General features: G+C 38.6%; 4 protein-coding genes across 6 annotated transcripts in view; 2 read left to right on the forward strand and 2 right to left on the reverse strand.

Moving 5' to 3' along the window:
• Nucleotides 1-1068: 1068 nt before the first annotated feature.
• Nucleotides 1069-89442, reverse strand: cacna1ha (calcium channel, voltage-dependent, T type, alpha 1H subunit a). Of its 2 annotated transcripts, none has more exons than XM_060897050.1 (35): nt 89115-89442; nt 88323-88669; nt 49758-49869; nt 49019-49152; nt 46739-46836; nt 42681-42840; nt 41903-42206; nt 40536-40628; nt 39682-40447; nt 37275-37630; nt 20331-20482; nt 19949-20134; nt 18886-19003; nt 18115-18270; nt 16994-17081; nt 16561-16769; nt 16064-16450; nt 14999-15099; nt 14799-14922; nt 14058-14126; nt 13787-13971; nt 13139-13265; nt 12922-13047; nt 12604-12693; nt 12290-12482; nt 10453-10604; nt 10245-10354; nt 8253-8386; nt 8044-8114; nt 7880-7958; nt 7260-7381; nt 6812-7117; nt 5517-5685; nt 5251-5408; nt 1069-5165 (listed from the first exon to the last, which is right to left on the reverse strand). In XM_060897050.1, exons 2-35 carry the CDS (start codon nt 88643-88645, stop codon nt 4176-4178), a joined length of 6948 nt encoding a protein of 2315 aa, XP_060753033.1. In that variant the 5' UTR covers nt 88646-88669; nt 89115-89442; the 3' UTR covers nt 1069-4175. The 2 variants fall into 2 exon arrangements, with proteins under 2 accessions (XP_060753033.1, XP_060753032.1); XM_060897049.1 differs by having other exon boundaries at nt 16561-16772.
• Nucleotides 89443-111653: 22211 nt separating this feature from the next.
• b9d1 (B9 protein domain 1) lies at nt 111654-117915 on the forward strand. Its single transcript, XM_060897010.1, has 7 exons — nt 111654-111820; nt 111906-111974; nt 112141-112252; nt 116416-116512; nt 116881-116943; nt 117473-117540; nt 117624-117915. Exons 1-7 carry the CDS (start codon nt 111758-111760, stop codon nt 117749-117751), a joined length of 600 nt encoding a protein of 199 aa, XP_060752993.1. The 5' UTR covers nt 111654-111757; the 3' UTR covers nt 117752-117915.
• Nucleotides 117916-118020: 105 nt separating this feature from the next.
• On the reverse strand, nt 118021-136529 carry epn2 (epsin 2). Of its 2 annotated transcripts, none has more exons than XM_060897009.1 (9): nt 136261-136529; nt 130096-130973; nt 125041-125153; nt 123191-123286; nt 122736-122877; nt 121734-121901; nt 121559-121645; nt 121204-121404; nt 118021-120998 (listed from the first exon to the last, which is right to left on the reverse strand). In XM_060897009.1, the coding sequence occupies exons 2-9, from the start codon at nt 130688-130690 to the stop codon at nt 120646-120648; spliced, it is 1755 nt and encodes a 584-aa protein (XP_060752992.1). In that variant the 5' UTR covers nt 130691-130973; nt 136261-136529; the 3' UTR covers nt 118021-120645. The 2 variants fall into 2 exon arrangements, with proteins under 2 accessions (XP_060752992.1, XP_060752991.1); XM_060897008.1 differs by having other exon boundaries at nt 122727-122877.
• Nucleotides 136530-141880: 5351 nt separating this feature from the next.
• The window catches only part of grapa (GRB2 related adaptor protein a), a 9368-nt gene continuing 7069 nt past the window's right edge, over nt 141881-144179 (forward strand). The window contains exons 1-3 of the mRNA XM_060857069.1: nt 141881-142284; nt 142487-142584; nt 142792-142911. Of these exons, the coding sequence (XP_060713052.1) occupies nt 142207-142284; nt 142487-142584; nt 142792-142911 (296 nt within the window). The 5' untranslated portion in view covers nt 141881-142206. The remainder of the gene's footprint in view (nt 142285-142486; nt 142585-142791; nt 142912-144179) is intronic.

The following is a 144179-nucleotide window of genomic DNA, read 5'->3' on the forward strand; positions in this document are numbered from 1 at the left end:
CTATGGACACTGCAATGTCAGCACAACATACCTAGTGGCACTCTAAGGTCAGAATAACATCCCTAGCTGCACTCTAAGGTCAGAAATACGTACCTAGGGATACTCTAATGTCAGAATAACATACTTATGGACACTAGGTACACTCTAATGTCAGAGTTACATACCCAAGGACACTCTAGTTTCAAAATAACATACCTGGGAACACTGTATGTACAGTATAAGGTCAGAATTACATACCTAGGGACACTCTAAGGCCAGAATATGATACCTACAGACACTCTAGGGACACTCTAATGTCAGAATAACATACCTAGGGATAATCTAAGGTCAGAATAAGATACCTAGGGACACTCTAAGGTCAGAATAAGATACCTAGGGACACTCTAAGGTCAGAATAAGATACCTAGGGACACTCTAAGGTCAGAATAACATACCTGGGGACACACTAAGGTCAGAATCACATACATGGGGACACACTAAGGTCAGAATCACATACCTGGGGACACAATAAGGTCAGAATCACATACATGGGGACACACTAAGGTCAGAATCACATACCTGGGGACACTCTAAGGTCAGAATAACATACCTGGGGACACAATAAGGTCAGAATAAGATACCTAGGGACACTCTAAGGTCAGAATAACATACCTGGGGACACACTAAGGTCAGAATAACATACCTGGGGACACACTAAGGTCAGAATAAGATACCTAGGGACACTCTAAGGTCAGAATAACATACCTGGGGACACACTAAGGTCAGAATAACATACCTTGGGACACTCTAAGGACACTCCAAAGTCAGAATAACATACCTTACTGTGGGACACTCCAAGGAAACAAAAACAGACCTAGGGACATTCTACGGTCAAAAAAACAGATCTGGGGACATTCTACGGTCACAAAAACAGACCTGGGGAACAACTTTAGGACACAGAAACAAGCTAGGGACAAATTTCAGACACAAAAACAGACCTTTATCATCGCTGTAGTCAGTCAGAAACAGGACACAGGTTTTTTGTTTTTGATAAAAATGTTTATCTTCAGATGACAGAGTACTGCTCAGATCATTGAACAATAAAAAGTTATAATACAGTGTAGAAATTGTATAGCCATTTAAATACCTCCCTTGCATTAATTCTGAGCCATATCAAAGAACTCAAAACAAAATTATTGCAAACAATTTGCTTTAAGAAATAAAGAAAAAAAGACTCAATTTCCTTCCACGAAAGAATGAAGAGAAAGCTTAGATTAATTATTTAAGGATACTAGGTTGCTTGATTGTGAAAGCTGTAGTTTCCATATCAATAAAGTGATTCAAATCATTGAAGCATGTCCACATCAAATCCTTTTACTCATTTGTTCATTAATTCTTTAAAAAAATCTCTTTTTTTCTTTTTCTTCTTTTTTTTTTTTTTAAACTCATGGTGCTGGTAATAAAAAGATACCATTTTCAGAGCCATGTAAATCGACTGAACATTAATTGCCCAGTATTTAAATATGCCATTAAATGCTATTAAAATATTCTACCAGCCATGGTTTTTGCTTACACCTAAGTCGCTTGAGCTATCATCACAAAGATACAGATAAAATATTGCATTAGACAATGAATAAGTTGATCTACAAAGAGGAAAACCCAGACGGCCAGTTGCAGTCCAGTGCAGGTAGTTATTCTACAAATTAAAGCTCAAATATCAAAAAACCTCAAAAACATTCATGTATTTTTCCATTAACATGCAATAGTGTGACTTTCTGAATCGATTCAGGATTCAAAAAATTGAGAAAACAGTAGTCAAAAGCATTGTTAAGAATCCATTATTTGTATTTCATACGTTCATGAAATTGGATAGAAATACTGTAAGTGTCAGAATGAGCAGAATTGAATGTTTCAAAGTTAAACGGAAGAAAATACACAAGTTAGTCAAATACACGGTCTATATGGGTGTTTCTGTCACAATGGGCACTTTCAAGTCCCTTCAATTTGTGCATGAATTCATCAACCAGAAAAGAGAATTATTTTAATAAATAAAAATGCATCTCTGTCTGTTATAGGAGTCCTTACTGAGAGCAGGTCTGAGTTTGTACATCATTATAAAGTTGTGTTAAACATGAACGTTTATACCTTTTATTGTATGTTTAAAAATTTGCCTTAGAATAACAGTGCTGATATAAAAACTGTTATATGAAAACACAATGATAAAAGAAACTGTTTCTGTATTAACTTCCAGACAAATGTCATACTATCTGCTCAAAAATAATCACAGATCATTATCCGTGATTGCAAAATCCGTTATTACGTATATGAATTGTTTAATTATATATTTATATATGAGTGTTGTATAGAAAGTTCATTTCTGCAACTAACACTTTTACAGGTATGAGATACTCTTTTGTTTATTTCAATTTGTAGTTCTTTGAAACACCACTTGTGTGTTGACTTCTGATCTGTCAGTAGATAAATATATCAGCCAGTATATTAATCATTATTTTATCAGTGGATCAGTTTATTAGTCAGTACCTCAGTGTATCAGTAGAACAGTCAGAATATCAGTCAGAGTTTGGACAAGGCAACTCATATTTATTTATTTATTTTTTTTTAAACATATTTAGATGTTTCCATATAAATAGTTTTTAGCGTTACTTAATGGTTTAAAATTGCATTATGTTTTATTGACAGTGTAAGTGGCTTTCATGTGAAATAATTGAATTGTTAAAGTTTGTTTAGAAAACAGTATCAGATCGGTATTGGCTAATCCTCAAAGATCGGCCAAATAATCGGAAAATATCGGAAAATTTTTCCTTATCGTAAAATAAAATTGGCCGTGATGTCAGTGCTGCTTAATTTTGTTCTTCACTAAAAAGGCTCTGAAGAACACTGCTATCCCATATGAGCTTATATGAACATGAAAGAAAGCTCCTGTCTCCTACTGAAGGTGACATCGAAAGTGAAGGTGAACCCAGGGACTTCACTGGCTCTGTATCAGCTATTACAGACCAGAACTTTTTAAATAACTCGATATTTATAGGTAAAAGTGCCCACAGCTGTAGAATCACCCATATTCAGTTTTTATCATATAAAGTTCTCTTTACTGAACAGAAATCTAGAGGAACCATATCAAAGCTGAAAGGTAAACCGTAAACGTTTCTGTTAAAATCAACCTGTCAGAAAACACTCTGGCTTTTCCGTAATGTTAGAGAAATGTTTCCAAATGTCAGAGAATAATGAGGAAAAGGAGAAAAACATGAACCTAGTGATTTATATTGTCTTTCACATGCACACTGCCTGTGCCACAGCTAAGGGTCACAAAATGCCATTATTAATCACATAATGAATATGTGAGTGAGTTTGTACTTAAGACATTGAGATGAATTTGATTATGGTAGAAGGTCATGTCAGTGAGATGCTCAATACTATGTTACGTAAAATGCGAGCAACCTAACAGGGTAAACTTACATAAACATTTACAGTGTATTGCACTCAGGCTACAGATCATTGGATGTTTGGTTGTCGCTAGATCTACTTCAATATGTCATACCCCGCTTCCCAATAGAAAAATAAAAATCATTTCTTTATCAGTAGGTCTAAATAGACTAGAATTGTTTGCACTGCTATTCGATTTTAAAAAATGTACATTCACGAGAGGACAACAAAAGACATTTCAACTTGAATTTCAAATTGATATGTGCAAAAACATTATAGATCTCTATAAAAATATGTGCATATGAATAGATCTATTTTCTTCACAATACAATATTTCCTCAATTTACAACATATGATTTAATAAAGTACAGATCATGTACAGTTCTTGTATGTTTTTTAAATCCATTTTTGTTTTATTTTAATCATGTGTATTCTTTTACAGAAACAGCGATAATTAATGACAAGATGGAGAAAGGAATAAAAAAGAAAAAGAAAACCCATAACACATCCTGAACTCGAATCAATGTGATTGGGCAGTGGGAAAAAGATAAGAACCAGAGTTCCGTATAGAAACCTGAAATTGCATATCCCATCGTGCCCGATCACACTCGTATCAAAGTTGCCATTCCTGGCTGGCTTACATAATATTATACATCTCAAAAAAACTTTGGCTATTGAATTAAGTGGTTGTTGCTCCAGTACTGAAATAACTTCCACGCTGCAGTCTGAAACCATCGACATTTCCATCTCTATCATTGAGCAGTCCTGTTTACTGTGCTGAAATCTGTGGACTCCTCCAGTGCACTGTCGAAGCGAGGCGGCTGTGCGGATGGGTTGCTTTCACGCAGGATGCAGGAACTGGAGTCCGACTTGTGAAAGGGGAACCGTGGGAGAGAGAGATATTCACCACAGTGTGAGATTTGCCTCTCCATTTTGATGAAAGGCCGACTTGGGAGTTGGTGCTCCAGGAATTCTAGAGAGTCACGCTGTAGGGCCAGTTCATACGATGGCGTCCTTCGACGCAGTAGCGTGCTCTCGGACAGTTTTTTCATGGACGCGAGAGATGGCGGGAGCTCCATTTCTAGTGGCGGGTCAACAGAGATACAAGGAGGACTCATCTTCTTCTTTCTGTGGATGTGCAATGATTGTCCACGAATGGGCAGATACCTCTTTTCACCTACATCTTGCTCAAATGCATTGTTGTCCACTGAAGAGCAAATCTCAATAGAGTGCCGGCGATGATCCTCGCAGCAGGAGGGCTTGTCCAAAAATCCCCTGGTGTCCACACTGAAGAACTTAAAGTCTTTGTCTTTAGTGTTGTAGCCGGTAAGATTGGTGGCACTGGTACAGTTCTTCACAGGCAACGGCCACGGTGCGATGTAGGGAGACAGAGAGTGGCACCGGCCCTCTGCTGGGAATCCTGCCCACAGCCTGGCGGAGCTGTTGATATGGTGCACCTCCTCATCGGCTGGATCCGCCATGTCCAACATAGAGTCGCTGGGGCTGCTGCTGGCCCGGCTGGATGGTAAGGGGATAATTCTCTGTTGTTGAGAGTGTTGGAGCGTGCAGACACTGGACATGTCACAATAAGAGGGTAGGAAATGAGACACCAGGGGGCTGCTGGGGGAGGAGATCTGCGGCACTGGAAGCATCATGCTGGCTCTTGTACTCCTAACATGCTTGTCTGGGTTGCCTTTGGAGTCATACATTTGCACATCGATTGAGTCATTTTTGATTGCTTCCTGAAATATAAAAGCATGGTTTGAGGAAAAAGGGTAAAGTGTCATAGTATGAAAGACAGAGTTATTTATGGATATTTAACTGTACCTGTCTACGTAGAGGCCTGCCTACAACATGCAGGGGAGATGACTTTGGAGTGGGGATCCTAGGCATGCAAATACTAATATGGGGCTGAGGATGAACACCAGGAACCTGGAGCAAGGAATGACCTTCACAAGGCTGTGAGTGGATCGAGGTCACTGAGCCTACATGGAAAGTTAGTCCATCGTTTAGTCTCCAGATTTATGGTTAAATTGTTTTGGAAACAAAAAAGCTTCTTAATAAACCAGCAACTGATGAAAAATATTAAATACCTAATTCGAGGTATGCTTGAGTTGGCTGCACTTCCTGCAGAGGGTACGGCGCGCTGGCTGGCCTCACAGGCCGAAACATGTAACTGTCATTAGGCAAAGAATGCATCCTGGACACTGACATCTTTCGTGGTGATAGCAAATTCTCCTGAGTTCTTTGCATTCGCTCATCCTGTGTATGAGAAACGTAATCCTCTGTAATCGTCCTGTTACATAACCTATAACTTCTCCTTTATCCAATACAGAAAATCCAAGCAAGCCTTTAAAGCAAGGGTCATTCACTGGTTCACTGGTAAAGCACAGCATTATTTTGAAGCATGTTTAGTGTCTGTGTCTCTTTATATATTACACAGAAAGCCCATATTCATTAATGCTAAGATGTGCTCTAACAATTCCCTTCACAAATGTGGCCACTTTTCGATCCTTAAGGACAACATAGGGAAGCCCATAAAGACAGCATTTATTTTATATTTTTTCATTTTATCGCAACAAACAGGTCACGCAAAGTCTTATTGGGACAGGGTTGGTTTGTAAAGAAAATATTTGCATATCACCTTAATATAAATATATATTATCACAGGCTTGACATACATAGCTACAGCTTCAGTATAGTAGTAAACTATTTTTGATGATTTGTCAAACAAGTGTTACATCCCGAATGCAACACTTACAACATACCACCAGAGGGAGCCCTCGCCCGAATATTGAACCTCTTCTGAGTCAAGGCCACTTGATATCATGTCATTTATTAGATGTGCATAATATTTTTATTGTAATGAAGGTTATATTTAATTACTGAATATAATTCCAACAAAATCAGGAACTACTAAGCAAGTCATATTGATGAAATAATAGGATATGGACTAAAACTATTTGCATGTATAATTTCCCCCCATATAGGATTATACCAACCAATACATGTTATATTAGCAAATGTTATAGTATAGTTAATATAGTATAGTATATGTTATGTTATAGTAACAAATGTTATATGTTACTCAGGCCTATGCTAGGAAATAGTCCAAATCCACTATAAAAACACACTCCCCAAAAACTCCTTCTACACCTTTTTTCTACATGCAGTCGAATGTTTGTCTGCGTAATTCTGCACTCGTCCATCAACCCATCCGCAGACATAAATTCAAGAGATAATATTTGTTAATTTTCAAAGAGTTAGTTAGTGCTAAAACTCTCTTCATGTTCGCTGGGCAACTGCAGCCAAGCATAACTTTGTGACAATTTTTATTTGACACAAGCCTCTAGTGCCTGTAATGGTCTCTATGCCAGTGCTGATATACCTGTCTAGGTGAATGTGCCCTTGGCCCCATATACGTGCCCCTGCACTCTGGACCACCAGAGCTCCTTGCTGAAACGTTACTGAGACGTCGAGCCATCTCCATCTCCAGCTCAATCTCTGCGTCCATCTCAGCATCGTCTTTGGCCTCCTTATTGCTCTCCTCCAGGTGCTTCATCAACACAGCCACCACCACATTCACCAGCACAAACTGGGCCATCAGCACAAAGGTGACAAAGTACATAGGGGATACCAAGGGCAGGTAGCTCAGGCATTGCTTATCGTCTGAAGTACACTCCCTCAGAGTGTCCTGCAAAACACAGAATATTATTGATGCCACTTAGAATATACTATCAGAGAAATACAAGACCATTTGTGAGGATTCCATAGTGTCAGCTTTTGAAAATGAATAATTTAATAATTCAATCTTATACTCAACATTAATAAAGTACCTTCATTATACCATTCCAATTATCACCAGTTGAAACTCTGAAGAGGGTTAGGAAGGCCATTCCAAAGTTCTCGAACGTGGCATGTCGACTGAGTCCTTCACATGGGTTATTGTCTGTGCATTCTACAAATAAGTGGAAGAAAACAAAAAACACATGAAAATGCAAAATGGAAAAATAACCTGAATAAAAAACAAAATAAGCATCTGTCCACAAATGTAGCAGACGTCAATAATTATTAAGCATGATTTAATAAGCATTATTTTTAAAGTCATACGATCCTACCCTTCTTTCTATAAGCCAAAGATCATCCTTTCATTAAAATAAGCTGCTGTGTCAAAAGAAAGCTTCTCTAAAGATTAATAGAGCTAATTTGCCCTTCTATTCCCATCCAAATCACCCCTAGCCACTACCGCTCAATTCCCCTGACATCCCACCCCACCCCAACTGTAAAGTAAACTCATTTAGTAAGAGCGCAAGATTTTCTCTAAAAATTGCCCTTAGGATCAATTCCAAACATCTTTGACCCAAAAATCAAAAATGCCAGGCAGTGATGAGCACTGACACTCACGCTGGAACAGGGAGACTAAAGTGTGAGTGCAGTCAAAAAATGCAGCACTGACCCAATTTCCCAAAAAGCTCTACGCCGAGTGCAGCATAAATGAAGAAGAGAAGCATAAACAGCAAGCCCAGATTTCCAACCTAAAAAAAAACAAAAACAAAAAAACAGTATTATACAATCATTTAATAAATAATTAAGAAAGAAGAAGAAGAAAAAGAAGTGAACCTGTGGTAGAGCCTGCATCACAGTGTCCAGCAATGCTCTCATGCCTGTAGCCAACTTCAAAAGCTTCAGCACTGTGGAAATATATGCATAATATGCAGACTCAGCACTCCTCATATGATACATAACCCTGCTCATAATGCTGTGAATAAGAGTCCCTGAAGTGTCAGAGGAACGCTGTGAGCAATGAGGCATGTACTACAATACAATACCTCGGGCTATTCTCAGAACCCTCATGATCCGGATGATAGTGGGGTTGATTGGAAGAGCAGCGTTCATTTTGATCTCCTCCAATGTGATGCCCATGATGGAGAGAAGAACAATGGCCAGGTCTAACTGGTTCCACCTGTCAGGAAGAGCACAGGGTTTACAGCTACAGTGTCACATTGCTTGCGCTGAACATCGTACTATAGGCTACTACACTATACTGGGAATCACTAAGCTCTTTCTGAACATAATTCCAGTCTAGAAAAGCTTAGGATAGCTAAATCAGTCTTGGCTACTGTGAGAACAGGAATAATCCTGACTCGTCTTAATACATGGGGCTCAGGTTCTTAATCATACACTGGATTATGTGTTATTTTTTATTATTATAGGTAGCAGGTAATTTCACATTGAACTATAGCCTATTTGTAGAACAATAGGAAGAAACATTTGATTATCTTTTGTCTACATAGGTGTAGACCAGTTAAATGCAGATATAAGAATGTTCCTTGCAGTCTAGTAATCGTCTAGTATACACTGAGCAAATAAAGTCATGAACCACCTGCTTCACAGAAAGAGGCAATTTGACTGACATGATAGGTGACCAACCACAGACCTTATTGTCACAAATCTCCCTCTTGTGCTGGTACAGACACAAGGCATGAACCAAAACGAAACACAATTGCAAACATAAACAAATAAAAAAAAAACTAATGCTACGATGCTCATATCTGCTACGTCTCCGCCCCTGTATTATCCATTTTCCATTTGATTAGTCTGTCTATTTAAACTTTCACGTGAGTTGCATGTATTGTGCAGTTTACACTAAATCCCTGTCAATACCAAGCCTTTCGTCGTTGTCCATAGTACTGGGTTCGTTTTGATCTTTCCTGCTCTTGTGTAGTCTGTTTGTCGATTACCTGACCCTTGCCTGCTTGTTCGATTTATCATTGTCATTATTATTAAATACTCTCCAGCTGCACTTGCATCCACCTCTGCAATTCCTTTCGTGCCAATCATCATATTACCTGTTAGCATACAGTACCTGTGAGGTTATCTCTTTTGATCACCATTATCTGCTTCAAACAAAACTGCTTAATAATGTTCATTAATCTTCCTCATTCCAGTCACTATAATTTGCTCTGAAAAGCTTACTGAGCCTCAGCGTTTCTTTGACTGGAAGTGCAGCGCACCAGAGCCAACCGAATAACATCCTTCAAAATCACGAAGCTTGTGGCCGGAAAAGTATACAAAATGTATCAGTAACACACTCGATATTGATGTTAAAGCTTATTAAATCCACTTTAATCTGGTTGGGCTTGTATCTCCCATGTAAAAGTTGATCTGGAAGCTTATACATTATTATATGTTAATACATCTGAGAGCGTAAATATATACAGTGCTAACTTTTGCATTGTAAAGGTAAATGCCATAGATGGGCTATAATCTGACGTGATTCCTTAGAGACTCAACAAGATAAATCATAGTTATGCAATTATTAAGCCTGGATTCCAGATTTAATAATCTAAAATACATCTTGATATTCCTTCTGCTGTCTAAGGCGAAACAGAGAACATGTTAAATTAAATGTCTTCCTCTATGCTCCTAATTGTGGATTTTTATCTCATTAGTATTTACAGTAGTCACAGTTGCCTACAGCTAAGGCACGAGTCTCAGCTTTTCCCTGCCTTGTTGCACCTTCCTCACCTGTTTCTTACCCTGCAGTGCAATACCGATCATCTATTTCTCTGCCTGTCAGACTTAAGTCTACACAAATTGTTTATGAGGTCATTTCTTTTGTATTAGCCGTTTCTTACGCCTGCTTGCTCCCGTGTTTACGTCTCTCCCTGATGTTGCATTGTGTGCTCATATGTGTTTGCACTGGTATTGTTGCTGAAATTAAATCCTCACACTGAGTTGTTGAATTAAATCTCTCCAACTGAAGCATGTTCCCCAAGCATTGTGCTTGCTGAAACATTGTATTAGGTTTTCTGCTGTACCTGTCTTTGAAGAATCTTCGGAAGCCAAATGCGACAAGTTTGAGAAGGGCTTCTAAAATGAAGAAGACAGTGAAGACGTAGTTGCAGTACTTCAACGCTTCTTCTAGATACTGCAGGAAAAAAAAAGTTCCAATTTAAAAAAAAAAAAAAACAACATTTTTGTGTAACACCTTGTGTAAAAAAAAAAGTGTACTGAGATCTGACTCACCATGGGCTGGTTGTAGTGCTCTATGGACATGGTGACCACGTTGATGCAGATGATGAAGGTGATAAAGAGGTCCAGGTAGTGGTTAGTGCACAGTGTGTGGATGTAGAGCCGGGCTGGTGAGTAATCTGCGTAGTAGGGCCGCTGCTGTGCTTCTGTTTCATAAAAACACACATGCACATATGCAGAAAAGCATATTGAGCATAATGCAGGATACATGCAATATAACCAATTCAATTCAGGCAGGAAGTGTTGAGCATGAGAGGAACAGCCTGTGCAGCAGAGTAGGATGTTGACATAATGCTGACGCTAATACACTGTGGAATCAAGTTTTAAACAGCAAAGTTCATATCCTCTGCTGAACTCGGCTCCCGCTCGTGCATCATGCCTTTGTGAACATGCCGTATTTGGGAACATGCTTTTGTAAACATGACAGTCATTGGCTATGTGTGTGTAAACATATCCATATGAATGATCGTGATTGTTACGTGATGATTACAATATTTAGTACCGTTGAATGACTCTTGATATATTAGTAGTGTTAAGTTTCATTAGTAAATTTCATTTTCCAATTTCAGTTTGAATCCATCTTTCTGAGTCTGCCATACAATGCATGTTTACGGTTTAACTTATCGACCTTATCAACCGAATAACAAGAGAGAAGCCAGGATCTACTGTATACTGTATATGTAATGATGCACATGCAGATACAAGCTAACAGTTAATCATCAGCACTTGCTGTGTTTAAGGTCTGTGCCGTGCCAAATCAATTTTTCTGTCATTTGACACGAATTATGATGACAGGCCAAATGATAAATCAGCATTAGGACATGGAACATCTCACCAAGCAGCTCATGCCCAACTTCTTGTACATCCTAAAATGTGTTGCTGTGTCAGATGAAGCTGACAGCTGCTCATAAATCACTCGTCCTTTCAGGGACAGTTCCATCTCTTTTTTTTTGCCAGGCTACTGGCAACAGAGTATTGAAATGTCAGCATCAAAGACAAGAGGTTTCATCCTCAAAGTTTGCGTAAATTCCTTGCAGGTGCATCAGATGGACAATGTGATAAGATTAATTCTGAACCTCTGTACTAACACTGATATATGTACTTTACAATGGACAGACGCAATGCTATTAATCCGCCGACTGTAGAGTAATGGCCCATGGGAAGAGTGTAACTGAAAACAGTCTGGCTTTACGCTAGACATCATTACTTAGGTACTTTACCTTGGCCGGCATGGTTGCTTTTGCATAAAATAATGCAGTAAGCACATTTCCCTTATTGACTGCTTCATGTAAAACCATAGCCAATGCTTTTAGTGTCTTTAATCCTCTCATGAGCGGTCTGGATAACGCTGCCCGTACATTCTTTACACACAGCAATACAAAGACACAGTGCTTGAGACGTTTACATAGCCGGAGGAATTTGTGGCTTAGTGAAACTTCACACAAGCCTGAATTAGGAAATAAATGGTATTGCTCCTACCTACCAGTTAGGAGGAGATCTGGACCGTCACTGTTCTCAAAGAAAAGAATCAAGTAGCCACACACTGCATTCTAACTGACCCTGTGTGTCTAAAAACTCCATCTTGAAGACCTGTCATGCTGCATTATCAATGGTAAGGAACATGCAACGGCAAACATGCTGCAGGCCATCGCAATCCAAGGCCATCAACACAACTCTAAGAGGCTTTTGTATTTTTACGTAATTATTTTACTTTTATTTATTTATTTATTTTTGCTCTCTCTTTCTCAAGGTCTCTTTTTCTCTCTCAGGCTCTGGAGGCAGGCAGTGCTCAGAAAAATAGACTACCGACCAGACCCACAATTCTCCTTACTCCTGCGCCTTTTCTCCATCAACCGCTGCCTCTTCTCCTCACGCAGGCGCGCCTCCTCTTCTTCCTGGTCCTGTCGACACTTGTGGAAGTTCTCCACCACCACACCCACGAACATGTTCAGCACGAAGAAGCTCACAATCAGCAGGAAGGAGATGAAGTAAAGCAGCATCCAGGGGTTGTGGTTACGTACCGGCTTTCGGTGATGAGGAAAAGAAAAAAGTCCAAATATTGTTGGGTAACAATGTTCAAATATTCAGCACAGAAAAATATAGTGGGGTTTTATTGTTTATCTGTATGACCCTTCAGAAACAAACCTGCTGGTCTACACCTACAGCATCCAGGCCATCGTACATGATATTCACCCAGCCGTCCTTACAAGACAGCACAAACAACGACATGAGAGCCTGAGAAGTAAAGATACAAGAGCATTGCAATTACAAACATCACATGGATTCCTGGAAGTGTAATTGACTTGCAGTTTTGGATTTGATCATTAGATGCATTAGGTCATTAGGCAACTAGTTGTCCATTATAACACTCATTGATGATTTTCAAGACTATTAAAGCAAAGTCTGTTGTATAGAAGTTCTAATGCATGTATTAGAGCATTTCTTATATTTCCAAACTCTTACCTGCCCCAAATTATCGAAATTGTACTTTCTCCGAATCCATTTGTAGTTGGCTTGCAGGCAATCTGATTTATTGGTGATGTTTCTTGTGTCCAAGCCTTCACAGTGGTAAAATTTGCCTTTGAAGAGCTAAACATTCCAATAAATCTGTTATTTCAGTTGTTTTCATTGACAGAGATTTTTCATTCTTATGGGCAACACTATGACTATAAGTCTTGACCTGCACTCCAAGAATGCCAAAGACGATGAAGAACGCGCAGCAGATCAGTACTATGTTCCCGATGGGCCTCAGTGACGTTATCAACGTTTCAACCACCAGCTTCAGTCCTGGAGCGCGACTGATCACTCTGCAGAGTCAAAAACAAACACTATCTTCAGATGGACATGCTCAGCATCTACACAGTGCAGGTTTTCTGCATGATGCTTATGACTGAGCTAGAATGTAATCTAATTGATATATATTTCAGGATAATTGGGAATAGACGACATATCAAGCAAACAGCAGTAAATCTATAATTATTTCTGAAAATCCAAAAGGATGAAAAATTTCTTTTAAGGCCAAAAAATAGAAAATAGTCTCCTTGATTCCTTTATCCGTGAATTTCCCACACCACAGTGTTAATAATTGCTCAATAACGATTTTAAAGGTGTATCATTAATCACTGAAATTCTGTGTAAGATTTTATAACCATCTCAGACTGAAAGCCAACAGTGTCCTGACTCATTTTTAATCAGACTTATCCACTAAAATAATTCATTTGTTTATATCGATTGAAAATGTGCCGGTGTAAAAGGCTTCAATGGCTTTAGATCTTTTACAGTTGGGGTAGGGTGGGGTGGGGTTAGATCTTTTAACAAAGACCCTAACCTTAAAGGCCTCAGTGTCCTTAGTAGACGTAGAACCCTCAGAATCCCAAAGATCTTGTTCCCTCCAGTGGATGCCAGGGACACCAGGATGTCAATGAGTGAAACAAACACCAACACTCCATCCAAGACGTTCCAGGTGCTCTGTAGATAACTGTGCTTTCCTGAATAAAAGCCAAGAGCCACCACCTACAAGACCAGAAATGGTAGTAAGGTCTACAGTGACTGTGATAATAATTAATCTGGAAAACTGTATCAAACTGAAGCTTTAGTACCTTCACAGTCATTTCAGCAACAAATATCACAGTGAATACGTAATTGGAAATACTGAGGAACAGTCGCTCCTAGAAAAAAAAGAACACCGCACAGAGGATTTCATAACGACATTCATACTGTATAAATATAGTATAATATTATATATATATTGTATGTTGTATAATACTGTATAATATTGTATGTTGTATAATACTATAAATTCGTAAGAAAAAAATTGGTATTAGTAAGAATGGAAAAAAGATGAGATACAAAGAAAAGGTATAAGCTCCAAACTAAATATATACGAGAAGAATGTGATCTTTAATCCATAGAATTTTTTTTATAGAAATTGAAGCATGTTCTTATTTAAATTTTACATCTATTATGTTCACCTGCATGTTTAGAAACCAATTTCTTTGGGAAATTGGCATACGAGACAAAATTGTGTTATAAAAATTGGATCCTAAAAATAGATAAAATGTCATTTAATACAATTTTAATAACTACCAAAAACATGGCAAATAGTCTGTAGTAGTTGTAAGAAAATTAGACAATTGAAAATTTTTTGGAGAGTTGGGAATTGTTTGAGAGTTGAGAATGTCAATTACAAGGCAAATAAAAAGCAAAATATTCCTATTTCATGACAAATCATGCTGTCTTAGTGCCAGTAATTCTGGGGCTGACTGTACTACTAAGTATTAAAGTGCTTTCACTAAAAGCTGAGGTCACAAGGTGCAGAAGAATATAATAGTTGAGCTTACTGGGCTGTTGGATTGAATGTGTGGCCTTTCCAGAGCAATAGTGATACAGTTAAGGAAGATAAAGACTAAGACCACATGGTCAAAAATCTTGTGTGAAATGATCCTCTGGCAGAGCATTCGAAACCTAAAGAAGAGAAACACAATGAGGTCAAAGGATATAATGTATGGTTACTAGATTTAAAGTGAAGAAGACTACTTACTTGTTCCGTGGAGAGAATATATAGAGAGACCAGTCCTCATGACTTTTACACCACTTGGGTTTATACGCATGCAGCATCCTCTTCAGGCGAAAACAGAAACTCTGCAGCATAATAACACGTTGGATTCAGAAATATTGCGAATAAAGATCCGAAAAGCTAGCATAGAGAAATAAGTTATTTCTTTCAATTTCTCCCTTTGACACAGAAGAGGCAGCAGCTTGCTGTTTTTCATATTATATAGCGCTTGAAACTCAATTTCAACGTAGTGCTTCTTGAATGCTGAGTACCATAACACCAGATCACAGGAGAGGTTGGTTTTCACCCTCCAAAATAATAATAATAATACAAATAAATAACCGCCTGCCTCCAAAGTATGGCATCAAATCTTTTAGTCTTACAGTACAATTAGTCTTGTAACAAGTCAAACCCTTGGGATGGCACCCTTACAAAAAACAAACAAACATTAAAAAACTAAAATATGCTGTTTATTTACATTAAATCTTGCCAATTAAGTGATAATGAACAATTTTGGAGCATGTGATAGATTATGTACTGTAGTGTTGATGAAATCATCAGAAAGAAACCAATTTGTTTGATTGCATCCACTAGTTCCTATGGAAACCACACTGGTGGTCTGTTGGGTAGGGAAGAAGAACAGAAGTTGCATAAGTAACTGTATAAATAAAAGGTATGTTCACTTAGGTTTATGGAGATGTATGGCCAGAAGACTGATGTGACATAGTGGAGTATTTTTATAGGAAAGCCATTTGGAGTCATGGTAACAGAGTGACAACTCTGCTTTTTGTACTTGATCTACTGGGAATACTCCTATAGATCAGAAAGTAACCTGCTATTCCTTCACTTACTTGTAGTAAAATCCCAGAAACATCTGTAACATTTCAGTTAAAGTAACTTCAAGCTACTTATAAAATGGCAGAAACATCACTAATTGTACCATCACTGGCTAGTACATTTTTAACAACCATGCACAAATCTCTCTGTATGCTGTGTGTGTAGAGGTTTGTGTGTGTGTGTGTGTGTGTTTGGAGCTGTGTGATTGCTCACATCATCTAGATCCTCCTCTGTGGTTGAGTCCTCGCGGCTCAGCTCAGAGGGCAGCTCTCTGGAGAGGTGTAGTGCCCTGCCGTTGCAGTCGTGGTACTCTCCTGATGGGCACAGACTGGGGAGTGTTGGCAGCTCAGGAAAGTCCAGAGAACTGGGGTGGTGCAGAGAGCTACCACTGGCACTTCCTGTTTTTCCCAGCATGATTCCCCCTGGTTCCTCATCCTCAAAGCTGCCTCTACCCTCACCTGAGAGCAGAGACTCCCTCTCCCCAGATGTGTCTTTCCTCTTTAGACTTGGTGCTCGACTCAGGCCGTTCCAGCTTGACCTGCGACTGCCCCAGTTACTGCTTGTACTACACGGGTGGCAGGGTGATTTACGTGGGCTGGCCTGTAAAAAAAAAATCCCAATTTGTTTTTCACGCTATTTTCATAATCAGGTTTGCTTAATATGCAAAGTGGATAAATGTCAAGCACTACTTTTGACTTAAAACTACTCACCAGTGATCTCTGATCGTAAGCAATTGGATCAATGGAAATCCCACTGCCACGCCTTAATTCCCCTAAACTGAAGATGGAGTCTGTGCCAAGCGAGCTCTTTGGTGTGGGCATAGGAGTGGCAGCTGTGCGCATGATGATCGGTGGAGGCAAATTACCGTGAGTGTCCACATGCCCGTTTGCAGACATCATCAGAGAGTACATCTTCAACTCTGCTAATGATAATTGAAAGACAGCGATTCATTTCAGGAAAACAGGAAGAAATATAATGCCAAACCAGACCTTGATATATTGTATACATCCAAAGTCCACTGGAGAAAACTAAATGTGAAGATTTTTCACGATAGCGCAGGACCCACAGTATTGAAACCAATTTCCTTTGATAATCCAAGTTTTTTTTAGTGTTTTAGTGTAATAAAGTAAGTTAAACAATAACCTGTGGCACGTAATTCTCCCATCTTCTCCTCTTCTTCAAAATTAACTGACCTCTTCTCCTCATCTCCGTCAGATTTGGTGGCATCTCCCTACAGTTTAGAAGACACATTTAAAGAAAAGCTCTCCAGTGGTCTCGTGCCTGGCTCTTTGGCACCAATAACAGCAAGTGGCAGCACCAATGTAGACACTGCTAAAAGGTTTATTTTTTAATAAATACCTGTATTACTGGAAATTATAACTAGAGTTTAGTTAAGTTAAAATATAAGAATGACTATGAGAATACAGTATTCTGATAAGATTTAGAAAAAATAAATATCACATCTTGTTAGTCATTTATGTTGTAGACCATAAGAAATTTCAGTTTATGGCTTTAAGAGCTTTCTATGTGTTTGGCTCAGTGTGGGTCAGTAACCTGAGTTAATGAGGTCTCGTTGTGAAAGTGCTGTGATGCTAGTTTTTACACACACATGCTGGGTCACACAACCTGCATCAGCACATCAGAAGCGGCCAACCACATATACAGAGGAAAATCTATATAAAGTGTTTTTATTGGGCCATGTTTAGATTTGTAGTCTAACGTCAAAATACATCTATGTATACATTGTGAAAGGTCATTTTGAGAGTTATGCTAAGTAGGTGCAGAAATTGATTTCCTGATGCATTCTATTAAGAATATTGAAATAACCCATGTGCCGTCATGTCGATCAGTTTTTTTTAAGAACCAGATGGCAAAAATATATCAGTTGAAAATTTTAATAGTAAAGTTTTTTAGATGATGAACTTCTAAATGCTTTCTAGTAAGTACAGTATTCACAGATTTGTTAATATCCTTCTGTGCATTCAAGTCAAAGCACCCTGTAGTCACTATCATGTGGATTTATGAATTTCAGGTTGAAATATTGTGGTGATCAGACCCTGAAGTTAATATACTGTAGCTCCTCCCTTACAGAAGAACATGTTTAAACTGCAAATAGTTTTGTAGGCATTGTTACGCACTGTTGCTCTTTAAACTTTTTTAAGACACACACACACACACACACACACACACACACACACACACACACACACACACACACACACATATAACATTATGCTGCATATAAATATTGAATAATATCACACCTCTGCTTGAAAGCCCTCTACCAAGATGGCTACCAGAAGATTAAATAGGACGTAATTCCCAAAGCTCATCAGGGCCACAAAGTAAAGTGCAGCCAGTGGAGACGTGGATGCCATTCCATTATAGAGGACCACGTTCCAGTCCTCCTGAGTTAGTATCTGCAATAAAAAAACAAGCCTAAAATGTAAAACTGAGATAAACAACAGATGAAAAGCTGATGTTGCAACGTACTCCATTTATATTTTTATAGAAAATTATATATATATATATAAAGAACGTACATAACCAAAAATAACCCAAAAGGCCAAATACACATACCTTTTATTTGTATTTAGGAACAAATGACTGCATTTTTTGCGTTCCCTGCATGATACTTGATCGCTAAATGCCTTCAGTTGCAGGCTTGCCTCTAAAAGTGCACTATACAGCTCAACATATTGCAGGGTCAACACTATAGCAGCATGTCTTTCTGCTGATACAGCAAACACTACCAACACATCGTTTCAGGGCATTTAAAATGATTGTTCCCCTCTGTATGTTTGTGAAAAACAATAATGGCTTCGAGATAAAACTGTGGGATATCTTTATTTGGCCCTTGGTAGAAGTGCACAAAGCCAGTGGACTTTCCTTATATTATTGAATGGATACAGGACTAAAGCCACCTTAATAGCTTTAGATTAAGTGCAAGTCTGTGTGTCAGTGATAACGTGTGCCTTTTTCACCCCCTCCTTTGACTCATCACTCATTTGAGATAGTAATGTTCACAACCAAACCTGAAACACAGTGACGATGGCCCACAGCAGAGAGTCAAAGTTCTTCCTGTCTGGAATGGTGTCTCCATTCTCCAACTTCAGGCTGAATTTGCAGCCAAACAGATGCATTCCAAGAATACTGTAGAACATTACAGAGCAAGCTAAAGATTGTTCTGACAATTAAAAAAAGATTATTATTATTATTATTATTATTATTATTATTATTATTATTATTATTATTATTATACCATTTCAACAGAGATGATTATGCGAATTAGTACCATTTTTGGTGGACTGACTAGAACAGGCCTAGAAGATGTATCTTTACTCACTGACTTTTATTCCAATTATTAAAATGTTAAACTGACATCTGCACATCACTCTACACTATGCAGATAACTTGCACTCCATCAGGAAGAGTAGAAGTGACCGCCGCAATCAGCCAATAAACAGTAACTTACGTATGTGGTTTCCTGTATATTAGTCCTCTTAAAAAGTAAATTACAATTTAAATACTATCCAAATTTGAATCATAGTTCTGTAATAAATGGGTTAAATTTACAGTGTAGCTTGTAATAATATAGTAAAACTGCCAATTTTAGCTCAATATTAGAAATATGAAAACATTATTTTGGATAATAAAAGTAATAAAAGAATAAGACATAATAGTTTATAATAAAGCTGTCTCTTTATGATTTTCACCATCGTGACAGTGTTTATTTTTATAATAAAATTCCAAGCTCATTAATATCTAAATGGATTCAATAAGTAAAGATTTCTCATCAAACAGAGTGTTTCTGTCAACCTAAGCTCTTTAATATAATTTGGGATCTTAAATATATTTAAGTCTATTTATATACTAGCTGAGATTTTTTTGATATATAATGATTATAATTAATAACATTCCCAGGATGTAAGGTTAAGAAGATCCCATTAAGGTTATTTACTGTAGCTCTTCTGAGAGTAACTTCAGAGCATATATAAAATATAAGCTGTTGATATCTGCCCTTCAGTAAGTGGTCAAGACAGCTCAATTCTTTCAGTTTATATCTGTGTAAACGGACATTTCGGGGGCCTTTAGCACCTGAAGGTGAAGATGAAGAGCATGAGCAGCATGCAGAAGGTGGCCACATTATCCATTGTCTTCATCAGGACCACCAGCTGTCTCCGCAGAGCAGGTAGGAAGCGCACCAGCTTGAGCACACGCAACAGACGAAAGGTCCTGAGCACCGAAAGACCCCCATCAGCCTGTCCAATAATCTCCCATACACTAACAAGGACATACATACACTCAGCAGGATCAGCACACACATCTCATGTTTATATTAAAATAAACACAGATGCAGGATAATGGCACACAGTGAAAAAATGTAAAATTTGGATTTTATAATAGAATTATAAGACCCCTGAGAGACGCATCATACAAAGGTGCACAGCTGTGAAGTTAAATGTACAATGTACTTTACCTTATAACAACAATGATCCCATCAAAGATATTATATGGGTTTTTGATGTAGCCGAAGAGACCAAAGGCCAACAGCTTGAAGATCATCTCAAGGACAAACATGCTGGTAAAGACAATATTGCTAATCTCCAGAACATCTGTCAGTTCATCAGGCTATGGGAGCAAACAAACACACACACACAAACACACACACTTGTTATTAAATTTGTTATTAAGCTGTAACTGTCTTTCATCGTGATCTTAGAAACGTGATTTCCGGTCATTGCTCTATTAAAAAAACCTTGAATCCCAGCGTTTGTGTAGTATTGTGTATTTATAATTAGAAATTTTAAATGCATATTTACATAATTATGAATGTTACTATACAAATGAATACTATACAAATGAATACCATATATGAATACTATATATGCATCTAATTATAATGTTATGCATCAGTCAAAACAGTCCAGTGTAGTTAGAATACAACAATTGCTAACATGTTCAACATAAACATCCTAAAGTTAATAATTCCTTTACAGAGCAGATCTGCATGATTTAAAAAAAAAAATACAGAGCGTGTTCCTAACTTTAATTGTATTAGAAGCGCTTGATTTCTGGGCTTGATTTCTTGGCCCCATCCTTTTGCTGGCAGTAGCATCACTCTATGGTTTCATCCTCTTCATCTGATTTGCTTCTGAATATTTAAAGTCAGCCTCAGAGTTGAATGAGTAGAACATGTCTAGTATTTCTTGTTACTAATACATGACTAATCTTAAAATATAATTCAAACAAGGAGAAAGCTATTGAAGAAAATTTATTTTGGACATTTGACCATGTTGTGTCCTTGACCCTGTTTCGATCAGTTCTAAAATCCGATCAGTTCATCTGTTGAATACAATGCTAATTAATTATAAATCCTACAAATGGTCAACAACTCGTTCTTGAGATATTACATTAACAGTGTTCTCAGACAGACAGATGGATAATTGATTTTAAATTCACAAATGAATTCAGAACCAATACAAATCAGACTCACATGAAAAGTTTAAATATCACTTTTTTCAAGCATGACCAAAGACAGTTTCAGGTTCAGCTAACTCAGATTTCACAATAAGATCATTTGCACATAACTAAAACTGCAGAAAAAGTTTACTGCATTTACATTTAAGTTTACTCTCTGATCAATAATGACTATAAACAAAATTTACAGACAAAGCCGAAAGACAAAAATGCTGATTTAAAAACACTTCTTTGAAAGAACGGTGCAGCATGTGCTAAATTTTCCAATAATACCAACATCCCAGCTAGTATGAGCACAGAAAAATATATAACTATGTAAACTATGAAACTTTAAATAAGTCTGCAATCCTTTGGCAGTACATGAATTTTTACAGCCATCGTTCTCTTTCTTATTTTCATCACATACATGTAAACCTCATACACACAATCTGCACAATTGATTCTAACTACATTTGGAGCTACCGGTACCCTTCGAAGTTTGCAGTAGACCTCCATCAACAACTTCATCTCTTCATGGCTGTGGGAGTGTACAGTATTTTCATACTTTTCATAGAATTGAATATCACTCCCACAAACCATTCTGTTGCTGATTATGGATGTACATGGATGTATACCATGTATGGATGGTATGACCATACCAATTTTTAACCTTGCAAAGTTATATAAACACACATAGTGATCATTTTTTTGTTTCCGACCATTGGCATCATAAGTCCAACAAGTTGAATCTTGCTCTAAACTTCATTTCAGTTCCCACAAACCCCACAGTCTGACTAGGCTAAGCATGGATAACACAGTAGAGTGGGTTTTCCTCAATATGTATCTCGCTACTGTTGAGCCTGCAGAATTAGCCGTAAGTGCTAACACAACAAATCTAATGATCAGATTAGTGGGACTGTTTGAACAGAACATTGTGTACTACAGTAACTTGACACAAAGCACACTGTTTAACAAGCACACACGTTCACTTCGTCCAAAGTCTAGACATCCTATTAATGTCAGGCACAGATGTCTGGCAAGATTCATCCTAACTCTCTAGTTGATTCTAGGATTATCATTTATCATTGAAAATACACCTGACAAAATGATGTCTAATTGAGGCTCTCTTTGTCAACAAAATAGGAGATTCCTCTAAAAATACTGACTCATCTGTATGACTCATTTTTCTCAAATGTAGCAGTGAGAAAATGAATCTCCAGAACATTTTCTGATGTCTATATATGGTCACTGTAGCATGAGAACCAGGCAGATTTAGAAATAACACTTATGAAGACTTATGAAAACTTCTGTACTCCTTGAGTCTCTGTGGTACTATGAAACCACATATAAATTTCCAGTAAAATGATTAAAATCAACCACAATTTTAACTTGCAATATATTTCCAGTCAGAATAACAACAGTTAAAAAAGGTTCGGAGTGACTCAGATGTACCAAAGCCACTTGATTCGAACAACTTCCCTCTATTCACTGGCGGATTGGTAACAAATTATAAAGCAAACAAATAAAATAATATGAGAAAAAGCTAACATTAGCTATCTTTAGCAAGCAAGCAATTGTGCGCTACAGTATCTAGCCAATATTAACTGTTCAGCCAAGCTAGCTACTGTAGTTAGTATTAGGTATATATTCTTAAACATTTTAATTGTGCTTTACTCACTCCAGAACTGTGTACTGGTCAGTGCGGCACTGTGAACACTATTGTATCCTATTATTTTGTATTGTACTGTCTGTTTACTGTCTCGATGTACTGTACAGTGTACTTAATTCGGTGTTGTTTTACATAGCTCTATGTTTTATGCACCATTGTCCTGGAGGAACATTGTTTCATTTCACTGTGTACTGTACCAGCTATATAAGGCAAAAAAAGCTTCTTGAATTTTGGAACACTGGAACGTTTATTGTTATTCATTTATTTGATAGTTTCAGTTCAGTTATATTCTGAACCTCCGTAACTTTTATTATTATAATAATTTTTGTTGATTATTTATCTTTTTTTTTTTTTTTTTTTGCAGATTATTACATGAGCTTCCTGAGTCATAAGCTTTAGCTCTGGTTTGAGTATTTCAGAAACATACATCATTCTGTGTACTCTAGAGACTGTTGTGTGTGAAAATCCCAGGAGATCACCAGCTTCTGAAATACACAAACCAGCCAATATGGTACCAACAACCATGCTATGGTTAAACTCACTGAGATCACACTTTTCCCCCATTTTGAGATCTGACATGAACATTAACTGTAGCTCTTGAGCTGTAGCTGTGTTTGATCATGCATTGTTCTGCTGAGACATGATTGGCTGGGGTGTTTCTGTTAAAGTGGATGATGTACAGTGGTGTGAAAAAGTGTTTGCCCCTTCTTGATTTTTAATTTTTTTGCACATTTGTCACATTTTAATGTTTCAAATCATCAAACAAATTTAAATATTACTCAAAGATAACACATGTAAACACAACATGTAGTTTTTAAATGAAGGTTCAGTTTTGCCGGAAAACATCTTGATGATCCCCAAGACTTTTTGGAAAATATTCTGTGGACTGACGAGACAAAAGTTGCACTTTTTGGAAGGTGTGTGTCCCATTACATCTGGCGTAAAAGTAACACTTCATTTCAGAGAAAGAACATCATTCCAACAGTAAAATATGGTGGTGGTAGGATGATGCTCTGATGCTGTTTTGCTGCTTCAGGACCTGAAAGACTTGCTGTGATCAATGGAACCATGAATTCTGCTGTCTACCAAAAAATCCTGAAGTACAATGTGCGTCCATCTGTTCGTGACCTCAAGCTGAAGCGAACTTGGGTTCTGCAGCAGGACAATGATCCAAAACACACCAGCAAGTCCACCTCTGAAAGGCTGAAGAAAAACAAAATGAAGACTTTGGAGTGGCCTAGTCAAAGACCTTAAACCCTCCAATTCGGCTGAATACCAACAATTCTGCAAAGATGAGTGGACCAAAATTCCTCCACAGCTCTGTAACAGACTCATTGCAAGTTTGATTGCAGTTCTTCAAACCAGTTATTTAGGTTATTTTACCCAACCAGTTATTAGGTTTAGGGGCAAACACTTTTTCACACAGGGCCATGTGGGTTTGGATTTTGTTTTCCCTTAATAATAAAAAAACTTCATTTAAAAACTGCATGTTGTGTTTACATGTGTTATCTTTGACTAATATTTAAATTTGTTTGATTGTCTGACACATTAAAGTGTGACAAACAAAATACAAAATCAGGAAGCGGCCAACACTTTTTTCACACCACTGTATATATGTATCTATGTATGTATGTATGTATGTATGTATGTATGTGTGTTGTTATGTGATATAATTAATGTGTGCTGGCTCCTTTAAGAGATCGTCACGTAATGATGATGTCATCAGCGCCAGACTAGTTCGTCAGTTGTTTATAGGAAGTCATCAAGCCCTCATTGCAGCTCTGCTAATCGTAATTCATCTGCTACATTTCATGTTCTTTCGAAGGCATTGTTGGTATGTTGAGTCACGTTAAAAGGTTATATAACTATATTTGTCAGTATTTTACATTTTGTCCTAAGAGTTCATTTCAATTTGAAATTCAAACACTTGCAGTACGGACAACGTGTTAAATATATATTGCTTTAAAATGTGCACCTTGGAACTCAAAGAGCTTTAAATGTTAGTTGTGTGATATGTTTTATTCATAAATACATATTTGATTCTCATGTCATGTAAACAACTTTAATTAATTAGCTTAAATTCATTGTCATTCTTTTTTTTTAGTTTTACCCTACTTCCAGTCAGCCATTAAACGAAGTGAATTGGATGTCTGCTTCAGTGTGGTGATTGGTAGAGGAGTTGTCTGTCTGTCAACTGGTGCAAGGCGTATTAGGGTGACAGAATAGTAAAACAACATCTTCATGCAGACTGATCTACAGCAGAAAAGGTCAGGGTGTCTCCTTGTGGTGGAAGAGAGAAAGACAATTATACGGCACATAATTGGACTCCCTTTGCGCTATGGAAGATTCAAAGACCCCAACTCATAGCACTTTAGTGACCTGGTCTAATCGGTCAATGTCATCCAAACGTTCAAAAGGGTCTTCTGTCAGTTCTGCTATTGCCTTAGCCCTTGCTGAAGCTGAAGAAGCCAAAGTTAAAGTAGAATATGCAGAGAAGGAAATGCATATAAAGATGCAAAGTGCACACTTGGATGCAGAAAAGGCACGTTTAGAGGCACAATTATTTGTTTTAGACGTTGAAAGGAAAGCTGCTGCTGCAGTAGCTAAGGCTGAAGCACTAACTGCAGCCCTAAGTTGTGATAAAGAATCAAGTCGGAAATCTGACATTGAATACAGATCTGGCTCTCACGATTCTATCCTAAGAACAAAAGAGTATGTTCAAGAACAAGCTAGACTGCAAGCTAACGCCCAGTTAGATCCATCTGAGATGTTGGAGGATGCATGGCCACCGCCGCCACCAGCAGAATTATTTCAAGAGAACTTGATGGAACGGCCATCCTATGAAATTGAGGGTTTCGACACAAACAAAGACTACAGACGTTATGATACCTCTAAAGTCATTTTTGAGGCTGAGTCGCATCTCTTTGGTGCTCATTCAAACACATCGGCTGGTTACGCTCTCTATCCGGATGCTCAACCTCCATATGTAAAATCCGCTCCTGCCATCAAGACAGAACAGGATCCTTACCCATGTAATATAAGGCCGCCTGATGAGACATGTCACAGGCCCACCTATTCACATTCTAACATGCAGTCATCAGGAAGGGCTCCAAATGCCCACAGTTATCCACAAGTTAAATCATATGCTGCGACTCCATCTCAACATGTCCAATTTCGGGCTAGTACTCCTGATGTAAATCAGAGTGTTACCGATCTCGTCAGATTCATGGCGCGGCGAGAGATTGTTTCAACAAGTCTACTATCATTTGATGATCGCCCTGAAAATTACAGAGCATGGAAGGCATCATTCTTAACTGCCATCAGAGATCTTAATCTCACGGCTAAAGAAGAGATGGATCTATTGATCAAATGGTTAGGTGCAGATTCTAGAGAACAAGCAAAACGTATAAGAGCAGTTCATATCAAAAACCTAGACAGAGGTCTTCAGATGATCTGGGAACGGTTAGATGATTGTTTTGGAGCACCTGAGGTCATTGAAAGTTCATTACTCAGGAGACTAGATGGTTTCCCAAGGATTTCAAATAAAGAAACAAACAAACTTAGAGACTTAGGAGACCTCCTCATGGAACTCCAAGTGGCAAAATCTGAGGGAGTGCTATTAGGTCTCGCCTGTTTGGACACTGCACGGGGCATAGCTGGTATAGTGCAAAAGCTACCATTCAGTCTGCAAGAGAAATGGATGGCTCTAGGCTATGCATTCAAACAACGGCACAAAGTCCCCTTTCCCCCATTTTATGTACTTGTTAACTTTGTCACAGAACAAGCAAAGATGAGGAATGATCCCAGTTTTGTTCTTCCTCTTCATGCCGACAATCCAAAGCCAGGAAGCTTTAAGAATGTTAACAAAGCTTCAATCTCAGTACACAAGACCGATGTTTTTCCAGAGAGAACTGTAACTGGTGAAACCCAAAATGTTGATATAGATGTGGCTAAATTCTGCCCTATACATAAAAAACCACACCCTTTGTACAAATGCCGTGGGTTTAAAGAGAAATCATTTGAAGATAGGAAGGCCTTTTTGAAGCAGAATGGGATTTGTTTTAAGTGTGTAGCATCCACCACACACTTTGCAAGGAACTGCGGAAAGCTCATCAAGTGTTCTGAATGCGGCAGCGAAACACACCATTCCGCTTTGCACCCAAAATCCATCTCTCAGCCTGTTAAAACCCACATCCAGACCAAAGATCATGGCGGGGAGAAGGAACCCTCCGAAGATGAAGTGTCGACTAAGTGTACAGGAGTCTGTGGTAGTAATCTTAGTGGCAAGACATGTTCAAAGATTTGCCTTGTGACAGTGTTTCCAAGTGGTCAGCGAGAGAAAGCAATCAAGGTGTATGCCATCATTGACGATCAAAGCAACCGATCCTTGGTGAGATCGAAATTCTTCAGTGTCTTTGACATGGACGGCAACAGATCCTCCTACTATCTCAAAACGTGTGCAGGGATGATCCAAACAAGTGGTAGAAGAGCACATGGATTCCAGGTGGCATCTATTGATGGTCGGGTCGTTCATACTCTGCCAACCTTGATAGAATGTGATAACATCCCAGATAATCGGTCTGAGATACCCTCACCACAAATTGCTCTTCATCATCCACATCTAAAAGGCATTGCAGCACAGATTCCAGAGGTTGATTCAAAGGTTCCAATTATGATGCTGTTAGGTAGGGATCTCATAGAGGTACATAAGGTGAAGAGGTACATTAATGGCCCCCCTGAAGCTCCATATGCTCTGAAGCTGGACCTGGGCTGGGTCATAGTTGGTGACGTGTGCCTGGGCAGAGTTCACAAGCCGGAAAGTGTTAACACTCTCTTCACCAGCACCTTGGATAGTGGTCGTCAGTCACTGTTTAAGCCGTGTCCTAATGTCTTTTATATCAAGGAGAATGTTTGTGATGTAAAGCCCTCAAGTTCCTGTACTGCTATTCCACTGAAGAAGCCTGTATGGAAAAGGGATGACCATGTAGAACAGGACATCTTCAAGAGAACAAAGGATGATGAAAGATTGGCTCTTTCAGTTGAGGATTTGGCTTTCCTTCATATAATGGAGAAAAGCTTTTACAAGGATGAGAAGCACAGCTGGGTAGCTCCCCTTCCGTTCAAACTCCAGAGGCGGCGCTTACCAAACAACAGGTCACAAGTTTTAGATCGTTTCAGATCTCTACAGCGATCTTTTGCTAAGAAGCCAACCATGAAAGAGCACTTCTTTACATTTATGGAGAAGATACTAGAAAGAGGTCATGCCGAAGTAGCACCACCACTTAACCATCAAGAAGAATGTTGGTACTTGCCTCTCTTCGGTGTGTACCACCCAAAGAAGCCAAACCAGATTAGAGTCGTCTTTGATTCAAGCTGTCAGTATGATGGTGTCTCACTTAACGACGTTCTTCTGAAGGGACCTGACCTGAATAATGGACTGCTTGGAGTACTTTTGCGCTTCAGAAAGGAGAGAGTAGCGATCACCACAGATATACAACAAATGTTTCATTGTTTTCTTGTTAGACCAGAAGATAGAAATTTTCTTAGGTTCTTCTGGCATGGAAATAATGATCCAGAGCAAAACATCATTGAGTTCAGGATGAAAGTCCATATCTTCGGTAACAGTCCTTCTCCAGCCGTCGCAATTTATGGCCTTAGACAGGCAGTGAAGGAAACTGAGACAGAGTTCGGAACAGACGTCCTAAAGTTCATAGAAAGAGATTTCTATGTGGACGATGGCTTAAAATCTCTACCCTCTGCAACAGCTGCCATTGATCTCCTTAAAAGGACACAGGAAACACTTGCTCGCTCCAATCTAAAGTTGCATAAAATTGCATCAAACAGTGAGGAAGTTATGAATGTATTTACATCTGAAGGTGACTGCCGAGATTCAAAGGACATGGACCTGGACAAAGACACATCGTCAGTCCAGCGTACTTTAGGAGTTAGCTGGAATCTCAAAACTGACACATTTACATTTCAGCTGTCCAATGATGTGAAACCATTTACACGCCGTGGCGTTCTCTCTACTGTGAATGGGTTATATGACCCATTTGGGTTTGCAGCCCCAGTTGTTATTCAAGGCAAAGTTCTGATTAGAAACCTCACAAGTGACTCACTGGACTGGGACCTACCCTTACCCCTGGAGAAAAGGGAATCCTGGCAAAAATGGAGGGACTCCCTTCAAGAGCTTCAACAGCTCCAAATCCCTAGACCCTACACCAAAACCTCTCCATCAGAAGCTTCACATAGAGAGCTCTGTGTCTTCTCAGATGCTTCAGTTATGGCTATAGCTGCAGTAGCTTATCTCAAAATTCTGGACATGGAGGGAAAGTGCGAAACAAGTTTCATCTTAGGGAAAGCCAGGCTGGCGCCTCGCCAAGAGTTGACAATCCCTCGCCTTGAGCTCTGTAGTGCAGTGTTGGCCGTAGAGGTGGCTGACATTATAATGGCAGAGTTGGATATTAAGTTTGATAGAGTAACCTTTTTCACAGACAGCAAAGTGGTCCTCGGTTACATCTATAATGAAAAACGCAGATTCTATGTCTTTGTGAATAATCGAGTTCAAAGAATAAGAAGCAGTTCGCACCCTCAGCAATGGCATTATGTTCCAAGTGCCCAGAATCCAGCCGACCATGCAACAAGGTCTGTGCCTGCAGATCGTCTAAAAGATACAACATGGCTCACTGGTCCACCATTCTTGTCCTGCTCTAATCAGGAATATAACACTTCAGGTCAATTTGATCTTGTAGAGCCAACCAGTGATGTTGAAGTTCGCCCTGAGGCAACAGTGCTCACTACCCATATCAAAGACAGCCAGCTTGGTACAAAGCGCTTTGAGCGTTTCTCCAGTTGGAAGATACTTCTTCGAGCTGTTGCATGTCTAATACATGTTGTACAGACATTCAAAGGGAATTCAACCAAAAATGTGGAAAATTGCAAAGGTTGGCATTGTTGTAGGATGTCGTACAATGTAAATGAGTTGAACCAAGCCAAAGTCACCGTCATTCGTGCTGCACAGCAGGAAGCATTCATTGAGGAACTCAGATGCATCAGAGATGGTAAGAACATTTCAAAGGACAGTCCCCTCTTTACACTGAACCCCATCATAGACAAAGATGGCCTTATGAGGGTTGGAGGACGGATCTCACACGCAGGTATCGACTATGATGAAAGCAATCCCATCATAATCCCAAGAAGGCACCACATTGCAACTTTGATAATGAGGTTTTACCATGAACAATCTCAACATCAGGGTAGGCACATTACTGAAGGTGCTATACGTATGGCAGGTTTTTGGATTTTGGGAGCCAAAAGGAGCATATGTTCTCTTATCTTTGGATGTGTAGTTTGCCGAAGGCTACGAGGAAAGAGTGAAGTACAAATGATGTCTGATTTACCGGTGGACAGGGTCAGTACCGAGCCCCCCTTTACCTATGTAGGCACCGATGTATTCGGGCCTTGGACCATCTCAGCCCGCCGCACTAGAGGTGGACATGTGAATAGCAAAAGATGGGCGGTGCTGTTCACCTGTTTAACCATCAGGGCTGTCCATATTGAAGTAGTGGAGTCTATGGACACATCTTCTTTCATAAACGCTATGAGACGCTTCATTGCCATTCGTGGTCCAATCAAGCAGATGCGATCCGATCGAGGGACCAATTTTGTAGGGGCATGCAGAGAACTGGACATTCCTTCTAATTTGGATGAGGCAAAGGTGTCAAGGTTTCTTGCAGAACAAGGGTGCTCTTGGATCTTCAATCCACCCCACGCTTCGCACATGGGTGGAGCATGGGAGCGCATGATAGGCATAACCCGAAAGATCTTAGACTCCATGATGCTTCAGCTGGGACCATCTAAAATTACACATGAAGTTTTCTCAACATTCTTGGCAGAGGTGACGGCGATAATAAACTCCAGACCGCTGATTCCTGTATCTGTGGATCCCGAGGACCCCCTTATACTCACTCCTGCAACATTACTTACTCAGAAGTATGGTTCTTTCCCTTGTCCTCCTGTCGAACTTGATCATACTGACCTCTACAGGCGACAGTGGAAACGAGTCCAAAACCTAGCTTCCACCTTTTGGGACAGGTGGCGGAAGCAGTATCTCTCCACACTGCAACCTAGGAAAAGGTGGCAATTCAAAAATCAAGACATCACAACGGGTAGTGTTGTCCTTATGAAAGACAGTCAGTCTAAACGCAACCAGTGGCCTTTGGGGCGCATCACTAAAGTGTTGCCTAGTGGAGATGGAAGGGTACGAAAGGTCGAAATCAAAATTGTCAATAAGGGAGAACCAAAGGTTTTTGTCAGACCTGTAACTGAAGTGGTAATGCTCATTCCTTCCAACTAATTCAGTGACTGGTTTACTCCTTTAAGCGTTTGGTTACAATAAGTCGTGGTATCTAGTGATACCAGGCGGGGAGTGTGTTGTTATGTGATATAATTAATGTGTGCTGGCTCCTTTAAGAGATCGTCACGTAATGATGATGTCATCAGCGCCAGACTAGTTCGTCAGTTGTTTATAGGAAGTCATCAAGCCCTCATTGCAGCTCTGCTAATCGTAATTCATCTGCTACATTTCATGTTCTTTCGAAGGCATTGTTGGTATGTTGAGTCACGTTAAAAGGTTATATAACTATATTTGTCAGTATTTTACATTTTGTCCTAAGAGTTCATTTCAATTTGAAATTCAAACACTTGCAGTACGGACAACGTGTTAAATATATATTGCTTTAAAATGTGCACCTTGGAACTCAAAGAGCTTTAAATGTTAGTTGTGTGATATGTTTTATTCATAAATACATATTTGATTCTCATGTCATGTAAACAACTTTAATTAATTAGCTTAAATTCATTGTCATTCTTTTTTTTTAGTTTTACCCTACTTCCAGTCAGCCATTAAACGAAGTGAATTGGATGTCTGCTTCAGTGTGGTGATTGGTAGAGGAGTTGTCTGTCTGTCAACTGGTGCAAGGCGTATTAGGGTGACAGAATAGTATGTATGTATGTATGTATGCATGTATGTATGTATGTATCTACGTACGTATGTATGTATGTGTGTATGTATGTATGTGTGTATGTATGTATGTATGTATGTATGTATGTATGTGTGTATGTATGTATCTATGTATGTATGTATGTATGTATGTATGTATGTATGTATCTACGTACGTATGTATGTATGTATGTATGTATGTGTGTATGTATGTATGTATGTGTGTATGTATCTATGTATGTATGTATCTATGTATGTATGTATGTATGTATCTACGTACGTATGTATGTATGTATGTATGTATGTATGTATGTATGTATGTATGTGTGTGTATGTATGTATGTATGTATGTATGTGTGTGTGTGTGTGTGTATGTATGTATGTGTGTATGTATGTATGTATGTATGTTCTGTTATGACATTTTTCAATCCCAAGTAATTGGGACAAAACAATTAACCTAATCTTATGTCAAATATTAATTTAACCTTTATATAAGGTCTGAGCTCTATATATATATATATATATATATATATATATATATATATATATATATATATATATATATATATATATATATATATATAGAAAAAATATGTAGAATGGGCCCAGAATAAGAGGGAATCAGAAATGCTCTAGAAATCAATCAGTTTTTTTTTTTTTTTACTTTTAGGCCAGTTAAAGTACTCTTTTCTATCCATCAAGATATTTTAATTGGGCAGTGTGAATTATCATTCAGTGCGGGTATCCTGAAATGTCAAGATATTTAATGATCTCTCTCTAATGAAAACAAATTTTCCTTGTGTTGGCAGTGTATATAGGTTAATATTAGAATACAAATATACATGAAAACACTTTTTAGGGAAAGCAAGACTTAAAATCTATAAGTACTTCGTCAAGCTCAAGGGAGTTACAACCTTTCAACATTAACTACATCACAAAACATTGACACAGGAAACACCAGAGTGATGGATTATACCATTATGTTACTGTCCATTACTGAGCTTTACTACAGCTGGCTGAGCTCTTAATCATACAAATCGTAGCCTGTATCTTGTTTCTGCCTTCTGGATTATATGTATGTTTCATAATGTGCTGGTATTTGTTCCATCTGTTTGAGTTACTTCTGATCTTTGGCACACTTTGATGAACACTCTGCAGTTATATACTTATTATACTGCATTAATTAATGTTTATCCTATGTGATACATGACACTATGGATATCAGGTAAATATGTTCTGTCTGCTGATATCTTGGCAAGGGTTTTTGGGCCAAGATGTTAGCACATAAATAGATAGTGCTTTTGTGAACCTTGAAAATGACATTTCTTTAAAATAACCCCAAATCCAGTGCTATAAACTAGTTTCTGTATTGTTTTCCTGTTTATAAAATGACACAGTGCCATATTTCTCCTTCCTAAATTTAAGCTCTAGATGTTGCCTCTTAAACAGAGAACACAAATCGAAACACACTCTCAATTTCCTCAAATTGGTCTGTGCTGCCTGAGTGCAGAGCTACGAAATCCCACTGCTGCTGCATCAGGCATATTCGCTGTACAGAAGGGGGTGGTTATTGAAAAACAATCCCTATGAAAATGCAGGCTAGAGCTCCCAGATATCCTCATGTTAGTGGCCGAGAGGAAAGGAAAGAAGGATAGAGTATAAAGGAGGGATAAGAAGGATAAAGAGATGAGCAGAAACGAGAGGAGGGAGTACAGGGGGAAGAGAGAAGCAGTCTATGAGATGACACTTATATGGGATCATTCCATAGGGAGACAGACACAGACCATTCTTCTCCCTGGGTATGTAGCACGTCACATAGACCTATGCAAAGTAAAGCATAAATCATCAGGGGACAGAAAAAGCAGTTTGCTGCAAAGCTGCATATTAATGCGGCTTTCCATTACACAAATAAAGCTGCACTCTGTATGTGCAATGCTGTAAAACTTCTGAGTGTACATAATGCAGCAATGAGCTTAGCAGCAGTCATAAAGAGACCACTGATAAAGATGTGTTACTGATCTCTAGCTGGACTTAAAAAAAAAGCCATGAGACATAATGTGTTAACTGCAATACACCAGCTCTGTTCAGTATCCCCAGTGCTCATAAAACGTGTCCACAACATCCCTGATATTGGGCAGAGATGAAAGCGGTCCTACTAGGTGCAAACAAACAAACTCACTAATTCAGTGCACATCTGAGTAATCAAATGCATGTAATTTCATCTATGATGCTGTGACGCTGATTGATCCACTCACTGGCACTGGGGAAATATGATTATCTGACTGATTGACTTCGAAGCACTGGGGCTATGTTGAATGTCTATCCTTTCACCTACCCTTAGAGAGAGGGAAGGAAAGTGCAACACAGGTCGTCAGAGCTCATTTGGCTTCTTTTCCTTACTGCTCCGACAGTTCCTCAATCTTATCGATCGAGTTCATTACCGGTCTCGACAACAGACACGCACAATGTTTTTAATTCAGCTTAGGCAGTTAAATTTTGTTTGTATGTGTCAGTAAACAATTTATTGCTTCTATTCCCTAATCTACAGTACTAGCCTAATTTACACTACTGCATCCTTAACCTGGCAATTACTACAGACTGACGCACATTCATGTTACCGCCAGTCCCAGTTCTGCCCCAGTCTTAGCCCAGCCCCTGCCCTTCTTCAAATTAAATTGGAATTACTGAACATAAAGCTGTTACATGCTTCGAATTTACTTATCTTACATGAACAATTTAAATGAACAAATTTACAAATAAAATGTGCCCTTTTCACACAAAAGCTACCAATCTGGAAAGGTGTGGTTAATTCCTTTTTTAAACATCTTTAAACATTAAGGGCATTAATTTGCCATTTTATTTGTTGCCCTACTGAACTATACCTTGAGTATCCAGCATGCTCAATAAATGGGCACAGGCCAAACACTTAGTCTGTTATTCCACAAGGTACATATAATACATGCTGGAAACATATGTTTTGCATGAATTCTGATGATTAACATCTTTGGTCCTGCCTATCGTTCACTGGTTAGTTAAATGAATTTGTTTTAAATATATTTTCCAAACAATTAAAAATAAAGGAATTTTAAGCATCGTACGCCGTGAACTAAAAATAGTTATAAAACATGCTTGGCTTTGTAAGTTGCAGATTTTTAAATATTTTGCATTTTTATAAAAAAAGCAGACAGAATTTTAATGACAGAGTGGTGTGATGTGGCCTCATGCATGATAGAGAGCTGGGACCACCCTAACGTTTATGGCAAACAGTGCATGAATGCACCATGAATTTCTTATATTTACATTTACAAGTATGGCATTCAGCAGGCACCCTTATCCAGAGCAGCATACAAAGGTGCTTAGAAATCTCTACACAATGAATACATCAACATCAGGATTAAATAATTATTGTTCTTTATCACAACAATAAGATGTTTGAATCTTCCCCCTTGCAAAAAGCTAGAAAATATGAAACCATGCCCATAGTGTTTACTTTACTGTAGATGTGTTCTGCAAATCTAGGAGTGAATTTGCAAGTTCTAAAGACTTTTAACCTACAAGCAGGAACAGCCTAGTTTGACACATGCATTTCTTACAAACCTCCAAACCCTCTTCCAAACTCCATCTAAACATGTAACGTCTTTTTGTTCACCAGACTTTGCAATATACAGTTTACAAAACATATCCGGATATATTAGAGCCCATTAACCGTTCTTTATAGGTGGTTTATTTAATTTTCTGATGTACTATCTACATCAGAAGACACTTTGGATTCTCACGTTTCAGTTTCATGGTTTCTATTTTTAATATAAAAATCACACATTCTCTAGTAGTGACAGTAAAACACCAACAGGGAGATAAAATGACCACAGGCTATGATTATGTTTTAGATTTTCCAACAGACAACAATAGATGACGGACTTTGGCTCACAGCGTGTTATTACGTCCCGACAGGTTTTATATTACAGACTTGTATAGCCCTAAATCTCAACACCAATTAAATCTCTCCCACTGTGATTAGGGAGGTGTAAATTCAGCCTACGATACACAACTAAGATTTTTTTTTTATTTTTAATTCTAAGCCCAAAGCAAAACTATAACTTTTAGATTGCAAGTACCAAAAAATGTTCTGTTTTCTTTGGCTTATGATGTATATTTAGTGCAGCTATTGAGCTCAGATCTCAAAGTAAATACAACCAGAGCTCTCTTCCTGCACATGAATTAAGCTTTGATATAAATCACGATGCCTGTGGTGAGTCACTGCATAAAATCCTTCTTAATCTCAGTCTCTGACACTGACCAAAGCATTTGCAAATCACATGAAAAACAATAGGTCTAGGTTAATCAGAGAGCATTAAAGGCATAAAAAGGGGTTATGCGCACATCAACTGCAGACCAACCTTTTAAATTATGCAGTAGGAGGGTGTTTATTATTCGGCCACCATTTCCACAACATTGCAGCGATTCTGCTACTTATATCAAATATACATCATCCATTGTGACTCATCTTATCAGATGCTTAGCAAATTAAATAAATAACAAAATAAAAAACTTCAAGCATATTTTATTAAACATGGTTGAAATCCGTTTGAAAAAAAGGTGAGTCTACTTTGTGCTTTCTCTTAAAACTGCCCATGATGCATGTTTCCAGCGCGAAGCTTTCCACACAATAACAGCAGCAACAAATCACATTTTCTAACTAGGTTATGAGATGTCCAACATCCACACAACCCTTCTCTTGAGATATTGATAGGATCAGTTGAATCTCAAATCACAGCCTTCTGCCAACATCACAGATAGAGAGATCCCCACTCTACAGCAATGAGGCCATAGCACAGCGAGAGGAGGTGCAGCATGAAGAGGCAGTGCAGCACTGCGCACAGTTACATAACCACACAAGCCTTTAGCCCAATAAGGATATGAAAACCATCTCCAGTGTTTATGAATGAAGATGAAATAAGTAACGAATCCCTCTGTGTACACCATAAGATGCAGTACCTTTGTGAAATATGTTGTTCAGCCCTTGAGAGAAACCAGACACCCAGACACACACATCGCATGGTCCCAACTCACTTCTGAAGACAAGGGACTCAATTCCCATGATTTTTTTTCTTTTTCTTTTTCAAAATTGCTACTAAAGTAATGCTAGTGCTATCTCAAAGTCTTAAAATGACAGCTCATGATGTCAAACAGATGAGCCGAATGTTTACAAAAGTCACCTCAGGATCCCTCATGAGGGATTCCAGGACAACGGCCACCGGCAAGAAAGAAGCTGAAGGAGCCGTTCTGGCACTCACCTGCTTGTGATGCTCTATTCCCATGCTCAATGTGTTGATGAGGATAGCGATCATAATCCCACGGTTAAAGTACTTGCTATCCACTATGCGTTTCATCCTGTCTCTGAAGTTCTCCCAGCAGCGCATCAACCGGTTGCGCTCCTCAAGCTTCTTGTGGTGACGCAAGTGTCCGAGTTTAAACCTTGCACGGCGGGAAAACTCGTGCACCACCTCGCCTTCAGACTGGGAGCATTCAGAGTCAGCTAAGTCCAGATCAATGTTCTCCAGAGCCTGGGCACAGTATGGACACCCGAGAACCTCAAAGAGTAGGGACGTTGGCTCTACCCCGGCCATCTGCAGCATTAAGCGCCTGTGACCTGAAGGAGAAAAGTCTCATAAATCTCAGTAAGATATATCTAGGGTCATTAGCAGTAAACATTTGTCATGCTATAAAAATTCTGTTTAGAATCACGCAGAAGATTTTCTGCTTTTTTTTCCCTCATGTATGAATAGTATGTACTCTTCCAGCAGATACCAACATGTGTGCAATACATTTTCTATTACAGAGTCCATGAGGTGAGGTCCCTTGGGTTTGGACCAAAAATGTACTTAATTTTGGATGAATGACAACACCATCAACTTTAGGCCTGTTTTTCGGTTCATAGGTGTCAATTAATCCAATAAAACAAGTTTGAGCAGGTATGCACATGAGGGAAGATTGGCAGTCATAAACAGATGAGCTTTGATAGAGAACACAACCCTGCCTGTAATGTTCTATTCCTGTTCCTGTTCCTCTGTTTAATGCCATTCATTTAATGGCCTCATATGAAGAGTACAATCAAAGTGCACGCAACCTTTGGGTTGAAGTAAAGCTGAGTCATAAACAGAAGTTACTGTGGATAACACAGGGAATTTCCATAAATATCACTTCTCTACATACAAAGTTAAACACATACTTCCGAAAGGTGGAGTTTGAAATGGTTTCAAGTCCAGTAAACAAATTCTTTGCAAGGAATTTTATGTACGACTTTATCACGGGAACAAGTGTGTTGAATAATACTACGTCAAAGCAATCTAAATATTTATAAAAAGGGTAATACCTTGTATTGTTGAGTATGCAGCTTGGAATCACTTTATCATGCTGAGGAATGAACTGGCCCATAAAAATCATTAAAGCTTAAGGTCAGGCAGCACAGGCAAAAATGATGATTTTGCTTGCAGTTGCTAATCTGCAGGCTTTTGGATTCTTTCCATTTAACATTTTCACATTGTGTGAAAGAAAATGCAACTTATTGCACTCTATATAGCACTTTAAGTTTATATTTTTATCCCAACTCAACTAACTGCACTCATTTTGTTGGACTTTCCATTTTACAGTATATATATATATATATATATATATATATATATATATATATATATATATATATACATATATATATCCTACACATATGTGGTTCTTCTCCAAACTGTTGCTACAAAAATGGAAGCAGACGGTTGTCTAGAATGTCTCTGTATGCTGTAGCTTTATAATTTCTCTTCACTGGAACTCTAACGCTGTTCCAGCATGACAATGGTCCTGTACACAAAGCACAGAGCTCCATGAAGACACGGTGTGAGAAGGTTGGAGTGGAAGAAGTCGAGTGTCCTGCATTGAGCCCTGACTCTGACTCAACCCCACTGAACACTGACTGAACCCCAGACCTCCTCACTCTTACACCATCAGTGTCTGATCTCACTAATGCTCTTGTAGCTGAATGAACACAAATCCACACAGACACTCCAACATCTAGTGGAAAGTCGTCACAGAACAGAAGAGTGGAGCTCATTATCACAGGGAATAAATCTCGAATTGGATGTTTTAAAAGCACATATGAATCTTTTGGCCATAAAGTGTATATATTTGTATAGATAGTTGCTAAGATTCGATTATTTATGTAAGATTCAGTAAAATCCCTGGTAGTGTATTTGTCTCTTAAGTTATATTTATTTATTCATTTTTTTTCAGCTTCCTCAGCTGAAGAACATTATTAGAACCTTATTATTTCCATTTTGTTTAAGGCTCTTAAAATCAAGCTTTGAAATAGAATGTGACTTTATATTTGAGCACAAATATCACCACCTATTGTGTAATTATGTAAATTTGTGAAAGTGTTACCAAAATTAAAGGAAAAATGAATGCTTAGTTTTTAATTAAAAGTCTTTCTGGATCTGGTACTCGGCCTAAAGTATTATTCATTGATAAGCCTGTTATCTACAGTGTCTGATGCCTTACTTTGGATAATGATTAACATTGGAAGCATGAGTTTTCTGTCATAGCTATAAAATGCTGCGTGACAGACTCTGTGACTAAAAGTACTGCATGCTCATGCAGAGGCAGTGTAACATGGTGCAGGCTGCTGTGGAGTGAACAAAAAAGAGCTCTTACTGTGCTCTCCTGTCAGATGCTGTATCTTTTCAAATGGATCCACGATGTCTGCAGTGCTGTTGTTGGCCTCGAGTCTACCTTTGGCTGTGACGTTGCTGCCTGTATAGCTGCAGATGAAGGATGGCAAAATGGTAGGATAGTTCATGCCCCCATTAAATCTCCCCAGAGGAGTCACTCCAGCTGTGGTGCCTGTGCAAATCTGTGGGGCCTCGTGAAAGTCACCTTGAAAGATGCTGTGCACTGACTGGCATCCTGGTGATAGATCCAACCCAGGAGGTGACTGCGAGGGCACTGTCAGTTGTACTCCTGATGTGATAAACCTCATCTCCAGAACATCAGTGCTTTCTGCTATCGCCTGGGGGCTTGGGCTGCCATTACTAAGGTGACAGTGGTGGTGCTGGTGGTGCTGGACAAGGTTGTGGACAGAACGTGCCCAGTGCCCACCACTCTTCTGTCTGCCATGCCCATTGGCCCCTCCACCCCCTGGCAAGCCGCCACTGTTGGGGTTGACCTTCTTCCTACGCTTGCTCTGCCAGCCATGGTAGAGCCGGTATGCACGACGCTTCACCTTGCGGTACAAGTGGCTAATGTACCTGAGCAACTCCTCATAACAGCTGCCGGGCTCTGAGTAGCTGGCTAGTGTGCTGTCGTTGGACATGTAGCGTGCACGCTGCTCCTGCATTAGTTGGTTCTCTCGCTGCTTAGTTTCCGAGAACTGGGTTGCGATCACAACCAGGCACAAATTGATCATGAAGAAAGATCCCACCTGGAGAATGCACAACATATCAGCTTTCTTTGCCTTGAAATAGACTGTACACAAAGCAGCTCATCTAAAAAAAAAGAAGTTAACTTACTATAATAAGCAATATAAAATATATAAAATTGTAAAAGGAATGGGCATCCATAACATAATACATGATGTCTACCCATCCCTCCAAAGTGATAACCTGTGAAGAAAAGAAACAGAAAACAGTCAGTGCTTAACTTCCATGAGCAAGATCATATGGGGTTTGCTGATAGAAAAACTAAAACATAATAACAAAGTCAACCACTTCTTATATAGACAGGTTTCACATCCTGCAGCCTCAGGAGCACGTTTTTTTCTTCAGCTAATAAAAAACCTTCGCCTGACACATCCTGTTTCTCTGGAAACTTTGTGTATCAACAAACAACAAAGTTGCTTTGCTACAACAGCTTACACATTTTCTAAGCGTTTAAATTCCTTTCTGATGAGAATATAACCTAAAGGACACCTGTCCTGAGGTCTTTGACAGTATCTCTCACAGTGAATACTACAGTGTTGTGGATCATGGCATATTGCATCTATAAACTTACCATTATATGGGACAGCACTCCTGGGTGTTCTCCATTTATGTCATTTAATACAGTGTGCTAATAATGCAGTTATAATAGACCACTTTCCAGGGAATGAATGCTTTTTAAGTGTATAGTATAGCAGCTTTTCAGACAAGATATGAATCAAGCTAATTTGAAACGGCAGACAGCTATATTCTAACATTATGTAAGATATCAAGATAGACAAGATTTCATTGTATTAGCATGGCCTACGCTATTAGCTGTGGGACACTTCTCAGCTGGGTAGTTATCTGTTGCTTGCACTCTTCTCTCTGGAGATCTGGTGTATGACAAAAGGTCCTGTCACGCTGCCATGTTTACACAGTGGCAGTCCCTCCTGCTCTATTATAGAATGCCATGTTTTACTGGTAACCCTGTCAATATAGCGGACCAGTAACTGAACGAGAAACCCAAATTAATGAGAGTGACCTGCAGGTGTCAGACACTCATTAAGAAAGAACAGATCGCACCATAGGAATGGCTTGCCTGATTCACACACCCATCCGTGAGCAAGGCTATGTCCATTCAATCTTCTTCGAGATTAAAGATTGCTCAAGACACTGTTTGAGACATGAGCCAAGGGTAAGCAGGCCAGATTGAAATTATGATGAATCTATATTTCAGTAGATGTACTGCCTTTTTATGGCATTCTGGGAAGAAATTCAACCCCCCACACACAGATGGCCAAAAATCTTAGTGATTAAAAAAAGGAGGGTAATCATTGTTGGAGCCAGACAATGATGACTGCAATTTTTTTTGAGCGCTAAATTTTTTTCCCCAAAGGAACAGCCAGTAAAAAAAGCCATCTACTATCTTCAGAGGACCAAAAAAAAAACAGCTGCCCTGTAAATCAGTATCCACTTACCTGGAAAATAGCAATCCAAGCATATCCAATATTGTCAAAATTCACAGCCCCTTTGTGAGGGTTGAGCTCCCCGGGCTGACACACACTGTAGTACTGGTTCCAGTTCACACAACCATTCTTGATATCAGGCCCAGACAAGGTGTGTCCAAGGGATGCATTTAGATCGCACTCCATCTCACCCTCCTTGTAATGGGGCACGTCGGTGCACTTGAGCATGCCGTTAATTATAGTGGAGCAGATAAATGGGCTCTCCTCCCCGTCCTCATGCATGTAATATGGACTCATGAAGGACAGATTATACAGACTGTTGAGAGAATAAAGGGAATTTCCTTAATCATTCATTACATAAATATGAAAGAGCCAAACAAGAACAGAGAGACGTAAAATGGATCACATCGTAATAAGTGGCTTTAGAAGACAACAGGAGGTTACATGAGTCTGTTACCAAGTCTCCCCAGCAGCCCCTTACAGATCAAATAGCTATTTCAAAAGCTCTGAATCAGCTTTTGGGGATAAACAGAGCTGACAAAGCATGAAGAGTGTGCTAATTTGTTCCATTACATCAAAACCTGCTCTTGCAGGAAGTACATTTGTATTTGTATATACAGTATATTAGAGATTCATGTTCTTTGCTCACGGGCTGCTTCTCAGCAATGAATTTCTGGCATTGCTGATGGCAAGAGCTTACTGTCACTTTGGATCACATCTGAAACTCACCCCTGAAAAGACTTGGACAGAGCAGGAAAGATAGCAAGGAGAAAACAAATAATAAACCTACTCCTTCGCGTTGTTGTCCAGGAAACACCTGTTCCTTAAAAGACCAGCCCAAAGCTGCACCCCAACAATGCCGAATATAAAGAACACAAAAAAGCACAGCAGGAGGACATTGCCTAACATAGGCAGAGTATCTAGGAGCAGAGTCACCAGTATCCTCATACCTGTACAGACACGGGAACAGACAGAGACACAGAGACATGCGTTAAGTCATTTGATATCAAACTTTTAAACAGTGACATTTTATTTGCCAAAGAATAGCTGTACTTTGACACTTGCCGGGTCATATCATCTCAGTTCACCCAAGTGGTGAATATAATTGAACACACGGACACTTAAAGACACTCTGCAGGGTTTAGGTTGTGGAGAGAAATATACTCTAAATAGATGTTGCACAATATTCAATGCAAATGTCTGCACATCAAAAAGCTCAAGATTACACACAGGTTATAATGCTTAATAGATCTTTGTGCCTAACTAACCACACTGTAATAAGACCACAGTGCCTGTCTGACTATAGCAGTCAGAGCTTTGGATGCCAAACATGCAAGAAATATAATGCACCCCTAATAAACACCACCATCAAACCATGCTTGAAGGCTGAAACCACTACTAATAAAGTAATAAAACATCCAACAGAAAAAAATACTTGATTTAGTCCATAAAGAAATACACTGCAGCCAATTTTCATGATCAAACAAGTACAACTTGATGATGCGTCCATCAATGAAAAGTGTTGTTCCTCTCTAAACTATAAAAGAAAGACTATTTGTTGATCTTGTTTGAAGGAATTACAAAATCGAATTACAGAATCGAATCATCTGCTGGTTACACTGTTTGTATATAAATTTTATAAAGATTTAACTATTCGTGCTTGGGATATAGCAGTAAAGAGAATCTTGATAAAAAGGACACGCAGACTTCTTATGCAATCTTAAAAAAGACTGGATATCAAACTGTGTATTTAGTTTCCTTTCTCCTCTAATTCCCTTTAAAATGAGACCAAAATGTGGTGGATTGATAGTCTCATAACAATAATATTACTACATTTCACGTTCACACTTTGATTTTGATGGCAGTTCACACTCTCAATTTGGCCTTTGAGTTTCTCAACCTCCAAAGTTTGGCCAATGATGATCCAGTTTTATATCCAACATCAATTGTTTTACTATCGCTGTTATAAATTCACCCCCTAATTGACAAACAAATAAGTTTCTGCTATCTGGTGCTCCTTCGTTAGTGAAAACAATGCTTATTATAGCTAATGCCTTGTCTGTTGTAATGGAAAAAAAAAGGAAATTGAACCAATGTGGTTCGGTAAAAATATATAAGTCAGTTGTATTTAGTTAGTATTTTTAGGTGAAGTTTTGCACTTGTCCATTCATATAGGCTGCCAGTAATTGTGTGCATCAACAAATCTGCAATGTATGACATGAAACAGGATGTTTAAAGACACACCACCTTTCTTTAGAGTTTGCACTGAGAGAATGTTTCAGCAAATTAGCATCATGTTCATGATATACCGCTAAGTTAGACTTGTGACTGCATTAAAAATAGAGGCTGTTATTATTGTCCTTTTGTACTGCTATTACTGTACAAGTGAAGAAAAACTGATAAGCAGAGAAATGTGATCACAATACTGGTCATGAAAGTACACAAAGCATGTAAGTCCTGGAAATTCAACGACAAAACATTTGAGATTCTCGAAGACTTTATATGTGTCACAGCGAAGGCTGGAGGAATTTCTTCATGTACAGTAGAACTGATTCCCTGCTACACATGAAAAACCATGCAAGCGCCTGACAGACGTTAGTAAGGCAAACGGGTGACAATATAAGGGGTCATAAATCAATACGCGCTTCTTGTTCTACAAATTATCATTGTATCTTTAGTGAAAGAAAAGTTTAATGGAAGAGATGCTAGAAATGTCAACCCCGGAAAGTTATCGGATACACCTTTTTAACCCGTCTAACTGGTACTATCCTGGGAATGCTTGGATCTCATTTCCTGATTTAAATGATTTAACCTAATAGAAATAGCAAAAGTAGAACAGGAAGATTTGTAAAGGAAATAAATGAATATCTGAATTATGGGGCATATCTAACAAAAATACTTATTAGTTTTAAGTCTGGGTATGTGTGTGCATGTGAGAGTATATATGGCTGCTGTAATCTCAATGAATTACATTAAGAGGAGAGGGCCTTAAATGGACGTGCTTGAGAGGAAGAAGGAACATCCTCTGTGTGGCCTGTCCATGCCTCCCACATTAGACAGCACAGAGCTGTCTGAGAGGAGGCCACGGCACAGCATGGCCGGGGTAATGAGCTCCCTGGAGGAGTGTTTGGTCACATAGTGGAGAAAAATGAGAAGGCCAGCACAAGCACATATACACACACTAATGCTGACAGAGCAATACGTCGTCTGGCGAAAAGAGGGACATCTTGATTCAAATTCAAAGACTACAGGTATGAACAGCTAGGGTCAAGATATTTTATACACACACAACCACACACACACACACACACACACACACACTTTTCTCAAGTGCTAAAATCACTTCTGAGTCCACCTTAGACAGATAAATCACATCACTATCATTACAGTGGAATCATTAATGCTGAAGCAGCAGGAAGAGGCTTAACTTAGCACTAAATTTACAACCTGCTTCACAGTGCATATGTGCTAAAAAAATGGAAACAAACCCATCTGTTCTCTAACACATAGGTTTGTAACACAAATGCATGACGAGTTTCAGGATCTGTGCTTGCTTACAGCTTAACTCTTTAAAGACTCAGCTTATTGTTTAGTTGTTTTAAGACAAAATATTCAGTAAATACAGCAAAAGCAATACAAAAGATTACAAGTGATAGAATTCTGTAAACATTTTGGACTAAACTGTTGTTTGTTATAGTGATTCCTTGGCCTTATAATCTAATTTTATTATTATAATGTAATTATTTTCAAATCATGTACATATATAGCAATAAAATCTTGTCTGAACATACTCGTGTCCTGATGCCCATAACATGCCAGTGTTTCTAGCTGTGGCTGTTATAGCTATTCTCACAAGGCTGTTATAGCTATTCTCACAAGGATGTTATAGCTATTCTCACAAGGCTGTTATAGCTATTCTCACAAGGATGTTATAGCTATTCTCACAAGGCTGTTATAGCTATTCTCACAAGGCTGTTATAGCTATTCTCACAAGGCTGTTATAGCTATTCTCACAAGGCTGTTATAGCTATTCTCACAAGGCTGTTATAGCTATTCTCACAAGGCTGTTATAGCTATTCTCACAAGGCTGTTATAGCTATTCTCACAAGGCTGTTATAGCTATTCTCACAAGGCTGTTATAGCTATTCTCACAAGGCTGTTATAGCTATTCTCTCAAGGCTGTTATAGCTATTCTCACAAGGCTGTTATAGCTATTCTCACATGGCTAATATAGCTATTCTCACAAGGCTGTTATAGCTATTCTCACAAGGCTGTTATAGCTATTTATCCATCTGCTGCCTATGGGTTTCTAAGTATAAATAATTGCGTTACTCCAATCTGTTTCCTATCAATACCCATAATATTACAAATACAAAAATTAAACCTTGAAGTTGTGTATTATCACAAAGAAACAGCACTGCTGGAATGATCGAAGGCTGTGATGTTATTCGTGATAACACATTCACTGTTACTGTACATGCTGGTATTACTTAAATACACTCACAAGCTAGAGCACCTGTAGCATGTTCCTTTCCTCACTGCTGACACTTTCTGTAAGTTTTTGTGAACATTAACTAAAGCTCTTGACCTGAATATGCATGATTTTATACATTGCACTTCTGCCACATTATTGGCTGATTGGATAATTGCATGAATTAGTAGGAGTCGAGGTATTCCTATTAAAGAGGCACTGAGTTTAAACGAAGCAAACGTGGTCTTTCTCACGTTGCCTTCTCATGTATCTGTGAAAATGGTTTGTCTCCATATATATCACATATCAATATTCTGTTATCATATTTCATACTATCTAGCATAACTTACTACTTACTAGACGATGAGTTTACTTACTAGGGACTCTGTTGATGGCTCGTAGAGGCCTGAGTACACGCACAGTCCGGATGGCTGACAGGCTGGCATTGTGCCCATCCAGTGAGTACTCCATCATCCTTCAGAGAGACAGAACACAGTCAGTTTCCATACACAGAGGCAGAAACCCCATTACACCATCAAACCTATTTTTCAGCAACAAACACTTCTGAGAAGCGGTAGCTTAGTGGTTAATGTGCTAGACTACTGATCAGAAGGTTGAATCCCAGCACCACCAAGCTGCACTGCTGGAGTCCCTGAGCAATGCTTTTAACACTCAATTGTTTAGTTGTGTAATAAATATTTAGTCCTGGACTGAGAAATTGGTTACATTCAGTCTCATGTTCTAAATTTGCTATTGCATTTACAAACTAAGTATAAAGTGAGTTTATAATTGTATTTAAATGAATGTAATTGAATCTATGTATTGTTAAATGAAATGAAATGAAATGAAATGAAATGAAATGAAATTAAATTAAATTAAATTAAATGAAATGAAATGAAATGAAATTAATCAAAATTCAAGACTTGAGGAAATTCTTTGCCATGAAATGATATGGTGAATGCAGTATAGCTCTGTATGTGTGTAAAACCCGTGTAAACAATAATGTCCAGAACAAGAAAGACATCTAAGACATTAAATACATTACATCAGTTCTATTTAATGACCTATGTCAATGTGTCATTTGGGTACATTTGGAGAACTATACACATACTGTGTGACTTTATATTTGATCAAATACGACTGTTGGTCATGAGTGAACAAGTACACAATGAATGCACACCGTGCAGAATGCCAGCCCCACCAGTTTGAGACCTTACTTGTGATTTGTTTAGTCCATTATGGTTCAATTATCAACTTTCTGTATATAGTAGACAAGGATAGATGAAAAGCAGACATGCAGAGATGCAAAGAATCTAAATCTCCTTGTGATTATAATTAACAATAGGGACAGCATTGCTCCAGAAAACACATATTCATTGTTACAGAGAGAAGACAGAAGGATGTCTGTATTTGTATCTGTATTTGTTTAGTGCTCCAAACATCTGGGAACTGAAGTAGGTGTGGTCTAGCCCGGAATTTGAATATTTTTTCAATACACTACACAAAAGGTTTCCAAATCAGGGATCTATTGATCGAGTTGACATCAGGAACCTTTTTTTGGATTAATTTACATTCCAGAATGATGAGAAAGATTCACTGTACTTTAACACCCTGCCTGCTGCTTTGAGACAAGCTTGTGTTTCATTTTTAAAAGGCAATATAATGACTTTCTCTGGAAGATTTCATTTTAATAACGATAGAGAGTGTTTATATAAGAATGATGAAATATGTGCAATTAACACGTAAGATCTGTCACTAAATGAGCAGAATTATTGTCTTCTAGAGACCCCAGCAGCAATATACTTTCCTGTGCACAGTGTGTGAACTATACAGTGGCAGTCTAGAAATAAAAACAGGTTTCCTTTATAAATTTTGGGCCAGTCTGTTCAGAAATATAGTATAAATATGTTGTTTTTTTGGAGCTCAGTAAGGCAGTGTTTAGATCAGGCTATAGAAGCAAACCACTGACAAAAAAAAAACAAAGAGTTTGTGCCATATCATTCTGCTCATTCTGAATAGCTCATAATTAATCAATCAACAATAATTCATATTTAGTTGCCTCCTTACTGTATAATATATGATCATTCCTGATCAATAAGCATTCCTTTATATCAGCCTTTATTTAGAACAGCTTTCTAATTGTGTGTGAATACCAGCTTTTACTTTCTGCTTAAAATGAAGTGTGCTAATAAGCAATAACTCATAAGCCACAGTCCTTAAAAGGAACAAGCTATCGTTAATACTAGTTCTTCTAGCTTTCTAAAATGAAAGCACTTGTACTGCCAGGTACTAAAAATATAAATGTGAACCCTGCAATAAATCATTTAAAAGAATGTTATAAGAAAATTGTTTACCAGTCAATGACGTCAATGGTTTTAAAGGGACTATTGACGTGTACATAAATTAGCTAAAGAGAGTTGATTAACATTTAAATAAATAGTTTCTTTAATTGCTGTTTTTTGTGTAAAATCTTAAAATAGGGGACTCCTGTGTTATAATACTAGTTGATGCACTTTAATACAAATTCCCAGACTGATTTTTGTTCTCAGTCTGCCTCAGCTTACTCCATTTACCTTTTACAAATCATATCCAAGAAATTACCCTTATTTGAGCTCTTAAGAGAAAGATTATTGTTCATACAATGATGGATCTCTCACCCAGCCATGACAATAAAGAAGTCCAGGCGATTCCAAGTGTCTCCAAGGTAACACTTAGATCCAAAAATCCCCAGAGCCATCATCTTGATAACCATCTCCACAGCGAAAAAGGCAAAGATGCAGTCATCGAATGCCTGTGGACACAATAACACTGTATTTACACATAACCTGCACGACAAGGCAAAACAAGAAGCTGTTATTCTTCACTTTACCAGGAGTACATCACACACAGGGTCTACACCAGGCAGAAACCAACAAAATGATCATTTTTATTCAAAGAAATAACACTCTTTATCAGCCAGAATGTAATACTGTAGATCAGCAGGAGGCATTAAACAACGTGCCAGTCCTGAGGAAAGGTGTAGGTAAGTTATGGGTAATGTGCTCCTTCCTGTGTCGTCCGACTAATTCCTACTGATATCGCTGTCTCAATGTGCCGCTCCAGCACCATTCCCACAGACACAATTCCCCTGGAGGTCTAATGGAGTGTCATGCAGGGCAATAGGGAATCACAGAGTTACACTAACAACATGTCTTTTGGCCTCTACTCATCATTCATGCCCCGTGTGGGATGAGAGTTCAAGCTTAATAAACGCTAAAATGAATCTTTGTTCAATTAACATTAAAAACAGACAGTTGGAGCAATATCCAATACATTATAGGCAGCACAAAGAGGAGAATAAACCCTGTAATCATGTCCTCACCTATATTCAAAGTCTAAAAAAAGATCAGTGCTCACCTGGAGGATGATGCACCACTCAGACTGGCACGCGACGTCCTCACAGGGCTGGAACATGCCCAGGGTCACACAGTTCAGAAGAATAACCAGCATGCTCACATGCTCGAACCAGGTGACCGTGAGTCAAGGAAAGATATCTTTTATATTTAGGTTTAATTACAAGTTACATTACAAGTCAAATTGCTCTTTTAAGATTTAGATTACAATTAATTTCATTTGTCAGCGGACACTTTTCATTTCAGAGCGAGTATTCGGTTGCAATGAACTGAGTGTGTTTCTCCCTTCTGCAATCTTAATTACAAAAGTTCTAAAGCACTTATTAATTAGAGAGGAAACATTTTTCACTAAACAGAAATGAGAAATTTCATTATGCTTCAGTATGACTGGGTTTTTTAGTTATGCAGAAAAAAATGAAACAAAAGTGCCTAATTTATTCTTTCAATAAAATGTTTAAAAGACAAATTAGGCTTTTAATATCCCAATCAGCTTAATGTAAGGGAACAGAAGACATGGACATGGAGAACTGCACAGTTTATATTTCAATCTTGATCACAAATATTGGCTTTGTCAATTAATTAAACATAACTGATGGTGATACTTTTAAGCTGAGTTAAAGTGTTGTTAGATATCAGTTTGTTCTGTTTATTTATTTATTTATTTTTGGCTCTGCATGGAAATGACGTCACACCCACCTCATGGGTATACTCATGTACTGTATATCCACCCCAATGCCCAGCATTTCAGATCCTCAGGGATAGAGTCTAGATCCTCACGGATAAAGTAAATCTCCAGAACCACCACCACTGATTTAATAAAAAAACATATTTTCGTTTTGAATCTAATTTTAATAATGATAATAATGATAATGTTGTTGTTGTCCTTCAGCTGCTCCTTGTTCGGGGGTTGCCAAAGTGGATCATACGATTCGCATATATTTTGATTTGGCACAGGTTTTTATGCAAGATGTTCTTCCTGACAAAATCCGGCCATTTCACCCACTGGCACTGAGTTAACCCCTGAGTGTCTGGGTTGGTTCCCAGGCTGTGGCAATGAGACAAATGGACACTATTTTTAATCCTAAAGCATGTGTATTCTCCCTGTGCTTAGAGGTCTTCTTCTGTTTACCACAGATTCCTCTCTCAGTCTTCATGCTTTGTAGGCTTATACTGTAGGCCTCGAAATTGTTGGTGTGTGTGAACTGGTGTGTGATTGTGCATCCTATCCAGGGTGTCCCACGCCTTGCTCTCAGGTTTTCTGTGACCATATGTCGGATAGGCAAGTGAATAGGATGCATGGTGTTAAACAATTTCTTGAATTGGCTGAGCAATTGTAATAAATAACTGATTTTCAATATTGTTTACAACAACAAATCAAATCTTTTTACAATGGCTGGACAAAGTGTACATTTAATTTTTAGTTGCAGTTACCCAGTAGTTTGTCAGGCAGATGACATAAAAATTAGCATGATTTTTATCTCCATTAACCAACTGGGAAAAGATAAAAAAAAAAAAATGACACTGACATCTTAGAAATTTACTTATGTTTAAATGAATTACATAATTCAGCTATTATATATACATGTTCCTTAATGCCATGTATGCCTTAATGCCCTACTAAACTACACAAAATTCTGGTCACCAATAACAACCATATTAACTTGCAAATGAACTTATTAACCTTATTAATTTGTAGACACCGATGTAGACACCGATTAAAAACACAGAACTGTCATGCAATACTGGTAATAGCATGCATAATGAAACTAAAGACACAGCCATATACAAGTATAATGAAATGAATGCAATGCAAATAGGAAAAACACTTAACCATGCAGCTTTTACTTGGGCCATTAGCTGATTTGTTCGGGACAAAAGGCAACTGTCATTGTCATTAGCATGACAGTGGTTTCTTTGGTTGTTTGAAATGGGAGAAATCATTAGCACCAAAATAGGCCACCAATATCTTGGCTATCAGTGTGTATGACCTGCAAACACAGGGCCTGGATTTGTCATAACAATACAGCAGGAAGACCACAGATACAAGCAATCAGTTAAGCTATAGTGATGCACGTACTCATTTATGACTGAGTATGATCAAACATAAATACGTACAATCCCCCAAACTATAGGGACAGCAAGGCTAATTGATAAGAGATTCAAGTTTAGGTTTTCAGCTTTTATTTCCAGGTACTTACAGCTAGCTGTGTTAACAATATTAACACTAAACCTTGATTCGCCAAATCCAAAAAATGAACAAATAAAATTTAAATAACATTTAATATTTGGTTATATATCCATAGATTGCAATAAATGCATCAAGCCTGTGCCTTAGTGACATCAACAAATTGCTGTTTTCTTTTATGAATCTTTTCCAGGCTTTTACTACAGAATCATAGTACATTTAGTCTCCTTTTCAGGATGTAAAATACTGGTGGCCTGGTTTTTTTTTACACTTTTTCCCCTGATAAAGTCCCCCCCCAGTATGACTGGATCCATTTCTTTGTAAATTTGCAGACAAGAATCTTGCTGCTTCTAACCTCTTACATCATCAAAAATAAACAGTTTCAGAAGCAGCCACACAAGCCCAGGCCGCTTCCTCCACACTTTTGTAGTGGTTCATCTTGGTTCCAGAACTTTTGTTAATCTCTGTATTCCCCATCTGACCTTCTTGCTACTGTTGGGCAGACCACATCTTTTGGTAGAAGCCTTTATTTGTCACATATACATTACAGCACAGTGATATTCATTCTTAGAGAGTAAAGGGCCTTGCACAAGGGCCCAACAATAACAGCTTGGCAGAGCTGGGGCTTGAACGCTGATCCACTAATCAACAACCCAGAGCCTACCACTTGAGCGACCACTGACCTTATGTGTAGTTCCTTTACCCCTGCTCTTTGGAGGTTGATGGTGATGTCACTGATTGTTGTTTTTGGATTTTTATTCACAGCCCTCACATTGTTTCTGTCATCAGCTGTTGTTGTTTTCCTTAGCCAAACTGTTCGGTTCTGTTGCTTACTTCCCCGGTGGTTTCTTTCAGCACATTCCTGATTGTTTCTATGCCCAATGCTTTTGCAGTGGCTCTGATTGATTTTCCCTCTTTTCTCTGCTTCAAAATTGCTCGCTGTTTTCCCCATAGACAGCTCTCTAATCTTCACGTTGGCTTATCCTTATTAACAACAAATGTCTAAGACCAAGACAAGCTGTTCAGACCTACTTACTGTTTAAACAATCAGTCTAACAGGACGCACCTCTGTAACGAGAAACATCTGTTAGTCAAATATTCCGAAATCTAAAATAAATGTTTTAAAAGCTGAAGTTCGAAACTCTCTTCTCATATCTATCTTTTGAACCAAAAGCCTTCACGCTGCAGCAAAAACTGCATGAATTGCTCACTTACACGTACACAGACTAACTAAGTACACAGTCAGACCTTGTCGTTCCACAGCACTCCACATTCTTGCAAACATCACTGCTAGAACACTCCAAGGAGGCAATCAGTTTTCTAAGGGCTGAACGGCAGCACCAATCTCATGTTTAATGCAGACCTGATCTTCTAAGTGGAGTACATCATGTTGTTTGCTATTCTACAGGCAGATGAAAAAATCTGAAAAGGGCTGGCAGGCTAATTTCACTGAGCCATGAATGAGACTGGGAAGGTCTCAGTGCTGTATAACTGATATTAGACACTGATGAGAAGGAGCGCTAATCAGCTTTGGGTCAGCATGCCTACATTAAAAAAAACGGTAGATGTGGTCAGTCAGATTCAAGAGACCATATTACATATAGTGTAGATAAAAATATTAAATTGCTTATAGTAAACTTAATTTAAAGGTTATAGCTGACTGACTTATGTGATCAATTCACGTAATATTAATGTAAATCAATTACATTAGGAAATGTCATGAGGACATTTATGGGAATTATAACTACAGGATTGCATTAAACGTTTTGACGTGTAGTAGAGTAGAACATCATTGTAGGAATGGCGTTCTGGTAAGCTGACAGTGACCGACATTTGAGCCCCAGCACAGGTGAGAGTGCAGTGTTGGATTTTTTCAGGGTTTTAGAAATACATAAGCGTGTTAAAATCACTGTGTTAATGTTAATGTTAACATTAACACAGTGTTAATGTATCATGTAAAAACGATGTACACATTTGAATGAAGTAAATTCATTGAGTTTTTTTTTTTCAGTGTATGGGCATGAGGAAAGGGAAAGCAGACTGACAGAAAGAAAGAAAAGACGTCAAATAGTAAGCTGAAAAAGGTACAAGCCTCAGGTGCTTCAGCCTCTGAAGCAGCATATTGAGAAGAATACATTATTTTATGGCTAGAGATTGGCATTAAGTCTGCTATGGAAGTCTCTGTTCGGTTAGGATGAGGCATGAACACTCTGACACACACACACACACACACACACACACACACACACACACACCAAACAACCAGCCCAAGTTTTCCGTAATACACTTTATATACTATTTTATGATGTAGACTTCGTCTTTCCAGTGGAAACAGAGAAATGCAGTTTTAGTTCAATAAATCATGACAAAGGTTAACAGACATAAAGGGCAGGCAGTGTAGCCTGGTTCCCTTGATGATACTGACCACATTTTAAGAAAGTCACACAGACAAACAGCAGTCAGAGTTGCTTAAATTGATGTGTCACTGTGGTGGAAGATGTTTTTTTTTTTACAACAAGACACCATTTCCCAGTTGTCTGATCCCCATCCATCCATCTCCTTAAAAGGCCAACAGGAATGCAGTACTACAAAAATAAGACTTTCCCATGCACTATCTCACCCAGCTTGTTCAACTCTGAGGAAAATCTGTTCTCTGTATTCGTTCCTTGTTTTCTTCTTTCTCTGCCTCATTCTGTTCGACCGTCCTACATGCAACTTTCCCAAATCAATTCGTATTACACAAAATTGAACAGATGAGTAAAAGCCATATTGCATGAATTAACAACACATATGTGGCAAAAAAAGGAGAATTTTGAGTTCTGTTATTAGGTGGTATTGATTTAACCATAAATACATCATTCTGAAAATCATGTTATGGTCATAAACTAAAAAACTATATAATGACATTTAATGCATAAATACAGTATGTGCATGTGTCAAATCAAATTAATAAAAATTGCATTATTTCATTTGGACTAATCAAAATATACAATAAAAATACTGTATAAAACAGATGTTTTCCAGTGCCCGTGTTGTCACATGATGCGAATTTCAGCAGTAGATACAGTTTTTTTTACCCCTGCAATCACAGCTTCATGCTTTCTGCTTCCTGCCAATGCATCTGGTTCAAGTGCTTTTCATTAAGCTGAGTGTAGAAGCCATATTGTTCAATTAAGATGAATTTCATCTGCTTGATTAAACAGGAGTACTATAACTAATGTGATCATTTGTAGGTATAATATTGTATTGTTCTTTATGTTAAATCTTTGTTAAATTCTACTGCTGTTAAAAAGAAAAGAAAAGAAAAGAAAAGAATAAAACCTCTACTCTGTTTTTTCAGTTCATAATTTCTAACCCTGATTGGAAATCACCATTTCAGTCATTTCTAGACTTTATAAATCATGAGAAATCAGAGACATGAACAACATTACTTAATTTTACTACTACTACTATTACTACTACTATGACTATTACTTTAACTTTAATAACTTGAATGAGCCACAAAGAAACTTGGTCTGTGTAAGCAGACTCAATACAGAGAACTTTCTCCACATAAATACTGATCTATATTTCCAACTGAAGTTGCTGACTTTGAATACGATCCTAACTAAAGTTTTTTAAAGGTGCATTTAAATGTGATGCACCTTTAAAAATAGAAATAGAACTTTCCTGAGTATAGAGTCCAAAATCGAGCCACCTTGAAGCCAAATGCAATATAAAGCAGGACATTCTGTACAATAAATGTCCTCATTTTGTCCAAAATGGAAATAATTGTGCTTTCCCTCTGTACAGTGCTGTAGCCTCCTTATCACATCTAATTGCTGTGGGTTGTGTATTTAGGGAAGAACAAGTGGTGCTTTGTGTACAGATATATATGTGCATGTTGATGACAACCCATTTTACCTCTATTAGGGTCAATTCAGAGAAACCACTTCCACTAAAAGGCTGCACAAGCAAATTGATTTTGATAGCTACAGTATAAATGTTTTGTCTCCAAAAAAACACTCTTGATGGCCCTTGAAGACGCCAAAAAAACACTCTTGATGGCCCTTGAAGACGCCAAAAAAACACTCTTGATGGCCCTTGAAGCCATCATTCCGGCGAAGATGTGGGAGAAGAATCCAGCAGGCTGTAATGCTATCCTGCTGTCCTGTGAACATCTGCAATGGCTGAATCTGGAAATATGTCTTTGTGGCAGAACAAACCTTTCTGTGCAGCGTCGGCCTCTCCGGTCAGGAGGTAATGACTAACACGCTAATGCTTGATTCATGTTAAAAGTGGTAACTTTAGCTATAAAGTTAACATGGAAACATGATAAAGTAACACGAAGAGCAGAGATTCATTTTATTTTAGCCGGGTTCATGTCATGAAAATTGGTAATTAAAGTAGTAAAGGCAAGACTCAGGGGAATAAATCATCGGTGGAATAAATGTACACATGATAGGAGATGATGTGAGGTTTTGGTTGCACTGTTTACAGCTGTTCACTTATCGGCTTTAGAATTTGTACTTTGTTGCCTTTTGAAATAACTGCATATGAAACCAACAATGAACATATCTTGTAGGTACATGTTTTAACCTCATGAGTGACAAGATTGCTAGTCTAGCAGTGTTTTTTAGGCAGCAACTGGGAAAGCCGTGAGCGTGACTGAGTCTTACAGTACAATGTAGGCAACTCATCATAAAGTCATTGCACTGCTTCGAGCTGCGCAGTGCTCCATGCCATTTCATTAGAGGGCAAATTCAATTAAGTTTATGTATAATAACATTCTCTGACAAGGTCAGAAAGGACGAATACACTTCAGTGACAAGCATCATCAACATAGAAGAAATAGGAAGAGTTCGGCTTAAGTCAGGACTGTGCCCATGGCAAAAAACCTCCCCTGTCAGCTCAGCACACGGCTCCAGCCTGAAGGCTTCTAATGGCAGCCAACAAGAGAGATCTCTCAGTCACTGCCCCCGCTAGCAGTCCATGGTGAGATCACAGTGAATACTCATCAAACAACATCGGTCTGCTGTCTCATCTTGATTCCCAGTGTTCCTAATTTCCCAGATCTTCACATCTTTCATCCCTGTTTGGCCGTGGTATCATGATACGATAACGTTCTGCTTCCTCTGCCGAGGAATGATCTGCCAGATGCCATCTTTGTTTTTGTTTTGCCTTCTGTTAACCGCATCATGAAAATTAATTATTGTAATATCAGAGCTAATTTAATATTCTGGCCATTGTCCAAGAAGTGTTGTGTACATCTTTAATTAATGTCACCTTTAAATCACTTAGCAACATTTCATGGCATTAAAAAACAATCAGTTAAACAAATGTGGAATGATGTTTAGCCTCACTCTGTACCAACTAGATGCCAACTCTAGTGAGTGATAGACCACCAACAAGTGTTGCCTGCAACAAATATCAAGTAATATATCAGTGGATACAGTCAGGACAGAGCAACAATAACAGGCAAGCAGCATAGTCATACTGTAAACCAACAATTTAGCTGAGCTAAGCCAGTAATGAATCTGCAGTGTAAATAAGCAAGCATTATGCAATCAGTAAGCACTAGAGCAGCCATTTCTCCTTATCAGGTTTTTATTATTAGTTAGTATCCTCTGCACATAACAGATTCAGGATATCGAAGTCAGCTATGCCACAGGAAAACCAACTGGCAATATCGAAAGCATGATCGTTCTTCTTAATCAGCAGGTCATGACAAAACACAAAACTGTGGTAAGAGCCGGAATTTTCTGTCATCAACATGGATGGAAGGAAGACAGACACTTAAGGACACAATACAAATGTTAGCAAGGCTGTGAAAGGTTTCAAAGGAACAAAAACAATACAATCTCCTTATAAAATCTTTCCTTGATAATAAAGTGCTGAGAAAATAGAGACCTTTGGAAAATAAGCTTTTACGCTTATTAGACTGCCTTCTACTCAAAGCACTTAAAAGCCTAATATTGTGCAAAGAGCATTCTGCTTAACGTAAAAAACCTCTACAAAATCCTGCAGAATAAAATCTATGAATTAAAAGTTTCCCTTAGAAATACATATGAAATATAAAGTTAAACGTTAATACAATTACATTATGAGCACACTTGCAGCTTACTTAAAACATTAGTTTAAATGTACAATATAAAACATGATGGTTAACCGGAGTAATAAATATCAAAAATGTTAAAAACCATGGCATCCTGGAGTTAGCTATGGTGTTACAGTATAAAGAATGTTTCCTGATGTCCTAACTGATATAGATTAGATATAGATCAATTACCAAATGATGCTCATAATCCAATCATTCATGTAAAAGCTGTTCAATCTGTTATGCAATAAATCAAAGCAAGTTCATGAAATATTACTTTTACCTGAACATACGTTTAGCCTATTCCTTACGTTATGACAAAACTTTACCTTTGTAAAATACGATGAGTCCAGTGTAGGCAAACAGTTGGGAAAAAGAGATGAGTGACATAAACATGAACATTTTTTAGCTTTGTGTTCAGTATGGATGCATCGTGTGGACTTAACACTGGATGAATAGCAAAGCTAAAGAGGTGTGGGCCCTGTAGATACAGCAGGTTTCAGGTTACACATTAGCCTTCTTCTTTGTTCTAAGTAAGACTGTGTTTACAGAGGACACACACACAGGCAATTAAACAAGCTCTGTGTGATGGAGCACCACTGTGTCCTTGAGCTGCATCACAGTTCTGTCACCTGCAGGCTGAGCCAGCTGTGTATACAGGCATCAGGATTATGCAGGTGGCCATAAACATTTTTACATCGAAATAAAAAAAAAAAAAACAACTGCAATTATTTTAGCTACTAGCATAAACACTTTTGTATTTTAAGTATTTAATGGTAAGTGAAAATGGATAGCAGCTACAGTAACACAGAAGTCTGAGACAACAAGTTAAAAAAAAGTAGCGACAGTTCAAAAGGGACAACTGACATAAAGACAACAACAAAACTGCCAATGTAGATTTTCTTGCTTCCACACTGATTATATTGCTCATCATGGATGACGTAGTGGCACATTTCTTCTTTCTGAGGAACAGGAAGGGCAGCAGGTGATTTAGACCAACTGCCTGCACTGGGACGTAGCTCCAGTGAGAAAGACCAGTGAGGTGAAAATAAAAGGAAGCACATATTAACACTCCATCAGTGAAACTACCTGAGATGTGTTTCACACACTAATCTGTCCTGGCAGAACACTGGTGCACATGTGCAAATGTGGCCAAAACCATGTTACTTAATAGCTCAGGCAGAAAGCTAGGGCACTGAAACAACAGCTATTGTTAACTGATTACACTCAATAGATGTTGGTTGGTGATATTAGGGGAAAACAATCACAATCTAACAGCAAATAGGGCTGTATCAATTTCTCTATTATTCATCCATCTTATGTAGAGCACAAGTGTTTTAGGCTGAATTATATGGCTTGTGTATTAGGGGACTGCATCCAGAGTCCAGTAAAGCTGCTTCATAAAAATATCTGGAGTTAAAAGCATTGTACCACTCCAATGAGGGTAAATCTTAATGTGTACATTAACAAAGCCTGGATAATCGTCTCTGCAAATAACTTCTATCGAATGCATTCATTCAGATAGTTCAATTCTGAAAACTTACATAACAATAAAGTTGTATGAACAACTTCATCTGTATATGAATGCTAGTGTCTGAGAATAATAGCGGGCCATTATTACCGAGGTCACTACTGTCGTTGCGACTCCTGACTGTCCTGACATCTGACACCAGAGGTCATCATCCACCGGATACTGAACTGTCATTACGGTTAGCTTTCCATTGTTCTCTTTTCCATTTTCACCCATAACCTCAAGGCTTTAGGTTGCAGGTTTCACATTATGCATTTGATGGACTGAATGGCCATAATTTTTCTCAGGAGTTATTTACATCTCAGGTCAATGTGCAGCAGATAATGCAAACGTCTTTGCTTCGGTGACAGACGTTTCTATGAGGATTAATAGTAAAGTGTTTTTTTGAGGGGGGCACGGTGGCTTAGTGGTTAGCACGTTCGCCTCACACCTTCAGGGTTGGGGGTTTGATTCCCGCCTCTGCCTTGTGTGTGTGGAGTTTGCATGTTCTCCCCGTGCCTCGGGGGTTTCCTCCGGGTACTCCAGTTTCCTCCCCCGGTCCAAAGAGATGCATGGTAGGTTGATTGGCATCTCTGGAAAATTGTCCGTAGTGTGTGATTGCGTGAGTGAATGAGTGTGTATGTGTGTGCCCTGCGATGTGTTGGCACTCCGTCCAGGGTGTATCCTGCCTCGATGCCCAATGACGCCTGGGATAGGCACAGGCTCCCCGTGACCCGAGGTAGTTCAGATAAGAGGTAGAAAATGAGAGAGTGAGAGAGATTTTATTTTTGAGAGACAGTGGAAAGTCTGCACTTTTATATAAAGGCAAAAATGAGAATCATACTAATTCTGTATATATGTTAAAAAGCTATAAGGTCCATCATTCCTATTGTTTGCCTCATCATTTTATAAGTTTTTATTCATCAAGCAATTAAAACCACAAAGTGCATCAAAGATGATGTAAAGTTAGCAAATCAACCGGTCTTTCAATCAACTTCAAATGTACACACTGGTGAACTGTTTAAAAAGCAGCCATTTAAACACTCCAGCTACGTAACATATTCTTAGCTCGCAACTAATTTTTTCTTTAGACAGCATTAACCCTCAATCTTTGGAGGTGTTTTAATCACTGAGACCTTTACTCTGTCACTGCGGCGTCTTAACGTAATAATTTTGTAGTTGCGATCTTCGTTTTTCTTTTAAAGCATGTATCTTTGAAACATGTAATGATGATAACTAATTTACTGCATTTTGCCTGAGAGAAGGAAAGAAAATGAGATCATTAGAGAATACAAAGTCTAACAGGATCGCCGAGGAAATTAGAGGATTCAAAGTTGCTAACTGAGCAGTGTTAAGTAAATTCCCATCTCACAGCAGTGAAAATGCTGATGGAACATTTCACTGTAATGTTTTTGCATTTTTTAAATCCAACACATTCAAATGCCAGTGTCACCTCAGAGACTTTGCTTCCTTTGGTTTTTAACCACACAGGAAAAATGTGTTGATTTATTTTTTTTTAACCAGGAATACAATTTTTATCAGGTCATTGACTCATACCATCTCTTTTAATTGACATCCAGATCGCTGTCTTTTAAGGCAAGTACTTGCTGTTAAAAAATCAGGGGATAAAAATTCTGAATACTGATGACGCGGCCTATCACAATATTGTGTAACATAAAACAAAAAGACATTTTAAAAATAAACAAATAAAATGAAAAATTAAAACGGTAATTGTTGGAACTGAATCTGTCAGATTAACCCATCACTCTGAGAACATGACTGAGTTCTGAATACATCCTTCATTTGTAAAGTCTTGGTGCTTTCTGTTTTTTTTTTGTCTTTTGGATTTCCCTTTTATTTTTGCTGCACACTTAATTAGACTATCTGCGTTTTTAGCGTTTTATATCATTTCGTGTTTTTATTCGTACATGTTGTCATAATAAACCTACCCACGATTCTTAAAAAATAACATATTGCAATTATATTGCTACTCATTGCAGTGTGCCTTGCGGTAGACTAACATTAAGACAAACTAGTAAAGCTGTGATGTGTCACATTACGGATCCGGTTAATGTTAACACACCCACAGAAAATCGACCTGGAAACTTTAAAAGCTCACAGAGAACGTTGTTTGTTAGTGGGAACTGTTTGTAATTTTCATGTTTCACTTTTATAATATCGGTGTATATTGTGATAACTTTGAACAAACGATACCCTCATCCTACCACACCAGGCTGCTCAATGACTTCTAAGTGCAGCAGCGAATTTAATATGATTTTATTCAGCTTCGGACTTCAAATTTTAACATGACTCAAGGCAGCATTACTCAACACGTTCATAATCATATATATTTAAATAGGTCACCAAGTCAAGGACCCAGTTTCCCAAAATTAACATACAGTCAAGAGCATCTTAAATGGTTATTCATAGAGTATATTTTAATGGATTTGAAAACTCAGTGAAAGTGACATCCTGAGGCAAGTTTATTTTGCATTCAAGTTTAGTATGTTTCCATATTTATTTAATTTGAGGATATTTTGTTAGATTTCTTAAGGTGTTATCTATTGTTTAGATTTTTAGATTATTTCGATTTTATCTGTTGATTAGAAACTAAGAGAGACAGCGAGAGACAGAGAGAGAGTGAGAGAGAGTGAAAGAGACAGACAAACAGGCACAGAGAGAGACAGACAAACAGGCACATAGAGAGACAAAGAGACAGAGAGAGAGACAGACAAACAGGCACATACTGTAGAGAGACAAAGAGAGAGTAAGAGAGACAGACAAATAGGCACAGAGAGAGAGACAGAGAGAGAGTGAGAAAGACAGACAAACAGGCACACAGAGAGACAGAGAGAGAGACAGACAAACAGGCACAGAGAGAGAGACAGAGAGAGAGTGAGAAAGACAGACAAACAGGCACACAGAGAGACAGAGAGAGTGATAGACAAACAGGCACAGAGAGAGACAGAGAGAGAGTGAGAAAGACAGACAAACAGGCACACAGAGAGACAGAGAGAGAGACAGACAAACAGGCACAGAGAGAGAGTGAGAGAGAGTGAAAGAGACAGACAAACAGGCACAGAGAGAGAGTGAGAGAGACAGACAAACAGGCACAGAGAGAGAGTGAGAGAGAGTGAGAGAGACAGACAAACAGGCACAGAGAGAGAGTGAGAGAGAGTGAGAGAGACAGACAAACAGGCACAGAGAGAGAGTGAGAGAGAGTGAGAGAGACAGACAAACAGGCACAGAGAGAGAGTGAGAGAGAGTGAGAGAGAGAGACAAACAGGCACAGAGAGAGAGTGAGAGAGAGTGAGAGAGACAGACAAACAGGCACATAGAGAGACAAAGAGACAGAGAGAGAGACAGACAAACAGGCACAGAGAGAGACAGACAAACAGGCACATAGAGAGACAAAGAGACAGAGAGAGAGACAGACAAACAGGCACAGAGAGAGAGACAGAGAGAGAGTGAGAAAGACAGACAAACAGGCACACAGAGAGACAGGAGAGAGACAGACAAACAGGCACAGAGAGAGACAGAGAGAGAGTGAGAAAGACAGACAAACAGGCACAGAGAGAGACAGAGAGAGTGATAGACAAACAGGCACAGAGAGAGACAGAGAGAGAGACAGTCAAACAGGCACAGAGAGAGACAGAGAGAGTGATAGACAAACAGGCACAGAGAGAGACAGAGAGAGAGAGAGAGAGAGAGAGAGAGAGAGAGAGAGAGAGAGAGAGAGAGAGAGAGAGAGAGAGAGAGAGAATAATCATACTGAAAAATTGAAATGAAACTTGGTTGTCTCCATAGGAACACTGTCCCTAAGGATCAATATCTTTTAGCTGCTGCTGCTACTCCTCCCCACACACTGCATAATATTAGCTTATAGAAATAAAGCTTTAAAAAACAAAAATGAAAAAACTATACAAACGTGGATGAAGGATCATTGGCAGAATGTAGCAAAATACTTTATATATTCATTTTCCTCAGTAGAGACCAAAATCTAATTTAGGGCTAAGAGTTTTAGATCATTTATATTGGGATTATTTGCAACAACAAAAAAAATTGATTTGCAGATTTTTGTCACAGAATCGTTCTTTGAGCAATCAGCAGTTTGGGTTTACACATTTATATAAGTCACCTTTACACCTTTACTGTTGCTCTGCTCAATCTGGTCAAAAAAACTCACATTTTGGCCACATTTTATTCAGTGACTCCTGCTTTCCTGACACTAGCATCAAGCTCATTTCATATAACAGGAGACCACATGAGGGGGAAAACAGAATCACAGCTCAAATTCTGTATTACTTTGAATGGCCTGGTGATTTGAGTGCTGTGCTCTCCCATGGTGAAGACTGTTTGAACAAGTTATCTGTAACCGTAACCCGAAAATCCAAAACTCCCAAAAGTGACATGCTACTCCTTTTTATTTTGGATATATATATATATATATTGGGTGTCTTTATATTTCATGGTAAGTCTTAACTTGCCAGATTTAACCTGCACAAGGAGAACATATGAGCCACAGAAATTTCCAGCATGTATTATGAAGTAAACAGTGAAGATCAGGAAATTCTGCCCACGTCGTGATTATTCACATTGATCTCGAAGATGGAAAATAGCACTGTTGTTTGCCTAATGCAAGCGGAAATGTCAGTGATCAGCAACAGATGACACACATCAGTCCTCCACATAATAATTGTCCTCACAGAACTGAGCGCCAGGCCTCACATTGATAATTAATCAACAAGTTACATAAATACAACTTTAAAAACAGATAGTACTTGATATTGGCAAAAAGGTCTAATTTTCTGAAAGTAGTCTATGATCTTGTGCAGTTTGAAAATGTCTCTCGCACCTTTTGAGTGTTAATTGTCCTTTTCACAAATTGATTCCATCTATTCATTGTAGTCGAAGGAAACGGCACAAATAGGAGCAACACTACAACATATGACAATGCTGAAACAGCCACTTAAGTTCTTTTAAAGCGCCAAACAATCCAATTTTGTGAAAACAAATGTATGTATCTGTTTAAAATAGACAGAATGAATTATTTTGCAAATCAGGTTGAATCTAGAGTGGAATATTTTCTGATTTATTGCTTACCACATGCCCCCTGCTTAGCAGCTACCACACGGTGAGAGTGCGAGAGACATAGTGATAAAGTAGAATGATTATATGCAGAACATCTCTGTGGGAGAGGAGTACACTAAATTTGTGTTCTCTTCTGCACACTATAAACAATATTTCAACAAATTTCTTGCATGGTAAGCGCAAGAATGAAGTGAAAATTTGCATTTCAGATGCACAATTATAATTGATTGGGGTGAGGAGTGCAGTGAAGGTGCAATGCTAATATATTCAAGGGTTTTGAATGCAATGCAGCAGAAGCTCTTCTGACAAATTACCTTAATATATTTATCGTACCTAATGACCTGAAGCAGTCTGTATGGATCTTATGTATTAGATATAGATTAACATGTCATTAATACTGAAAAAAGTTCAAACTTTTTAGCACTTGGGACAGAGCATTAAAGTACAAGCACCAAACTATTGGTCATGACAGGGCTAATAGGGAGAATATTTAAAGAAATATCATTGTGTGATTCCTACCAAAAATTTAATAAGGGTTTGGATTGCAAATTCAGGTTTCATCTGACCTCTGTTGTCTATTAAACCTGATTTGTCACTGGATATTAACGTGGATTTCAGTACAAAAAAACAGATTTACAGACAGCTTTCTCCTGTAAACATTTTCTCCACATACTAGATTCGATTGGAGGAGAACTGTTCTCACACTATCACTAGTGCGGCGGATGGGAATCACATAGAGACGCAATTAGCATGAGGCTTGGTTGCCATGGAAATTTGTAGCTGTGCATCTGCTTGAATGAGAAATGCCACTTTCCGCAGGTCCAGAGACACCCACGGTTCGGTGGAGCTGCTCCACTGTTCCTGCGCATGTTTTGGCACGGCGTCCAACAAGTCCGTGCCATAGGGGTGCGCTCTCGCTCGTTACTTACAAACAACAAGCTTCTTCTTGCCCCAGAGCCAGCCTTCACATACCAGATTTATCTCATTTAAATATCCTCATCACCTGCTCACATGCCTCAGCTATGATATTGGACCAAAACTGAAATGTCAAACCAGCATCAGCCACTTTTAGCCTTGACTCTAAAACCATAAATGTTGTGACTTCCAGATGGATAATTATAGATTTCTGCCTTTAAATGACCTTCGTGCTCCTAGTCTCAACCTCATGTGGTCCGTTATCTTCTAATATTTGTGTGGAAATTTAATGCACACATATTTCAGTGGTCCCTTGGGGGTATAGGACTTCCTGCCTGAGATGGCTCAGATTGTATTAATCAACAAGCATAGCATAGAATTCCTCTTCCATTCTGTGCACACATCCTCTGTTTCCCCAGGAGGTGTGTTTGACAGGTGCTGTCATATCAACAGTCGCCCAAACTCTCCAACTGTTTTTGCCTCTTAATGGATTCCCAATCTATCGCCTCTTAAAACAAATGAAAGATTGCCTGTCAGGTGTTCCAGCAGTTTCCCCTTCATTCCCCCTTTGCAGTAAATCTTTTGAAGAGTAATTTGTGATTATTCACTCTCCCTAATGCACCGACTGAGTTTCTGCAAAACCATATACAGTCAGCTTCAAAATTATTGGCACCCTTTGTAAAGATGGGTAAAAACCTATATGAAAAAAAAATTGTCCCAGGACTGTGGAAGAACAGGAGAGATTCTGTATCTGTGAGTGCACGATCCTTGCTCTGTTTACTCCAAACTCATCAAGCATTATAAGAGAAGACTCATTGCAGTTAGCCCTGAGAAAGAGAGATTGCATAATTGTACGACCAATAATTGTGATTTATGTTGTGTTGATAAATATATATATATTTAATTCCATATTAAGTCTATTACTACATATTTTAAATTTTCAGACTGACCTGTTGACTATAAATATAAATTATTAAAATAAATATATAATTTTTTTTGTCATTACCTTTTTTATGCATTTGTGCTAATACTGGACTTCTACAACTGAATTCTATCATACTTTCGATCGGGCAAAAAAACGCAAAGGACTAAACAACAGACACGTAATTATCATTATGAGATACTACTATTAAAAATAAAGGGAGGATGCAGTTGTACTTCTGTTACACAGATGACCTTCTCTATCAAACCCTGGCTTGCTGTCCCAAGGAGGAGTTTCACACTGTTGCCCTTTTATGACTGTTAGGATTAATGACTTTTCTGCACTCCCCTCCAGCTGCCAGCTACACAGGAGGGAAGGAGAGAAAGCACAGGAGACTGCGTGGGTTTTCAAACTGTCACCCATCACTATTACCCTTTGAGGCTCAAGGAACTAAACGGGTGAGAAAGGCGCCTGCTGCGAGTTTGCGTTTCAAACAGCGCTGATGAAAAGCAGACACCTCCCTCACTGCCTGTTTCAATGCCAAGTGCTGTTCAGATTGCTTTAAAAGCATGCTTGTGCACATTCTTGTGTTTTTGAGGTTTCATGAATTGTCATGAGCATGGGGTGGAGGTAGAGAGCCGGTGCTGAGTTTTCTCTATGAGCGGTCTCTATGGCAGCAGCTCTGTAACATCGCAGCCTTGATTTAATAGGGAAGAGCACAGTTCTAGTTCAAGGAAAGCATGAAACAAGTATAATGAATAACTTATGGCCCTTATCAAATATTTGCACTCAAGCAGCCTGCTGTGCGTTAAGGAGGGACGTGCTGTACTCCTGTGTTTCTTTGCTTAACTGCTTTAATTCAGGTTACTACACGGTTCTGTGGAATATTTGATTATGGTCAAATAAGGCGCTTATCAATATTCAATCAACACACCACTGAAAGTAAATAATATGTATTATTTTGCAGCATGCATCATAAGTTGGCAGTATTGTAAAATCATGTTTATAAACCAGTAAGCTTTATTACCGTTCACTGCAGAGGTCAAGAAACAGGCAGAAACATAAATGAATAATCCATATTCAATAACAATAAAAAGGCACAAGGTCAAAAGATGGCCATCAATCAACTAGGCAACTGGGAGACAGAAACAAAGGAAGAAAAGAAAAGCAGCAAAAAGGAAAGAATGGCATGTTATCTCACATACATTGCATGAAACCTCACCACGATGAGGAAGAAGAAGGTATAAATACACAGACTAATGAGGAAACTGAACAGGAGAGACACAAAGGGCAGCCCCAGTGCTGCCAGGACCAGGAAATGAAAATACAGAAAGTGCTCTGAGGGGATTTTGTGACAAATATATTGTTGGGTCCTACTGACATTTTGCATCAATCACCCAACAGGTGCTGTTCCTCAACATTAATATCACTACAGAAGGAATAAGATTTACCATGTCATACTTTACCATAAATGGAATTGTTCTGATATGCGCTGATTTACATATAACAGAATAACTCTGTGTCATGTTTACACAGTATAAATCACGTGATTCTGGCCGTCCTACAGCCGGTAATGGGGTATATACTTAAGTAAGTTACTGAAATTGCACTCTCAATTAGTGCATGTCATGTGGGTGATTTAACAAAGTAAATCTTATTTGACAAACATGAATAAGATGATGGAGATGCACCGAAAAACTCCAAACCATGTCGTGTAGATTTAAGCAAATGTGTAAACATTTTAGAAAAGTTAATGTGTTGGTGGATGAAAACATTTCAGACTCTATTTTTTCAGACTTCTTATTGTTTATTAAGAGTGTTGTCCTATCCAGGCTGCGTTCCTTCTTTGCACCCGAATGTGCTTGGGATTTGCCCCAAATAAATTAATGAAATTAAATGAATGACATATGAATGTTTAATGTTGAGTTCAGAACAGTGCAAACATGCAGTGAATATCTGATATAATTCCCCTTATTACCACCACTATTTAACTACATAATTTCAGTTAACGTTTCTATTATTAACACTTAATATTACATCATTTTTCTTTAAATGGTGAAAACAGGTTTATGTAATTTAATACATTTAATTTAATACACTCCTTCAGGTGTATTCGCTCATCATTAGGCAATCATGTGACATCCACCTCTGCAGCTCCAAATATCATTTATTTGCAGTCGCATGACCCTGTAGTTTGCATCATTTGGCAGAAACTCACTAAACTGCATGTTCTGTATGGAAAATGCAAATATACAATCCTCTTGGTAGTCAATCAAGTTTGTATAGTAATCACACACATTAATATATCACTTTCCATTCTGTAATGTTTGCACATATTGTACTGTTACTACATGTCTCACATCATCCTAGTACTCTAGCTGCACACTGTATTCTGCTACATGTTTTCCTTTCTTATTGTTTCTATTCATTCTATTTTTTAACTTTATATGTGCAGTCTAAGGACCAAAAAACATAACTGTTTATGTTGCTATGTAGTTTACATTGCTATGTAAAGCGTTAACAAAGCACACTCCAAAATCTAACTATCCATTACATATTATTGAACCCTAATTAGCAAAGAAATTAGACATGACTAGGACAACAGGCCACATGCACAAAAAATCAGAGGCACATTATGTAAATTCAGTAATAAACACATAACTAAGCTCATAACCATGATTCATGTGTTTAATAGCTACATGTTCGACATACAATCTGTCTCAGACAACAGCTCGACAGTCACGAGGTTGTCGGAACGTGTGGATGTGTGCTAGCATACACGTACTGTATACATATATGGGTATGCGCCTTGTCTTTCTCACTCTGAACTGTCACATGCCAGTGGGTGATGGAAGACAGACAAACAACAGTGTCTGATCTGTGCAGCTGAATACAGAGACAGACAATGTCCTGTATTCAGATGGACAGGCGTTCCTCTGGCTGTGTTCTGCAGATATTATTATTGACAGCTCTCCAGGTCCAGTGCATGTCACAGCAGCTTTTCCATCTTGAGTAATAAGTGATCTTAAGCTGTATGAGCAGCTATATGATATTAAGTTGTAGGAGCAATTCCTGGTGTTTTTCTGTCTATGTAAACATTTAAACTCAGAGAAAGAGAGAGAGAGAGAGAGAGAGAGAGAGAGAGAGAGAGAGAGAGAGAACCACCAAAAGTTCCACCAAAAATGTTCTTGTGATCTTTAGCACGTAGAACTCAATTTTGTTCTGCTTGCTGCTGATTTGTAAAATATAGTCCCTTTAATATAAAGAGGAACCAAGAGATTCAATAGAGTGTACCCACCTCACACTAAAAATAAAGCTTAAATACAATTGAATGAGAAACTGCATGCTTCTTACAGTTGTCATGGCTTCTAAAAAAATCCCCACACATAATAGTAAGTTCAGTCATGTGCTTTTGAAAGCTAATTACGGGTGTGTGGCCGAGCTGCAGTGCCAGAGTCCACCTCCACACTCTGTAGCACCTTGGACAGCACCGGTGATTCAGAGCCGCTCACCTGCCGAGAAACTGGCCCACTTCTTTCATCCCACTGCTCGGGTACAGAGCATAACACACTAGGCTTGCCGCTTTCACATGTATACGTATGCGCCGTAACCTCACTAAACTGTCTCGATTCCAACAGCACGATGACCAAAGAGGCAGGAGGCCATCACACTATCTGCCATTTTTGGCTGGAGTGAGACATCACCAATGTGCTTATTACAGGTGCTATAGCACTGTGAGCGCCTGTCGGTTGTGTGTAGAGCAGCGCAATTCAGAGCTATACTGTTACTAAGCCTCCAGAGCAGAAGTTCACATATTCTAATTGAGTTACTTACCTTCTATTTTCTGGCTTAAAATCATTTCAATTTTCAATTCTCATTCAAACTCAGTCTTCAGGCATGTGCTATCCTTGAAATAAATATCAGCAAAAGGTCAGTCATGTCAGACTTGACCCATATAGCCTGTTATTAATATAATTAGTTACTGTTTCCTTCAAACCCCCTCTCTCTCTCTCTCACACACACACACACACACACACACAAATTGTAATAAATATTCTCATCATTTCCCGGCAGATCACGACACGCTTCTTGTTACCACCATGCTGATAAGTAATCATGTTAGTGTGATGATGCAGCAACCAAGAACACAACGCATGTCATTTGACATCAGTAATTACATTTCTAATTCAGTGCACTCTTTTTTTCTCAGACCGGTGATGGCAGAGTAGACTTCAAACAACACCCTGGAGGAAAAACACAATGGCTTTACAAATGTCTTGCCCAGCAGAGCCAGATCCATTACTTAACAACTTACAACAGGAGCAATTGTGTTTGCTTGTCTGCCTTTAAATGTACCTTCCTTCAAGCCATACAGTATACAGCAGTGTACTGAATCCATAAATGCCTAATGTAGAAAAAGCAAACAGACTACAGCTCACGCAGAGTGCTGCAGGCTTAATTTAATAACGTTGCATGAAATAACACGGAGGGTTGTGCTCACAGCACAATTAAAGTCATATTTTATGCTTGTGTTGATTATAAATATGCTAAACCCTGTGCTGTGGAAACTTTTACTGGATTGTGTTTATGTTGTGATTTGTCACAGCACCACTGTGGATGGATGTTTTCTCATATGTGATCTTTTACACCATCATGAGGTGGATTACACCAAATCATACACACAACTCATATTGAAGGGTGGCTAAAGAATTCCCTAAGGCTTCGCTACGGGCTGGAAATAATAAAGTTTATAGAGTGTTGTTCTACACAGGACACAAAGGAAAGAGAAGTTAGTTGTAGGCTCTGAAGCGAGAGTGTTTATACACTTTTACATGCATATCGTAGGCACTACCACAGCAAACAGACCTGTAACACATACTGTAGCTGGGCTCAGGCCCCACAGAACAACAAGTATAATGGAGGTAATCTGAATTCTGTGCCTACTCATCCACAAGCTGCAACACAATCTGGTCATTTCTGGCATCTTCCCTCAACCCACTTGCTCAGTCCACAACCTGCTCTCCATCGTCATGAGCATGCCCCTCAAGCTCCAAGAGTAAGCTTAATACACTGTCCCCAACTCCAACACAAACACAGACAAGCTTCTTCTAGCTATCAAAGCCAGAAGTTGAGCTTCTGTGATTGTATGGGAGTTGGCATAAACGCTCTAACGCTGCCTTTTTTCCCAGCCAACTGTTTCCTTGGTTACAAGCTTTGTAGACTGAGATACCAGCTTAAAGCTGTTTGAAAGGAGCCAACTCAAACTGCATTTCAATTGGGGTCCAATTAATGTGAAATACCTACCCTGTCAACACCATAGCCTATAGATAACCTGACAGAACTGTTGAAGCAGCACACCATCAGTAAAGAGTTACCATCATAATGGACAACACACTTGCAGAAAATAATGATATAATGTATAATGGCATTAAGCATACCAGTTTTAAGCACATGATACTTAAACATCCAAACACCCAAACTAACATCCTTGTCAACCAATAGTATTACAAGGCCCTTAAACCTCACTGCTCCAGGAGCTCTGTATTACAGCTGAACCTCTGCTCTGACCCCAATCTCCAAAAATTGGGATATGTAATGAAAGAATTTCACTGTGCTGTAATGTATATTTGACAAACAAGGCCTCTATTCTATTCAAATACCACATATAACACATGCTTGACACGATATATAATGGCGATGTTTTTGCTTTTTTTTTTTTTCTCATTTTGCTTCTACAAAAGCTTTACTGATTTTCTATAGAATATCAAATAAGATTGAAAAGGTTGTTGAAAATAAAAGTTTTTCAATACTGCACCATGTTAAATGATTTGATTTTCCAATGTTAAATGTTTCCAATACTATCAATGAACAGGAAAAGAACACCGTGCATGCTAATTTGAGCCAAATGTACACAGCTATCCCTACATCTTTATTAGCTGCTAGTGGAGAGGTATTATTTTAAGCATTTGATGGCTTAATCATAACCTTTACAAGAGGTATTTTAAGTATATTAAGAAAATCTGAAGAGTTTTGTATAAAAATTAGAAATACATCACTCATAATTTTGAATATTTAAGGTCTTGGAACAATTAGATTTTTATGCTATAATGATTACTAAGCTGTAAAGTTGTTTATTAGCCCATATTCACACCTCTGACGCTGATAGCATTTAAACAAATGCTTTTCAACGAACATAATCAAAACTGATAAATAAACATTAATTTGATAGTCATATTGATCGTCAAGTTTTTCTCTCTGTCTTTAATCTGTGCATTTAATCTCTTCTCTGATTCTCTCTGATATATTTTAATTCACAGCAGGAATTAAGATCAAATAGCACATGCAAAAAACTTGCCAACTGCGTTCTATCCCTACTTTTTATGTGACAATTTCACTCAGTTCTTCTAAATCATGCACATCATGTCCACTCACTGTGCATGCAATTTATTTGATTGCACATGCAAATTAGTTCTTTTTAGATGGGATTTTAGTAAATCAAGGCTTAGCAGGATATGTAAACAGCTATAGCAAATTCTAAATCAGCCTTATACCTCTTAAGCATCATAGAGTGATAAATTATATAATAAATTAAGAGTTAACAATGTAAGAGTTGTCTCCAGTCAATTAAAACTGCTCTTATTTCTGAAAATACACAATAAAGGACTTGGATGATAGAACTGATCTTCTGGAATTAATTAGTATAATACCAGTGTGATGGTATGAATGACTACAAGGGCTGCAAGAACAATGCCAAGATTATAAAATATATATAACATTAAAACCACCTGCCTAGTATTGTGTAGGTACCCCATGGACTTCACAAGAACACAAGCACTTCACATGTGCTTTGGTATCTATGCACCAAAATGTCAGCAAGTTCTGTGAGATATGAGGTGAGGCCTCCATGGATCGGACTTGTTTGTCCGGTATATCCCAGAGATGCTCGATCAGGCTGAGATCTGGGGGATATGGAGGAACATCTTTAACTCTTTTTCATGTTTCTCAAACCATTTTTGAACTATTTTTGCAGTGTGACAGGAAGCATCATCCTGCTGAAAAAGGCACCTGCCATTTGGAAATAATGTTACTTGGTTAATGTTAATGTAATGTAATGTTAATGTTACATGAAGTACTTGGTTTTGTAAACAATGTTTAGGTAGGTGAGACATCTTAAAGTAACCTCCACATGAATGTCTGGACACACGGTTTCACCAGCAGAACGTTTTTATAGCGCATCCTGATGCTATCATGTGCTACAGCACCTCTATCAGAGCAGATAGGCTAGTCTTTGTTTCCCATGCACATCAAGGAATTTTGGCTTTCCTTGGACCACTTTTGGTACAATGAGCATTAACCACTAAATACCAACAACACACCACAAGACAAGCTTTTATGGGAATGTTCTGACCCAGTTGTCTAGCCACCACAACTTGGCTCTTATCAAACGCACCTAGATCCTTACACTTGCTCATTTTTCCTGCTTTTCCTGAGGTGCTCACACTCCAAATGAGTGAAATAAACACTTCGCATAGAGCATGAAACAGAGCTGGGAGAGCACAGATGAAGGCAAAGGCAGCGTTGTCTTGATTCTTAATTAGCTGACTATTGCATTTGAGACAAACATGTTCAGATGTACCGCTCTCCGTACCTCATTTAAACTCGGGCCATTAAAGTCTACTAAAGCCTCTTTTTTACTCATTTTCATTCGAGACAACTTTTAGCCAAAGTCAAATAATTGAAAAGGGAAATCAGGTGTAGCTGCTTTTTAAATAAAAATCTCTAGCGGCTCTATAGCCCTTTGTGGATAGGATCAGACACCCTACCTCTGAAACATGATGTTCTTGCACAGCAGCGAGTCACCCAGGAAAGCCAAAAATAATAATCCAAAGTGAGAGCTGTCAAGTTGCATTTTAGCAGACTGGAAGATTTGACTTGACCTATGGGTTTCACATCATCCCAGACTTATCCTACAACCACAGGACCTACTTGACCACTTCCTGTATGTGTACTGAGGACAACTGTTTTTCTGCAAATTATTTGAAATGAGACACTTGTGACACATTAAATGATATGTACTACAGACTTAAACCAAGAGCATGTAAAACATGTATACAACACAAAAAATATGAAGTACGTAGACAGACAGATCTGTGTGTGCGTTCAATTCAGACCCACGCATGAAAAAACAGCAGTTTACAATATGTGATTTTAAAAAGGCTAGCCATTTTATTACACACCTTTCTTATTTATACCTTATATAGGTGACTAGCTTATCTTTTCTCGTACACATCATGCATTAATTAATTTTTAGCCTTTTCCAGTTTCTGACCACTGGACCGCATTGACTTGAAATTTTCAGTTGGTAGATTATTCAGTGGTGATTCAGCATTGCTGCTCTGACATATACACTCACACCAGTGCCACACACACACACACACACACAAAGCCATGTCAATGTCATGGTTTTACTAAGAAGCATCATATAATATTTGGAAAGCAATGGTCTTATGCTGGTTCCTTTCTACTGATAATCGTTTTAGTCTCCTTACAACAAAATACAAGCTTCTGAGATGTCCCAAAGATAGCATGAATGAGGAATGCGGCCTTTTGATGTAGGGAAAGAGCTATGCGCTAATTCCAAAAATACAAGTCACCACAGAATAAGATGTTTTCTTCAGTTTTCATCAGACACCTCCTTTTTGAAGTTCTGGCTCTCAGTCTATTTTAAAATTGTAAGAGGTGGGATGTTTTTCCCTATCCGCTCTAGACTTTGATCTGACTCAGAACTCGTCCTACCGAAACTGATGATACAGAGATCTGACACACATAACAAGAAACGCATAGACGTTCCTGAAATTCAGATTTTCCGCCTTTGCCATTGGGAAAGGCTGCTGTCTCAGATCGGTATAATGACCTGAACCATAAATCTGAATTCAGAGCAGTGCAGGATTCAGTACCAGCCGGGCTAAGAGCCAAGTGTCATTACAACTACGAACAATCATTTGAGGTTCTCACACTTTTCTACGCATTTTTATTACAAGGCAATCAGACTGCAACTAAGGCTAATTTCAGAGGGCACATAATTACATAACTTTAGTTAGGCCATGTTTGATTAGATCATTTCATTGCTCTGTAAAGATTAACACATACAGTTTGTGGGATTCATAAACACAACAATAACGTGTCTGTATTTCTTGTACACTTTTACAAGTTTTACATGCTGACCCTCAGCTAACGCCTCTACATCACCAAAGCCAAACCCTAGCATGACACGTTCTCTCTGGAGTACAGAACCAGTGTGTGTCTGTGTGTGAGTGTGTGTGTGTGTGTGAGTATGTATGTAACATTTCCTTTATCGCATTCCTTTTGCATTTGTGCATCTGTGTTTAGATCGTTCAACAGCAGAATGAGTGTGAACACTAACATGCTTCCTGAGTGTCGCCGACTCAGGAATGCTGGGTTTAAACCAAGGCACAGATTTATTATCCTGATCTCTCGCGGTTATAAGTTTTGAACACATCAGCTCCGCAAAAATTTACCTAAATTAGGAAGCAACAGCTCCGCCGGTCACACAAACACATGGACGTCCTCGATGAAAAACAAACACCGGTGTGTAAATATATACAGCAAATGCAGCAGGGGTTCCAGACAGCCTCTCAACAGTCTGTGTGGTCCCACACTGCTTTCCTGTGGCTTCCCCCACTTAACACCCTGTCCTTTTAAATCAGACTGTGACTCTGTGTGTCCAGAATAGCTGTTATATTTCATTAGGGCCATTATATAAGAACCCTATATTGGGATTCCTGCGTATGTGAATGTGTTTATTTATGGTGATGGATGGCTCCAGCGTGGGCAGCTGACATAGACTCCCATCACAGTAGCCCAGTCGAGCAAAACTGCTATTTCTGCTAGAATTACTTCACTTCTGAGTTCTGTCTCCAATAATCCAGCAGATACATTTAATAAGCCATATATGTGTAAAAATTAATATACCAAAGATACATATATGATTGTTCATTAGAGGATTGAAGTGTTATTGAAGTGAGCCTGAGAGAGAGAGAGAGAGAGAGAGAGAGAGAGAGAGAGAAGCTTCTTAGATAGTTTCTTCTTAGATAGACAGATTATTAGTGCTAGGTCTTATTAATGCTAGCACAGGGAGCACTTCAGCACTGAGCGTCAAATGATTAAGACATAAATTAGGATCAGTCATGCACTATTTCTCTTACACTCGTTATACTTAAGGTCCTCAAAGTGGCAGCTTCCCTGTAGATTTTGTGAAATTTCATTTTTTATAGAGTGACTATCTATGTAGTTTAGGGTCAATGCTGGTCAGAATCAAAGGATTCAAAAGAAAGAGGGAACAAAGGAGAGATCAGAGCAGAGCAGAGGCAGAAAAACATAGTTCAGAGATTCTTGCTGATTTAGCTGCTGTCTCGTTTCATAATAAAAAAAAAGTAATAAATTGAACTAACAAGGTTTTAGCTTGATAATACTCTCAGACTATTTGCACTAGCATGAGGATTTGTTTATGATGCTCTTGATAAGGTCATCTGCCAAATGCTGGATTTTACACAAATGCTCACCAGTTGTGACTATACTTCTTTGTGATCTTGCAGGAATGTGTTTTCCCCCATTTCTCACCTGTTAATTCCCACCTGTCAGCCAGATATCATATGATATATCGTATGTCTCCTCCAACATATGAACTCTTCCAACCAGGGACTGTAAAAGCTAACATATTGCTTCTTCCAACACGTGAAGCCTCATCTTTTGGAACTTGCGCATGCCCCATGGGAAAAACCGCTCTGAATAAAAGCAGCTAGCAAATAATTACAGTAGGCTCGTTGATTGACAAAGGTGAGAGAGTACACCATCCCACATGGCCAGAGAGCACAGCTCCCAGCCATGGAAAGCTGGAGCATTATCAGGATTTGAGCTCACAATCTCGGGATGCTAGAACAAACACTTTTCTCTTGTGTCACTTGGGATCCAGAAAAGAGTTTATTGTGGAATAATGCTATAAAGAATAGGATTCTGATAACCCTGGCAAGGCAGCACTTCTGATCATCATCTCTTCAGTAAACGTATCACATAAGCACAGTATATGAGGCCTGACTCTGGAGGCATTTTGTCAACTACTGTAAGCTAAAGTATGCTGTGAGGCGTAAGTCCCCATGCAATACTCCGTACAGTACTACTCTCTGAAAGGTATTTTACTTTACAGATGGATGGATTTGTTTTTTGTTTAATAGTATTGTGTATGCATTTTAGTTCTAGACCTTCAATACAGTTTGTCACTACAAACATATTTTCACTCACTGAGATTTTTATAAACTCTACTGTACACTTATACGCTTCAACAGCTTATAAAATAGCACTTGATCCAGCGCATGCTATCATTTTGCTTCTTTATGTATATATATATATATATATATTGTGCTTAGAGCGAAGTGTGTGCCACAAATACTAAAACTTAAGACTCTTTTTTCACAGTTTTTCTTTTTTGCTGTTTTGATCAGATAAGTAAAACTGATAAATGCCAATGTTTTTGTTAATCTGATTAATTATTCCTTTAAAAAATTTACACCCCAGTGTAGATCTGACCCATAACTCATCTTTAACACTTACAACTCGGTTCAACTAAGTGCTGTTCATAATCTTAAGATATATAAGTCAAAGCACATTGCCATAGCTCCAATCACGATCTAGATTCTGCAGATCCTGAAAGCAAATGAAAGTGTTCAGTTGACCATAGTGTAACCGTACAAAATAATTCACTATTAATAGCTATAAGTAAATGACCTAAATCTGCAAATTATGAGGTACAGCACAGGTCCCTAGACACCAAAAATTAAATCATTCAATACATACTGTATGTTTCTGTATGAGATAAACAGTCTTAGTGTAGGAACATTGAATGTTTCTGTTCTGTTTGGCCCTACATCCAATAAAGAAACAGCTGTAGAAAATTTGATCTAAGACAGTCCTTTGTACTGAACTTCATATATCACTAATACGACACTCCAGTTTCCTTTTATCCCTTATTCCAAACCTTATCATAGCCATATACATGAATAATGAATGATATCGAGTCACCATGTTAGCAGAGGAGTTATCTTCTGTCTCTCCCTCTCTCTCTCTTTTATAGTGTTAGGCATGCCCACATCTGTTGCTTGGCAACCAGGTAATTCCCAGTAAGTACTGTTCTTCAGAGAATTCCCTCATCCTATAATTTGCCAAAAACCTAGACATCGACAGTCTATGGGCTTCTCTGGAGATGTATATATGAATATTATAGACACACTGAATGATTTGTTAGGGTTGTTTGTGGTTTAAGAAAAGTACCCAGAAAGCAAGGATATAAAGTATTAAATTCTCCAGTGTAAGAATTTTCCTGCATTTGTTTGTTGCATTTTTAATCATTATTTTTTTTCATTGGCCCACATTGCTTAAATATTTGCCTACATATCTCATATACATGTTTTAAGATTAAGTAACATCCAATAGATGGCATGTCAGAGGCAAAACAAACCTGTTTTGTCAGGTTTCTATGGAAACCTGTAGAATGTTATGTGATTTATAGGATTGTTACACAAAAGTACAACTGCTGTCTGACGCCAGATCTTGTTTGATGGCTTCAGTATCGTTTCAAACTTTGCTCCCCCTTGTGTTTGATGTAAAGCATTAAGTTGAAGCTTTTGAGGATGTTGATAAGCTGACACAGAGCCTCCTTTTTTATCTTTCTTTCACATTCAGGTTTTTCCACATAAACTGAAATGTCACTCCACTCACATGGAAACAGAGGAATTGTCTGTGCTCAAGGGAAAATGTTGAAATATGAATCATTCAGATCTATAGTTACAAACCAGTCGTGTTTATTCACTGGTACATACACAAGTACGTTGTGTACACAAATACACAAGTAAGTCTCTCTGAAATAAAATTCCGGAGGATATATTTTTGTATTAACTGCAGTTCCAAAGCTAGAAATTGACCTAATTGTCTTGGGTATTGCATCTCTGCAGGGTTGCAATCTGAAAACAATACTCTTTGGACCCTGTGACTTCAGTTGCCACTGAATTCAGAATAGCAGGATCCCATGGAGTTTCAGTAAATCATCAGAATTAGTAGCTTGATTGCACCCCATTCTGGCATAAAACTGCCTTTGTGTTCAGGCATCCTTCTGTTACACCACATCTGTATCCTGTGTAGAACCTTCGATCCACAGAAATAATATGCTGGTACATAAAGAGGGCAGCCTAAGGGCTGTTGTCTCACTTGTTTTGTTTTTGTCTCAGGCAGAAGGAGGCAATCATTTAATACTTTCTGGTCCTCTGTGCCAAAGATCTGTCCAACAACCAGTTATCTACTTGAAAGGTATGCAGCAGGCATTACATGCTAAGCTTCACCCACATTTACCACTATTCTGACAAACAGTCTCTCTGCTGATCTGATCTCAAGCTTTCTGCATGTGTCATCTCTCATCTACCAGACTGGCTGCTCTTTTTGTCAAATTGCAGCTTTGAAATACATTTAAGAGCTAATTGATGAAATCATTACATTGCAGAATAGCTTATCCATTTGCATAGGCAGATGTGAAATAGATTATGCACTGGCTAGAGGATCCAAATTTAATTTTGTAAAGGAAGTCTTAATGGCAGTCTGCAGCTCATTGAATACAGCTGCGGTGCTGTGCTCCTGCTTTGAGGACAGAGTGGATTTCAAGGTAAAAGAATGAGATACAGCTACAAACACACACCAGGATCTGTCTTCCTTGAGCTCTGTTCCTCAATGTGCTTTATATCTGCTATCTCTAACATTTAGTTATTGCAATAACTCTGTGTGAGTTAAGAGAGTTTTAAGTTTAGAAACTCTGTAGCATCTACAATAAGCTTTAACAATATTCTACGTGTTGTGTTCGGTATCGCTGTCAATTATCACGAAATTACTGATAAGTCGAATATTATAAAAACTGTCACACTCGCACTGAGGTTCAGATTTTAATAATAGCTTTTAATAAGAAAAATCTCGCTCCACGACAGCACAACAAGAAAGAATGGGCAATTAAGCAAATCAGTTTTGATTGATATGGTACGAAAATGATATTTAGGCTTTTAGAATTTAATGATTGCAGAAATTCATGCAAAATCAACTGAATTTCTGCTGTAATCAGAAAAGTCATCAGATTTTCAGCAGATTTGGGCCAAAACCAGTTGTGTGACATCATCACAACATCCATTCAGACAAAGCGCTCTTTGATTCATGTGTGTTAATAATAAGTACAGCTATCATACAAAGTAATTATCATACAAAATGTGGGGAAGTCGTGGCCTAATGGTTAGAGAGTTTGACTCCTAACCCTAAGGTTCTGGGTTCGAGTCTCGGGCCGGCAATACCACGACTGAGGTGCCCTTGAGCAAGGCACCGAACCCCCCCAACTGCTCCCCGGGCGCCGCAGCATAAATGGCTGCCCACTGCTCCGGGTGTGTGTTCACGGTGTGTGTGTGTAACTGTGTGTGCTCCTTGGATGGGTTAAATGCAAAGAACAAATTCTGAGTATGGGTCACCGTACTTAGATGTATGTCACATCACTGTCACTGTCACTTTCGTCACTTTCAATTACATATGTGTCTTTACTGCTAGGTGTCTAAAAGAAGAATCCTAGTCTTGCGATTTTGTCAATTTAAGTAGGGTTCCACAAAAAAAGCACAAAAACTTGCAGCAAAATCAGTCATTTCTGGCAAAAAGAAATCCAGGATGGACTGATTTTATCATGTTTATTTTTTATTTTTTTTATATCTATATATTTATGTGGTCACATACACAATATGTATCTCCGTATGCATCAGGTTTTGCAAACAAAAGCACCAACAAAAGTGTGGAGACACATTACAAAATCACGATTTCACAAACATTCAGCTATTTAACAATGAGAAGGATGGAAAATTACAAAACATCCGCTCACATATATTACTTGTTACAGCAAGTAATAATGGAGTTATTAACCCACTGATCATTATACTCTACACACAGTTCATAGAAAGTGTGTCCTGATGTGATTATATCACAAGATTTTTACATCCAAAAGAAAATGATCGTTTATTTCAAACATATTTGTTTGTTTCTAAAGAGTAAATACTCAGAAAGCTTTAAATTCATTAGAATTGTTTTTTCCGATTCATCAGATAGACCCCTGAACCCCCTGCAGTGTGAGATGAATACATGTGGTAACACTGCAGTAACACTGCAAAGTATGCAGGCTTTGCAGAGAGCCCTCCTCATAAGCTCTACACAAACGCTCCATGTGCATTGCCATGACAACCCCTCACTATGGCTGACAAAGTCCTTGCTGTTAGTAGCCTCTTTTCCAATGTGGTTTTTATTTATTCATCAGTTTAAGCTTTCAGTGTCCATGGCAAGTGCAGAGCATGCAAGTTGGAGCTTTTCTTCACATGAAGGTCTAGAAGATACTGTACCGGGGACGTGATCATGAGATTATGTTCCAGTAAGTCACACACACACACACACACACACACACACACACACACACGCACACACACACAAAGAACAAAAACTACACAAACATTACTGATCATCTATCCTACTGTATAGCTGCAAAATAATACAACTCATATTATTGGTAATATTTGTACGAAAAAAAGAAAAAAAAAACTGAAAAATGGATTTACTATTAGTTCTTCACGTTGACTCATTGCAAAACATCAAAAAAAAAACAAAAAAAACAATCGTCATCCATTCAGTTGGGTTTAAGATCATTTTAAACTCAACTACTAAATTTCAACTATTTTTCATTGTGCAAACTATTCACATCACTTGGTGAACCACAGATTGAATGCAGTGTTCCACTGATCGTTTGATGCCAGCAGGAGAAAAAAACATCTTTAAAAATTTATCCCTCAGCATGATTCAAGATGAGTCTGGAACCTTGACTCTGAAAGTCCATGGTATATGACTGTCAAGATATGCTCTCTTTTATCATGGAAAAAAACCGTGTGGAAGAAAAAAAATCTTTAAAAGCAACATGACTACAAAAAAAGTACAGAGACAAGCTTGTAACATTGTCCCTCTTAAAGGTATGCTGGGGTGCCAGACAGAGATAAATACTCTGTCAATTATAGTAAGGATTGTTAGTCCAGTCAGAAGAAGAGTGAACAAAGGACATATGTATCTTAATTTTTTTTTTTTATTCTTTAAAAGAATAAAAGTCTGTGTTGATCAACGCGTTCAATCAGAATTCAATTCAATAACGTGATTCCAGCTCATTTTAACTGACAAAAGAGCGGCAGACACTGGAAAGCTCCTTAGTTCCTTTCTAACTGCTCTGACCTGGACATCATTAAATCATTTCATACAGTATCACAATAAATTATAACTAGAGATAGAACTTTCTCTTTTCACATACTGATACTGAATACCTGAGTTTCAGTTGATGCTGATTCGATAATTTGATAATAACTCCTAACCTTTTCTTTAACCCGAACCACTACACAGTTAGCATTTTACCATTAAAAATCGCTTACATTGGAAATATAATATATGTAATAAAGTATAAAATATAAGAGTCTAGTCTCTTTATATACACTGAAAAACACTCATAGACATTAGATTGACTTAGATCAACTTAGAGCAACTTTAGATTGACTTAGATCAACTGTCTGTCAATTCTATGTGATTGAACTAAATAACATAACAGAAAAGGAATTTTTTTAATGCCTCAGGGATGATTTGATCATGTATTTTCAGAGCCCTGAATAAAATCAAACACCAAGCTCACACCGGAGCTGAGAATCAAACCCACGATGCTTTTGCAGCAGACACATTTCCACTGCACTATTTAACCATACATGTTCTAAATAGGGGGCACAGTGACCTTAGTGACCTTAGTGGTTAGCACGTTCGCCTCACACCTCCAGGGTCGGGGTTCGATTCCCGCCTCCCGTGTGTGTGGAGTTTGCATGTTCTCCCCGTGCCTCGGGGTTTCCTTCGGGTACTCCGGTTTCCTCCCCGGTCCAAAGACATGCACGATAGGTTGATTGGCATCTCTGGAAAATTGTCCCTAGTGTGTGATTGTGTGAGTGAATGAGAGTGTGTGTGTGTGCCCTGCGATGGATTGGCACTCCGTCCAGGGTGTATCCTGCCTTGATGCCCGATGATGCCTGAGATAGGCACAGGCTCCCCGTGACCCGAGGTAGTTCGGATAAGCGGTCGAAGATGAATGAATGAATGTTCTAAATATCTGAATGTAATACTAGAGTTAAAATGTAGTTCCCAGTAGAGCCAACATCCTCGTGAGATTTCAGACAGTAACCGATTTCAATTACATTTACGTACTATATGCATTGATCACACTAATTCTACATCATTCAGTCTAGTAATTAAGATCGCATTAAAATCGCATTTTGTTGAGAAATCTAATATTTTTCCTTAAATTCAACACAATTTTTTTGTGTGTGTCTGTATTCAGTTTATATTTTATACAGTTCCAAAAATATACTTCTTTTCCAAATCCAGTCCTACTGATATTTTACAGGATGTGGAACCCGATATGTTTTCTCCATTATTCAGTCCATCTTTTCTTGCTGTTATTGTGTGTCTTCTATATTTATCACCCCAAAACACAATTAAATCAAATTCATGCTGGCATAGTAGTTACTACAGTTAATTCCTTCCTTACTTCGGAAATAGACGTAAAATTGAATGAAATTTTAATGAAGTCGCTTTTTTGGTCTGATCTTAACACCTAATCATGGTCAGTGTAGCAGTCCTCCAAACGAACAGATGCAAGACAACAGCTGAATCAACACAATGACAGGACATCTCAAAAACATGACCCCTGTCATCTGTTTGAGCTCGCGGCATGGCTTTGATGTCAGGTTTGAGTTTCAGACACGCTCTTGTGCTCTTCTCAAAGCAGGAGAATTGTTTTGTATGCTATGGATTTACAAATGCAAACAATTATTCTCTTTCATCGAACTCTACAAAGAGTTCTTTAGTGCTTTCTGCAGGTATGAAGCACCCCACTGCTTTTCACCAGCTAGCTTCATGTTTACTACAGAGTCAAAAAATTGTGCATAAAAATGTAGTTTGGATTCCTGTTAGTCGTAATACACGATGAGTCAACATCTCCTACCATTTCTGCTAGCCCTTGTTCCCTTAGGGAGCCTTATTGTGACCTCCTGCTTGCAGCACAAATGCCATCTTTTCTGCTCACACCCCACATAGCTCATGGGACCAGCTGGATTTGAGGTTCACTGGAAGGTTTTGTCCATGCCAGCCACTAAAAATCAATGGCCACTTAGCTTTTCAATTATGTGCTTTGCTTCCGCTTCTCTTGTTTATAACCGTCAGTTGAGAACAAATCTGTTTTGCTGAAGTCTATTTCACCACACCTTATGCTGCCCGATCAATATCCGCTGAGACCCACAGCAGCTTGGAGGTCACGACATATAGGAAATGTGTCACCTCTGGCCAGCTAAAAGAGTAATACCCAGGTTGTGCAGAGGTATGGCTTTATTGAAGTGTTCTATTTTTTTTACTGACAGCAAACCTATGGGAACCAACATAAACAAACATAAAAGAAATATATTGAAATATATTGAAATTATTGTGTTTTTGAAATGACATTCAAAAGCTGACTAAAGTGAAGCACCAAAAACAGCAAGGTTGGTGATTATATTCACCAAAAAACCACACAGGTTTCTCTGGTGATCGTGTAATAGTTGTTATTCTATAGATCTCCGTGATGGGGTGAAATCCCTTCCGTCAATGTGCCATTGCATGACATCCAAAGCATCACTGACTACAGACTGGAACTGCCATATCATATAAATGTCATTGAAATACAACAACAAGTTTGTAATCACAGTCTTGTCAACCCCAAAGGGTTCAACTGTCTATAACCGTTCTGCATTTCCATTTGCTGTATAAATTTGCTCATGTACACAGAATGTCCTTAAAGCCTAAGTGAGTGGCACCAATACTGTTATCACACCATCACATCTGAAGTCATTAAAATGCCATCAAGAGGGCTGCAGGAGACTAGATATTTGTACAGGCCTTGTTAGTTGTGTGTTTTCACACAGCAAATCATTTAAAAAGTATCTAACATTATTGATTTCATACAAGCTAAATTATAAATTGTTCAATTTCACTATCCATTGCTGTAATTATAAACATCGAAATGATTCCTACCCTTTAACAACCAGACTGGGAGTTCGATTTTGCACACTATGCAGAAAGCCAGAGATCCCGATCCAGAACCATAAGGAATGGTTTGTTTAGATTCTTAAAATTGAGACCAGTGCACATTTGTTCCTCTGTGGTGTGCCCTGTGTGAGCGCTCAGAAGTGTGCACCTGCTGAGATTTCACAGACTGCTTGCTCATGGTGCCTGAGCGCATTCTGCCAGAGCACGCTCTTTTGTTTCTGTGGTAATGCTCATCCCATGACCCAGAACACAATAGCAGATCTCTGGCATTGACAAATCAACTCATCTATTGTCCAAATGCAGGCTCTGCATGTAATGACCAGGCCTTACAGCACACAGCAGAGTAGGTGCATCCTACTGCTAAGTAAAGCTCGTTTTGTGCCAGAGGGTGACATCATTGTAAGAGAGGGAAACAGAAGCATTGTACTTTTGCGCAGGTTCTTACCCACTGGACAAATCCTATATTTTATTTACACACCAAAAAATAGATTTAGGTATATTCACAAAGACGTAACCAACCGAGCACTCTCCGTTATCCGAAACAATTAGTTTAGAAATAGTAAAGCAGGTATAAAACGACTTGACACGGGCCAGGCAGCATGCCTGTACTCGACAAGCAGAATGCTGTCATTGTGGGCCAAGAGGAAGTCTCCACAGGGTCACAGAGCTTGCACCGTAACACCACCCATACACACGATACACAACCACCATCTGTACACATATAGTCCTCACTCTATTTACACACAAAATGCATTTCCACAAAGGATAATCTCTAGAGAAGTATACACTATCCATATTTGTCTGCTCTACAAGAGCATACACTGTGTTCAGTAAACAATAATGTAAAACCAATAAACATGATTCTCAAGGACTAATGTAATCTTACTATACAGCCATATTAGTCATAATACACTGCAAACAGATATGTTTAATTAATGAAATCCCTCCTGGCGTTCTTTGGTAAATATGCTTTCATATAAATCATCATAACACATGCATAATTCCAGCTTTGTCACTGATATGTAACATGTCAGAACATAAAATATTTGGCATCAATGATAGTCAACATTATGGTCTAGTAACACAACAGGAGAGTTCATGGATTAACATTTGGATGACACATGACTGATATATAATTTTATATGATAACAAATATATATAACAGTATGTAAATTCTACAATATGGTAGAAAATATCTGATATATCGGTATGGCTAAAGAGTTTATTCCTTGGAGAGGCTTTCAAATGCACCCTCTAAGCCAAAAAGCCACAATAATAGCATGTGTTATCCGGCATGAATAATTTCCATAAGGTTCCACAATGAAATTTCTCAATTTGAGAGCAAACATGCCAGAGAAAGTGAAGAATACGAGTGATCTCGGTCTGCAAAATATGATCAGACTGTGTGATTAAACTGAATACGTTTCTGCTTTTAAAATTCAATACTGTATTTTATTACAGGAGGGTGTAAAATTTGAAGTCATGCTATGTTTCTTCCTAATGTAACCTGCTCCAGTGTTAGTAGAATGATGCAATACATGCAATACACATTATCAGAGTGTCATCTTCCTGAGTGATCCTGAAAAGAACGATTCTGTGTCGATGCAAAGCTCGATATAATAGCAATGAACCAACTGCAAGTTGAAACAATAAGAAGCAGCATTTGTGTGTATGCAAGAATTATAAATAACTCAAAACAAAAGACTGTTCGGAAAAGAAATCTCTCATAAAATTAAAAAAAAAAACCCCGAGCATTACAGCTCCTGCTAGTGTTCCACATGGTGTTGTCTGTGCCCTCAGTAGATAATGAGAGCAACACTAATTTCATTAGACATAGGTGCATAAATCACCACTATAATTGCACTGCTCAAAGCCGTCACTCAGCATGTTGTGTCAGCTGTACTGCAATCGCATAAGAATGGATATGTCTTTCTTCTGAATAATGGAATTACACAAAGCTTTTAAATGGAGGAGTTTACAGGACATTGAAAAGAAGCCGATAAATCCTAGTACTCATCTAACAATAATCCACGAGAGTAGATTTTGAGATGTGTTTAAAATGTAAAAGTATTTACTTTCATATCATAAAGCTAAGAGAAAAAAAACAAGCGTTGTGGCTCACTTCTCCTTTTCCCTACAGATAATTAAGCTGGCCTATTTATAATACAAGACACTTAATTGCATTGCCAAGAGGGTAATCTGTGGGAAATAAATCTCTCAGTGAGCAAAAACATCAGACCTTATCTGTTGATGCTTCCTGTCAAAACACACCCACAACCCATAATGGGCAACTGCTGTCATTTATTCTTCTTATTTAGTTCTCTATTTACCACCTAAAACTTTAGTCAAAGATATACAAACAATAAATGACATGATATGTTTATAGTACACTATGAATTGGGATTTGGAAATGCATTTCTAATCCCAGAATATATGGAATCTCAGAATAGCATAATCAGGCCATAGGATCATGTGACAAAGTGTCATCTAAAGTGCAAAAAACTCCATGTTTTACAGAAGGAAACCTTCCACACAAAGCACAGAATGTAGCCGTTAGATTTCATGCAAAATGCTGATTTAATCAAAAATGAGTTTAAAACGATTTCCTGCAGTGGGAAAAAAAAGCTGAAAACTAAAGGATATGGGTTACAAACCACCCGGAGGCACCAGTTCCGTGGCCGCGTTGTCTGTTTGATGCAGAAAAAGACGACAGGCGCGAGCGCAGGGTACGGCTGCTGCTCCTGCTCCTCAGACCCACCATCCGGAGCAGGGGCATCACCGCCACCACCACCCCGAGTTTCAGAGCTGTTAGAGCCTTCAGAGCCATCCGGGCCCCATGTGCTGCCTTTCTCCTCATCCTCGGCAGCTTGGCCATGTCCGTGCGCCCGGTATAAGACCGCCACCGGAACTCTCACCTCACCACTCTCCAGGTATTGAAAGCGCTCTCTCCCTTCGCCATCGGTCATGATGGAGCGTCTGCCAGAGATGTCCTAAAAAAAAAAAAGAAAAAAAAGAAAAAAAAAAGTCTAACTTTATAAGATAGACACGACAAACCTACACAATGTTTACATAAATCCACTTGTCTTTATTCAACGACGCAGATAGCTCCAAAAAATTATATACATATATATATATATATATATATATATATATAATATATTGCTCAGTTCCAGCCTGCGCGCTTTTGATGCTACCTTTACAATCTAACTGATCCCGCAATGTGTTGTGAGTCACTAAGTTGGAATTTAAAGGGCATGCAGAATCTTTCCAGGCGACTAAATGTAATGCGCAAAGACGCGTCGGAGAAAAGCGCTACAGCTCTACAGCAGTCCGCACAACCTGCAGAGGAGAAGCGCGCAGACGCGTAGACAGGGAAATAATACTAAAAAAAAACTTCAAAAAAAATAGTCTAAACCTCGTCGACATAAAAGTTACCTTATAGATAAGGAATCGGACGTTCCCATAAGCATCTCCTTCACTTTCAGTATAGCGCAGGCGAATCCTTTCTGGTGAAGCTCCGTTTCTCCTTGCAGTCCATTTGTTCCTTTTTAAACTGCTTTCCACTCTATGATACCGCCCAAGACGCACTGTTCCAATATATATTTAGCATAAAAATGATAAAGGATAATGGACATATGTATTTACATGTATATAAAACGGGAAAAAAACAATGTTAAGTAGTCGTATATTGAACTCTACAGGGAATATATAGGCTACACGTTGCCCGGACGCCGCGAACAGGTTTTCATGCGTGTGTGTTGCTCGGGATCCGCGCTCGCTCTGACGCGCCAAACTTCTGCTGTACCGGCAGCGCGGTCACGTGTCTGCCGCCTCCGTGGCACGATCATATTTACACTTCTTATCAGTCTCTTAGTGTTTTAGTCCACTCTTCTTCATTTTTATTGTAAGCTTATTCTTATCTAGACCAACAAATGTGTGTAATAAACTAAAATGGTCGTTTGCGTAAATACTGTATATATATATATATATATATATATTGGGACTAAATGCAAAAAAGACAATAAGTAGCCTACATACATTATATGTGAATATCTGACCATCACACCAATAAGCTCCATGATGTCTTTTCATTGTGTTCATTTATCTACAGTTGCATTATTGAGGACAAACAATGATGTTAAGTGAGATATATTAAGTGGTGTATATTCAGTCCCAGTTTAGATTTAGTCCCAAAGATGTTCAGTAGAGTTAAGTTCAGTTCACTTGATTTCTTTCATTCCAACCTTGTCAAACCATGTCTTTACGGAGTTAGCTTTGTGCACATATGTCATTCGGAAACACATTTGAGATGTAGTGGAGGGAAACTGTAATGATAGAGCAAAGAAAGACATTGCAGACGTTGGTGTGTTTCCACATTTGAGTGTGATGGACACGTGTCTTCATTGATATAGTGTAGCTTAGGTTCTGCCTGGTTAAATACAACAGATTATAAAATCAAAGTTAAAAATTCAGCCTTGCTTTAGGCAACTGGGTAACGTCCACATGCATACAGACATGACGTGCATACATTTTACAAACAGTATTCAAATTAATTTCTGTGTAAAACAATGGGTTTCTGTTAAAAATAATAATAATATTCATATAAAATAAAATATTAGAATCAATTACGTTTGAGTGAACAGTGTCAGCCTAGCCAAGCATGTTCCCAGAGTAGTTACAACTGTTCTACTGCTAAAAGACAATGATAGACAGAGGGTAAGAAAGAGCAGATGGAGGCATTTGCTGTGACAAAGCCCTAAAGGTTGGCATACACATTTATACTAATTATTTAATTTACAAAAAAGGGATCAAGATAAAAAAGCCTCAAGATAACTGGTAGAGAGATGAATAGAATATAAAACCATTAATGAACATTTTTATCAGAATGACTGTAGCACGGGGGGACGGTGGCTTAGTGGTTAGCACGTTTGCCTCACACCTCCAGGGTTGGGGGTTCGATTCCCACCTCCGCCTTGTGTGTGTGGAGTTTGCATGTTCTCCCTGTGCCTCTGGGGTTTCCTCCGGGTACTCCGGTTTCCTCCCCCGGTCCAAAGACATGCATGGTAGGTTGATTGGCATCTCTGGAAAATTGTCCGTAGTGTGTGACCATCTAACCAGACATCTGTGCATTGTCTTCTAACAGAAGAGACAGGAGATCAGATGACTTCTCCTGGCTGCACAGCAGGTGTATGGGTGTTGTAATACTGTCCCAGGATTCTAATGATATACGTCTTAGGTACACAAAGGTTATGCTGCTGTCAATGAGTTTTGGACTGTAGGCACATGAAAGCACCACAATCAGCATTCCATTCATCCTGAGTATGCACCAAGTCTCTCGAGTCCTCTTATCTTTTCTCCACTACAGGAATATACATGCAATACTGTTTGAGTCTCAAGAGCATTTCTAAAATTACACTGAAATGTTGCAGGATGTTTTGTGGCCTGGTAAATCAAGAGGATGAAAAAACTGTAGAATCGTAACTTAGTATTTGCACGTAAATAACTTTAAAAAAGATAAAAAAAGATCCTTCTGAAGGAAATGGTGGTTAAATAAAATACTGTACTGTCAAGAGGTTGGCTAACATCCAACTTTAATCAAATTTATGTGAACACTGTCAAATATATGTTCTAAGAAGTAACTGGACAGGAAGACAGAATGCTGAATAACTTTAATGGCTTTTGCTTTCCTCTGCCGCTTCTGAAATAAGTGCGCATACACTGATTTATAATAAAGACACTACTTTAGACTTATTTCTATAGCGTATCAAGCATACTTAAAGAACAAGTACGATTGTAAGCTTATCATTCAATCTTAAGTAAACCATCTTTCATATGTTACACCAGTGTTTGAGTTTTAAATGTGTGTTGTGATCCAAAGCAGCACACTGCAAAGAGGGGAGTGGTAAAGAACATGGGAAGTCTACATCCAGCTGAGATAACAGGCTTTTCTTATTGAAGCATGGCTCTACAGCCTGCTGCTTCTCACACCTGTACATCTGACTGCCGATGGGCTCAGATCCTGCAAAGAGCATATTACTTTGGCCTGCTTGAATACACAAGAGCACATAAAACAGAAACTATGAACGCCTGAAGAGAAAAGACTTCTCAGAACACTTTCTCTTAATAACGATTTTGGTTAAACATTAATTTCTTTGCAATAAATAATAAACTCAGATAGGTAACCCATTGCATACATTATCTACAGTTTTAACATAAATTAAGACAAAGTGTTTTCAACAAAATAAAAGTTAAATCAACTCAGAGGGACAAAAAAAAAGACCGCTATTAAGAGCAGCCTTTACAGACGTCTCAACAAGCAGAGAAAAGCGCTCTCTAAAACTCCCAACTGAAACGGATAGTAAGCAAAATTACAGACACTGACAGAGATTCTCCTCCTCTTCTTCCTCCTCCTCCTCCTGCTGAGCCACAGCACCACTAAGTTATGCGTACATCTAATTAAAATGGCCACTTAATCCACAACAGGCCAAATGTCTGCTGCTCCTGACTTGCCAAAGTGTTATCCAGTTTATTGGCACTGCATAATGAAATATCTGAAAAGAATATAACTTTAAACCCATCTGGATTGTTCTGGATTGTTCTGTTGTGTCTGTTTTAATGAAAATGGTATTATCATTAATTCTGCATTTTGTACTGGTCTCCTGGTGCACAATGGATAAAGATTTACATACTCATTCACACCTTGTGGCAATTTCAGCACAGCCAGACCTCCTAGTGTCATGGGAGGAAACTTGAGAACCTGAAGGAAACCCATATATTGAGAGAACATGTTGTCCACATAGACAGTGATCTGAACTCGGGATCAAACCAAAGGACCCTGGATCAGCATATAAGCCATTTTTGTATAAAATAATTCCTTTTAGTAATCAGGAAATAAAATTCCTGATTATTTCTCATAATATTATAATATTAACTAGTTTTGATTTTCAGCAATTAAATGTATAAAATACAGTTTTATCCAACTCTCATCCCAGCAGTGCGTTAATTGTTTTGACAAAAATAATCAGAACATTTTGCTCTCTGTCTGGATTTTTTCTGTCTGTTAACTGTTGGAAGTGTAAAGGCTACACGTTTCAAATTACAGACATTTTATTGTACCTTTTAAAGCACGTTTAGAGAAATCTTGACAGGGGGACGTCAACAACGAATCTCTCTCCAGGGGACTGTAAAAGCTGTTAACAGATGATAAGCAGAAGTAAAGCTGTATGATACATCTCGTCCACCCATGACAGAACTACATCAAAAACTGCCATCTGGAGATAACACAACTAAAATCCATAATTCTATAGTGCTCAGAAACTCTGCTTGCTCTAAGCTCTGCTGTGGGCCCTTGATGTCACAATCGCAAATCTATAGCAAGAGAGGGTCAAACACAATTAATTCTTGTCGAATGTCAGGTCTAGGAATGTTTACACATGCAGCGATAGTGACGGTGGACTTAACTTATGCACACTTTCTTTTTTAAGTAGATAGCATACGTAAAGATCACTGTATATCAGTTCCTGAAGCTGAAAAAGAAGATGAGCCAATAGAGTATCAGGATTCAAATCACATACACTATTAGAAAAAGAAATCTTTGAGGGTTCATAATATTATGAAAGGGTTCTTACCCAAGACTCTTCACAAAAACCGAAGGTTTAACCCTTAGAGGTTCTGTGTGTATCTCTGGAGTGGAAACTTAATCTTATCCTAAATACGTCACCAAAATGATTCTCTATGATCAATTATAACAGCAGTTGATGCTTCGATTGAAATCGTCCCAGCTTTAAAGGATCTGTTTTAATTTGCTGTTGTTTTCTGTTGTTGACATTTTGATTTTTGTCTCTCTTTATTTATTTATTGAATCTGTATTCTGCCAGATTCTTGGCCAGTTGTCCAATGAAAACGATAAACATAAGAATATAACAGAAAAACTACATTTGTTAGAGTTCTATTCTTTGTATATGCATTATGTAGATATGTGAAGTGCATTAAATAAATCATTTAGAGCAATAAATGAAAAAATGATGTTAAACATCAGAATTATGTATAAATGAAACTAATTTAAAGCAAAAGAAAAAGATTTTTATAGGTTTGTTTTTTTTAATTGGGGGGTGGGGGGTTATTACAGAAACATGTTTCTCACGGAATGGCCATCCTTGAAAAGACCCAGCAAACTTCTAAACAGTGGAAGTGCTTTTAGCTGCTGAAGTACTGACAGCGGTTAGTTATAAAAAAAAAAAAAAAAAAATGAAGGCTACACGAGAGAGCTACTCTCTCAAAGTTTTGAGCTTCAACATTCAATCTATGAGAAATAACCATGTCTAAGGGATTAAGCCTAGAAGTGCAGGCTGTAAACTGAGTGATTTGAACAACAGAAAACTTCACTTTATGATAACACAGGAAAACTGCCAGGGGGCAGATGAGTCAATCCCATCATTATCCTCTGCAAATCTCTCACTGGTTTACATTATTATCATATAGCAAATGGCTGTATTTTGTACTTCCTAATTACTTTACTTACGTAATATTCTTACTAATCTATGCAGATCTGTTTATAGACGTCTTTATGAGAAGTTCACAACAACAAAAAAAGGATTTGTTGTTAGAAATTTAACCCTTTACATGCCCAGGAGCCTTTCCTGTTAAGGTCATTGTAGTTACTGAATAATTATTAGTAGTTACTGAATGATAGGTTTAAAGATCATTAACTGTTAATAACCCCAGAGTTTAAGGGGTTTAAGGTAAGTACTCTGCTTGCTTTATGTTTACGAAGTTCAGAAGTTAACAGAGGGTAAAATACACATGATATGAACGTTGTGGATCTCAATAGTCTTGACGAATTAGTGATCAGTGATCTACTGAACAGTAATCTCATCAACAGCTAAGAGTGATTGGTCAATTTTCCTCACCACTAAGGAGGTTATGATTAATGTGTGTGGAAACAGTTTTATAAAGCATCGTTCATATTTTTCTTGGCATTGTGCATAAAGGTCAGTGCAAAATTCTAATCTAATATGACAGTGCTTGTTAAAAGAGATGCATAGACTCACTCTAAGTCCTGAGGAAGCAATAAGACTGATCAGAAGCCTCCCTGAACCTGCCGGGAGAGAGTAATAACTGTTTGACAGCTTTTATTTGTCCATGCTGTGCGTGACTGGGAAGTGGTCCTCTCTTTATCCAGTTTGTGAAAAGATTCAATGCTCACTTCATATTTTGACAAAGAGATGCAGTGATTTGTGCTGTGGATTCAGATTACAAATTAAACATAAGGTTTCCCTGTGCATCTGCACAGAGATCTACAGAGCTCATCAGATTACTGACAATAGTTTCAGCTGGCTGAAATCTTTCAAACGGTAAAATGTTGTTAATGCAATTTCGCATAATGACTGAAGTGGATTCAATTTACTGAAGGATCATATTCATATGTTTCCATTGCAGACTCCAGTAAGCAGCTTCTACTATTCCAGTGGTAAACTTCTCCCTATTCCTTCATTTTCCCTGCTGATAGAGAGATTCACATCCACTGGGCAAACGGTGATCTGTGAAGGCCTGTCAGGAACCTGATTGTGATATGTGGCTTCAGGTGAATAGTGAACACATGACAATGCCATCCAATTTGCTCAACGCTGAATTTGTGACATAAATCTTGCACATCATCAGACTAACAGCTCAAGAATACAACTCATGCAGAGTGATGCAACAACACAGCAATAGAATAATGATGCCATATAGTTCTTGCGAGATGATTGGGCGTTGACTCATGAGATGGTTTGTGCATGAAGCTGGCAGTGAAGGAAGCAAACAAACAAGAGCCAAGATTCGACTGAGCACAGTTAGAAAAAAAGCTAATCAAAGAGGATTTGGACGGGCAGCATGTCTAAATCAGGTTACATTTTCTAACACACAAGCTGCTGGCAAATTATATAAGAGAGATATTGCAAAAGAGCAAAATAGCCAAGTTCAAAAATGAGCATGAGTTAATGCCTGTGTACAGATCCACACGTTCTTTCTGCGTCTGCGTAGGTTTCCTCTGGGTTCTCTGGTTTCTTCTAGCTCTCAGAAAGATGCCAACAGCTGGATTTCCTGCCAGGTGTGTATGTGTGTGTGTGTGTGTGTGTATGGTGACCTGCAGTGGACTGGTCCATCCAGGGTGTGGTCCTACATGAAACTTTGTGTTTTCAGCATATGCTCCAGATCTACTGTGACTGAAGTTAAATAAACACATAAGCATATTTACAGCACTGGGCAGACACCCTTATCCAGAGTGACTAACATTAATATCTTATACAACTAAACAATTGTGGGTTAAGGGCCTTGCTTACGATCCCAGCAGTGGCAGGTTGGTTGTCCTGAGATTTGAGCTCACAAGCCTCTTATCAATAGTCCAATGACTTAACCAATGAGCTACTACATTAATATATGTATGTTTTCATTTGAATTGTCAACTAATTATAACTCACCGGGGCCAAACCCCATTTTAATTTTGAGTCAGTGTCTGAGGCATCAGAGGAATGACCCCAATCTGCCCTTAATGCATCTGACAGAGCTGGCAGGCATCTGTTGTGTCAGCTGTTGACTGAGTAGATTACTCTAGTGTACCCAAAAATGGCCTTTGCTCGGCATGACAGACGGACCAAGCCTGGCCAATTTGGTGCAGTGGTAAACTCTAAGAACAGGAGAAATGACATGGCGTTTCTAATATTGCTCAGAGAAAAGAGCACTTGTTTGTGTACTTGCATTTCTATTCAACCGACTGGGGGTTGAGAATATAGTGAGCCTTTTGTAAGCTTTATTAAACAGCTCTGTTTTCTAGACCTGTCTGAGGTTGGAGACTTCACAGACAGAGTGATGTCTGGCAGAGTGAGAAGTACATGTTCTCCTGCACAATGAGAAAGCACGCCAACCTTCATGTAAACACCAAATTCCACTCTGGCCTGTTTTGGACAGAACCCTTTGTGCTGTTCACCTTTACAGAGTGTCATAGCTCTCGGTCCTACTGCATTGTACCTAAGAAGTGTTTTGACAGGTCTATGCAACAAACACAAACAGTATTCACCATCAGTCTTAAGTCTGAGGAACACAAATGTCTCTGTTTACATGAGCTCAGTTCAATGTTTTAACAAAGCTACAATTATCTACAAGTACTTGTTGACATAGGCTGTCACAATGCAGGACACATTGTTTAGGGGAAGCTGTTCCATAATGTTTTTATTACAGCTTTCCTGGAGGTGTGGATTGCTAATCCTTTCTTGATTGACAGCACATTTAAAAGTGCATGTGAGTGGAATTGTGATAAATGCTCAAACTCCTCCGGTTATAATATATTAATATGATTTCCTTTGAGAATGCATGTGCTTGGTCCTGCAAATAGCACCTGTGGTGAATAATAGCAGCGTATTTATAAGGCAGCCTAAATCATTGAAGTCGCTCAGTGTGATTAGCTAAAGTGTTTTATGGCTCTGTCTGATAGGTGATCGTCAATATGTTTTTGACAAAGCTTTTTACATTGTCTCTGAGGCTCAAGTGAAGTACTCTTCTCTCTAATTTGTATTAAGTATTCTGTCTGCCCCTTTCCTGAGTTAAAAAAAAAAGTCACGATTCCTGTAACATCACTTTCTCCTTTACGAATGAAATAACGAATCAAATATTTACATAACCACATCTCAGAGTTTCCTATCAGTTCTATTTAGCTGCATATATTTGAGGTAACCATTGCTAGTATGTATGCACTTTAATGCAGGCTATCTGTGTGTGTAGATGGAGGAGTGTGTGTTGAATAGGCCCTAAAACTGTGAAAATTGCAGTTTGTAATGTGAAAGGTACAATAATACCTAGTCACGCTGTCTACCCTACTGCAAAGCAAAAAGGCTGAAGAGAAAGTTGCTAAGCAACCTTTGTCCTTTAAAAAACTCTCTTCGGGATGTGTATATATACGTTTATGTGTTACTAATAGTAATAATGGCATTTATAATATTCAGTTTAGTGATATGGTGTGTTTTTACCTATGTATTTTATTATTTATATTTATTTGGCATTCATTTTCTTTCAAAGAGACTTATATTTAAGCTAAACAGTCACAGTTTAGAATCTTTGCTCAAGGGCACAAAATTGGCAGACTGATAGATCTGGCGTTTCAGCTCTTATCATCAGCCCAAAACCTTAACCACTGAGCCACCACTTCTATATACAGAGGCTTGGAGCTGCTTTTGCATCTGTTGTTGAATAATGTGAACAGGTACACATTCAGCACTTTGTTATTGGAATAATTAGCTTTATTTGCCTGACGAAAAAAAGGTTTTTCCATTTATGTGTTTTTATATGAAAACCGCTGAAGAATGAAAGCTTCGATGGAAACATGAAATATGGAATAATTTTAAAACTTATGCTCCAGAAATGTGTTAGATCGAGCTGCTGATAATAAAACAAATCATGAAGATTCATGACCAATTAACAAATGAACAAATAAGTAATACAATTAAGAAAGTTATTCTTATGTAGCTGATCAGACCAAGAGCCAAGAACGGACTGTTGAAAGGTCTGATTGTGGTGCACGGCATGTTCCCTAACGTACCACCCAAAGACTTTTATCTTTTATGCACTGCTGCACCCAGTGGCAGGATATTAGACAGATTTCAGGCAATAGAACATGGACAATATTGTTAACATGAAGTAATGAAAATGCAATTAAAGATGCAAGGTTTGCTCAGGGATGATTTGTCTCAGGTCATTTTGGTATTAAAAAAACACATGACCAATAAGATATGAGTAATATATTAAGATATTATTGCAGGATAGAAACGTTTTTTTTCTAAAGCCAAAGACAGCTTCTGCAGACAACACACTGCCAATGCTCTTTGATCACTTGTAAGACAGCCAACTAATCGTATGTCATTTAAGCATAAATAATATGCCGTTGTGGTCTGGGCAACTACATCAGACCTTAACAGTAGATATACAGTACATAGACATAATTGCACTATTGGTTATCAGTAAATATTGTTTTTGCAAGTTTTAACTGGCCACATTTGCTTGTATGTAATTGCTGTTGATGAGTGCAGCTGTCTGGGTGAGGAATTCAATTAGGTGAGGACAGATCCAGCTGACAAAAGGGAATCAGGGTTGCTACATCTAACGTACAGACAAAGAACTGAACAAAAGCATGGTGCTATGACAACATGGTTCAGTACACGATACATTCTGTCACCATCCACCCCTCCTCCACAAGCCACCACACCTAACTGGGTCTACACACTATTTCAGTATTTGGTGTTTTAACCATATCGATTATAGGTTTAATACAGTGAAGTGCAGGTTTTGTGTTCAGGGGTCTGTCTGTCTGTTTTCTGACTGATTGACATCTTGACATGCTCACAGGTAAAGCAAGATAGAGGAGGTAGTGTGATAAGGTGACATGAAATGTGTTGTCGTTCCATCAGAATGAAATACTCTAGTTATGTATTTGTTTGTTTTGCACAGGAAGGACAAATTCAAAAGGATGATGATGCATTTTTTTTCTGAGTTCTCAGAACTCTCTCTCTCTCTCTCTCTCTCTCTCTCTCTCTTTTTGAAATTTTGTTTTACATGTATCAAACTCAATATGGGTCAGCCAGCCTCCTTCCTGTTCACTGCCACCTCTGCAGTTCTACTATCATGTGAGTGCAGCATTCACTTGAATGCTTACAGCCTCCCTCCATCCTCTCGTTTGCTGATACAGTCAGGCTTATCGTGAGACAGCTCATCTTTTATTAAAACATTACCAAGGATGAATATATAAGTATATAAGGATATATAAGTATATATTTTGCCTGCTTGCCTATCACACCTGTAACCTGACGCATTTGGATCAGAAAAGCACCATCTTCCTTTTGCCCAATTCACCTCCTTTGATGAAAACACACCACACTATTTACTGTGATATAATTCATATTGTATTGCTATGGAAAGCAGAAAAACCCTGCACAGTCTACAGTATTTGTAGTCTCTCCAAGATTTGCAAGAAGGTGGGGAGGAACCAGGAAGGAGGCAGAGAGATGTGAGAGAAGCCATGGCTTGTCAGATATGAGAAGACAGCGCGTGGGCGTGCTGGGGGTTAGAAGCTCGAGAATCGCACGGGCCTGTTAACTTGCCTTTTTTTTCCAGCTCTTCATTTGTACACTGGAGTCACTGCTCTTATACAAAACCCCTCTCCAAATAGACCTCAAAGAGCAGGTGCTTTTCAAATGATCCTAATTAAAACATGCCCCCATCCCCTCTCCCACAATCCCCTCCTCCATCACCCCATGAAATTCATTATTGCAGAAGACAAAAAGCCACCCTCTGTCCACTTTTGAGTCAAAAGACACAAGGCTGTCCACTTAGTCTGGAAACGTAACAATGGCAGTTTATCCATTTATACACATAATCACAATCACCTAAATATCTAATGCCGCTCTCGTCACATCAGATTGAACTGAGCATGTTATTTATCTCTGAGCGCCAACTGGCTCCTGATCAAAACTGTTATTATCAAAGAAATCAAAAAGACATCTGTATAAAATGGAGTTTACTTAGGATGTGGACCGACCCAGGAGAGTCTCAGATTCATTAGCAGCAATGCTGTAATGGTTAGAAAAAAAGACACAATGAGCCACGACTCAAATAGGATGTCATCTTTTATTCATGAGCCTTCATTTGGATAAGACTTTTATCCACATTTTATAATAGAGGCTCTTGTTTGTCATGTATATTACCTATTAGCCAGAGGACATGAAATGTGATATAAGTTAGGCTTTGTTTAGTGTCTATATTTGAACATAACGTACGGTATGTATGCTACAAACTACTCTACGGTGGAGTCAACCTTACTTTGTGATCCGTTCCAGACTGTGGCCTTATCTAATGTGACAGTCCCAGGCAGTGCTGTTTGGAAGTAGCCAAAAGCTGCATATCAGGCTGAGAGGATTCAGACGTACACTCTTTGTGAAAGGATGAGCAAGACTACAGTGCTGAGGATATCATGTTTATTATCCAGATAATGAAATGCAAGGCTTTTGCAGCATTTCTGAATTAAAAATATAGCCTACTGGAATGGTATAGTACAACTTTCTATATATACACAGAGGAAGCTCGTTGGTACGCAGGACGTGCCGACATCAATGTTTTATCATGATGCTTAAATAGATAAGCATGCATACCAGGACTGTACTTTAGACTAATGAAAGCTTGGGCTTGCTAAAGGATGAAGCCAGTAAACTAAGTTTGTGAGAAAATGTCCTCGAGAGCTGGCAGTGCTCTGTGGGCTGGTGCGTCACGCAGAATCACAAACTACAATATTTCACATAGTGAAGAAGGATCCCCCCTCCCTCTCTCTCTCTTTCTCTCTCTCGCTCTCTCTCTCTCTCTCTCTCTCACACACACACACACACACACACACACACACACTTTTGTTCTCTCTCACTCTCTCTCTCTCTCTCTCTCTCTCTCTCTCTCTCTCTCTCACACACACACACACACACTCTTGTTCTCTCTCTCTCTCTCTCTCTCTCTCACACACACACACACACACACTTGTTCTCTCTCTCTCTCTCTCTCTCTCTCTCTCTCTCTCTTTCTCTCTCTCTCTCTCTCTATCTATCTATCTATCTGTCTCTATCTCTCTCACACACACACACACACTCTTGGTCTCTCTCTCTCTCTCTCTCTCTCTCTCTCTCTCTCTCTCTCTCTCTCTCTCTCTCTCTCTCTCTCTCTGGCACACTGTCTTTCTCCCTCTTTCTCTCTTACTCATCCACCTCACACATCTCTCTCACTTATTCCCAATCTCTTACTCGTCTCTCCCACACACACATTCTTCGTCTCTCACTCTTTCTGGATGTATCCGTTTCAAGCATCGCTGCTCCGTTTTCACTGCGAGGTGAGGGGGAACACATTTAAAGGTTTAATCCTAATGATTTAAAATCCCAATTAAAGTGCTTTAGACTCACCATATCCAGCGAACGCTCTGTACACACAGTACAATAACCCCCCAGAGGCCTGCAGCACACTAGCAGGCATATTTACATAGCTGAACAAAATGAAAGCTAGAATTAGAATAGAGAGGCCATTTTTGCCAAATTAGAGTAAGTTATAACACCCAGGACGGCTCAGTGTTGAGGAGCAAGAGACTGCTGCTTATGTACATTGTTTTAGCTTGTGATAAAGATTTAATATTGTTAAAACTATTACTGGCATTTACTTTAGTTATTCTGTCACCTCTCATGGCCTCAAGAGCAGACGTGAAATGGAAACAAAAGATCTGTTATGTCTGGAGGAAGAAACGAGAAAATGAATACATTCATTGCTAGTTTTTAATAATTGTATTTTTTAATAGAATATATATCAAATGTCGTTCTTTTGGATTGTGCAAAGGCAAGCTGGTAGTAGAGAGATTTTATTGCAGTGCGTAGCTAAGACTGAGCGGGAGGGGGAGGTCAGGGCCACTATGGGAAGTTAGTTGCTATGCAACGAGGTGGCTCTGTTAGGAAAGCACTGCCGTTTTCACTGTACGGAAATGAAAACACACAGACACACACTGCTCAAATAGAGACAGCATTAATAATTTCACAGAATTTCAAACACTCCCCGGTGAAAATGCACAGCTATGAATGACACCTGCATCCCAGCTGAAGTGATCATCAGAAAGCACCGAAGAGAGATTCAAAAATATACAAATAAAAAGCCCTTCGTTCTTTTGAAATCCATTAGTCCATTAACCAGATTCATATTTTGGTCCGTTTTGACCTGAGGTCAAGGACAACACTCACTTATATGGTCCTTACACTTCTCATACACCACACACTCACATATGTGTGTGCTGTAGCAAATATGTGTAAAATATTTGTGCTAATAAATTTGTACTAAGCATAAAGATACTTTGACATTATATGGTAGAGAAAACATGACATTTCACACACTGTCTAACCAGAATATAATGCTTTTAGGAAACTAGGCATAGTTCTAATAGCATGATTAGTTTTTGTAATTAAAGTTGGAGCTGAAATGTTTGAAAGTTTCACATTAAAAGTATAATAATGGCAAATAACACTGATGCTAATTAGACAAATGTGAACCAGGGTCACGAGGCAGCTAACAGCCTGAAGGGGATCAGTCATATATATTCTCTCTCTCTCTCTCTCTCTCTCTCTCTCTCTCCCTGTGTGTGTCTCTCTCACACACATTTGCGCACACTTGCACATACACACAGACACACACACCGACACACACACAGACACACATATATATATATACAGAAGCAGCATGAACACAGCACAGCCCTCAGCACACGTTCTCCTGAAGAAGGACCCACACCTGTGAAGGAAATACCATGATTCATGCAGCACAATTCCACCCAAAACTCTCCAGCATGAACACCTCCAGACCAATCCGCCACCCGTCTGCCTCCATCATCTATTCTTCTTATCTGTTTCTTTGTTTGTGAAGCACATCCGGATCTACCAAGCCTCCTCTGACCTGTGTGGCTGGCTGCCTGTAGCAGAGACCTTATGTAAGAGAAGACTCTAGATCTCTGAAAGGAGCTTTAGTCTCCTGCACGTGTAACATGCTGAATTTTTTACTAAGCCTGGATTGCAGTAAGGATTATCCTCAACTACACCACTGGTCCTCATTTCAAAAGCGGGGGACGGTTTAAGAGAAGATCCATGCAGAAGCACACCTTCACCAGTGATTACACATTATTCAATGAATTCATTTTTACCAGGAGCTCTGAATGGATGGATGGATGGATGGATGGATGGATGGATGGAAAATCAATTTATTGATGTGAAGATAGAAGGACGATAGAAGAACCCAAAGCATTGTAGTAACCTGTGTTTTTAAATTTGCTTGGATATTAATAATAGCCTGCATACATTTTGGGTCAGAATTCATGTTTACTAAGCATCTTACAGTATGTGGATTTCTGTTCCAATATAAGACAATGACAATTATTTTGTTCTGTCCTTTTAGTTGTATTTGTTCATATTTTTTCAGGAGGTTGCTTTTGATATTTATGTATGCATGTATGCATATCTGCAAAGCTGTGAAATACTTTATATGCCACAGTAAAAGAGCATGCAGTGTTCAACAGAATATGACCTTCATCTCACTAAATAACGATTCATGTCCTTGTTCCTGTAAGTTGAACAGATCAGAAAATTTTCTCAGCTCTTAATATTTTCATTTTATGTTTTATTCTCACAACATGAGATGTGGCATGTTTTTATACAAAAGATTTAAAAAGATTACACCGATCTAGTAAAGATATTTAGACCTCTGTTCTATAATAAAAGTCTAGTCTGAAGAATTAAGCACAGTTTTGGATTATTATTTATTTATTTAATTCAATGCAATTCAATTTATTTGTATAGCGCTTTTAACAATTCACATTGTCTTAAAGAAGTATAGAAACAGAAGAAAAAATAAGAAAAAAATAATAATAATAATAAAAAAAACAATTATTTATTTATTTGTTTGTTTGTTTGTTTACCACAAATATTAAAATACATCCGTTTTTGAATATTAATTCAGTAATTAAATATACTTGACCTTCAAACGTTTTAGAGAAACATCAATTAGTAAATTGTTATTGAATTTGTTCTTGGGGTCATGTTTATCAGTCACACTGTTAATATTGTAGATGAATCTGATTTAGTAAAGTGCAGTATATCCTGCTGGGTTTCACCAAACTGTGATTTTTAACTTTATTTCAGAGGCCAAAAAAATTAATTTCTGTGCCTGGTTTGTTGTTCCCATGTTCAGCACTGAATGTCTTTGTCATGTCACATTCCACAAGGTGTTATCTTTAAATTCTGTGTAAGGTTAAAGTCCAGACGCATGACTTTCACCCAGAAAATAATTCATTTGTTTATACCGATTGAAAATGTCCCATAAGTTGATTTCCAGGGGGCACGGTGGCTTAGTGGTTAGCACGTTCGCCTCACACCTCCAGGGTTGGGGGATCGATTCCCACCTCCGCCTTGTGTGTGTGGAGTTTTCATGTTCTCCCCGTGCCTCGGGGGTTTCCTCCGGGTACTCCGGTTTCCTCCCCCGGTCCAAAGACATGCATGGTAGGTTGATTGGCATCTCTGGAAAATTGTCCGTAGGGTGTGAGTGCGTGAGTGAATGAGAGTGTGTGTGTGTGTGTGCCCTGCGATGGGTTGGCACTCCATCCAGGGTGTATCCTGCCTTGATGCCCGATGACGCCTGAGATAGGCACATGCTCCCCGTGACCCGAGGTAGTTCGGATAAGCGGTAGAAAATGAATGAATGAATGAAAGTTGATTTCCATTCCACCGAACATGACATCAATGTAGTGGTAAAAAAAGGAACTGTAATCTGAGTGGTACAAAGCAAATGTATCAGTGTTTGCTTTTGTTTAATGTCCAATTGTATTGATGTAAATGAACCTTAAATTTATGTTTCAGTGTGCAATCACCCGGGATAGAAAACATTAGGATCTACCTCATTTAACACAATCTATCAGCTATTTATTAAGGCCTTCATGGACAGTAAATATGAAAAATATATCTGTACACCTGAGCTAGATGTTCCTGATCCACAAGAGGAGAATAACACAGCGTGACCTCAGCATTTCAAAGTGTCGGAACAGCTTCTTCTTTTATTTCCCAGCATACAATCTTCAGAGATCGTTTTCGGGATCCTGTATACTAATGCACTTCGAAGGCCTGGACTGTTTTAAGATATTTCTGTATTGTAAAGTGTATGCATAGTCAAATTGTGATGACTGTGATCCTACTTATCTTGAAGCACATAGCCATCTTTTGTATTTAAAAAAAGAAAATCGATGGTCTCCCGTCATTAAATGAGAATATATATAGAGATATAACAGATAGGATGATAAAACTCCTGACTCAGCAAATGCAGTGTTTTTTTCTTTTGCCCAAAGGGAAATTAGACTCAGGTGATGCATCAGTGCACATCCAGGAGTTTAGCATGTCCTTTGCTTCTGGCTGCACTGAAAACTCACCATTCTGCATACGGTTTCACTTTATGTTAACCGCAAAGCTTTTACAAAACATGCTTTAAACATTTATTCCTTTTCCACAACTGAGCAGTTATGACATTATATCATGTTCCAAGCTAAATGATGATAGCCTTTATAAAACTTTGAGATGGTCAATTTTTATTTTAAATGTAATTTCGGTGTATATTGAAGTCATGACTACTCACTTACAGCTAGAAAAGCTAATTAAATTTAATTGATTCTAAATCCCCCAAATTTATCTTAGCTATTATTCTCTGTCGCTGATCTTTGAAGAACAAAAAAAAAAACCCATCTTGCTTTCATACACCTCTTAACGTCTCTTAAGGGACAATAGATTTTAAAATACTAAAGAATTTTTTTAACCATTATGTAAGCATGCTAATAAAAAGTGCAGTTTATAACAAGTTCCTGGCATGCTATCAGAAGAGTGGCATTTATATTTACTTTCAGTGTTCTCTGTTTTCAAGTTAGCCAGCACAATACAGTTGGAAAGTTAATGGATTAATGGAATTTTGACTTCATTTCCTGAGAGATCATCCATGGCAGGAAATGTCATTGCTAATGAAACTAAATGGCACCTGAGACTGCAGCATGTCCTCAGCTTGCTCCATTACTCCAACAGATTTAACAGTTAGGAAACCTGCAAATTGCTCCAAAGTGAATGTGGCTTAGATACAGCCCATAATAATTATCATTTCAGGAAGCCATCAACACCCATCAATACCTAGGTTGTCTGTTCTGGGGAAGTTAGCATAATAATACCTTCTGGTGTGTACTGTATCTGTATCTGGTGTGTAACCACAAATATTTATTTTCTTTAATATTTATTATCCATTAGTTATGAAATCACAATTCCAAATACCACAATAGCCACTTATCCTCTATACATAATTATCTAGTGGTCAGAATGGAACATCAACATCCTGTTTGCCATAATTTGATCTCAAATCCACTATGACCCACTCGTCTGCACCTCAAACAGGCCATTATGCTATCATGTAGCTGCACTCTAGCTAATGGAGAAGCAATATAACTATAAACTTTCATAATAAACTGTACTTTTAAACCTAATTGAAGATTGAAGAAGGCATAGATCGATAGTGGTACACACAGAGCATTCAGACACTGGGCCTTCAAACTTTTGTGTCTCAAGGACAAATTGAGTATCTGGCATTGAGATAACAATAAGGGGGATTTTATATACGTTCTTTAATTCATTCATAATTTATTTATCATTTTAAACACACAGACCAACTCCATTCATACATACCAATGGACCATGTTTGGAGCAAAGGGATCATTGAGTTAAATACCAAGAGGACTACCAAGGACAAAAGGTGGATAAAGGATGCTGTCGGCAGTCGACTCTGTTAGGTCCATGGTTTGCTTCTGTGGCCCTCAAGATTGACAAGTTTGGCTTGTATCATTACACTGCTGTTTAACAAAGTGGAGTGTATGACCTCTAGCTGCTCAAACTGTTTGGATATCATCATTGGCTTCAACAGGTTCTATCGTTGTAGACTGAATACAAAGTAAAAATATGGCCTGAATCAGCTGCAAGGATAGTTCTTCAAGTAGCTAATTAATTCTCACCATTGCTATCCAAGATGCATGGCTGTTTTCCACTGGTTTTGGACATTGAGTATTTATCTCGATCATCATTAGCAAGACAGATTTGGTCATCTGTAATGAAAAAGTGGGTTTTGATACAGCACGTAAACGTTATACTCATCGTACCAGGAGTCCCCAGGAGCTGGTTAGTAGGCTGGCAATATGAAGTGCTAGAGAATACAAGAAGGAGGCCCATTGGTACCTCTGCAGTGTAATAGAAATGCATAAACAAAAAGAACATGAGACAAGTAGGGCAGAATCCAATTTAATAAAACATTTAGCTACAATCCAGTCCAATCATATATCTGAATAGCTCAGGTTTAAGTCTTTCTCAAGATCCTAGGTTCTCTGGCAGTCAGTCCCAGAATATGAGCTTATAGACACAAACCTTAATGCAGATTTAGGCAATTTTTATGACCAAAAACTATGTTTAGATGTAATATATAAGCATAATGGCTAAAGCACATGGCCTAAATGGCCAAGTATGGATGGAGCTCAGATTACTGACTGTGTGGAGATTTAAACGCTGTCACCATGTCTACATCCACCATTCCTGGGATAAGCTCCAGCTCAAATGTGACCCTAACCAGAATGAAGCAGTTAGTGAAGATGAATAAATGATAAGAGTGGTTTCCTGATGTCAAGCATAGTTTACGTGCAGTGAAGAACAGCCGGGATTCAGTATAGGTTACACAATATACAGTCCCTAATTGCTGTTTCTGTTCGCTTTGTTCAAGTGCATTAGAGTGCAACAGTAACAATAATGAGTCTGACATCTTTTGAGTGGCCTTTTAATTCCAACATCAAGAGTGGCTGATTGCCTCTCACCAGCCCTGAGGACGACACTACAGCTAAGTCTTGAGCCTGGAGACAGAGAACTAAGCTTTTCCATAACACTAAGAAGAATCATGCTTTCCTTTAAACAGTTATATATGATTGTGTTGGATATGCAACATTAATGTATGCCACAAATATTTATTATGTCCTGTATAAAACACATTGAATTTGAACTCCTGTTCCTAAATAAATAAAGGCTAAAGCGAAGCGGTTTGACGTTGCTATCTTATAGTATTATTGCGTGCATTATTTTTGAATAAATGTTTAAAGATGAATCCGTTGTATTAAACTACATCCAAAGATGACTGTCAGCTATTGACTGGACTGTGTAGAATACTCGCTGGTGTTCAAAGCACTGAGAAATTATGTGCTTAATTAAAAGTACAGGTCTTTATTTTATTTTTTTTAATGTACTTAAACATAAAAAATTTAAATAAATGATTTAACTGATGCCATTAACGTCATGTTTTCATGTGAACAGTACCTTGGTTATTTAAAACTGTACTATATATGACTACATAACTATGATGTTTTAAAAAAAATATGTCTGAAAATATCATTCAGTCTTTGGAAGGCTGCAATATTTACTATTATCTAGAATTTGATTTGCTAGCAATGATGAACACTAGCGAAGAAAGACTAGCAAAAAATAAAACAGGCTAACAGACTGTCAGTATTAAAAAATAAGCAAAAAAACTATCGCAAAATGCTTTTGAAAATTAGTCTGAGATTATAGCTTCTATGGAGGTAAAGCACACTTGTTTTTTCGAGTGTTTGTTTTTCTCCAGCATACAGACGATTACCAACATTAAACCAGCAGTAATTATGCTCAGGACTAACTACAGTGTCTAGGTTGAGAAGGTCGTGTTTGGTCAGAGAAGGTCACTGATGTATTGGTTTGGTTCTTAATATTTTTTTCTGTATTGATGGATTGACTGGTTGATTCAACCATAGAGTGGATACTAAACTGAAATTATTGGATAATAAACAGAGCCTGTTAGGTTGATATATAGCGTACAGTCATTGCCTAGATAAGAGGAAATGAGACCTTCGAGGTGAGTACTTTGAAGGTCTAAATAAAAATAGGTCTAAGCCATAAAATATGTATTTGTTTTTCTTGGAAAAAAGTAAGAATATATGTAAAAAATTAAAATTACAATTACAATTAATTAATTAATTAAATCATAATCAACTATAAAATAGTAATAAAAAATAAGTTTTGTAACGAAGTACAATTACACTAAATACTACATGTAATACTCAAAACTCACTGCAGTGAATTTTTTAATGAAACTGTGTATACACAACTACATTTGTTATAGTATGTCACAGTACTGTGTACAATGGTGTGTTTTTCTTTAACACATTGGTTGTGGCAGTGTAACTTAGCTACACCTTAAAGGATTTCCACAAGAAATTCCAGTATTAATTCCATAATACTACATATTTGAGAAGCTTCAGGAATATTTTGCTTGCTATATTGACAGGTACTGTGTAGTATCTGAGCCTCCAGCTATTTTCATCTATCTCCATCTATTAGTGGACGCTCTGGACAGGGTATCAAACCCATCTGAGGGCAAAATCTCTCTCACACAAACACACACACATAAATACACACACACTACAGAAAATTTAGAGACGTTAATCAGACTACACCTTATGTCTTTGAACTGCTGGGGAAAACGGAGTACCTAGAGGAAGCACAGGGAGACCATGCAATACTTTGGTGAGTCTGTAAAATGTTATTATATTAGAGACGTACAAACTGTCACAGATATTGACATGCTAAAATGTCTTTAATGTGTACATTTCTTAAATGGTGTTAAAACCACATTACAAACAGAACAAGTTTCATCTCACATGTGCTCCTTACAGAGAAAGTGCAAAATAACTATACAGAAAAGCCTTACCATCTCTATCAAAGCCATCTCTATCAAAGCCTTACCTTCCATCTAAAAAAAATGTTAGCTACGGGTCCTGCAAAGGACTTTTAAGTAGTACAGACAAGTCTGTCCTATAAATAGTAACTGAAAGTCAAAGAACCTGGTCCCTGAGTGGGAAAATTGGCAACAGACGAGGGCGCCTTAAACTGGGACACACATAAACCACACAGTGACCGTCAGGCCATTTTCCCTTGGTCTTGTGAGGGAAAGATTTACATACAATGTAGTGGTGCAGTGCATCATTAATGCACAAAACTTTGAAATTTGATCATTTGATTCTAATATTAATATTGATTCCGCTGCAGCACACCATTTTTATTTTTTTTGACTCAGGTTAAAGAAATGTTATATTCAGCATGCAGCATTCCTGGCAGAAGGTTCACTGTTTTGCTTTATTTTTCAGCAGTTTTTTGCCACGTGGTACTATTCCTTAGTGGATTTTCTTTACAGGCAGCAAATCTTGTAAAGCCCTCCAAAAATGTGCAGGTCCTAGAGAGAGGTTACTATCTTCTACACAAATTTACACTGCACCAGAAGTGCACAAGGAGAGCATTACTGCAAAGGTTACGAGTACACAAGGGACCCTATGAATGAAATTTGGGCATTAATCCTGGTGGTGTCATTAGTTAAGCTATCCGGTAGTCTACATTTCCTACCGTCTCATCATCCCCGCACTTGTGACTGCACAGACTCACTAAATCTGTTCAGGGTTACCATGGGACTTCAGTGTTATCTGTAACAGGCAATTTGTGGCTGCAGGTTTTCATTTTCCGCCATGTAAACCTAATAATCTTTTGAAGACCTGAAATCAGATGTACTAATGCTTGACCAGAATGAAACCCTGCAGTCACAGTGGCCCAGTGCAAATATAAATAACATTTCCTTGTGAAGTAACGAGTGTCAAACACAGGTCTTGTAAACTCATCGCCCTACAGTGATTATTTATTTCTTTTTTTCACAAACATTAGCCCATGCTGGTTTTGGTAATGAGCTGACAGATTAAATCAAGTCTGGTCACATGGTGTAAAATGATCAACTCAGTTCAATTCAATTTATCTGTATAGCACTTTTAACAATTTCACATTGTCTCAAAGCAGCTTTACAGAAGTATGGAAACAGAAGATAGAGAAAGAGAAATAAATATATAATAATAAGAAGAAGAAGAAGAAGAAGAAGAAGAAGAAGAAGAAGAAGAAGAAGATACACAATTAAAGTTTTAATTTAATTTTAAAAAAGATTAACTTAATTTAAAATATTATATATTTATTTCTCCTAAAAATAAAAAAAATAAAAAAGGAAAAAGGAAAATAATAACAACAACAACAACAACAACAACAACAATAATAATAATAATAATAATAATAATAATAATAATAATAATAATTAATTAATTAATTAATAAATAAATAAATAAATAAATAAATAATCTCAGGTATTTTTATTTTTTATTTTTATTTTTTTGTAATGTTCTTCTACAGCCACCTGGTGGAAACGAATCGCTATTTCTTTTAGATTTGTCCCTTACAGGGAGCCGTAGTCAAAGCGTCCTTGGTGCTGGAACTGATGTTAGCAACCATCCAGCAGCCATTTGAGTGTTTTGCTGCTATCTCACACACAGAATCGTGTCTAATTGTAAAGTTTTGTGTTTTATTATTACTGCTGTAAACATGACCTCTAATAACCCGTCAGTTTTTCTTCTCCTGGTTAATGGACAAATCGAAACAGCCAGTGTGAGTTTGTTATGTTAGGATTTTAGTGTTAGCTTTTAAACAACACTGCAAAACGTTTCTGTTTGTTTACTTTTATCTTTTCTAGTTTCCAGAATACGATGACTTATATTGCAAGTATTGTTTTGTATATGGACAAGACTGGGCTCCAACAGCAGTAAGTAAACTTTAATTAATTAAAAAAATAAATCTAAGCTGTCATTAGCATCATTTATCCCATTCATTAATCTTCATGTGCTTCATTTAGGATATTTTACTCTTTTTTTTATATTTTACTATCTACACAATTTTAGTGTTTTTGTGTTTTTTGTTCCTATCTGCAGGGACTAGAAGAGGGAATTTCTCAAATAACATCGAAAGGAAGAGATTCATCTCAGATCCTGGTGTGGAACTTTCCTCTGGATATTACTTTCAAAAGCACCAACCCCTTTGGCTGTATGTCTACCACGACACACCTCACACACTTCTTACACCCTGTCCCCTCAATGTGTGTAGGAGGTCCTGTTATAGGAAAATAATCAACGATGAGTTGGTGTGATGGTGTTTCCACCACAAAGTCGCTTACTTTCCTATCACAGGACACCCTATGATGTGTTTTATACCACAGCAAACACATTTTAATCACAGTTATCAGTTTATCGTTTTAACGTCATAGAACGTCTGCAATACGAGTCGGTTTCTATTTTCGCTTGTGTTGAAAACAGCTATAAACTGTTGTCCTCTTTTACCAACAAAACACTGCAGCTTATTATGCTTTTCAGAAATCAGAAAGTGCAAAGTGTTGTTTACTGAAGACTCTTTTCTCACTTGGTGGAAAACTTACTGACTATTGCGATCACTGGCACTGTAGACTCCTTCCAGGAATATAAAACATTAAACAAACATCTGTGTACACAAAGATTGACCATATCAACATTTATGCATTTTTCTTTGTTAAACTTAACAACTGTACAATTTTTTTTAGCTATTAGGCTTAGATTATGTGGAACATCTGCCAAACTAGCCCCTGTGAATTAGCTGTTATTTAAAACTGTGATTTGCCTCACAGCTGGAATTATTGCCAGAAGTGATATATAGAAAAATAATGAACAAATGTCAAATGATTCAAAATTGTATCACCTCTCACAATTTCTTTGCATTATTTTGAAGTTGACCAGTAGAGATTCTACTTGTATGAACAATCAAAAACAAAACAGAGACTTTTACAGAGACTATATTGAAAATTCAGGCTCCAAAGTGGAAACTCAATGGAACAGTAGTGAATAAATCTGTGATTCGATTCAATTTAATTTATTTGTATAGCGCTTTTAACAATTTCCCATTGTCTCCAAGCAGCTTTACAGTAAGTATAGAAACAGAAAAGAGAGTAAAGGAAATACATACAGTGTATATATATATAATATATATATATATATATATATATATATATATATATATATATAAAATGAGAAGAAGGAAAAATAAGAATAAAAATAAATAAGTGAATATATACAATTGAAGTTTTAAAATGAATTTAAAAAAGATTAACTTACAATTTAAAATACTATATATATATATATATATATATATATATATATATATATATATATATATATATCCCTATCCCTAATGAGCAAGCCGGAGGTGACGGCGGCAAGGAAAATCTCCCTGAGATGATAAGAGGAAGAAACCTTGAGAGGAACCAGACTCAGAAGTGAACCTCATCCTCATTTGGGTGACACTGGACAGTAAATAGTGTAAATGTAAATAATGTCATTTCTACAACAGATCACTATACAATAGTGCAACCGAGAGCTCCTGAGGAACTAATGGGTCATCGCAAACTCCGATCTCAGCACAGACCTGATTGTTGATAAAGACCAGACCATACAAGAAGGCAAACACTGACACAAATTAGAAAGCCTGTGATCACAAACAAAACTGAGTACCTGTGATTTTTTAACTAGCCTAAATGCATGAACATGGCTCTAAAATGACCTTTAAACACCAGAAAGTTCTACAGTTTGGACCTATGATCTGTGTCTTTGTGCACGTTTGCATCGTAGCTACACATGGAAAAGAATTGCCAGAGGAATTGAACTTGGACTGAATCTGATTGTGAGACGATAAACGATAAAACGATACACATCAGTGACCAACTAAAAATCAGTCAAAACAGTTCTTGTAGTAATCTGGAGGTTTATAATGAGCTACCTGCTCTGAAAAACATACAGCTAAGTGCTTTGGTTCTGGATCGGGGTTATCGGTGGAATCAGAGTTACTGTGAGAGCTCAGAATGAAAACTGTGGATATACCCAAATACTGGCTGAGACGATAACTCCATGTGTCCAGAAGCTTGGCAGAAGAGCAAATATTCAAGCTTGATAATGATCCAAAGCACACTGCCAAATGATTCTAAAGAATAGAAAAGTGAAAACTGACCCGGACAAGTATGTCACCTGACTTCACCAGTCCTGCACTTGGCGTATTTTTTAAAGAAAGCTAGAGCAACACAACCCTTCCAGCAAAGGTCAGCTGGAAAGAAGGGTCTCTGAAGAATGGCAGAACATCTGCAACACTAGCGTTCTACATGCCAAGGAGGATGTAGTCAGTAATAAAGTTGGAGATAGAAAGTTTTGGAAAAATTAGATTTGAATCTAAATAATAAAACTTGTACTGACTTATGGTGTTGTGTATCCACTGTGGGGTCAGTATTTTTAATATTGTGAATTTAAACTGTTTTTAATATTTTAGCAAACGACTCTACTGTTCAACTTAAAATGAATTTGATTCCTGTAAGGTGATACAATTTTGAATCATTTGACATTTGATTCTTACACTGACGTTCCAGTCCACTGGCAGAAATTTTCAATGAAAGATGTTTTTACTTTCGTTGGATTACCTTACATTTGTCAATTATGTGTAAGACCCAGAGATGTAACCCTCTCAGAGTGAAACTGGTATTTTAACTTCAGGAAGTTCTCTGATTAAGAATAGAGTAACAAATTTTTCTTTGCATGACATTTAACCCCTTCCACTTTTAGCCAGGACAAAAATGATAAATTCTTTCTCATTATTATGATAAGTTAGCATACAAAGCCTGAACGCTGTATCTACACATGCACACACAAGTACTGAAAGAAACTCAGCTATAAGACTACAAACACCATTAACACCTAAACAAAGGATAATTCCAACACCAAGCGGCTAACTAAACATAAACGAGACAGAAAAAAAACACTAACAATGTACATGCGACAAAACAGACACAAGCAATCTGCCATAACACAATACAAACAACCGGATTCCAACATACCGTATGATGAACTGTATAATGAGTATAATGATATAATGATAAACACTGTGACCAGAAAAAAAACACTTTATTTTAACCACCAAGAATCATTATTATTTTAATAATCATTATTAAGTACCAGAGTTCTTCAAGATAAACTCATTTTAAATTGAGCATGTTGTTTTCAAGCAAGAGGCTCAAAAATAGGCCTTGGGTTGTTTTGTGTAAACTGTGAAGTGAAGCACAAGGTGGCAGCATTGAGACAGCAAAGTGCAGCACACACACACACACACACACACACACACACACACACACACACACACATGATATTTATATAATCACATTTACTCGGTACTTAGTAAAATACTATTCGAAAGATATAGAAGAAACCATTAGATGATATAACTAACAACATCTGGCTGCTGTGCTCATTTGATCCCAGGACTAAAATGTCATTGTGTTATGTGGAGTATAAATATGACTGAACACATATAACGCTTCTGTTCTCAGACACTTCACTTCATTTCAGTGTTCAGTTACTTTGCCTCAAGTCCATTTAAATAATGATCTCAAAAGAGTGAAAGTGATCGTTAGATGTCTCCAGATGTTTTAAAGTGGCAAAACCAGCCCTACATTAAATATTGAGCTGTTAATGTACACAAACAGGTTATAATGGTTTCAGCGTGATGGATATAATCAAACTGAAAGCAAAATAAATGAGTTTTATATAATAAAAAAGAATTATTAAAATCATACAACACACTCAAAATGATGTTTGGCAGACTACAAGGTTTTCTGTACACTATGTATAGAAAAATGCTGGAGAAATGTTTTTTTTTTTTTTTATTAATTACATATATGTAAAGTTTCCTGCATTAAACCAGAGGACAGACTTTAATCTTGTAAGACATGCATAAAATGACTACTTCAAGATAGCTGTCCACATACTCTGTTCACCCCAAGCTGTACGTCATCAAGGTATTTCTGTTGTAGTGAAAAATTCACGTTTGTACTTACTGCACACTACATACTGTGTTTGGGCGTGTGGTGTGTATAATGTCATTTCAAGCACAGCCAACGAAAGCCATGTGGTTTAAGACATCTTCACATCCCTGAGGACCGGTTTGGGAAATCTATTTATAATGATCATAATGATAATTAAACAGGTTTCTAATATTTGTCCTATTTATTAAGCCTTCCTCTTAATACAGTACAGCTCAGGATTAAAACATGCTGGTCTGTGCTGACAATGCTGAATTTCCTTTACCACCACCTGTAAATGCATCCATTCATGTGTGTTATTTTTATTCTACATTTTCACCAGGGCCTCAGGTCGTGGTGAGCGTATATGGACCAGATACATTCGGAAACGACGTGGTCCGGGGTTACGGAGCTGTGCACGTCCCTTTTACACCTGGAACGTTAGTGTCTGTTTTGTTTTTTTTTAGATTAGGAAGACATCATTTGTGAATCGTTATACAAATGTGTACAAATGAACCTTTCTCATGATCAATTGCATGTGTTGATGTTTGTTTTTATAAATTATGTTAAGATCCTGTGTGTGTGTGTGTGTGTATATATATATATACATATATATATATGTATATATATATATATATATATATATATATATATATATATATATATATATATATATATATATATATATATATATATATATATATATATATATATATATATACACACACACACACACACACGACATTCATTAGCAAAATCACATCCCAGATTTACCAGCATCTTTTTATTTGATGATGAATCGTTGCAGACACACAAGGACAATCCCAATGTTTGTTCCTGAGTCCACGTCGAGGCTGCAGAGATTCACAAGGTAGTAGACTAAAAGGTTCTTCAGATATATTCCGAGTTTTCGTTACAAATTTTGTAGTGAGGTCTGAGAGCAGACCAAAATCTAAGCTGGTTGCATTTATGATTTATGATGAAAAAAGTTTTAAAAATGTTTAATTTTAAGCAAATTTGCAACATGGACCATGTTATTAAGGTGCTGAGATTCTCCCTTCTACTGAACGTTCACACCACCACTAGTGTGTGCCGTGCAAAGCAAACCGAGGACGTAGCAGATGACGACAAACTGAACATCATGTGAACGTTTCTAGGATTCTGCTTTTCACTCATTATTCTGATGTCATTCGAAAGAAGTTTGTATTAAACTAGAAAGGAATACAAGACATTCTAACCCTGAACACACTGAAATGAAAAAAGAAATCTTCCATCTTCCTGTTAAAAACTTTTAACCCTACTAATAAATATATTAGACTTAACTGGAATATTAAGGGCACGCAGTAACAGGATTTTACTATAAAGCAGTTATCGATCGAAATGTACTTTCTGGTCCGTAGCTGGTTGATGGGAAGGCGTCCCGAGTTCACGGATCCTAAGGTCGTGGCTCAGGGAGAGGGAAGAGAAGGTAAGACAAGTTCTAACATACCAAAGAAAATCATCTACAGCGTAAGGAAGCGTTTGAGCGATACTGGATTTTTGTTTTTGCAGTAACCAGGGTGCGCTCTCAAGGCTTCGTCACCATCCAGTTTAACATCGTTACCAAGGACATGAAGAAGCTGGGATACGACGTCACACCCACAGAGCAAACACCCGCCCCACGTCTGACAGGAACCTGACGACACCACAGCTGTTAAACGTGGTTTCAGAAATCTACAGATATCACGTTTTTAACCACTGGACAGTTTTTTATGATGTAATAAGCAATGCATTTATTTAACCTACACAACCATGACATTATACATACACATTTATATATTTGTAATAAACTTCTCAAGCCGTTTTTTGTTTTTTTTGTCATTTTGTTTGGCTTTCACTTTTCTGGACACACGACTCCTAAGGAGTGAAATATTTTCAGCAGAATCCATCACACAACTCAAATCCGATGTCAGTGATACAGTTTATTTATTTTTTTTATCAATGCAGCTACAGGTCCTTTATCACTTGCTGCGATTTAGATGGCATTTTAAAATTTCTTGTGACTTTCCTACAAAAGCATTACACAGAAATAAGATACAGAACAATATGTTACAATAGAACAAATGATAAATTATATTATACAGTTATAATGCCAACAGGTTGAGCACATTCATAAAAAGCAGCCTGCTCCCAGTAACATGAGACAGTTTGGTAAATATACAGACGTAACATGAGAAAGTAAAGGTGTTTATGCACGTTCATGAGGTTAGTCTGCCACAATAAATGCATAATGAAGTATGAAGTAACAGGAAAAACGAGACAGGATGAAGTGAGATCGATATTCTTTCAGTAAAAGCGATAGCACGACGATAGTTTGCATAACTAAACAGGATTCTTTTTTTTTTCCACAACCAATTGTGTAATTTAATCTGATGCTCGTCAGCAAGAAGTCTAATATCACAGGATAAGCACCCGCACCAACTGTGAGAACAACGTGTAGGTTTTAAATCCGTCTTCCCCTGATTGCCTGAGGATGGATGTGGAGTTTGTGAGAAAGAACACACCTGCGATCCAGGGCAGTACTACCACAGGATCTCTGGAAGAAGTCGCGAATGAAGAGGACAGTTAAAAACGGCACATTTCTACATCTGTGAGACGATGACTCGAATCCAGAACACTGACACATGGGCAAAAAGTAATTAAAATAAAAAACAATTTACAAGGGTGTGTTTGTGTTATAAAACTACACCGTCCTTTCTGTAATACAGCAAAAGCGCTACGACTTTGGTAACTACATCTGGGTAGATAAAAAAATTGTAATCTTGCACTAATGATATTGGGAAGGAACAAAAAAAAAAAAAATATTCATTCTGGAAAGATCTGTAAATCCTTAGACTTACAAATTCATTAACAAGTTCAACCGGAGCATGCAGGAACATGTAGTGGATGTTTGACCTTGGGAGAAATAATATTCATATAAAAGCAGGAATCGAACTTGCGTTAAAAATCCTGTTCGAGAATAAACGTTTATTAAAATTAAATTCTGATATGAACAAAAGGATTCTCGTCTTTTTAAAGAATATCCTATTGCTACATAGTAATGCTTTAATGGTAATCAACTGATGCATTTTAACACCACAGCTTAAAAAAAAATAAAATAAAATAAAAGCAAAGAGTAAAGGAAAAAAATTATGCATACATGTGTGCGTACAAATACACACACACACACACACACACACACACACACACACACACACACTGGCCTACTGAAGAAATCCCCCACCAACCAAAGATACCATACGTAATGTGTTTACGGTGGTTTTCCATACACGCCGTGGACTTGCTGTAATGGAAAGCGCTGATAAATATTTAACTATTTAAAACACGCTATATAAAAATTCTGCACTGGGTAAAAGTGATTAGTTATACCGTGAACGGTAGACGTAGTCGGACGTGAAGAAAACACGAACTAAATAAACTTCCCAATTCCCTTTGTTCTGCTGAACATTAAATAAACATTACCACCGTTACACGCCAAGCAACAAGATCACTGGACGCTAGTTTAAACCTTTCGGCGTGGTTGAAAAGCTAGCTGACGGAATACTAATCTTTAGTATCGGTTTGCTCGTTGATTAGCTCTGTCACAAAGACGGGGTGAGAAGCTGTGTGAAGATACATAACCGTAAATGAACTGAAACAGCTTGTATTAGCAGTTAATAAGCTCTAAAAACTCAAGGGTGTCACTAAGAGAGGTGGATATATTCAGAAAAGTCAAGCAATGGTATGATATGGTAGCCGATTCCACATCACGCATTAAAAATCCCCTCCATTTCGGTATGACAGTCATCTTTCAACTCATCAGGTTTGAAACCACTCAAACAGGTCGATGGTGTGGATAAAATTCTGCACGTCCTAAGCATTTTCCCCCCACAAAAAAAAAAAGACGGTTGATCAGTGTTGAGCTAAGGACTAACGGTGAGACAACAGTCAAAACAAGAACAAAAACAAAGTGTGTGCAAAATCCCTGCTCAGAACATCAAAATTATTACCATGTAAACTGATAGTGTCGTCTAAAATGTGTCTACTCATAACCTACTGTAAAATACACATAGTGTATATGCACCGGGTAGAACATTTGTGGCTGTTTTGATTAAAACGGGTTAGCTTTTTGCAATTATACAGCTTCAAAATACTAAAAATTAGAAAATTAAACAAGAGAAATCAGAGCTTAAGCCTCCGTTTAAGAAAATGAGCAATTAAAAGTAGTTTTTAAAAATCAGAACGCCTTTGAACACAAGGCTGTATTTCAGAAAGCGACCGTAGGCTAAGAGTGGTGAGAAAGTCACACCTAGAGACACAGTAATCAATCGCTGGCAGTCCATTCGAGTAAATTTAGAAAAATAAAATACCAATCACTCTATGGTACCTACCGCCGAAGACGGCATCTCCTGCCAATGTAAAAACTGTAAACACCACTGCTACTCCAGAAAGTCTCAAAATAGCACATTGGTTTGGGGAACACAACAGTATGCTGTCCATACTATAGGAAAGGAGCTGGGAGACTGAGACAGGCAATGAGAGCCTATATTGTTCCTCACAACAGGAAAGGATTAGTGGGGCCAGTAACCTGGGTTGCGGTGGCTGCAGGCGGCAGAATATCGCTCATGAGTGGCTGCGGCCCTGACATGGAGGCTGACATTCCCATGCTTGGCATCATTTGGCCCATGGGAGCAATAGGTGTCATGCCACCAATAGGACCCATGCCCACAACACCAGCAGGGGGCAGAGAGGACAAGGGCATGGGTTCGTTGCTTCTCTGTGCCAGGTTGCCATATCCCTGGCCTGAGAGGCCCATCATGGGGCTTACTCTCATTTGGTTGAGAGTGGGTGGTTGTGGTTGGTTCACCTGGAAGGGGTTGACCTGAGCTGGGGGGGCAGGGGTGGCTCCTAAGAGAAGGCATTAGCGAGAGGGAGGGAGAGAGAGAGAGAGAGAGAGAGAGAGAGAGAGAGAGAGAGTGTGAGAGAGTGAGAGAGTGAGAGAGTGAGAGTGAGAGAGAGAGAGAGAGAGAGAGAGTGTCAATGCATCCTAAGTCTTCAGTAGCATAAACAGTCAAATCTTTTGGTAAGTGCAGTAGGTCTGAATAAAACATACCTCCAGCAAGAAAAGGATTCGAAACAGGAGCTGGTTGAGCAGGCTTGGTGACCAGAGAGTCCAAGTTTACCAGGGCTGCATTAGGACCCAGGAATGACTCAGGGGTTTTTCTGGTTGTGGCACTTGGCTGCAGGTCAAACAAGTCAGGGCTGGCAGACATGCTGGTCTGTGCTGACAATGCTGAATTTCCTTTACCACCACCTGTAAATGCATCCATTCATCTTAAGTCAGAACAAGGTCATTGAAAAGAACTCCACCATCTAAAAACTGCATAGAAGGAAGTCTAGATTACAAGGCTCAAAAGACAGGAGTGACAATAGAAAATGTTTCCAGAATAAAGTGATGAGACAAATACCTGACATCATTGAAGAGCGAAGACTGTCAAAATCCTCTAGGTCATCCCTAGAGGTACCATTTGATGTTGAGAAAAGATCAAAGGAGCCTGTTTGGAAATAAAGGACATCATATTATTTGAGGCAAGAGAAAGAACCTTCGGTTGGGGTTATGTGTGAAAGTGTGAGTGTGTGTACCTGGGCCAGGGGCTTTGGGACGAGTGGCAGGCCCTGAGCCCCACGGATCAGCCACTGCTGGAGCAGAACTTGACCCCCAGGGGTCACTATTCTTCACAGGAGAGACAGACACTGCAGAAGCTGGCAGACCCCAGGGATCCACAGGAGCTGCTGGCTTAGTGGCACTACCTGTACACACAGATACAGTCTCAGGTACACAATTCATGTCATGCAGCCTCTTACAGGATGGGACAAAAGGACAGGAACACCGCATTGGTGGAACAATGGCACTGCAGCACAACTACATCCAAAGACAATGACATCCAGGGACAGGAGAGCTTTGGGGTGTGCTGCTAACATGCAAGCAAGTTTAGCAGCCTTGAGCAAAATAAACACTTAGCTGTTGAAACGTTAGCAAAATCAGTTTTAACAAGCTGGATGTACTAAAGCTTTTGGATGCATTTTGTTTAGTGTTTCAGAAAACTGAATTACAGCTAATGACCCAGTAAATGTTCGTGCACTTACGGTGTTTGTCTATATGGTTCATAATATCCACTATTATGTCTCTTCTGGTGGAATTACAAAAATGATACAAAGATATATGCAGAATGTATAATCATGCAATTCACTATGACTCGTTTTCCTTCATTATTTTCCAGACACAAACGTTTGTTCGATCTGGATCGAAATGGATCTGTTGACGAGCACACTGGGTGCTCCACCTGCAAATCTGCATACTGGGCCCCTTTGTTTAGAGCAAACAGGAATGTGCTACTACAAGCCTGGCTGCATTTCTCAGACACCACATCAGTTACAGTGAGAGAAACAGTGTGTGTGGGACAAACAGTGAAGGCAAAAGATATAGTGAGATAGGGAGAGAAACTAATAGCGGAGAGCTCAAAGAACCTGGAGAGAGACCATCTGGTCTACATGATTTTAAAAATAAATAAATAAATAAATAACTAAATAATAAAAAAAACTTGTGTGGGTGTGTGTGCACTCATTTATACACACCAGGTTTACCATAGCTTTGCCAGGGGTCAGAGGACGGGGCTGATGCTGCTGCTGCCGCTGCTGCTGCTGCTGCTGCTCCTCCTCCTGTCCCCCAAGGGTCAACTGGACCTCCAGAGACTGCATCCATCAGATCCATCAAGGACGACTGAGGCTGACGCACACATATGCAGAGTTAGACCTTACATCTGTGTTCTGCTACTATAAAGCAGCTTAAACGTTTATACTTCTAGTCTTTCTGTATCGATACTCACAGGACATTGAGCAAGTCCGCAAAAAAGAAACACAGGAGGACAGAAAAGCATTAATTGAAATAATCAGCGGAAAGCGTTCATAGTTGCACTAAACCTACTGTCAGAAAGAGTACTGGAGACAACATGATATCAGGAAATGATGGGCGGAAATGCATTAAGGGTGACTGTCTGATGAGTCATCAACCTCTCAGTGAATCCAGGAACTGCACCTACCTCTTTTTTCTTTTTGGGCACTTTCGCAGTGTCTTTACGGCTCTCCTCCAGAGCCATCTGGAGCCGCAAGTCATCCCCACGGCGCATCCTCTCCTCCTAAACATCACATGGCATTATGCATTGCGTTATATACAGTACATGTCCAAAGCACTTTGGAAATTTGTTCTGTTTTGTAATGCACCAAAACATGACATAAGCACTCCTGAATAATACATGACTCATTTTCATTTGTACTTGAGGCTGACAGTCAGATGATGGGGCACACCCAGCCAACCACCCCAACCCCCAACTGAACTACAGTATGAGGAAGCACATGAAGGCCTGAGGGGTAACAGAAGATAGGCAAAAAAAAAAAAAAAGTTTTTGGTTAAAAAAAATATATATAACACATTTTGGAGGTGAAAATCGTGACCCATGCAGCTAGCAGTTCTATTCCTAGATGAACATGGGGGAAATGCATGAGAGGAGCCAGTTTATCCACGTGACAGCTTGAATCACTTAGTATGAGGAAGTCTTAAATGGTTAAAAAACACAAGGGCATTCATAATTCATGAGTAAATTGTTTGAGATGAGAAGCATTGAAAGGAGATGGGTAGGACGTGCTAAAGCAGAGTTTGCAGGGAAAAGGGCCAGGAGTGTGTACTGCCAGGCAAAGGCTGAGGTTCGGAGTAAAACATTGTCCCGACAGAAGGAACCTCCTGCAGCACACATCCTGCTCCGAGGAGCCCCTCCTCAGCTTGAGCCACCAGCGGGGCCTGTCTCATATTTTCATGTGGAAATTCATCCCAGATGTCCAAGCGCAGACACACTTCCTGTACAATGCCCTTAGAGCGCTAACTACGGACAAACCTCGCAGTGCTTCCAGGGTGAATGGAAACACTACACTTCCCATCCAATCTATTGGACCCACTTTATCACTTTCATAACTTGGGATTTGGAACAGCGATTATGCTTGCGGTTGTTCTGCTTCCACTCTAATTTGTACTCTATCTGAACAATATCTCTGGGCTGGCTCGAGTCCACGGCTGGAAAAACGTCAGCTCGGCATTTCTGTATAATCTGTAATCAGTGCAGAGTGAAAGCTTGCACGAGGAGGAGGTCGGATCACGTCGCTCTCTAGCTCATTCAAAACAGTACCATAAGCATTTAAGGCAGTCTAACAAACTTAAATGTATACCGCAGTGAAGCAACTTGACTATTGCTCTTTGGTGTAAAACTACAAGTACCAGATGTTGTGTCTGTTTTATGCCACAGAGTTGCTGAATTCTGTTTAGGAAGCATTTGGAGGATTCTTGAGTGTCAGTGCTTTGTAGCAGCCTGGAAGCAGCTCCAATACATCAGAATGCAATCAGATTTACGAGTGATAAATAAATAAATAAAAAATACTATAACACTGTTATAGTATGCTGTGTGGTCTCTACGGGTTTTAACTACCACTTGCCACCCTTTTCTTGGTTCAATTTTTATTTCTCTGTATCAAATCTAATTCCAGAGTGATTACGTTCCCTTGGCCTCAGTGTAACGTGTGCTTCTGACTTGTGCACGTCGCTCTATAATCCAGTGACAAGCTGTTAAATGTCAAACAGACTTAAATACATATTTACACCAGACTGAGAACACAAGCCTACAACATACTACTATTATTAAGACATTCCTGTTCTGGAATTATGTGAAATGAAATTTGGACTTATTACCGACCTGGAGACACCCAGCAGTAAACCTTTTGTTTATAAAGAGCACTCGAGTGACGAGTGTTATTAGACGGAATGGAAATCAAAATAATGAGAAATATCTGAGGATTGCAGCAGTGTAGGTATAGTGAGGTAAGTGATGGTGACTATATGCCTCACCTGTTCTGCTGCCTCTCTGCTCATGGCCAGTGCAAGCTGCAGCTGTAACTCCTCCTCTCCGCTCGTCTGCGGTCGAGCCTGCTCTAGCTCCGATGACGCATTGGGGGATGTGGCTGAAAGAAAGGAAAGAAAAGACATACAATAGATTTCAAAATTCTACACACCCGTGTGAAAACGGCACCACAAATGAAGCCAACATAAATCGTATCAGAACTTTTTTCCAACCTCGATGTGAATTTTCAACGTATAAAAATTGTGTTAAGAAAAAAATGGTGTGGGTTTTTTTTTTGTTTTTTTTTACAGTAGCCTGGTTGTGTACATGTGCAAACCCCTTTATGTTTGAATTAAACAATTACATTCGATCGAATGTTCGAAAATAATGATCATACAGCTCGCATCGATAAGAAGATTCTGATTAAAGCCAAATAGTTTTCACCCAAATGACGGCCCACAAATAGATTATTTGTGTATAGTATGCGTGAGATCTCGCTTATTTTAAGTTATATATGAGGAGTAGTGTATAAAATAAAATTATTTAGCAGCTTCACAGTGACGTCACTAAGAACAGGGTAGATAAAGGAAGGCTAGATGAAAGCCTCTTCTCGCAAAAAGCATCAAGATCAAATAAATCAACCTAAAACATGTATAATACATGTATAAGACAAAATGTATAATAATTCCACCATTTTAAAAAGGTATGTTTGGTGCAAAGAAATAAACCAGATCACCAAAACATCACCATAGTCAACATGGTTGTGGCTGCGTCACGCTTTTTTTTCCAGACGTGGGTTTTTTTTTCCAAGGTAAACGGAATCATGAATAGCTACAAACACCATAAATAAATTCCATGTTGAATTTAAAAACAGAATATTCAGGTGTCAGCTGAAGATAAAAAGGAATTTTCAGCACATCAATGACCTAAAGCATACAGCCAAATCAAAAAAGAAATCCCTTCAAAGATCAGTGTTTTTGAATGACCAAGCCAGAGCTCAGAGTTGAATCCAACTCGATCTCTGGGGTGAAGCAAGCTGTGCACAGGAGATTGTCTAACTCTCCCAGTAGGAACAGAGATAAAGCATAAGGATGACATGCCTGGATAATTTAATCATCTAAACTAATCCATGGATGGAGTCTGTCGACTGAGGGCTGTGTGCTAGTCAGAGTAGAACTTCACTTATACCAAGCTTAGGTTTTTGGATAAACCAGCTTATATCAAATAAGAGAACTAGGTCTGGCCCAGGTGTGCTCACAGACCTGTGGTCTTATGCCAGTGATTTTGCCCCTAAGGTAATAGAAATGACTGGGATTATTAATAGCACTGTTTCAGGGCAATGCAGAACAGAGGTAAATATTTGTGGGTATGGCTCCAACCTTTTAAAGTGCTCTCATTATTCGAAGCTGTCTGACTGTAAAGTGGCAGTGATCGATAGGATGCAAGTCTCCAATCCATAAAGCCTCTGACCGACCATCAGTCCTCCCGATGCATTTACTCGCTAATAATCCCGATCGATCATCCGATCTGGATTTTTACTGCAGTTTTATTATTTCATCATTTTAGGCTGTTCAAATTCAATACATCGTCCTTTCTGTTTTCTCGGTTTCTGACAAACTCTTTGTGGGACGGAGAATTAAAATGAGAGAAGGTGAAATATCGGCCCCTCTGACTGTGCGGTTTAATTCTAACTGGCTGCATTTCCCATGAGAAGAGCTACACATGTCTAGGACCTGGGGAGGTCTTTCAATCACAAAAGTACAAGCCAGATGCAGTTTATGTGCAGTGCAGCACGTCAGTTCCTCACAGACCTTTAAAAGGAAGGTGAAATGGAACCAGCGTTTAAAATCAAGTATGTAATAAATGAGGTCTGTTGAGTTTAGCTGCAAGTTAGTTTACTGATTTCATCGACATATTTTTGGATGGATGGATGGCTGGATGGATAAGATGGATGGATTGATGGCTGGATGGATGGATAAGATGGATGGATTGATGGCTGGATGGATGGATAAGATGGATGGATTGATGGCTGGATGGATGGATATAGAGTAGGCTGGCTATAAGCGAGTATTGTCTTTTGATATTTTATCCTAAGTTTTCAGGAACCAGAAAATTGGCCTGGATGAGCTATTGGTTCAGAAAGATGAAAAGATCACAAATTGTTTTTGCAACTTTCATACATTTTGTTCTGAAAAATATTGATCAAAATATTTTAAACAGCAATTCAGTCTATATGTCTTCATTCTTAAAAATTGTGATACAAATTTCTATTGTCAAAGCAGGACTGTGGTGCGAGGAGACTGGAGATATTTTCTCATTTTTATGGTTGCAGGAAGGTGGGTATGGATGAGAACGGTGTTAAGTGGACATGGGGTAGAGGTGACGTTAATGAAGAAGCGTGGGTGTGGATCGTTGCGACATCACATATTACATCATAATATGCCTTCCTGTGCCGGTCTTAATGTGGACGGATGTAAATATGACTCGCAGCACACGCAGTCAGCTGAGCAGCCTGGCACCTCCATAAGCAGAAGAGGATCAATAAAGATCTCCTTCTATGGCTGAACTCACATGAGGGCTCATTATACTGCTTCGCTGACTGAAATGTACCTCGGAAACCCTGAGCTTTCAGTCTTGTTCATCATCATAGGAGGATGTTATCGGACCCACCACTGGTTTCTGTACACTAATTAATCACAGTGGAGGCAAGCAGGCTGTTCGGACGCCTCGGGTTTCTCGGAATAAAGTGAGCCTTAGTATAAAAGCTAGCACATTGTGATGGTGGGAGTGTGGAACCCACCAACACACCAAAGTGCTCTGCCAACGCACACGTTCTCATTTAGTAAAAATGGTGCTTTCCGGTGTTGGAGGGGGAGGAGAAAGAGGTGGAGCTGCTCCTGGGCCATGATCGTGAGCTCTGATATGAATCAGTACAATTAACATGATTCATATTAAAATGAGCTCTGCACTTACACTAAACTAAACGGAATGAGGCACAGAGAGAAAACCACATGTTTTGATGTATATTTTTTTAGGTCTTGCCTGGAAGTCAATGACGTGACAAATGGAAATTGTTCTAGACATTTCCATCAGTGGTTCCACCAGCCGAACATACACACCACAGCCTGAGCTCTAAAATCTAATTAATGCATTAGAAACCTGTGTGCTGATTTAAACGTAAGCAACTACAGTGAAACGAAGTGAGATAGAAACCAAGCCAATAAAAACAACAGCTAAATCTAACCTCCTGGCTATCTAATGTATAACCGTGAGTTTGGTTACATCAACTGCTCATCTCACAACACAGGAAATGTTGGACCACATTGCATGCCAGATGACATGCAATGGTCAAAATCAGTAAACTAGAAGCGCACCAACTCTCCAGACTGCAATCAAACTAGATCTTATCTTCGATAGTTCATCTAATCTACTATTACAACATTAAATTATTTTAAGCGTGTCTCTTGTTGAACGTTATTTCACAGCCGTTAGTTGAAACCTTAAATTATCTCCAGCTGCCTGTTTTTCCCATATTTGTGCATCAAAACCTCCTCATCGAAAGCAACCTGTTGAAGTGTGGTTTACACTTAACAGAAAGCCTATTCACAAATTCTGGAAGGACAATTCCCGGAAATTTCCGCTGGAATGCAAACCATTCCGCTGTTAACAGTCCTGCTTTTCTTGTAGACGTTTATCCCCCCTCCCCCGTCTTTACTTTAATGACTCAGCTGCTTGTTCTTCTGTTTAATATTCCACGATTGAGAAAACCACATCAGTCGAAATGATAAACGCACACAAAAAAAAAAAAGAAAGAAAGAAAACACCCAACAACAATAAGAACCAAGCAATATAGAGAGTGTTGGTATTTACAAGTCGACGCTCAGTCTTCATGCTCCAACACCTCAGACCTGATACACACAGGTGTATCACCTAATCGGTATACTCTATGTCTGACAGCCGTATGTTAAGTTAAAACGATTTAGTCGTGTGTGTTTGCGGAAGAGGGAGGAGGGAGGGAGAGAGAGAGAGAGAGAGATAAATCCTCCTTCTTCCCCTCTGTACAGGATCACAGAGCAGTGCACTGGACCTTAGGGAATTTGGGAATGTTGGCTTCCTGTAACCAGCATGAGGCAAATGGAGAGTAAAATGCAAGGCATGCCACGGTTCAAAACACTCAGAGAACAGAAGCAAATCTACCGAAATGACATATAATGGCCAAAAGCAGAGGTGCTAGTTTTCAAATTGTGCATAGGAGCCTTCAGGGATCCTTGAAGCAGACAAGGACAGTAAATCATGAGCAAGGACGGTCCAGCTGCATGGCCTCTGTGATGAACTGCTTCCAAAAACAGCTAGAACGATAAATCTTACATCAGACGTTAAGTCGTTTCGCTTCAAATCAATATGGACTGAGAGGAACATGACAGCAGAGCTAGGATATTTCAGAATAACTTAATAAACTCTAAATGTTCCTAGTGCTGAAGCTTTATAAATCATGAACCATGTGACTGAAATATATTATAGCATAAACTTTGGTGATATAATCATCTCTAGACACTATTACACTGCTACGATACTCAGTGATGTGTCATTGCATGATAATTATGGAACTATTAAATTCCCCTTGAACTCAAAATGAAAGGTTGTGACTTTTTACTTTATATATATATATATATATATAAATATAAATAAAAGCTTTAAATATATCTCTAAGTTAATCTGCTCCAAAAAGAGAAAATTCACATTTAAGATACAAACATTTGAAAATTTACAGTCTCTCTCTATCACCAATAAGAATCAACCATTTTGATGACATCATTCTGCATCTTATCTACTGGCTAATGGAAAAGGGTGAAGAGCCACTTGATGTCCCACTCTGACTTCCTGTTTCAGTGGAAATTTGGTCAACTCACTATTTTAAGGAATTTTACAGGGACATTAAAAGTAATCACTTGTAACCCCCGACACTTCTCCCATTTAGGTGATCACCATAAAAACAAACAAATAATGCCATAATAAACAGCACACAGTAAAATTTATCAACTCTCTTCATCAAATAAACTTACATCCATGATACGACGCCGGTGAGCCCTCAGATCTGCCGTATTCCTCCGAGTAGCTGGTGGAGAGGTTTGGCTGACTGGAGCCACGACCAAAGCCTATCTGGTGGCCGCTGCCGACGCTGGTGGCTACCTGGGCCATGCGCTCTTTGGTCTTAAGGGCCTGTGAGCGCTCACCCTTCAGCCGATCGTCGTCCTTCAGCAGAACCACTAGTTGCTTCGACTTCTCCCTCACGTTGATGCCCTGGTCTTTGCCGTCACGGTCGACATACTGGAAGTCTTTAAGGGTCTGTATGGCAAAGATGTTCTCTTTGCACTGCAGGGCCACACGCTCCGAACCGGTTTTGATCAGGTAGTCCAGCAGCGTCAGTGCTTTGTACACGTGCCGCCAGTTCTTGCCGTGATCGTTCAGCCTCTTCCAGATCATGCTCATAATCTCAGAAAAGGCCACCACGTTGTACGTGAGGTCAGAGATCTCGGACATGAGCGAGCTGGATGGCCCCCATGGGTCGTTGGAGGTCGCCTCTCTGACCTTTTTCTCTGCCTCTGAATAGTTATTGACCACATTTTTCATCTGCCTCCGGATGGTTGAGCTCGGCATGGTGCGGTTTTATGTGTTAATATCCTTGTGATTCGGTCTGAAGAAAACCTTTTATTCTGGGGGGGAAGAAAAAAAAAAAAAAAAAAAAAAAAAAAAAAAAAAAAAAAACACCACACACAACCAGAAAATTTCTTCTCTTCTGCAAGTTCTCAGAGTCGGGGTCAGATTTCTGAAAGGTTTTAACTAGTCCAAATTCACGTCAACAATTCTCTGTGTTAGTCGGTGCCTGTTAAAATCATTTCCACACAGAGCAGGGAGTGAGCATGTCGAATTCCTCCATTACCTGGAACACAAAACCGAGAAGGTAAGTACAGTCTAAACAAACCTCGGTTATAAACCTACAGTACAAAACAAATTAACCTCCACAGCTGAACTGAGCAGAAACGTATTAGGATTAATCTAACGTCTAATCTAAGGTCAAAAAATCTTTTAGTCATGCCCTTTGTTTTAAGAAAGCGCATATGGCTGAGTCTAGCAAGCACATTTCCTGACAATGCCAGAATTTCCTCACTTTTAAAAATTACCCTATGTCGGATAAAGAGAAATAGGTCACAGCTGTGCACTTTCGAAACAGAACGTGTAGTAGGCTCTTATCCAGGTGAAATATAAACCAAACACACACACACACACAGGTCATGCTACTGAGACTAAAAGGCAGAGTGGATTAATGCGGTTCATGTTACACATCTTACTGTAATACTACACTTTTAGCATGTGAGGAAATGTCTCATTTCCCAAAACTAATTGCATCACACCGTTCTTTCCATTTCAGAAAGAAATAAACAGCCAGCAGGACTGTCCACTAAAGCTTTCTTGAAATACAGATATTATATTTCTAAAGTACAGCAACATAATGTAATTTATGTTTGTGTGTGTTTCTCAATGCACATGCTTTAAACTATTTAAAACTCATTTTCCTGATCGATCTGCTAACTAACGCTTACAATAACACTTTGTTCACTCGTTGCTACTGACAACAGTGAGTTCATCTAAGAACCTCGAGCTGAACTCGGCGCCTTGTAAATTCACAAAAAATCAGTAAAAATGTGACTTGTGCCAAGCATCCATACAGCTCAAGCCTGGCATCGATTCCCTCCACCCACCTCCCTCCTGACATCCCTGAGTCTGCATATACATGAATAAAGACAGGCCCTAATGAAACATCTGCTGCTTTAATCACTGATTCAGTCAAAGCACACAGGATGAAGAGAGGGGTGACTGATGCAGAAGCCCTCGCTCTGACCGGGGGCTCAGGAAGCGAGCACACAGGCACAGTTTGTGTGAGGGTGTAGGACGCACAGTGGCTTCTTCCATACTAAAGAACGGCTCAGGTCTTAGCCTTGCCAATAACTAGGCAGCTCAGTAGCTTGTGCTGAAATGAAGCCAAGCACCAGGCAGAACAAATTCAGGGAGTAAAAGGAACGAAGAAGCTTCCTCGACTCTCCTGCAACGCCGAATAGCCTCAGAGATGACAAAACCTTTTCTTGGAGGAAAATGAGATCAATAAGACATGACAGCTAGACATAATTTGATCATCTATCTTAAACTAAATGAATGGAAAGACGTAAGTGCTGAGTCATAATGGTTACCTTTAATGGCTGCTGGTAAATCTCTGATTTCATAGAAGCAAAGTAGATCTGGTAATCTAGGCTTGTAAAACAAATTCTTTAATTCAAAGACAACTTGTCGTACAGGTAAAGTACCACTTCATACTCAAAGACAGAAGGATAGTTAAGGCTAATTTCAGGATTACAGACAAGCAGTTGAAGTCCACAGAGCTGCTGTAGTGTATAACGGTGACAATCACAAGAACAGCTCAAGATTATGAGTAAAGCAAAAACGACTCCGTATTAATTTCACATACTTGCAGAAATGAAATGAATCAAGGATGTTCCACAATGATTAACACAAAATGGTTAACTGTATCCTCAAAATGTGTTTGATAGATATTACAGAAGCCTGATTTACACAAATAAAAACAGAGTTGTTGCATAAGCAGATAAATTTTACGAGGCAAAAAAATACAAATAAAATAAAAATGTAAATAATGGAGGACAAAGTTTAACCTTGAAGCGTCTGGGCTTCACCATTTCCCATACTGAGAAGCATATCGCAATCTCGATGTGTAGCAGCACAACTGCGACCTGCTATTTTTATCCACATCGCACAGTCCTAGATCCCACCTAGCTGTTACTGATTAAACACTTTAGCTACAATAAGCTTATTATGTAGCCCAGGGCAAGGAGTGAAAGTAATGTACATGAAATTAAATTCTGACAGGGACTCACCTAACCTAAGATCGGTTTCCGATTGCAGGGCATGGGTCAGTCAAACACTGCCTGTCGATATTACACAGGAGTTTAAGAGATAAAATTCAGCATGTTCCATCTGGGGAAGGAGTGAGTGCAGAAAAAGGGGAATCGAGCTGTCATTCAGAGAACCCAGAACTAAAACGACACCTGTTTCTATCTAGCTCACAGATCGCAAAGCTGTTAAAGGTTTCACTTGAAACTGACTATTTTGGGTTGGAAATCCTGACAGAATGGAAAGCAAAAACAAGCAAACACTGCAGAAAATGTCATTCTAAATTATAATTCTGAGTCTGAAGCTGAACCGAGATCATCAATCACTCTGCGTTAAACATATCAAAGTAACTAAGGCTACTTCTTGTCCACGCTGTAATGTCAGACAAGAGAAAATGCAGCTCTATACAAATACACAACAGAGCCCAAACCAGTCAGAGTGAGTGCTAATAACATATCTGAATGTTAAAATGGTCATACATGAGAAAATACAGCACAGGAGTTAAGGACAAAGAGCCATGACGCAATCCAGCCTTGATGAACAAAAAAATGTCTACAACAAGTGCCAACACGTCTTCGTGGCTGCGTTACAAAAAAGCAGCGGAAGGATACGAGAACAAAATGAGGATTTTGTCTGAAAAACATCTGAACGGCAATTTAGCAGTGGCAAACGTTAATGGCAATCTCAGTGCATGAGGCATTTGCCTAAACAGTGATATTAGTAGTGGGTGTGCCTGCAAATCCAGAATGCAGTCTAAACCACAACAATGCAGCCTAAGAAAGAGAAAACACATAAGCGTCAAGGAGAGACAGCTGGGTGTGTGCGTGTGTGTTTCAGTGCACGTTGCCGTTCTTTCTAACTCAGTCGGTTATATCACTTTAGTGTAAACTTAACTGCACCTAAGGCAGATGTTTTAACAGCTGGTTGCCATTTGTGAGCAGAACCTCTTTATGGTGCATCTTATTGTCCGATGCCGCTTACTTATTCAGAGCAGGACTATAATTGTCCAACATACATAACAGGTTCGGAAACTGCATGGTTTGTCTGCTTACTCCCCTATGTTATGTAAAATGATGATACCGTGAGAAACAAACACGTCTAACAGGAACTTATCACAACATTTAGATTGTTACAGTGTCACCATTAGCCATGGTTGTTTGTTCAGATGTTCACCTTCAAGCTGATGTTCAAAACAGGAATTAAAATGTGTTGCTATTTATGAACTTTTTTTTTTCTTTTTCTTAATACCTAATACAGCTCTAGGTGCCACCTTCAGGATGCCAAAATCTTACTATTGCAGGGGGTGTACAGAAAAAACCTACAATATCAATCAGAATCAGATTTATTGACCAAGTGTGTTGACACACACAAGGAATTCAGACTAGATTAGTTTCTTAAACCGAGAGTTCCAATTATTTTTTCTTGCATCCGTACAACAATAAATTTACCGCATGAGAAGTGAGCTGCTAGCTAGTTTGTATTTTTTAGTAACTCAGGACTTTAGGAGCAGCTGAAGAGGCACAGAAATCGAGATCAAGAAAGAACACTGGCTTTTATATCGGTTTGGCACAAACCAAGGTTCCATCAACATTTTAAAAACCCAATTCATAATTCATAAGCGTACGAGAAGCAGTTTTGGTATTCGGGAAGTGTTTCATATCTGGCAAAAAGTCAACAATACGCAAGATACGTGATTAGACACGGCAAATATCAGCAGTAAAACATTGTTTTTGTTTTTTTTTTTTACATGAGCTGAGACCTGCATAGAAAATCTTGGGACGTGTGTCTGTTTAGTCTGTTCAGGATGGAGAAAAACACCAAAATATCCAATCTGTAAAGCGGTGAATAAAAGTCACAGAGAAGCTCCTGTAATAAAGGAAAACCCATCCTGATAGGGCTGGGCTGTTGTGAAAGGTTTACTGAAAAACGTTACTCAAATACAGATTTCAATGTAAGACCAAAAACACAAGGAACCCATTTGTAATACTTGTGACCTGTGCGCGTCTTTAAGTGGTGATTAAAACTGAAATACCGCGATATTTAAAACGCAGGTTATCATATCGCAACAGCCCTCATACACACAGGGAGATACACGGGTGTGTCCCAGAGCAAACAAGCCACCAAATAACAGCATTTCTCCTACAAAGTACAAGTCTGTGCTGTTTATTTAATCCAGCCTAAGCATAAAGGACCACCCGCGCTGTGACTTATTCACCTGTAAGAACTAAACATGACCATTCTGGACGTTTATATAGTTCCTTTAGGTTTATCTGTGTACTCAGATCACGCACAAACAATCTCTAAAATTACAGACAGTGATGAACTAGCTCAGTTCAACAAAACAGGCTGTTCTAATAAACACCCAACATTAAACTGAGATAAGCTTGTTGCTAATATTAGCCGACTAGCTTTAACATACAAGCCCGTAAGGCGAAAATAATAATAAGGAAAATTATCGAATAATGCTAGTTTGGATTTTCAAACGAGGTCGAATTTTCTAGAGAACAGTTCTATGTTGTAACTAAGCGATTAACACCATTATACAAAGGCAGCTTGCTAGCTAGGATATTAGCACGCTAATTAGTTAGCCGTTATCTAGCTAGCTAGCTTTCTAGCTAACCGAGCAACAATATTAACACTATGCTGTTATCTAACATGGGAAAAAAATAAACATTGCACAGAAACAGAACTAAAACTCACGACTTTCATTGTGTATGTTTAGATATGTTAAAATGATATTCAACTTTAACTTCCCTTAAGTACGGTAAACATGTAGCCAGTTAGCTAGAAGGGTAGCTAGCAAGAGATAATACAAGAAAAGTTCCCATCATGTTAGCTTGTTGCTAACGTTCGAATTAAACATTTTTTTTAATATTTTGTGATATGACGAGTTTATAACTTGGAGACCAGGCGTTAAATGTCAGAAGAACTATTAGTAATGAGGTCGTCAGTAAAAAACGGTAAATATATAATAACTGGCTATTGTAGTAGTTAGTTGGCTAAAATCGTTAGCCCTATAAAGCTAATCTTGGACAACTGGTTTGTCTTAAAGGTGTTTCTAACAACTAAATCGCCAAATAGTAAAGCTGCAAGCTACCTGATTTCACCCAACAACTTAGATACTTAGATACTTAGTTTGCTAACTTGTTAATTTGATCTCTAGTGCTGAAGGCTGAATGGTGCTTTGTGGAGATATCACCAAAACTGGGAGTCAAGATTACACACACACACAGAACCAGCTAGAAAAACACAAAACAACAACTTACCAAGTCATCCGGTGATGTTGGCTCAGTGTTCAGTATTCTCCCGGGAATAATAATAATACCCGGCATATATAGCAGTGGGGGTAAATAAATGTAGAAGGTAAAAGTGCTTGTTAAATGTGTACTGAAGTTTGTGAAAGTGTCTGTTAGTGTTTATGTGGAGAGCAGGCAGGGGGCTACACGTCGCCGTGTGGTTTAGCTTAGCTAGTAGTAAAGCTCTGTATATTAGCAATGTGTGAGTGAGTGAGTGAGTGAGAGAGAGAGAGTGAGTGAGTGAGAAGAGAGAGAGACACTCAGTCCATCCAATATGGCGGAGCCACTAATAGCTCGGCTTCCAGAGAATGCCAAGCAGTAAAGGGTGTGACCAAACCGACTGGGTTACTCAATATTCCACTTAAATCATATATTCTGTGTACGATTAGTTATTGAATATTCATAGTTTGTATCCGTTTATAGTTACAAAATTCGGTAAGTGAGGCAGCTGCTTAAGTTTATTAAGTATATAAGTAAACTTTAAATAAACTCATATGATGATGGCGCAGATTTTCCTTCATCAGGCTGCTGGAAAGTGCTGCCATCTAACGAGAGTAACTGTTCCACACAGTGCTGTTGTGTTGATACGGTAAACACCCACATTGGATTGTTTTACATCTGAAAATACTCCCATATCATATTCCACTTTACTCAGGCTACATCTTTTTATACAATCTATACAAAAATGCTTTTATATTAGTATAAAGTATTGTATACTTTTTTGTACGGACATTGGTGGCTCAACTGGGTTTTTTATTGGAAGATTAGGTTTCAATCCTTCGCCACTGTCGGGCCCTTGAGCAAGGCCCCTAACCCCCACTACTCCATGTGGTGCTGTATCATGGCTGACCCTGAGTGCTATGCGAAGAAAGAATTTCACTGTGCTGTTAATGTGTATGTGACGATAATAAAAGGCTTCTTCTATACTTCTTTCAGTTTCTTTTTCATAAGCACATAAAATTCTTTCATATTCATACTATTATTTCTTCCATTGACTTAAAATGCTCTAATACGCTTGCTAATACACCACATTCTCAGATCTCATATGCTACATGACCAAAGGTTTGTGGACACATGACCATCACATATACATGTGGTTCTTTCCCAGACTAATGCCACAAAGTTAAAAGTATATAGTTGTTTCATGTTTCATGTTGATTTGTCTTATATACAGATGTCAGTGAAAGTACAATGAAATGCTTGAAATGAAGCTCAGGCAAACTACAGCAAATATAAAAACAAAAATAAAAGCAAAAGTAATTAAAAAAATAATTAAGATATAAGAATGGTGGTAATTAAATACAAAATAGTGCATATGTCAGAATACCTTGCATGCTGTAGCATTACAATTTCCCTTCACTGGAACTAAGAAGTCTAAACCATGCATAAGAGGCCCAGCATGACAACGCTCTTGTGTACAAAGCAAGCTCCATGAATGCATGATTTGAGAAGAACGCCTTTGGGATGAACTGGAACACCAACTGCACCTCCTCACCCAACATCAGTGTCTGATATCACTAATGCTCTTGTAGCTAAATTAACTCAAATCCCGACAGCCATGCTCCAACATCTAGTGGAAAGCCTTCACAGTAGAATAAATCCAGTAAATAAGTAATTGAAGATTTCAGAGTCATGATCTTCAAGCCCTCTAGATGGAAACATGGCACATGGGAAGCACAGGAGAAAACAAAGTTACCATGATACAAATACATATTTGCCAGTGTCCTATTTTATGGTGTGATATGAGCAATTAGTGTTATTCTGAAGGGTAGACAGGGTGCCAGAAAAGAAATTGTCTATGCACTGATAGATTAATGCATGTGGAATCTTATCAAACGTATGACAACATTGATGGTATAAATGGTATTAGCAGATTGAGTTGTTTTTAAAATTTTGTATGTTTCATTTGAATGCATGAAGCAAACAGTTAAAATGTACACAGACCTTGGGTTTGGTCTTTAAGCTCACCTCTGTCCAAGATGCAACAAACTTCAAAATGTATCGTCTCTATTTCTCCTGTTTGTAGCTGGGATGGAAATGCAGCAGAGGTTTACTGAAGTATTAACTTAACCTGACCCTTGGCGTGACCCTTGATTGAACGCTTGACATATGTCTAGTTACAGGGTTACTGTTACAAAATGACTGACCAGTAGAGGGCTGCATCACACAAAATACATATAAATTAGCCTGTAAGGGTAACGTCCAAGATCCCAACCAGTCTGCATTTAAAGCAGCTCATTCCACAGAGACAGCCCTTTTGGTTGTCTCTGAGAAAAAAAACATGCTGCTAGACCAGCCAAACAGTCATCCATCCTCATCCTCCATGACCTTCCAGGAGCGTTTGATACGGTCAACCACTAGATTCCCCTATCCACCCTCAGGAGTCTTGGGATTTGCGGATCAGTGTGGGAATGGTTTGCTTCCTACCTTGAAGGACGCTCATATCAGGTAAGATAGAGGGGAGTGACTTCTGCTCCACGCAGACTCTTCAATGGTTTCCCACAGGGCTCAGTACTTGGTCCTCTTCTTTTCTCCCTGTATACTCACTCTCTTGGTGAAGTTATTTCCCCACATGGGTTCTCTTACCACTGCTATGCTGATGATACACAACTCATCTTCTCTTTTCAACCCTCAGATTCCACAGCTTCTGATCGAATCTCAGCATGTCCGACAGAAATATCATCATGGATGACGGCTCATCGGTCAAAGCTCAATCCTAGCAAAACTGAACTGCTGATCACCCCAGGTGATTCATCCCCAGGTCATGATCTTGCAATATCCCTGCATAACGATCTGATCTTCCCTTCAGTCACAGCTCACAACCTTGTGGTAACTATGGACAATCAACTGTCCTTTTCCTCTCATGATGCTAATGTGACACGCTCATGTCGGTTCCTTCCTGCCTAAGTTCTCGCATACCACCCTGCTGCTGTGATCCCTCCAATGGTTTCCGGTAGCTGCACACATCAAATTCAAAACACTGATGCTGGCCTACAAAGCCAAAAATGGATCAGCTCCCTCTTACCTCAAAGCCCTCATCACTCCTCGCACTGCACCTCACACCCTCAGAGCTACCAACACTGCTCGACTGGTTCCACCATCTCTCAGGGTACGAGGTAAGCATGCAACAAGACTCTTTTCTGTTCTGGCACCAAGGTGTTGGAATGAACCTCCCCTAAGGGGTCTGGACAGCTGAGTCACTGGCTATTTTCAAGCAACGGTCGTTGACCTACTTATTCATGAAACACTTCAACTAGCACTTCCTTGTGTGTCTCATGTCACTCACAAAACAGGTAACTAGATGGCTAGATAATACTTGGCTATGCAGCACTATTTCTCTATTTTACTATTTCACTATTTCTCTGTCTATACGTGTGATACAATTTTTCTTATATGCTCTGTCTGAATCATAGGCCAGAAAAATGTCATAGGCCAGTTGTACTGTTAATTTAAAAGATCAGTTTTTTAAACACTGCAACAGCACTCCAGAGAACGTCGAACAATACATCTACAGATGTTAAATCCAGAGTAGATCACATTTGTTTAACCTGGCCTTTTCATAATAATATTTTATTCTACTGTCATACATCTCCAGGCTGTCCACATGTGACTGCAGGTTGTTTTAATGATTTAGTTTTGTTTAAACATTCAACGTACTTTATATTTTTGAAGTCAGATAATGAAAATATACATTTACATAACAATGATCTCACTCTTACATTACAATGATCTCTGTGTACTTTCCCCTGCACAGCCTGAGCACTCCACAGGCCACATAAAACACAGTCATTTGCAGCTGCTTCTTAGCAAAGCATCTCATCTCAACTAAACCTATATCACACATACTGTGCATAGGTCCACCTCATGTTACCCCCTACCTCTGCTCACTGCTGTTTTCTCTTGCGTTGCTTTGTTGTGGTTTTAAAGAGGTTGTTTGGAGGAACGGCAAATGTAACTGAATTGTTTTTTTAACTCCGAACTGACGGTTAAATTGAAGGATTTAGTTTCTTCTTTCCATCATGACCACTAGCTACACTATGTGGCCAAAAGTTTGTGGACACCAGTTTCTTACTCAAACTGTTGCTATAACAGATGTACAGGATGACATTGTATGATGTGATTTCCTCGCTTAACATCAGTGCCTGACCTCACTAAAATCTAGAGGAAAGATTTCACACTCCCAGAAGAGTGAGAGCGTACTAAATTTGTAACGAGATATTCACCAATGTACATATGGGCATGACTGTCATGTGTAACCGTAACTGCATCTATCATGTACTGTATTAATGTACTCAAATAAATCTAGACAGTAATACAATTTTACATAGTCCAGGATCAAGTGTCTTAAGACTCAAACCAAATGCTTGACTTAGGACACAGACCCCAACTCTGTCATGAAAAAATTCATGTTCCAACAGCATTTAATCAATGAGCAGAATGTATATGATACAAAAATCAGCGCATTATTAACCACTTGTCATGCTGTAATCTACTGTGATACCATGTCCACCTAATATGTTGTTATTTATATGAATAAGATCAAGCAGCACTGCAGTATCCTTTTCTTTGTATTCAGGAAGTGATTTTTTGCAGTACAGACCATGGTGTTATTTTTACAACACATCCTCTCTTGGCCTGATAGAAATGTGGTTCACCATGACGCATGTGCGATTGTCGAGCTTCAGTACCACAGCATGCGGTTGGAAAACAAAAAGTGATGGACAGATACAGAGAATCTAACAAGAATGACAACTTAGAGTTAGCACATACTTCACTGGCTCAGGTTGCGTGGGCAATGAAATACGTACTATAGAAGACTCACATTCTGTCTATTTTTAGACTTAATCCATGCTGTGCAGTGTTGAAGGCTACTGAAAGATAAGGAAATCTAACCTAGAATCCGAGTTTACTATTAAAGTCTTTTTTGAGTCAAATAAAAATGAAGAATTTTTCCATTTTACTCCCTGGATTACCAGAGACAGGATCAGAGTATATGTGAATTGTGTTTTAAGTCACACACACACACACACACACACACACACACACACACACACACACACACACACACACACACACACACACATAGTTTGTCAGGTATTGTGTAATGCAGGCCTTCCCTTCTCCCATGACTTGACGACTACATTTCTAACAAAGCAGGAAAAGAAAGAGAAGCACTGAGCCTTATAGCCGTTTTGGTGCAAAGTCAATCCCAAGGGTCCTAAGAACTCTTTTATTCGTGTCTTACTCCATGGGGAAGCGACCAACTTTAAAATCTTCAAACCTATTTTATCCATTGTATTGTATGTATTTTGATAGAAGGTACAAAATCTGTATACTAGTGGAGAGCATCAACAAGAAAGCATAAATGATTTAAAAAAAACTAGGTTATTACATTAATATCATATATAATATAGAATTTTGGATATTAAAATGATTTCAGCAATGCATACGGGTTGTGAATCATTACCACCTCTCTGAATGAGGAATTTATGTAGTGGACCTGTAGACTTGTCTTTCTTCCTCCTCCCCTATTTTTGTTAGTGTTCCTTTTTTGTGTGTTACTGTGTTTCTTGTGTGAGAATGCAACAACAGGAACTGCCACCCCCTCTCTACCTCCTACTCTCTCTCTCTCTCTCTCTCTCTCTCTCTCTCTCTCTCTCTCTCTCTCTCTCTCTCACTCTCTCACTCACTCCCCTCCTCTTTAGTTCTTTCTTTCACACTCACACTCATTGGTGGATTGCCAGCCTCAAAGAACCGACCAGCACGCCGTCTGTGCTTTACCGTGATGTATTCAACGATTTCTGCTCTGTAGCTTCTGTTTTCAGTGCAGTTCTATTCAGTGTGTCAGGCTGGCACATCCTCTCTCTGCTGCTCAACTGTAGATCGCTTCATAGCTCTTGCACGGGGGTCGAAGCGATGGAAGCTGTAGCTATCTACGACTTTCGTGCCACAGAAAGCGATGAACTCACCTTCCAGAAGGATGACATACTTAAGGTAATGAATCATGAGAACTCACCCAGACCTTACATGACTTGCTTTAGTTAATTTAAAATTAAGATAAACCTTTAGTACCTAAATTGTTTTGTACATAGAACAGTACTGATAAAGGTTTCTGTCAGATAATAGAGTTTAATGTTGAGGAGGTTTGCTGATGGAGAAGAGAAGCTGAGCTTACTGATTCTTTCTTTTATGCCAGATCACCAATATGGAAGATGATCCAAACTGGTACACGGCAGAGTTAATGGGAAGGAAGGGATATGTCCCCAAAAACTACATCAGTTTGAATCCAAACACGTACGTATCAATGCGTCTTAATCTAAGACTTCTATGCATTTCTATAATCTTCCTCAGAGAGTAATCCTTAGGCAGATAAAACTGCTGAGATCAGAGGCAATAGAGGTAAATGCTGATTTACCCGAATGGCAGGCAGCACTGAGCCTGTTCTTGCGTCTGTTATCAGGCCACAGTGAGAGTATGACTCTGCTGTTCTGCTGTTCGCAGGTGGTTTGCAGGCCGGATTTCCAGGCATGTATCTGAGGGACGACTGCGACAGCGGGAATGCGGTGCCTTCTTGGTACGAGAGAGCGAAAGCGCACCTGGGGAGTTCTCCATGTCTGTCAGGTGGGTTAGCTATCTGTACTGTTGTACTTCTAACATTGTGACGTGGACTATCACATTATTTGTCATTGTTGTAGTTTGTGAGCATAAAGTGAATTTGGACAGACTCATGTGAGTATTGGCTCTGGCATTACAATCAGAAAAAGCTTAATATTATTACCTGTCACAGCTCATTAACTAGTAGTCGCAGGTGGATGGTTTGGGTTCAATCATGAATAATGAAAGGCTTACTGCATGAAATAATCAGCATTACAGTCTTGTGCATGGCTGGCCGCAGGTGTGACATTTCCGGTTCTTGTTAGCATGAGAATAGGAGGATGCTCAGTGCATCAGTGAAAGCAGAATTGGCAGCTGGGGTGTAGAGATAAATTATGGTGAAAGTCAGTAGTTTCTCTGCTCTCGATTTGTGGTGGGCAGTCATGTGAGGCTTTAGCACACCAATCACATCATGGACAAAATGGAGAAAATGTTTGTGATCATGAAAAGAGCATTTCGCCCAATAGAAATGTGTCTGACTGGCTCCAGTGATGAGCATACAAGGTATTAGTCAAAGGGGAAATATTTGGTGAAAAAGTCCATATTGTACATGAATGAATCTCTTAAAATGAAGAGTTAGAATTAGTCAGTCTGTGGGATTAGCACAAGCACATACACAGATTTTGTGTTAACCAAAAGTTGGTGAAAAAGGTTTACAGTGTAAAAGAATGATGTTTTAGAATGTAACAGCTAGAGTTTTAGCAACATAAACACAATCAGAAACTGAACAGCACAAGCCACAGCGTTAGGGTTAGGGTTAGGGTGTGCTTTATACATTCACAGGAACCTCCACAGTGTGAAAAAAAAAAGACCTAGCTCTTATATAAAAGTTTTTGTCTTTTCTTTCTTTTCAAACACAGAGGATTTATGTGGCAACATTTTTTCTCATAGAGTTGAAGGTGTTAGACAAGCCTTTTATTTAATATGGTTGTATTCTGTAATTAATCCAATCATGGTTGTTGACATAAGGTAGTTAAGCCAGGCTTTAGGATTGTGCAGTGTGAAGCGTCAGATTACGAATATCCAGGATTATTTATTAACCCAGGTATGAGCAGTGTGAAATATCAAACAAGATAACCCAGTATTCTGTTTACCCAGAGTTTACAATCACCTAGGGGAACTATATGGCCAAATGTAGATGGACATCTGACCATCACACCCAAATGTGTCTCTTCCTCAAACTATTTAAAAAAGTTTGAATAACATCATTGCATATTATGCCATTGTATGCGCTA

Source organism: Tachysurus vachellii, chromosome 21 (genome assembly GCF_030014155.1).
Source record: "Tachysurus vachellii isolate PV-2020 chromosome 21, HZAU_Pvac_v1, whole genome shotgun sequence".
In the NCBI taxonomy this organism is placed as follows: Eukaryota; Metazoa; Chordata; class Actinopteri; order Siluriformes; family Bagridae; genus Tachysurus; species Tachysurus vachellii.

Coding starts and splice junctions, on each gene's coding strand:
- cacna1ha (XM_060897049.1), bottom strand. CDS start 88,645: ATGACCGATGGCGAAGGGAGAGAGCGCTTTCAATACCTGGAGAGTGGT. Junction 20,483..37,274: donor GAATAGAGCATCACAAGCAG/GTGAGTGCCAGA, acceptor TTGCTCCCATAG/CCTGATGAACTGACAGATGT. Junction 13,972..14,057: donor TTGCTGAAATGACTGTGAAG/GTACTAAAGCTT, acceptor CTGGTCTTGTAG/GTGGTGGCTCTTGGCTTTTA.
- b9d1 (XM_060897010.1), top strand. CDS start 111,758: ATGACCTCTAATAACCCGTCAGTTTTTCTTCTCCTGGTTAATGGACAA. Junction 116,944..117,472: donor AGGCTGCAGAGATTCACAAG/GTAGTAGACTAA, acceptor TCTGGTCCGTAG/CTGGTTGATGGGAAGGCGTC. Junction 117,541..117,623: donor TCAGGGAGAGGGAAGAGAAG/GTAAGACAAGTT, acceptor TTGTTTTTGCAG/TAACCAGGGTGCGCTCTCAA.
- epn2 (XM_060897008.1), bottom strand. CDS start 130,690: ATGCCGAGCTCAACCATCCGGAGGCAGATGAAAAATGTGGTCAATAAC. Junction 123,287..125,040: donor GCAGAGAGGCAGCAGAACAG/GTGAGGCATATA, acceptor TGTGATGTTTAG/GAGGAGAGGATGCGCCGTGG. Junction 121,646..121,733: donor TCCCAAAGCCCCTGGCCCAG/GTACACACACTC, acceptor ATTTCCAAACAG/GCTCCTTTGATCTTTTCTCA.